The 144,179-nt window shown below is 45.3% G+C and overlaps 1 protein-coding gene across 1 annotated transcript; it reads left to right on the forward strand.

Annotated features, from left to right (window-relative positions):
* The first annotated feature begins 24,154 nt into the window (after positions 1–24,154).
* On the forward strand, positions 24,155–81,408 carry LOC126540562 (uncharacterized). Its single transcript, XM_050187399.3, has 8 exons — positions 24,155–24,281; positions 27,912–28,082; positions 34,552–34,678; positions 47,589–47,728; positions 62,952–63,114; positions 72,702–72,841; positions 77,298–77,418; positions 80,063–81,408. The coding sequence occupies exons 2-8, from the start codon at positions 27,929–27,931 to the stop codon at positions 80,424–80,426; spliced, it is 1,209 nt and encodes a 402-aa protein (XP_050043356.2). The 5' UTR covers positions 24,155–24,281; positions 27,912–27,928; the 3' UTR covers positions 80,427–81,408.
* Positions 81,409–144,179: the final 62,771 nt, after the last annotated feature.

Raw genomic sequence — 144,179 nt, forward strand, 5'->3', positions numbered from 1 at the left:
CGACGAGGATCTCGGCAATATGAATGCCAGAATAGAGGTCTTCGAGGGTCAAATAAAGATCCTGTCAGTCAAGCACGAACGACTGGCGGCGAAGACAGCGACGATAACCGTGAAGAACAAGTTCGCAGCGCTAAGGAAAGGATGCGCCAATAAAGTCAAGGAATCGATCGCGTACAGGCGCGGTCGCATCGAAACGTCAAAGGAAGATGGCGCAGACGCCGAAAAGTAAAAAGCAAAACGTGGGGGGGAAATAACAATCATTTACCAGTGGAATTGCAGGGGCATCCGCACCAAGGAAGTCGAGTGACAACTTCACATAGATGGGCTCGACCTGAAACCGGATATGATCGCGTTACCAGAGACAAACGGCAGACCCAGACTCCCGGGTTACGTGACCTAAACGGATCCGACGGAAGGCGGGACGGCGTTACTGGTGCGCACCAACATAGCAGCCACCCCGCAGCTAACGGCGCAAAAGGGCTGCGAACACACGCTGGTCGAGGTTCACACAAGGACTATTGGCAGTGCCGGAAATCTGTTTGTGATGAACGCATACTGCAGGCCGTCACAAAGGCAGTACGACTTTGAAAAAACTGTGAGCCAGGCGAAAAGGTTGGCGGGGAACAGGCCGCTCCTGGTCCTAGGCGACTTCAACGCCCCTCACACTACAAGGAGTTACAAATACCAATCTAAACGAGGCAAGGCTCTCGCAAAGGCAATGGAGGACCAAGAAATGGCGCTCCTTAATGAACCGAGCGTCGTCACCCGAAAGGGGAACAGTGTCAACAGGGACACCACCCCGGACCTGTCGTGGATTGCGGGCTCCCTAGAAGTGGCCTGGCGGAACGAAGACGTAGACCTGGGCTCGGACCACAACTTCATAAGTGTAACGATCAAGGGACCAAGGTACCGGGCAGCCCTCGGCAAAGCCCGGATCACCGACTGGGACCGAATGCGCAAGCACACGGACGAAGAAAACGAGACCTCCGGAGAAAATGCGGAGGAGGACAGACATCAAACGTACGCAGAATGGGCGCGAGAACAAAAGATCGCGCTCGATAGATTTACTCAAGAAGTTGTGACAACGATACAGACGCCCTTCGTCGACGCCAAACTAGCCCACATGTGGGAGGCGCGGCACTCGCTCACGCGAAGATGGAAGCGTCAACGACGAAACAAGGAGCTCGTCAAACGCGTCGCGCTCCTCAACAAACTGATCGCTGAATACGCAACCAAGCTGTGCCGAGAGAACTGGATGAGTACGTGCGACGGGCGGCAGGGAACGCTGTAGGCGCGCAAGACCTGGTGCCTGCTCAGACACCTGATCGACCCGTTGCGCAGCAAGACCGCAACCAACCGCAACCTCACCAAAGTTCTGAACGCTTACGATGGCAACGGCCAAAGGCTCATTGAAGACCTCAAGGCGGTCGACCTCAAGACGGAGAGAGGGCGATTTCCGATACCGCAGGAGTACGGGGGATCGGAAAATCCGGCATTGGATGAACCGTTCACCATCACGGAGTTATTAACAGCCATAGACGACAGTAATAAGACGAGCGCACCCGCAACGGACGCCATTACATACAAGCTGCTCAATAACATGAGTGATGTGGCGGCACGCGGGCTCCTGGGTCACATCAACAGAACCTGGGAAAGCTCGAAGTTGCGCGCAGAATCGAAAGAGGCCGAGGTTCGGTTCATACCTAAGCCCGGCAAACCTCTGACGATCGAGAACATGCGCCCTATCTCGCTCACGTCCTGTGTGGGCAAGGTCATGGAACGCATGGTTCTCAGAAGACTTCAAGCACACCTGGAGGAGACAAATCAGATGCCGGCGACCATGTATGGATTCCGCCAGCACCTGAGCACCCAAGACTTCCTGATCCAATTACACGAACTAGTGATGAAAAGAGCAACGAGGCACGCGCCCCGGGGTATACTGGCTTTGGACCTCCAAGGGGCCTTCGACAACGTGTCCCACGCCAGCGTGCTCGAGAACCTGCGCAAGACGGGGTGTGGCCGCAAGACCTACGGCTATATTAGAGATTTCCTATCCAATAGAACAGCCACTATCCGGATAGGAAATGAACGGTCAGAGCCTATGGAGCTCGGAGACAGGGGTACCCCACAGGGGTCTGTCCTGTCGCCTCTGCTTTTCAACCTAGCACTCCTGCCCCTGCCCGAACTACTCAATCAGATCGAGGGCGTGGACCACGCGTTCTATGCCGACGATATAACGGTGTGGACGAACCGCGCGGGGTCCGATGCCTGGGCGGAGGAAGCCCTGCAGAGAGCGGCAACGACCGTCCACGAGTATGCCACGACCTGCGGCCTGAGCTGCGCCCCACAGAAATCGGAGCCGCTCATGGTACAGCCCAGAAGACCAAATCATCACCATCGACGGCACAGAGATCAAACCAACGCAGCAGATCTGGATACTGGGCCTGCTGTTGCACAGCGACGGCAAGGCGCACGCAACCGTCAACAAAATCAAGACCACATCAGAGCAAGTCCTGAGCATGATCCGGAAACTCACCAACCAGAACAGAGGAATCAAAGAAGAAGACGCACTGCGCCTGGTGCAGGCATTTGTCGTGTCACGCGTAACGTACTCCGCCTCGTGCCTCCAGCTTTCGAAGGTGAACCGCGAGACGCTGAATACGACGATAAGGAAAGCAGTCAATCTCGCCATGGGCATCCCAGTCTACTCGTCAACGCAGAAGCTGCTGGAAATGGGTGCCCACAACACGGCGGAAGAGCTGGTGGAAGCACACCTATCCCTCCAAAGAGTAAGGCTGAGCCGGACAGAGCACGGTCAGGCCGTCCTACGCAAGATAGGATGGCAAATTGAACATAACCGACAACGGAGCCGCTCCCCACAGCGTGGAGAGACATTATTAAGACCAAGCCCCTACTCCGGAACATGCAGCCGGGGAGGAACAACGAGAGACGCTCTGCGCGGGCCAAGGCACTGGCTCGACAGCTGGAAGAGGACCCCGAGGTCCTCTACGCGGACGCCTCGCTTCCCAAGCAAGGAGCCAGAGCAACGGCGGTCGTCACCAACATCGTTAAACTGGTCACAGGCGCGTCGATACGGACGACGCATACAGCCTAAGCAGAAGAAGTGGCCGTGGCCCTCGCACTCGCACAACCGGGTGTGAGGACTGTGGTCACAGACTCCCAGACCGCCTACACAAGCTACCGCAAGAGGAACATCTCTCCTGCGGCACTAGCGATCCTCACCAAATGCAAATCACCGGGACGGGCCGTTGAGCTCGTGTGGGTCCCGGCTCACTCGCAAGTGGAAGGCAACGCAGTCGCCGACCTCTATACCCGAGAACTGTCAACCCGGGCCGAGGACGAGCCAGATCTACCGCACCCCATGACTAGTTACAAAGAAATCACGCAAATGTACAGAGGTGGCAGATGTAGGCTTCCCCGTCCGCATCCGCAACTCAGCCGAATGCTGCAAACGATCGTGCGACGCACGCAAGCGGGGTCGCTAGCGCATCCCATGCTCTTGCACAAGATGTTCCCAACAGAGCAATGACACTTCACGCCCTTTTTGCAGACGGTCAAAATGCACTCTAGCACACATCCTTGCAGAGTGCACTAAGCTCAAGAACCCCCCACCATCCCTACCCCCCACCCTCCCCAACCCCCTAGAGCGATGGGAGACCTTGTTGTCCAGCCCCGACCTACCGACCCAGCTCGCGCTGTCGGCTAGGGGCCAGGAACTGCTGGACGCATATGGGACCTGAGAAGAAGGTTCCACCCCATCTGGTGCCAGCGCGCAGCAACCGTCACTAAGGGCTTAGTACAAAAGTTGATTCCCTCTCTCTCTCTATTATATCATGTTCGAATCGGAGCATGACGTCCTGCGTACACAAGTGAGGATGGAACCAGACCATCTGATGTGGCGACAGATCACCCTGCTCCATGAAGCCCATCACTCTGGTCTGGACGACATGCTCCATCGATCTCCCCACGCGTGAAGTTATGGAAATTGGCTGTAAGTTTGCCACTTGTAGATGCTTCCAGGATTTCGGTATTAAAATAATGCTGGATGTCTTCTCCTGTGGTGGGAGCTCGCCTTTATCCCAACATTCCTGCATGTTCTTCGTTAGGTACCTAATGGAGTCATCGTCTGAGTTTCCGAGCATTTTGTCCGATATCCTGTCAAGGCCCGGAGCCGGCTTCGTTTTAAGTCTTACAATCTCTGCCCTCACTTCCGCTTCTGTGATGCGGTCGTCCAACGCCTCGTTAGGCGCTCCACCATAGTCAGGAAGTGGAGTTCGGGAAGTGTAGAGGATGTCGAGGAGGCCAAGCCAGCGCATTCAAAATAGATAATCAGATGAAGAAGGAGGTGCCGGCGTCTGCGATTGGTCTGTTTTACCTTACTTAGCTTGTGGTGGCTTGTCCAAAGTGGCGACGGCTTGCGACGGACAATTAAAGATGCCGCTAAAACGAATCACCAGCAAAGAAGAGTTGGCAGAACGATGTCGTATACGTGCCGAAAGGGCCGTATACGGCCACGTAATAGGGCCACGCAAAAATGTTTGCTATGCACAAATAAACCCATGTTCTCCGGCAGGTGCGAGTAGCCAGTGCCTGAGCGATCGGTAGCAGCCATCTTCTATTCGTTTCAGAATGGGTCGGTCTCCAGCTATTCAGAAACGACTTCGGTTTTGTCCGGCATATTAATGCATCTTTAGCGCGTACTCTTCAATTAGACGCCGTGAGTTTTAGCGGTTTTGTTACATCGAGTGAGAGAAAGCTGAAGTGGGCGCGGCCAGAAACTTCTTGACCAATAGCAAAGGGTAAATCGCGAATCGGCGCCAAATCAGAAATAATTATTTACTTTTGTCCGTCTGAATCATGCATAATCAGTGTGTGCATGTTATGTCTAGTTGGGAGCTATCGCGGTTTTCGTCAGGTTGCATTACAGACTGGCGAAGTGGCGGTGGTCCAAAAAAGTTTCCCCAATCGCGGAGGGCTGATTGCAGAATCGGAATAGAAAAGTTTGCAATAGCTCTACGTTATAGCGCCCCAAATTTAATATTTGTGTACTCACATTGTGTATACCTAAGTCCCCACTTGTCCCTCTTAATGTGGGAGGTCTTCTTCTGGGCTTTTTCGAAAATTCTGCAACCATTGTTGGCGCAGTTCATGCCCTAGGACACGCAACGTCAAGGCATCTTTATTGGATAGCAGAGACTGATCGACAGTGCGAGCTTGCTTTGGCCCGCGCACCATCCTCTACTTGGGCACCTCAAGGATGAACGCGCTTGAATTCTGCGACACCTACCCCTTCAAAAAACGCCGCCACCTTGCACGGAGCGGCGAGCGAGGAGGACATCAAGGCACCCTACTTGATATAGTGGACGTAGAGCGCAGAGTGTCAAAACGTTCTAGAATACAAGAGTCTGTGCTTGTCGGATGCAAGTTCCAATAGCTCTTTATCTAGGAAATATTGTGCCCGTGCGAATACGTTTGTCTTACTGAAGCGCACTGCCGAGAAAGAAATGAAGATGCAAATGAATATAGTCATCCATCCGAATGTAACAGGAAGCAACAAAGGAAACACAAGAACAAATGTTTAAACAACTGCGAAGCTTTCTCTCTCAAATACCAGTATGGGTTTCTTTTGTAGCGCCATGCTGTAGATAGCAGCGTAGAGGAAATTTTCCCTTTCACGAGCCTTCCTCAACAGTGAGGGCTTCCGCAGAACTAAATTCCAGAGAGAGACAGCGAGTGAGAAGGCCAGACGACAGAAAGAAGAAAACCGAGAAGGTTAGCGACAATAAAAAAATCCGTATTGTTACCTTACACTGAGGAACTTTGTAGTGGTGGTAGAACCATATAAAGAAAAGAAGCAGAGGACAGTAATAGAAAAATTAGGCAGCTTGTTTACCGCTCGTCGTGTTTGGAAACCGCGTTCCGGGTCGCAAGCTTGTATCCGTGCCTCGGAAACCAATTAGAAGTTAGTGGGAGGAAATTATCGCCTTGGTTGCGACAGTAATTGGCCCTATAGCTTCTCCCATCAGGCGTCCGGGAAGTAGGGCAGTAGGACGCTGCGGTATCGGTCTTGTCTGCGTCCGTTTTCGGTCGGACCGCTAAATTCGTTAAAACCCAGTAGTCTCTTTTTGATGACGTTGATGCCGGCATTAAGCAAAGGTGAGCGAAAATTCTACAATGGCTACATGGTGACCTATTTCCTCTCGTGGAATGCTCTCGGCTTCTTAGCACGATAGTCGTGGCTTGTGACTTGAAGCTTTCTACAAAATTCTACAATCACTACATGGTGACCTATTTCCTCTCGTGCAATACTCTCACCTTCTTAGCACGAGGGTCGTGGCTTGTGGCTTGAAGCTTTCTTTGTGACCATAGATCTCCTAGAAACGTTTTACAGCGAATTTGTTAGTGTCAGCAGAAGCGCCGAAAAAACTTCGCATACAGTTTCCCTCAATTTTATAATAAGAATTGGTTCACGAAGTTTATCCGTCCAGGAAATGTGGGGACTGTCAGGGGTGACACGCAAGCAAATTTTGAAGTGCGTATGGGTAACTAAAAATAACTCAACACTAGTTATCGGCCTCTTCATACCCGTTTCATTAAACGCACATAAAGTTACACCGCTGACTAGGGAAGACAAAAAAAAAACTGCAGTAATTTCATATTCATAGAATATGCAGGCGATGCTACGGGTAACGCGTATGGAAAAATGAAGTGTGTAGATTGAACATATGCTTTGTAAATATTTACTGAATACTCGCTCTTTAAAAATTTTTATGCGTTACACGACGCATGTAGTTGGTTATCTCGATGTTATCGCTTAACAATATGAGGCACATTGTTTGTATATCATTCACAGTGGAAGCATGGTGTTGGTGACATACGATACGTGGTAACCCTGTAGGTTACTTACAGGCTTTGTTAAAATTACCTATTCAAGCGTTCCATAGTTTCATACTGTCAATATTCGTAATTAAAAATGGACATGACAGTAAGTTCAAATTGGTTTAAATAGAAGACATCTCAGGTGCAATGTGTGTTGTGTGACGTACTTTTAATTTTTGCAACCTAACTAGAAGTTTTGCAAATAATTGCGGAGTCGTTGTTTCTTTTGCTCTTTTTTATGTCTTATTCTTATTTCGTAGATTGTGAGGTTAGGTTAGGCTAGGTTAACTTTTCACGTGTGTGGATTTAACACTCCCTTTGTAAATATTTCTTTAGAAAGTGGTTGAAAGCCTGATACGGACATTTTACGCTGTTTCCAGTGGCCTAAATGAACACTACGTCTCACTGAGCTTACCTTGAGTGGGAAAGGGGGAATCAAAATGCAATAATTATGTGCCTAAATCTAGCATTTCTGGCCTAAGTATTAGCGTTGGAAGTAAAAATATCCGTCTCGCTTTTTCTATAATTTGATGCGTTATACGACGTTCATGGTAGGTTTTTCTGGTGTCTTCAGTGACCAATAAGAGTTAATTTTTATATATTGTGTTGAAATAAGGAGTGGATTATGATTGATATTTAGGCAGAGTTTTCATTTCAGGGGTTAAATAGCCTTTGCTGTAAATAACACGTGCAACTGTTCAGGAGCACTGTAAGTGTGTTTAACGAACGGTGCAGATTCTGCCCCACTGAAAGTAGGGGAACTACATACCGGGTGACCATTTTCAAGTTTTACGGAATTTATGAAAATCACATGTGGCAAAGCATAATTCTTGTACTTGAGGTTTATTATTCGAAGAAGCGGACATTGCTAATACGATAAATTGATGCACATGTAGTACTAATTCAAAGAAATTAGCTAGTTAACTTCCCAAGTAATAACTTTATGGCACATATGACAATTTTTTATTTGTTTCATGAAGTATCCACTTGAAAGGATTTTCGAGAATTTCACTAGTTTGGAGATTTTATTTCCGAAACTTTAAGACAAATAACATGGGGGTTCCAGTAACTTCTGTGCTTCAATGTGTAAAAAAACGTTTTGTTACAACAGTACGTGGAACAACATTGTATTTTTACAGCGACTTTGATGGCGAACATCTCAAAACTGGTGTCATTCTGGAAATTCATCTCAAGTGGATACGCCATTTAAGCGCACCGGCTACAGCTCGTTAATTGCAATATGTGACGTAAAATAATTAATTAGGAAGGTAATTCGCGAATGTTTGTTAATTAGTTCAATATGTGCTTCGATTTCTCGTGCAAGTAATGTCCGCCTTTCTGAATAATCCTGCCTAAGGACAACAATCACGTTATATGCGACAGCGTATTTTAAAAATTCCGTAAAACTTAACAATGATCACCCTATATGTATAGAAGCCAGCAATATGAAATACAGTGAACATGGGGGAAAATAATAAATATAATTCTTCTGAAGTAAAATTTTCTGGATGAACTACTGGCTTTGTAAAATAATCGTTAATGAGAACTCTCAAGCTCTGTATTCTGGCAATGTTTCAAACAAGCTGGTTAATTGCGGGCAACGTCATAAAATGCGTGGTTTAATTACAGAAATTAGTGCGTATTATGAAAATTTATTTTGCAACTGCTGGAAAAAGACAGCTTGGATAGCAATTGGGTTGGGATTCTGGAAAGTTCCACAAATAAACGGTTCGGCTTTTCGGTAAATATAGGAGACAGGAAACTGATCCAATGCTTAATGGGTCTGCGCCATGTTGTTACTGTTGTCTTTCTATGAATGCGCTTGCCTCCGCTATAAAATAATCCTCACTCCTAGCTGAGGCCTCAATGAAAAGCTTCCAGTACACTTGATACAAACATAGGTAGAATATTTTTAAATCTCGAAAGAAACCCAGTTGGGTTGAAATCTCTTATAAATTAGGTAAGACCGAATTGAATGTGTTCCAGTTGAAAACTGTCATTGCGCGCTTTTTTTTCCCGTGGTCTTTCCTTTGACAAATCGGTTATACGTTAGCCCGTAAGTTAGAGGCAGTATCGACAGTGGGTAAATCTTTCACTCACTTTACATACTAGGATCCACACAACAGGATAAATATTTCAACTGTAAAGCTTTATTTCTGAGGAACCCGTATGGGTTACCCTTGTTGTTTTGCGCTACAAGGTTGGTATATTATGATTGTCCTTTTCGTGAGTTTTTCCCACCTTGCTGGCTTCCGCAGAATTGATTTGAGATATTCAGTGGTCTTGTGTTTAAAGTTGACAATTAATTTGCCCTCACTCTGCAACCTGGTAGTTTCCGGGTTAGCTCGGATGTTACAGCAACCGCCCCGCAAAAGCACTGGCCCCGGGTGCAATCTATGGACCATGAAGAATTTTCATTTAACCGCAAAGACTTCTTGTTGAAACAGTCCGTATGGGTTTCTGCTGCATATATTTTTTGGTGCGATTGTAAGGCGGATGACAATTTTCTTTTTTACGCTCTTCGTGTGCCTCTTCGTCTCCTGCTTTGCATCAACGCAGGAGTGGGCTTGCTAGGAGCTGCCAAATCTGCGAATTACGAAGCGCGGGTTTCTGCAGTGAAAAATATATTGAGAGAGACAAGCAACAGCCGATTTCAGGGGTGCACCAATGGTACTACATGAGGAGCTACATCAGAAGTGACGTTTTACAGGATTGGCTTCAGTTAACCCGAGATTCTGAGTGTTCACATGTTCAATGCTGCGCTTTTTTTTGTCAGCATGAAAATTTTCCCCCTTGAGGAAATTTATTCCCTATGAAGTTACCTTACTAAAATTTGACATACAACACTAACAACAGCAGCACTAATAGTTGAACAGATTGTTCTGATGGAGAATCAAACTGGCGCACTCAAGCTTGCCAAACTGCAATCATCGTTTGTATTCTTCGCACAAGATGACGCTCCTATCCTACACAAACTGTGATATGCACTTCCCATAATTTTAAAAATCTACTACAATCTAGAGTTATAGCGTCAGTAGGATAACTTTCATAAAAATGGAATTTCAGTTGTGCACACACAGAACGGGAAACCACAACTGATAAGAAAAGCAAAACAGATATTGCTGCCAAAATAAGGTAGAGTAATAATCCTAAATTAAATCACCAGACGTATATTGTTTTCTAGCGAGGCAATTACAGTTCGATACACGTATTGGAACACGCCTCTGTCTACATTGATTAGTTACAGCAACAGTTTATTCTAATGAGTGTAAATTCTTATTTCCCGACTCTCATTTGCAATATCTAACATTGCCACGAAAGAAATTGCTCAATAGATATATTCTGCTGCAACGCAAGAGAGAATATATATGCAGCAGCCATCGCTTCATACGTCCAAGCAGAGAAAAATGCGTAGGAAATGTTGATAAACATTCTTATTGCAGTTAAAGGCCACTTTTCGCTTTTTGTAATCAGCAGAGTTTGAGCTGTTTCAGCTTCGATGACTAAATCAAGCTGCGATGTAAAATATACATTCACGAAATCTGATCTTTTTCTTGACAATCCTCGTGCAAAAGTATGTGAACTTCCGAGAGAAACTTGCATAATGCTTATACTGCTTTTGTATATGAGCGTAGCAGAAATAGCAGTAGTTTGTGAATCACTAGATATTCCATCTTTTTTTCTTTCCAAAATCTAATCAGGTCTCCATTAGGCTCACGTATATGTCCGCTACGATCATCATGGAGCTACCGCCCAAGGTATTCTATTAGCCTTGCAAGGAATAAAGGACCGATATTAACATAAGCTTCTATGTACACAACTACTGGTCATTCAACAGACGCTTCCCTAATATCGTCCCTATGAAGTGGGCCGTCGCTTTAATTTTTGACCAACTTTTCTAGAATGCGTGGAATCTGGTAGGAATACTTACTAAAATAGCCCAACTGATGAGGTTTCTTCTAGTGGTCTTTGTTTGGATGAGGCTACTCGCTAATCCACCGAAAAAGCTCGCTCTCAAGCGACCGGTATCGGCTCATCCGAACTTCTTTTTTTTATTATTGATGCGTAATTGGAGGAGAGGTTGGTGCTTTTATTGGTGTCAGCTGCTCCTCTTCGAGCCCGAATTCTTCAAGCGTATAGGACGGACTTGTGGTTACGGGTCGAAGTTTGGATCAAAGGCCTTAATGAACTAGCTTCCAAACATCAAAGAGAATTCTGCAAGAATAGCTACAATACACATCACCAGACCTCACCGCGTAGTCGCAAGTTGTCGCAGTAGGCCGTTGTAGCAAGCCCGCTAATGATTATAAATATTGTCGTCATGCCAGAAATAAAGTATAATTTTTGTAAAAGTGTCATTCCTTTCATTCATTTTCATATAACCTAATATTTCTGGGGCTGTCTTTACGCAAGGTGCGCAGAAAGCAACGGAAAAGAAAGTGCATAGCATGGACAGTTTCTGTGTGGAAGAACATCCATGCTTGTGAGATGATCGGCCTTCATATTTAGTAAAATACTAACTAGGCGAGTGGTGCGTGGCTATATTACGGTGCAGAATCTATCCTACCGTACTAGGAGAACCATTACAACCATTGTGATCAAATTTGGCGAAAATAGGCAGATTCTGGCTCAGGGCCTTTTCTGAAAACTTCTTGAGCAAGTGTTCGAAAGAGTTATGTCTAGGCAACGTTGCGCACGGCTGAATTATATGCTGGGAAAAGTTCTAAAGTGTGGTTTATTTACATGCAAGTGAAATTCTTGCTGCAACCGCTTACTGCAATCTCACAAATCTGGTATCTTATTTCGTTCGGCACCTCGCTTGTAGGAAAATAAAGGCAGACTTTTTTATCCGCAGTCACTATCGTTGTTCTCTTCATCGTGATGGTGATGCCCATTATGAATCACCTGCCAAGTCCAGGTTCGGTGTTAAAGAAATTGGGAGTCCTCTGATTGTGATTCTTAGATAGAACAATTCAGATGCACTGAAAAAATTTCTTTGTATAAATGGAAGATGTACTTGAATAGCAATGCACTTGAATACTTGTCTTTACGATGTAACAAAATTGAACTGCCATTTCATAATATTCAACTTGACAGAGACGGACGTTTTTAGTATAGACTTGCCTACGCAAAAGCGATTTCATATCTACACTTTAATATATCAAACCTGCCAAGAAAAATTGCTTTTGGTAGGCATGCCACTTAGAACTACAAGTACTGTTTGTCAGATAATTCAGTAGGACTCGCTCATCATCCCTACTTATCCCAGTCATGCCTGGATGACCTGGTGATATTCTAGTGGAAGTACATAGTCCATCAGAAGTACACAGGCCAGCGGCGAAAATACACCAGTAAAGAGAAACAGCCTGAAGTACCCCGTGACATAGCCCTTTACAAGCTTGGAATCTCGGAATATGGAGCGTGCTTTGGATAAATGCACTGTTGATATGGGCGAAAATGCAAGCTTGGAGCCTGGTAACGAACATGTGGGAGGAAACTGAATAGTGAAGGCCTCTTTGAAGTGAAATTCTGCAAGGCTATTGCATTGGTAAAGATTAAGTTTGCTGACACTGGAATATCCCGGCCAGGTTATTTAGGTTGTAAGGACAGTGCCACCAAAACCTGACAACTTCTATAGTTACGCAAAAATTAATCTGCTTCGTTCCTTCGGTAACCGCAGTTATGCGTTTTTGTTTCCTTTAAAACTTTATAATAATGTGCCGACTTCATTAACAAGATACTCGTGCTATCTATGCATGGTGCATTGGCATAGTCAAGAAAAGGGAGTATGTTGATTATTCAATTTTAAAAATTCAAATAAATCTTAACTAGACAATTCAATGCAGGCGCTACGAAATTTCAACCCAGAAAAACAAATCAAACGCATCAATGCAAACCATTACTTGATTACTTCCGTACAATGCGTCATCTGCAAGTTCAATAAGACTACGGAGGGCTCTAAAGCGTAAACTTATTCCAATCTATTTTTGATCCAATCTCCTGACGTCAAATTGACGCAACCACCGACGCAAGCATCACGCAGTAGCCAACAGCGTTGTTTAAATGCCCTATGAAGCGCTCCTCGATTATAGGAGATCACTGTTGTTTGTTTTGAAAGCGAACAGCATTACCTACGTTTAGCGGTTTTTCTTATCTATGTGGCTGACAATAGGCGAGGAGCACGCTCGAATGAAGAGGGTTGCGATGGGGCCGAGCCAGCACAGTGAAATTAGATAACCGTATCAGCAGGGTGTAACCGGCATCTGCGACTGGTCCGCTTCCCCTTACGTAGCTTGCGGTGGCTGGCCAAAAATCACGGTGGTATGCAACGGAAGGTTAAAAATGCGGCTAAACCAGATCCCTAGCAAACAATAGTAGGCAGAGCGCTGTCGTATACGAGCTGACAGGGCTCGATAACGTTATATTGCCACGCAAAAAAATTTATTATGCGCAAATAACTTCATGCTCATCGGCAACAGCGAGTAGCCAGTGCCAGAGCGATCGGTGGGTAGCCATCTTCTATTCCTTTCGGAACGGAGCAGTCTCCGGCCCTTCATAATAATAATAATAATAATAATAATAATAATAATAATAATAATAATAATAATAATAATAATAATAATAATAATAATAATAATTAGCCTATTTATGTCTACTGCAGGACGAAGGCCTCTCCCTGCGATCTCCAATTACCCCTGTCCTGAGCCAAGCGATTCCGACTAGCACCCGCAAATTTCCTAATTTCGTGGCACCACCTAGTCTTCTACCGTCCTGTATACTGTGCTTCCCTTCCCTTGGTACCCATTCTGTCACCCTAACGGTCCAACGGTTATCTGCGCTATACATGACCTGGCTGCACAATTTTTTTTATCTTAATGTCGATTAGAATATAGTCTATACCCGTTCCCTCTCTGATCCAAACCGCCCTCTTTCTGTCTCTTAAAGTTATGCCTAGCATTCTTCGTTCCTTTGCTCTCTGCGCGGTCCTTAACTTGTTCTCAAGCTCCGTTGTCACTCTCCAAGTCTCTGCCATGTATGTCAGCACCAATGAAATGCACTGATTGTATATTTTCCTTTTCAATGATAACGGTAAGCTCCCAGTCAGGAGCACACGATGTCTGCCGTATGCGACCCCCAACCCAGTTTTACTCTTCTGTGAATTTCCCGCTCATGATCAGGGTTCCCTGTGATTAGTTGACCTAGGTAAACGTACTCCTTCACAGACTCTAAGAGCCTGACTTGCGATCTTGAACTATTGTTCCCTTGCGCGGTTATTTACAGTTATTTATCATTATCTTTGTCTTCGGCATATTAATCTTCAGCCCCACTTTTACACTCTCCCTGTTAAGGTCCTGAATCATTTGTTGTAACTCGTCCGTAGTGTTGCTGAATGGAACAATGTCATCGGCAAAGCGAAGGTTGCTGAGGTATTCGCCGTCGATCCTTACTCCTAAACCTTCCCAGTTTATGAGTTTGAATGCTTCTTCCAAGCACGCAGTCAATAGTATTGGAGAGATTGTGTCTCCTTGTTTGACCTCTTTCTGTATAGATATTTTCTGACTTTTCTTGTGTAGAATTAAGGTGGCTGTGGAATTTCTGTAGATATTTTCGAGGGTATTCACGTGAGCTTTCTGTACTCTTTGATTACGCAATGCCTCTATGACTGCTGGTATCTCTACTGAATCAAATGCTTTGTCGTAATCTATAAAAGCCATATAGAGAGGCTTATTGTACTCTGCGCATTTCTGGATAACATGATTAAGGAAATGGATGTGATCCATTGTAGAGTATCATTTCCTGAAACCAGCCTGTTCTCTTGGTTGTCTAAAGTCGACTGTTGCCCTTATTCTATTGGAGAACATTTTGGTAAATATTTTATATAATACTAGGAGTATGTTAATGGGCCTATAATTTTTCATTTCTTTAGCGTCTCCCTTTTTGTGGATTAGTATATTGTTTGCATTCTTCCAGTTTTATGGGACCCTTGCAGTCGATAGACACTTCGTATTAGTAGCCGCCAATTTTCCTAGCATTATGTCTCCTCCATCTTTGATTCAATCGACTGTTATTCCATCCTATCCTACCGCTTTTCCCCATTCCATGCCTTGCAAGGCCCGTCTGACCTCATTTCTAGTTATGGGCGGAGTTTCTGTATAATGTTCATTATTGTTTCGAATAGAGTACTCCTGACTTGTCTGGGTACTGTGCAGGTCAGTAAAGAATTCTTCCGCTGCTTTTATAATAGTTTCTAGATTATTGATGATATTACCCTGCTTATCTTTCAGTGCATACATCTTGGTTTGTAATATGCCAAGTTTCCTTCTCACTGCTTTCAGGCTGTGTCCATTTTTACGGCTTCTTCAGTCTTTCTCACGTTATAATTTATAATATCACTTATTTTTGCTTTGTTGATGAGTTTTGACAGTTCCGCGAATTCCATCTTATCTCTTGAGTAGGACACTTTCATTCTTTGTCGTTTCTTTATTAGATCCTTTGTTACTTGGGAGAGCTTGCCTACAGGTTGCCTTGGTGCCTTGCCTCCCACTTCAATTGCTGCTTCTGAAACCAGCCTCGTTACGGTTTCATTCATTACCTCTACGACATCATCATGATCATCTCTCTTTTCTAAGGCTGCATATTTGCAAGGTACCAGCCTAAATTGGTCTGCTTTTATCCTTATTGCCTCTAGGTGGACCTGTTTTAAAGCGAAAGCTTTACTGGCCGCGAACTTGCGATTTCGCCGTGGCGGTGCTCCAAGGAGGCACATGACGTCACAACGCGCGCCTCGCCGCGGATATTTATCTCTCTCTCCCTCCCTAGTGACTACTGCGCATGCGCCGCTAGTAGCACCAAGCCACAGGTGTTCCGCTGCTGAGCAGCGCCGCGCCTTTCGGCTGCCGCCGTTTGGTATGACATCACACCGCGTTCCTCGTCGTTGCGCTCACCTCCGCTCGCTTCGCCAGCTGCCTCGCATGCCTGATAACATGTCGGAGGATTGAAAAGGAGAGCTCGCGTGCGCCACAACCACAGTTAAGGCGGCTGTATGGACGGTGACAATTCTGATAAGCAGGAGGAGGCCTGGAATCGACATCGGAACGAGATTAAGAGGAAACGAATCGCCCAGGAAACAGATGAACAGCGCGCCGAACGACTGGCAAAACGCTGCAAAATAGCTAGACAACCAGACTAACCTGGACTTGCAATCAAGATTATCTAAGGCTAATCATGGTATACCTTAGCTTTCGCTACGTATATCCTTTCATAGCCGAGCTAAGCCACTGCCAATTTTTTTCTTGACCAATTTTACTATTTCTGTTCAAATTGAGGTGAATTCGAGCCCTCACTAACCTATGCTCACTGTACTTTACCCGACCTATCTACATCCTGCACTATACTGGCATCGGCAGAAAGAATGAAATCTATTTCATTTCTTGTTTCACCATTAGGGCTTTTCAAGGTCCACTTTCTTTTGCTACGTTTCCTAAAAGAGGTGTTCATTATTCTCGGCTTATTCCTTTCTGCGAATTCTACCAGGATCTCTCCTCTAGCGTTTCTAGAATCGACACCGTACTTTCCAATTACCTGTTCACCCGCCTCCTTTCCCCCAACTTTTGGATTGAAATCACCCATTACTACTGGATACCGGGTTCGCACTTTTCTCATCGCCAATTCAACATCTTCATAGAACGTATCTACTTCCTCATCGTCGTGACTGGATGTTGGAGCGTAGGCTTGTACCATCTTTGTTCTATACCTCTTATTAAGTTTGATTACCACCACTGCTACCCTCTCGTTAATGCTATATAATTCGTCAATGCTCCTGCTATGTCCTTATAGATTAGTAATTCTACCCCGTACTGCTTCTTATCAAGGAGACCTCTATAGCCGAGGACATGGCCGTTATTTAGCAATGTGTAAGCCTCACCAGTTATTCTAATCCCACTAAGGCCGATAGTATCCCAAACAATGTCTGATAATTCCTTAAAGAGTCCTGCTAAGCTAACCTCATTCCAGAGGGTTCGGGTTTTAAACGTTGCAAGGGCCAGTTTCCATTGGCGGCCTGTCCGGACCCCGAGATTCTTAGCACCCTCTGTTGCGTTACAGGTCGGGTGCTCCGTAGCTGCTGGGGACTGAAGGCCATTGGTTAATTGTAGATAACATCAGGGAGGTTGTGGCCGAATACTGGACCAGGGAAGCCAATTCCTGTTCTGGCGAGGGAGTGTCTTTGTTCATGCTTAGTGGGCCTTCCTAATTTGGTTGTACCTGGAATAGTATAGCCCAACTCGCTCTCGGTGTCTTTCACCGGTGTCAGGCGTCACTCCAAACCTGCAGATATAGTGCAGGCTTTCAGACGAAAAACTCAATTTTGTTCGGCATAACAATGCATCTTTCAGGCGTACACGTCACATCGACTCAGTGAGTTTTGGCTGAGTTGTGACGTCACGTGTCAGACAGGCGAAGTGAACGAGGCCCGAAAGCTTTCGATCATTAGGAGAGGGCTTATGGCTAAAAAGGCGTTGAACCATAAGTGATATTTTTGTTCGGTCTACTCATCTATAATCAGTGTACATATGTCATATCAGATGGGGCGCTTTCGCAGTTTTTGTGAAGTCCGATGACAGATAAGCGAAGTGGGAGAGGCCAGAAATTTTTTCAGCCATCATGGAGGGCTTTTGTCAGAATTAAAATAGAAAAGTTTGGAATAGCTTTAAGTTATAGCGCTCCAGATTTCCCAATGATGATTCACTGTTGTGGGCGTAGTTCGTGTAACGAGGGTTTAGATACGAAATAATCGTGTTTTATAAAGAATGTGCAAAGTACATTGCTTAAGCACGAATGAAGCCAATGTAAACAACCAGGACAGAACAATGTAGCCGACTATTTATGCGCAGGTATGCACGATGGTACAAAACTTGTAAAAATAATAACAGCCGCTTCATGTCGAGAGGTATTAGATATGCACGGCTATCGAGTTCCGATACCGCGCCTTCAACTATTTACGCAGCACACTGTTACGTTGACTTACAGCACATTTAGCTTTATCATTCTCGCTTACGTTCATGGGTTACATAGTTGGACCTAAATGGTCTTCGAGATCTCTATATTGATTGGTATTACGCTCACAATAGTCATTGCAACGACACTGAGTCTGTCGCACATAATTGAGAGCAACAAATTGAGGACATCATGCAGCACAAACTATTTCCATTGAAAACTGTCCCTAGTTGTTTTTCTTACTTCCATTATTAGATGGCTGATGCTCCAACCGCTCCGATGTCTTACGTTTTTGAGTTACAGTGCTTCCCTGTTAACTAATAAAACAGCGTAGTAGACAGAGGCAGCTGGTTTGTTGTTTATGAAGTGCCGCAGTTTGAGAAGCTTGGCTACAGAAGAGCGTGCTATCCAAAAATCGTAGCCAAGCACCCATACATATGAAAGCATTAGATGATAGAGTAGAGAGTTGTGCACGTACGCGCCTATACAAACTACATTGGTCTGCTTCTTTTGCGCTTGAGACATGAAAAGTAGATGTTTCCTGACAGTTCCTTTATTGAACCTATAGGCAATTTTCACTGAGATATGGCTGGTACTGCCAGCGATGCGGGGCGCAGAGCTACCAGCCGATATATGTGCGAGACTAATAAATAAAAAAGGGAACATTCCCGGAGGAACTTCTTTTGGGTACATAAATGGTAATCAGGGTGTCCGCGCCTAACGGGTGGCAACCTCGAAAGCAAAGTGGAATCATTTGGGATTATGTTCATTCCTCACTTCGGCTACACAGCTGAGCGGCAGAAACCACAACGTATGCCATAATGGCAAGCGCTCTACTTATTAGACTGCGTTCCGTCAGTCGCATTATTGTGGTCCGTCGTGGCTGTTTTTTTTTTTTGTTTGTTTTTTTGCCCCTAGTGCCACAGCATGTTCATTATCGCCATTCTACTTTCCTGTATGCGTTGTGTCGTCCTTTTTTTTTTTGATCGTTTTCTCCATTCCTCGACATGTCTTTAGTTGCCGTTCCGCTGTCTCTTCTTTTCGCCACGCGCTAAGTAACAGCGCAACGATTACCTGTCCCGGCCTGCTTGAAGACAAGAGGGCAATGCGTTGTCGATCTTTTAATACATTCCCGATTTGTAATGACAAATAAGCAGCTCAAAGTGACACATATGACGAATATTATCTGGAAAACTTGCCTTTGGGCAAACAAAGACCAAAACAAAGATACGGTCGTCCTCGAGTTTCTCATGTAACAGTGCATCCTTGACACAAAGCTAAACACATGGTAAGAAATGAATACATCGAATCATACAATTTCTGACTAGAATTTTTTATTCAGAGGGCAGACGCCAAAGATCGTAGACATATGCGAGCTTAATTTACATAGCTCGATAGCGTTTTATTGATATTACTGAACATGTAAGCATAAATGCACACTATAAGCAATACGCGAGTGTACGTGCGTGTGTGTGTGTGCGTGTGTGCGCGTGTTTGTGTGTGTGTGCGTGTGTGCGCGTGTTTGTGTGTGTGTGTGTGTGTGTGTGTGTGTGTGTGAGTGTGTGTGTGTGTGTGTGTGTGTGTGTGTGTGTGTGTGTGTGTGTGTGTGTGTGTGTGTGTGTGTGTGTGTGTGAGAGTGTGAGCGTGAGCGTGAGCGTGCGCGTTCGTGCGTGTGTGTGTGTGTGCGTGTGTGTGTGTGTGTGTGTGTGTGTGTGTGTGTGTGCGTGCGTGCGTGCGTGCGTGCGTGCGTGTGCGTGTGTGCGTGTGTGCGTGCGTGCGTGCGTGCGTGCGTGCGTGTGTGTCTGTGTTTGTTTGTGCGTGTGTGTTTTCGGCACTTTGGGCGCTCTAAACCGGTGGCGTATGCGGCTTCTGGAGGCGAGGACAATAAAAAAATAATACGCTTGTCGTTCAAACACCATTTTCATCGGTACGTGACGTAGACTAGAATGAAAAAAATGTTCCTTGGGCCACGTAGGCGGCTGACGGCCTACTTCCAGTCACAAGCACTCTATGCACTGTATCTTGAGCACAAACCAGTTATTTCGTGCTAGCAGTTTAAACCAAGGTTGTCAATGACGAAACTGTAGATCACTTTATGGCAGAGCACATCGTAAGAATTAAAAGAAAGATTTCGCTTTTAAGTACATGAATGTATGTGGGTGAAGTATTATTGTAAAGTAACGTGAACGTTGAGCTGAGCAGAAAGATTGCAGGAATAGAAGAGGGGCGATCTTGGTAACTGAGGCGCTTTGTCATGGCTCTGATCATTTCCTGTAAATTTCCTATGAGCGCTAAGTTCACATTGTAGTACCAATAAGCCCAACAGTCACTGTAGTGCCACTACAGTTCTTGCAGGCGTCACAGTATACTATCGTAACCAAATGAAACTTGAATAAGCCAGTATAACAAATTGAAAGTGTGATATTGGACTGCTTCGCTTGCAAAGGTATGGTGCGAAAGAACAAGATAATATTTCGAAGCCCACCATTTGTTAGCGTGAGCCTAACAAGGGAAGATTCAAAGAAATAAAAGAAAAGGAAAGGGCTTGAAATAAACCTCGATTGTTTGATTTGTCAGCCATGCTACGAAGATAACCAACATAATAAAAGCACGTCTGGACAGCTATAGCAGCTGTTGTCGTAGCGCGCCATCTAATTTAATGTCCCGAAGTCCATATTTCGCGTGAGAATTTGCTGCGAATATTCTTTCTATATACTATACTGTATGCCAGAGGGTGTCGTCACATAGTCAGGCACAAGTCGCGAGTTTAAACGTGCTGCAGAACAAAGCTTATCGTAAGGAATATATACAAGAATAATTAGTAGTTTTATCTCGTAATTAATAACAGTACCGCTATAAGTTTTCCATGTGGTTAGCTGACCTGGCACGTGTTATTGGAGGGCACAACGAATTGCATCTGACGCCCCATTATGTTGCAGGAAAGTTTTATTTGTAACGAACCTGCAGTTAAGGCACTGCTATCATTTCGCCATACAGCCGTGATAAAGAATAAATCTGTTCCAACGCTCCATAATATTTCTTCGTTTGTGATCTAACCGGTGGCATGAGAACAAAAAAAAACAAGGTTAGACTATGAAAATAACATGGACTGCATCGCTGGAGATGACATGCGCCACCCTGGAGAAAAAAGTAGCAGATGCTACGTAGAACAAAAGGCTATAGGTGTGGCAACATATCTTGCGTATTAAAATGTTCATTTTCCTTTACATAGCCGGCAAAAACGACTTGTGCTACTGCGCTTTCAATCATACCTCCCATGATCGCCATTTTGCAAGACTGCGATCAATGGAATACTCGTGGCCTCCAGTTTCTCGTACTAGTCATAAACATCCCATCCCATTCCATCCCATTTACACTGCAGCAAGAAAACTTGTTTTGTATACCTCTGGAGAAAATAATTTGTCAAGGACCACAAGCAAACAAAGAATATTGCTACGTGCTTCGGGTGTATTTGCGTTAAGTTTCTCGGCTAGTATCGACACTGAAATATCTCTCACTTATTATGTTACTAAGGAGTCGTAGAAAAATGTTGAAGCAGGCATGTTGGAAATTACCAATCGTAAGCAGCGTCCGAAAATCCCCGAGCGACTAGGGTAGCCCAAAGGCAGAGCTCCTTCTGTGGTCTTCCTGAATCGTCATCTTGCGTTCACGCGCAGCTTACATGGATAAAATAAATTCATAAGACCTTCCTTCAGTTTTCGAAGGTCAACTTGTGTTTAATCTGCGTTCAGAACAGAAGATGCTTCGCGAAAGCATTACCTTACAGCTTTCTCTCTCTTACTCACCTGCGCCGGTTCTAAGCGTGCTTTATTCGTATCCTGTCAGATGCGGGGTAATAGTGTAACGCTTCGCATTGAAAGACGAAGGAACATCCCAACACCAATCGATGATATCCGACTTTCGCTGGTGACTGATTGTGTACCCCCGCACGACGCGGAAGCTCAACACTACAAATAATTTCGTCTTTACCAATGAGGGCTCTTTCCGTTAAAGCAAATTTTCGCATTCTTGAGCCGGCGGGTGATTTCAAGCATCCCTTTCGCGCAATGTAATATTCAGCATTGATGCCAATTCAATGGAGTGTGGTTAATTCACTGTGAGCTATTGCTGCATTACTCGCCAATTTCCAAAACATTGCACTTGTCACGGTGTGTGGCAAGCTGAGTATATCGACGAATCAGAGCGAATATGGTTCAACATTGATATTTCTTTCTTCTATAAATTTATTGAATACACTTTCATGCTTGGTGACTGTCTATCCGGTGAGGAAAGTGTAAGTACATTGTAGATTTTAGTGCAAATAGCATTGTACGCATTGTCTGACAAGGTTCTTACCGCCTATCTAGCAATCCCACCAGAAATGTTGGCCGATCCGTAAGACAGCTAATTCTAAAATGTGGGCTGGTTCAGGAAGTATTGCAGTACAAAAAAAGAAATTGGAGGCTTATCAAGGTTAAGCCCAGTGGATGCGAAGCATCCACTGGGCTACGTGGGTACGTGCTACTTGGTACGTGAAGCTTTTGAATGAACCTCTATGCCGCGAACTTGGGTATGTGCCACTGTGTCCCTACGGCTACTCGGTGTGCGCCACTGAGTATGTGCAGGCTTTACGGTGGTGCCGCCAGAAGGCGCTATATTTGCACAGAGAAACGTGAGAGAAGAGCCCTGCACGCCTCATCCATGACGCGTTGCGTCTATTCGCATAATTGGATACTCAATATATAGCATGAGCTCTACTCGAATATTTTTGTTACTATGCTACGCAGCCACAGTTGGTGCTCTAGTTTGTATTGCAGCCCCAGTTAGTACATGACCGCTGGTACGTAAGACAATGCATACCCTCTCTCAAAAAGATGAAATGGCAAGTTTTGAAAGACGAAGTCTGTCAGGGCGAGTTACGGCCCCCCTCCCCCCGCTCCCCCGCCTTCTCCATATGGGATATGCGTTTTTATTAACTCTTTCTTGGGCTAATCCCGCAGATAGGGTAGTGTAAATATCAGTGCCAGAGGGGTCACAGGGTATATGCCACTGATAATGGGCGCAGGAAATGTGCCACAGAGTACGCTCCCACGGGGCTACTTGGCATGTACAGCCGGAACCACTGGTAATGGCATGAGGGAAGCTATAGACCGCTGAACCACTAGGTAAGTGCCCCTGGGGCTACTTTATATGTGGCACCTGGGAACACTGGTTTGCCACTCGGTATGTGATGACTATGATGAAGATGACGATGATAATAATAATAATGATAGCTGATAACAAAATGTTTGAAGGCGAATTTATCCTCTAGTTAACGTCGATTAAACGTTGCCGCTCCAGTGTGACTCTCACACTAAATTATATCGTTTATACACGACCATTGCCCCCCTCACCTTGCTATAGAACACTTTGTCGTTCACATGCGTAAACAAAAGGTTGAATCACCTTCCAATTCTAATTTTGTCAGAATGCTTACAGACGTGACTGTTCATATGTAATGCGAATATCACAATAAAATTAAAGCAACAAATGCAACAATATTCAGATGGAGCGTAGAAATCATCAGCGCTTTCTCATACACGCTGCCGCTACTGGAACTGGGTGAAATAAATGTGAAAGTATTTATTAAAACCTCAAGTATTTCAGTAACTGATTGATGCTGTGCCTAGAGCTCACAAACAATAAAGCGTTTCTTTACACGAGCCTTGGCAAGCGCATCATTTGACTCGAACAATCGTGTTAATGCGGAAGAATTGCTGCAAAATGGAATTGACGCAATCCGATCCACTCAAGAGGTTCAAGTTCAAAGGTGGGAACTGACATTATAGGAAAGGCGCCATACCAAAGCGCTGGACATTCTTTCGGTGTTTGTGTCACTTTCAGGTGCGCGTAAATGCTTACATATTCTGTATTTAACAAAAAATATTTAGCGCACTCTCGGAAAATTGGCCTCACTGCCTCGAATGGAAGCCACAGCTTCGCGGGACGCCGCATAACGACATAACAGTGACGCCACAACGGATGCATGGCAGGAAGACAGCGAGAACGACACTTCCCCGCACAGTTTTTGCCTGATTACGACGATTCTAGCAAACAGGATGTGGCAATCTCGTAGAGTTCCGGTAGTTTCCGAGATCTTAGCACCAACGACATACGGAAGTCAAGAGTTTGAAGCGTTGCCTCACCATTGTGCAAGTTCTAGCGGAAAAATATCGAGCGAGACGCGCATCCGAAGCGTCATCCCTGTATCCCCTAGGCTACGTGTGCCTGGTCGCGGCGTCTTTTCCCCGCTGGCGACGAGAGCAAAGGACTGCTAGTAATTTTTACCGTGGGGTCCGTACATTCCATAAATGCCGAAGCATCCGCAAAGGAATTCGACACGCACGGTAAGAAGCCAAATTTTGGTGAATTGAGCTGGAGATAATAGGAAGCATGTGTGACCACGTACGATAAATGAAACGAGTAGGTATGTCGTAAAGAGGATTGAGGAACTGAGGCTGCAAACGAAGATGTTATTTTGTTTTAATTCACGTCTATCGTTATATCGAAAGTTGGGAATAGGCATGATTTCAAGGACGTGTGATTTTCCAAGACCGTTTCACAGTAATTATTCATGTATAGTACAACGGCGCTGGACGATAGTTGCCACTCGGTTGTTGTTCTTGTTGTTTTTCTTCTTTGTTTAAGCATTATGTAGTGTGAAATGAAGCAGCTTTTTTGCGAATAGGCTGTGCAAACGGCCGTGTGCACAGTTTGGAAGAGTGCTTACCGTGGTTATATTTCTCATTCAGCGAAAACCTATGATAGCGATTTAGCTTCTCATTACGCGTTGCTTCCTGGGTCAGAGGAGGACAATGTAGGCCTGCAACTTTCGAATGCTATCAACGCTGTCTGAAGCAATGCCACTAGAACGGTATTTGATAAGGGCTCTCTCTCGCATGCCCGGCAGCGTGCTTGGCACTGCTCCAAGAATGCTGTTGCATGCATGCTGTGGGCTAGTCATGCTAAAACTTGCGGAGGTTTTTGTATCCCAGAATGTCAACGACCGAGCAGACCATTGCAGCAGCACGTGTAATTAACGTTCCTCTGCGGTAAATCGCAAAGAAATCAAGCGGAAGCCTATAATACCTCAAAAGGTGGTGGCTGAAAATGTAGCGGTCTCCGTTGTAGGTGTGAAGAGAGAGCTAGAAGCATGTAGGCACGCAGCCGACAGGGACCGTCACATTAATTATCTTCTTGAATGCACACTCTCGTGTCCCCTGCTTTAATCTATCGTGGCATCCTACTCTTACTGTTTACCTAGCATGATCACTAATGCCACAGGAAAGTCGAAGCTCACCCTTACGAGGGTTGCAATGTGGGCTTGTTGGTAATGCATCTTCAAGGGGAGTATGGTAGCGCGATTCAAAGACGGGACAAAAGAAGAGACAAAGGGACAAACACAGCGCTAACTTCCAACACCGTTTATTATCGAAAACCAGGTCGTACTTATACACTCAGACAACATGAGTCACAGCCACGTGAACAATCAGAGCGATACATTTTGTGATATGTTAAGCCACTCGCAAAAATTTCAGTTCTTTTTCAGAGACCCAATGATGGTTTGCTGATACATGAATCCCCTAGGGCAGCAATCTGCTCGGCTTCTATTAAAAGTCTAGTGAGTTCGCACTTATTTCTACCGGTAATGATTGTTGATTCGAAGAGAGGGGAAAACTTATGTTGCTTACAATGCAGGGAGAGAAACCCATCTGATACAAGTTTGTCAACTTTATTTTTGTGTTCGCGCAGTCTATCATTAATGCATCTGCCCGACTGTCCGACGTAATACTTCCCACACGATAAGGGTATACGATATATAATTGAAGTCTTACATTCTCTAAACTTCTTCCTGTGTTTAACTTGGCAGCTAGGGGCACTTTCTTTCTTTTCTGGTCTTGTTTTTCTGCACAGGCGGATTAGATTGTTGGGTGCTGAAAAAACCACATCAGTGTTACCTCGGCGGGCAATTTTCTTTAGGTTGTGCGACAACCGGTGGATATAAGGTATCACTCTTGGTCTTTTTTTCTCTCGGTTACTATTTCCTTCCGCTCGTTTAGCAGTCCCTGATTGTGCACTTGCCTAAGTATTCCCTCTGCAACTGATGCCAGTACATGATTGGGATAACCTGCTTCATGTAGCCGCATGGCCTGTTGTGTGAATGCTTCGTCAGTGCAATGATGGCATGATTTAGTGAGTGCGTTAGTGAAGCACATTTTCGCAATTCCTCTTTTTACCAGTTTAGAATGGGCTGAATGATATGACAACAACAGTTTATTTGTCCTGGGATTGTAACACCAGCAAGTTAGATCATCATCGAAGGTAAATTTAACATCCAGAAATTTGATCTTTTGTGCTATAGGCACTCCGAACGTAACTTCTAGTGGACAAAGGCACTCGCGTATAATATTACTAATAGCTGAACACTCTGTGTCAAAGTTGTCTAGCTTAACATTGACAAACACCAAAAAATCATAAACAAATCGAAATATTTTAACAACGTTTGTATCAGTGATGCGTGAGCACATGTCTGTCTAGCTTGGCTAAGTACAGGTTGCTTAAAACAGGCGCTAAGCAGGATCCTATACAGACCCCTTGTTTTTGAAGGTACGCAATGTCATTTCTTTGCACAAACGTTGACTTCTTGTACAAGTCTAAAAGTTCTAAAATATATTCAACGGTTGTGCCCGCCTTCGTACTAAATGTTACTGCCCCAAATTCATCTATACATGATTGAACACAACTTAACAATTCATTCTGCGGCAAAGAATAATACAGGTCCTTAACATCTGCTGAGAAGGCCTTTAGTCCCGCGTTACTGTTGGTCTCTACAAAGGCTAACACTTCCTCGGAATTTTTCGTGATGAACGGATCTTTAATCTCGAGTAGGTTAAGCTTGTCTAATAAATAGACTGCAATAGATTTCTGCCATGTGCCTTTCTCCGTTACTATTATCCTGAACGGTACACCTTCTTTGTGAGTTTTCGCGCTGAAAAATACATCTAGACTGTCATTCTTGCTTTTTCATATTCATTTCAATACTTTATCTAGGTTCGTGTCCCGGCACATCGCAACAGCTCTGCTCTTAACTTTCGCCAGTGAAATTTCCTTGTGTTCATTGAACACGGCTGCTAATGCTTCATTAGCTTTTTTGTTGCAGCCACCATGTGAAACTAATACAAAGCCTCCTTCTTTGTCAGCAGGTAGGACAGACAGTGCATTTTTAACTAAGTGCGTAACAACGTGTTTCACTGGTAACTTGGAACCTTGAGGCTTACATTTGTTTAGGACGTCCACGCCTTCAGAGTTCATCCTCACGCCTTCGTCTTCTGGTGCACGTCTGGAGATCTGCCGCACGAGAGAAAGTAGCTCCGGTTTCGTGCTCTTAGCTTCCATGGCGAACTTAGGACCTCGTTCTAGGACTTGACGCACCTTTTCTGGCAGGGCAAGGCCTTCGGGAGTGTGGACCTTGCCACTTGTGTGGTTCGATGGGACATGCCGCTCCTTGGAAGCTTCTGCACGGAGCTGTCTCAGTTGATGTTGATTCATGTATCAGCAAACCATCATTGGCTCTCTCTGAAAAAGAACTGAAATTTTTGCGCGTGGCTTAACATATCACAAAATGTATCGCTCTGATTGTTAATCTGTTCACGTGGCTGGGACTCATGTTGTCTGAGTGTATAAGTACGACCTGCTTTTCGATAATAAACAGTATTGGAAGTTAGCGCTGTGTGTTTCCCTTTGTGTCTTCTTTTGTGCCGTCTTTGAATCGCGCTACCATACTCCCCTTGAAGACTCACCCTTACATTACGTAGCTGATAGCTTTCAAGCAATACTTGTGCGTTAACCTTAACATTTGCCGAGAAAACGGCAGGTCAATAATACCAAGATGTAAACAGAAACTGCACGTGTCAAGACTTATTCTTTACTGGATGGAATGTTCGTTATTATATCTATATATGTACTTTTTGCTCTAGGCACGCATGACCGCTACATGACACGTTCATCCGATGCCATAAAGAAATTATTTCCTCACTGTGCCTGCGGTGATCCCGTGTATCGTAAGGGTACAACATTCCCCGTGAAAATGAAGAACCTTTGCAACGAATGGCGCCTCATAATTGCTGTGTTCGTTATCCGTGGAGGAGGTAGGTCTAGAGTTTCTTTTTCGTTTTAACATTCAGTATATTACATTTGTGGTGGAGAAAATTTTTTTATCACGTATAAATTCAAATAAATTTAATATACATGTCGCGTCTGGCCAATTTAATAATTCTCGAGTGGAGGGAAAAAGAAGCATAACGCGCATTTATGCGGAAAATAACACAATGAGTTATGCTCATGCATTCGCACAAGGATTAATAGCATTGGCCACCTTGAGCTTGCAATAGATGGCCTTGATGTGTGCCCATATTTCTGCGCGAGTGATGGTAGTGCAGAGAGGCCAGATCACGCAGTCATCCCACTTTCCGAACGTTCGTTTCCGCTTTGGTGATTCGCTCACGCGAATGCGATATCTATGTTTTTGTTTAGGAAAGAGAGAGAAAGCAATGGCAGGAAAGGTAGGGAGACCAACGAGTCGACCGTCTTGTTTGCATTACTACATAGATGGTAAGTGAAGTGAGAAACAAAATAATGAGGAGTGGTAAGGAATAGGCACGGCGCGCAAGCAGCAAGACGCACAACAAGACCACAGTCGTTCACTAACGCCAGCGTTATTCAAACACGGCATTTTATTGGATAAACACGCTGTTATGCACAAGGCCAGAACTGGATGGAGCACGCCACGCCGAGCGCTCTGCGCACAAGACAGAACGCAAAACGTTCGCGCTCTAATTGGTGATAGCTATTTGTCAAAGTCTACTCCGAATTAAGAGTGTACTTGCGCACTTTGGAGTAACAGGAAAACTGATGACCAGGCAGCGAGACCCGTGTGCCTCTTGGACAAGAACCCGCACGGTGTAAAAAAGACGCACCCGGCCCACCTTTACCCAACGGCATTAAATCCGTCCACCAATCCGCTCTTCGCCAATCGAGAGGAGAGAGAATCGCGGTGCGATATTCCATGCCTGGAAGTGCCCGCCACGAGGGACCAAAGTATACTTGTTTGAAGGCTGGCCACCAATACAGTGATGCCAACTCACAAGACATACTTCCTCTTTCGTGATGAGCCAAACGAAGGAACGTGCACAACACGCCATCAGCAAGCCACTACAAGCTTCAGTTTATTCATGCAAAAAACATACGTACTATCGGCCAAAATAGTCAACGGACCCCGGCTTAGGTGGCCGGAGCGGCTGCGGGGCCACACCGGGGCGCTGCTATCTGGCTCCGCGCGCTGACGACGAGTGTGCCGCGAGTGACGCCAGATTTCACCCTCACTCTCGCGCGGGACCTCGTCAGGCTTGATAAATTTCTAGTGCACCGTTCGGCTGTTCTGCTGATGACGGTCGCAACGAAGGGCACCGTCCATCGCCGGTAGTGCAGCACATGGCGCGGTCGTTCAGTAACGGGCCGCCTCAGGACATCAAACCACGGCACTCAGAAAGAACGAAAACCCGTTCTCATTTTTGTTTTGCTTATATTCCCCTTATCTTTCATACTAGTGCACGTAGCCGGCGTCCACCGCTGCTCGATTTTAGGCAACGCCTCGGAAGTAGCCGCACCGACGGCTACGGTGATGCGCGCTCTTTCACGTCGGCGCGATAAGTTAGAGAGTGGGAAGCGCTGCGCGGACGTCCGAAGCTACAGCGGCGGCGCTCTCGATGTCAAGGCGAGTGAGCCATGCCATCGCGGTCAACATCAACTTTTCATCGCACTGAGTACCCCTTCAAGCCGTGGTTGCTCAGTGGCTACGGTGTTGGGCTGCTGAGCGCGATGTCGGGGTATAGAATTCCGGCCACGGCAGCCGCATTTAGATGGGGATTCAAATGCGAAAGCACCCGTGTACTTAGATTTAGGCGCACGTTAATGAACCCCAGGTGATCAAAATTTCCGGAATCTACTACGGCGTGCCTCCTAATCAAAAAGCGGTTTTGGCACGTAAAAACGAATAATAATAATAATAATAATAATAATAATAATAATAATAATAAGAAGAAGAAGAAGAAGAAGAAGAAGAAGAAGAATAACAAATCCCGCGACCTCGGACTTAGCAGCCCAAAACCATAAACACTAAGAAACCATGGCGCGTCATCCAATTTTCATGAAGATATTCTTGAGCAAAGAAGGATGCTAGAATACTCTTTTACTTCCCACATCAGGATATTTCACTCTGCAAGGAAGCTGAAACAAATAAGTAATGTAATTCTAACACAGACAAAAAGGTATATCCTTACAATGATCTAATTTCGTAAAACTTAGCTATTGCTGTGCTTTCTTGGCAAATTAGTACAAAATAAATGCATTTGAAAGATCTAGGCGCTGCTCCTTCCCCTTGGCTGTGAAAATTCTCCGCAAAACTCCAAAGAAGGGCCAATGAGCACGCTTAGATCTCGTGCGGTCTGCCTTCTACCACGGCCTCCGCTGACGCCGTACGCCTCGGCCAACAGCGCCCTCTCGGGGTAGGCCGGCGCGCGCGCTGCATTGGAAGCTGCGCCGCATTGGAGGCCATGCTCTGACATAGCACTACTTCCATTACTCTAAATTCATAAAGTATTGCATACCATCCTCAGCAGTTGTAGTGGTGGTTTTTCAACAGCTTCGCTGGTCATCCACTTTCAGAAAGTGAAATGGCTCATTTATTTTTTAGGGTTTTCTGTATTCTCCAAGAATGCTGCTTCGTAGTGGCGCCTTTAGGCTTCTTGGAGAGTCCTGTTAAGAAGGTTGCTGTATTTCTTGCACCGATTTCGCAAACAGTTGAACGGGTGTCTTTATTTTTGTTATACAAATAATCTCTTTTTTTTGCAAGCTCTCTAACAGACCATCTGTCATCCATGGATCTATGGGGCGTGTAACTCGATTTTTACATCGCATAATTTTACAGCAAGTACTGACTGCTTCAGTAAATTAATTGCAGATGAAACAGTCTCCATTGGGTCTTCAATAAAATTGAGCTCTGCCCAGTCAGTGGAGATAATGGTAGCAGTGAATCTACCTGTGTCGAATAGTTAAGCAAAGGTGACAATGTTAGCGAAACAAGCTTCGAAGACTGAAAAAAAAATCGGAAAGCGATCCGTGAGGTAAGGTTTAACAACGTCCGTGTAAACCACCTAAATCGGAACGTCCGTGTTCGTTAAAGTATGATCAATGAGAGAATGGTACCCCTCACCAACGCATCTTGCAGGTAATGTGATGTGGCAATAGCCACTGAAGCAATCCGTGTAGGCTGTATGCAAGCTGGAGTTACCATCCAGCAGGTAGATGTTTACATCTCCTACAATCACTACACTCTGATTTGCGGACAGTAACATTTTAAATACTTTATCAAAAGCATGGAGGCAATCAGAAACGTTAGAAGCTGGTGGCCTATAAACCCAACCCACAACAAAAATTTGTTGCATGCCTCGAGGGGTTCGTAAGTTTGCACCCATACCATTTCGCAGAAGTCGACGTGGATAAGGCTCAAATAATTTCGGCGAGTCTACAACTGATGCGGGGAGAAAAAAAGATAGCAGCATCACCATACCTACGCTTGAACAGTGACAACATTACGCACTGTCAGAGCGGAACCTATACTTGCTACCTTAATCGCTTGAAATCTATGCTTCAGAAACACAAATCAACGAGAAATAATGATCAAGCGAAGATAACAAATTATTTATCCCCTCGTGATTCTTTCGTACAATGCGTGCATTAAATTAAATCTATGAAGCGTGACTATGATAAAGTACTGAAGGAAGTTCCCAAGAGAGAGAGAGAGAGAGAAGGGAAGACAGAAAGGCAGGGAGGTTAACTAGACTGAGTCCAGTTTGCTACCCTACACGTGGGGAGGGGAATGGGGAGTGAAAGAGGGAGAGAGAGAACTTAGATGTAGGATGTCTACAGTCTGGCACTCAAGTCTGTTGCCCTCAGGTAGCGAAAAAGCGCTTGAACTGCTTTCTGGGCCAATGAACTATGAGGCCAGGCCTCCAAGATCTTCGCTTCCGTAAATGGCCTGTCATCCAGTCTATTTAAGGCACACTGGAGAGAAGTTCCCAAGAATACCTAAAGGACATCGCGAGGACAAAAGCGAACCCGCACGTGTAATTAGTACAATAGGCGCTCTGACGTGAATACGCAGAGATCCGATTCGGCTGAAGTTCGCAACCCGCTGCCATCACTTGTTTTCCGCTTTTTGATCTGGCAATTCTCAGTCCAAAGGTACATACACTTTTTTGCGTTCTTTAGGGCAAGTGCGTCCGCAAACAACATTTTAATACTGATTGTCAGATGCTCGTTCACGGAAACGCCCGAGTCGTTTGTGCCAGAAAGCTCAAGGTGAATCCTCTAACCGGGTCTTGCGGGCCCATTCTACAAATTCATTTTCTTGTCTCTCGAAACAAAGCGAGCCATTAAATATTGATGAGATGATTCGGCTCGAACATGATGAACTCTTTCAACATCAGATTTTGACACAGGGTACTCGATGACATTGCCCATATATGCTTCGATATGGGTGTGCGATCTCCCCCATTTATCGGAGGAACTCCTATACCATGAATGTTGTTTAGTCTAGAATATTGTTTCAAACCAGCAACACGTTTCTGGGGCGTTTAATTTCGGCCGAATAACGCCTTTTTCGAAGCCATCAACTCATCCTGCCGGATTTTGACCTCATAGACAGGTTACACATAAAGTCAGTCTTTTAGCGAGGAGAGGCATCTTCAGACAGACCAAAGTTATTAAATTTCACTTTCATTTTAGAGCCTATTTCTAGCATCCGAGATTCCATCTTATCCGCGAAATGTCGTTCCAGCAGTTCAATGCTTATGGCAAGTTCCTGACACGTACGCATGGCGAAATATATGGAAAAGCGTGAAAAACGTTAATAAAAGAGGCATAAAATGTGCAGCATTTGCGGCTAACTCAAGTAAAAGGTGCTAAATCGAAGGTGCAAATGACCAACCTGAAAGTACAAGCGAACAGTTTGCGCTGCGCATCTGCCCCAAGTGCGCTGCTAAATGATTCGATACTCTGCTGGGAGAGAGACAAAGAGAGAGAGAAGTCATAAGGAAAAGGAAGGGAGGTTAACGAGGCTTAGCCGTATTGGTTACCCTGCACTGGGAAAGGGGGATTAAAAGATGAGAAGGAAGAGAAAATTCGCACTTTGCAATTACACTGACACGAATTCATCGCGGAGTTAATCACAGGCGGTAATACAGGCTGGTACATTAAAAAAAGGCAAAAGCACCTTTGTAGCCGTTCACATGGCAGATGCATGAAGGCACAGGTCCAAGATCTTCTCCTTTGTAAAGGACCTGTCATCTGAGTGTCCCAAACCTGTCTCAACATCAGTGGTCTTATCGTCGTATGTGGAGCAGTCACGTAAAAGATGTTTGATGGTTTCCTCAACACCACATGCGCTGCAATTGTCTCTCCGCCATTTCAATTAAGAATGAGTATGCATTTGCAAAAGAAACTCCTATTCGCAGGCGGCACAGTAATGTTTCTTGCCGTCGGGTAAAACAGGATAAAAGTTGTCATTTCAAATGTGTGTCCATGGAATAAAGGCACCAGTTATTAAAAACCGGTGTATTCCATCTCCTTTCAGTAATATATGAGCAAGACCGCTGAGATGCCATGATGCATCAGTTCTCGATAATGGTATCGAGGTTACTTAACATTCTCCATGTGCGGCACGGGCAGCTTTGTTGGCACATGCATTGCCAGTGATGTTTCAGTGCCCAGGTAGCCACCGAAATACAATGTCATGGCTCTGTCCAGCGCTTGATGGTAGCGTAAGCCTATCTCTGCTACCAATGGTTAATGTGGGCCGCGACGCAGAACTGATAAGAGTAAATGCACACTGTTACCTTTCTATCACAAGCTGGAGCTATACTTTCTAAAAATGCAGAAGCGCAAGAATAGCTTTGAGCGCCATGCAATGATGTTGCCAGGGTACCAGAAACCCCCTTTTCTCCGAAAATGTTCTGCAGTGAAATCGCCTTAGTGGAGATCTGCAAAGAGTTGCGCAGAGAATCGCATTGAGAGTAAGTGCTCAGCAGGTTGTTGACAGCTCCTTCGGATACACAGGGCCTGAACAAACTACCAAACATGCTATCAAACCATCAATTACGCACATATGCGTATCCACCAGTGAAGGACAAAGAACTAGCTGGACGCCTATAGAACTGCAAGCACGTCTTCTTTTTTTTTTTTTTTTTTTGAGCTACTTGTGTATCCTCAGGATGATTCTTGCAAATCTGGTGGGTTTGTTTTCCTTTTTTTTTTCGGTACATGCCTGCATATATGTTATGTGCGCTTCCTGCCCACCCCCCTTGAAAAACAAAAAAGACAACAATTTGCAAGGACGCATTGTTCTTCCGCCGCATAATCTTTCATCTCATGCATACGAATCACAAGAGTACCTGTATATACAGAAATATATCCGTGGATGCACCTCTTTCTGAGGCATACATAATATATTGCTCAGCAAAAGTAGTTTCTACATCACAAGATTTCCCATGAATTTCACAGTGCTGGTTTTCGCCGAAGATTGCAACGTGACGCAAGTTCTTGAGTGCTATGGCGACATCTCCGACAACGTTTCTGATGTGCCTGACCAACGCACACTGAACAAGAGCCGCCTCGAAAACCTCTGCAAGTAGGTGACATTACCTTACACGGTTTTATTTATGTGAGAGTTTGCATTGTCCAACTGTTACTTTTTTTAAAAATGGCGTATGGTTAAGCGATCTCGCACTGCACCGTGAGCTTAGATTCAAAATGTTTCTCGGTGGGGGTTGAGCGTTCATTTACCGTCTAAAGTACTGACGGACTGAAAATGAACGGCAGCACCAGTCGCCCATAGGGTGCCGCTGTATAGTTTAAGGAGGCGTGACCGCAAACGTCTCCGCAAAACGTAAATGCAGTGATTGCTGAGTAAAGGGAGTATCGGTCCAGTTAACAGGAGGTGGGACAAAGAAATAAAGGATTAGCAGCTCGAGTGGCAGTGCTCTCGTTGTGTTGGTAGCATTAAAAAAAGCAAACGAACGAGTTCATACACACTGTCAGACATATCCTAGACACCATTATGCATATAACCAGTATTTCTTCATTCCAGCAGAAAAGAGAACAACTAATTGCCGGCCCTGAAAAGCGGCGTTAACCACGACCGATTGTTAAGCGGCCCGCTATGCCGGGAACAGAAGGATCATGTATGCAAAATCGTATATGTTCAGCAGTATAAAAATGGCACCATAAATATTTGCAACTGCATCTCATGTTTGTTGCTCTCCCCTCCCACCCCCGTTATCACCTCACCTCAATGATGGTGAAGATAATTTATTGGCCTCTCCTTCGGAACGGTACAGTGACAAATAGTCACCTAGCCTGGTTGAGTTGATAAGGTATGCTATACGTGCGTTCTATTCCGGAATTTTAGCATACGTCTCCTTGACCTTTTTTCACCACCTCAAAACTTGTGTAGCTTCTACTGCTACCTATGGCTTTGACGGATCCGGCCATATCAATTCCTTTCCTGCTTTATTTGAACCAATACTCTAAACGTCTCTTGCTTATCTCGACTTCTGACCGGTTGATACTTCTGTTCACAGTAAATACAAGCGCGGAAAGTGTACGTTACATACGAGTCTCAATCGCTGAATACCTTCGGCTTCTATTAGCATGGGGTGAATGATCTCTCAATTTTCGATGCGACAGACACATGTGTAACGTTGTTGCGAATATCTGCTCCGGCGTGTGTTTTTTTTCTTTTCTTGACGCACCGAGCTCCAGCCTCAAATAGCAAGGTACTGCACTTTGTGTTCGCATACTTATTTACCTTTCTATTTTATTTTTTACGTATACTGTTGGTCTTGTAAATCTGCACCGTCTTTTATGTTTACAGTCTTTGCGTCCAATTTACTGTCTCTGTTTCACTCACTTTTTATTGATGACCCTCGGTTTCCTATTACCCCTTTAAGTTACCCTATATTTGGCTGCCAACTTTCTTGATATCCCCCTCCGTTCTGTGCCCACGCTTTCAGGTACAGGCTGTAGTGAAGTTTAGCCAGCCCTTTATTTTTATCCATGTTCCTGAGACTTGCTTCATAACTAATTTTACTCTGCGCCTCTCGTGCTTCAAAAGAGGCCCAACGAATGACACCCTACACTGCCTGATTTGTGATTTTACCTTGGGTTCTTAAAGTCAACCGGTCTACCGATCTTTGGTTACCTTTCACGCCGGCAAAATATCCAAATTGAAGCAAAGAATGGTAGTCGCGAACGTTAGCGCTGGTATCATTACTCCTTTCCAGATTCCACGCACCACCTCGTACTACGGCGAAGCTGTATATGACTAGGATTCCGTGAATATTTGTTCTCAGTGAATAAAAACTATCATCATCAATGGCTCATACCCCCCGTAAGCATTCATGCTTCCTTAAGCAAGCAACGAATGGAATAGTTCATAGCCCCTTAAGGCAGGGGCTACAAGCACTCAGCAAAGGGAAGCGAAGAGTGCTTAAATTCTTTCTAATGACGCATACAAGATACAAAGCAGCATGTCGAAAAGTGTCATCATCCGTGGCCCATACCCCCGTAAGCAAGCACGAAATGCAATGACTCATAGTCCCGTAAGGTTGATGGCTACACACTTGGCGTGACATAGTTGCGATGACACTATCCCTGCTGTCGTTGTCATTAATTTCAATGTGGATGTGTCGGTACCGAAAAGGGCGTGGCTTAGGCGTCCCGTGTTGCAGAGATGTCCCTTGCGTTACCACACCGATCAGGCTCAACCGACCTTCCAGCGATGAACTTGCATCGATTTGACATTATTGAGTAATGTGATTGCAATCACGGGTGAAACAATGACCACCGATCAATACAATCAATGAGTGTGCGTACCTTTCGTCACAATGACCACCCGTCAAGGCAAAAAATGAGTTCGTAGCTTTGTTCAAAATTATGTGTCACCTCCGTGTTATGTGCTCAACGGCTTCGCTGGTCAACCACCTTCATAGAGTGGAATCGTTCATGATTTTTTTTGTAGCCGCTAAGTGCTCCCTGCTTCATTATTGTCGCATTCCGCTGCCTCTTTATTTTCGGAATATCTTGATCGGTGCTTCAGAAAGTGTTTCCTTCGTTTATGTACACTCGCAGATAATTATATTACTTGACTACATGTGGGACTTCATGTTGAATTGATCGCACGTAATTACTCGTCCCTCTATTAACTATCATAATTCCACATTTCTCTGTGCTGAACTTAAGGCCTATGTTTGTCGCTGCGCTTCCACACAAAATTCACAAGTATTTCTACATTTCGTTTATTGTGCACTAGTAGCATTATGCCATTCCCATACATCAGGAAAGAGATTTGTTGCGCGCTTTGCTCATTACGAAAGATAAGATCAATAAAACCCTAATTCACTGTTTTCGAATCGTCTTTCCGTACCCTTAAAAGAAGGCGTGAGCAACACTGCAGACCAAGGGCACCCTTGCTTCAGTCCTTTATGCATTTCGATTATATCATTGCATTTACGGCCTTCCCATAGTAGTTGTACTCAGTTGTCATATGTCCCTGAGCATCTCCCCCAAATCGTCGCCTATGCGTTCCTCCTCGAGAATACCTCATAAATCCGTGTCTACTTTTTCGTAAGCTCCCTTAATATCTAGAAATGCTATCCATGAGGGTATATTTATAGTTATTTAGTTAATAGTGAGTCTTAGCTATGCACTGCGTTAGTAAATTATATTATCCTCTCCTAGCCGGCCTGGTCTTAATCCGTTCGTAGTTCCCCCCGTATATAATTTTTCTCCACACATTGCCACATTCTACTTTATGGCTTCCATTGCAGTTCTATATATCTTAGAAGTGGGACATACATATATATTACTGCCCGCTACATTCATAGCCATTTCGACGGCCACCGTCGCGTCCCCCCTGTCACCGTCGTCCCCTCTTTCCCTTTTTTGTAAGTGCCACAGTTCATGGAGCAACACCACAGCGAACAAGTAGCAAAGGCGAGATGGAAATGTGAGAGCGTTACAACCTAATGCGAGAGTAAATAAAAAAAAAGATGGACTTGGAAAGGAAATGGTATGGTGAAGGGAGTGGAGCAGCAGACAGCGTTCAGGTCTGGTGCGGCGTTGTTGCACTTTCGCGTTCTTGCGCAACCATCTCGAAACACTTGCGCGTTCTTTTGATACCATGTGAGGGAATCTTGTGAAATGCAGGCACTTCCAATAGAATATTTTATTGATTCAACTGACAAGGTAATTAGATATACGCAACACATACTGTGAGAGAGGCGTCTCTCTCTATGCTTCGAGAGCCACATTCGCTCGCACTCGTGGCGGTGAATATTCCTTCCCTCAGCCGTCACGGTGTCGATCTCACGCACGATGCCGTTTTCAGTGAGATGCCAGTGTTGTGCCTATTGGAAACGTGGCCGGAGTGTTGTATCAGGTGGACGAGTACAGCGGAATCGTGTGTGGCAGGCCTGTAAAATGGCGCGCGTGTGGCGCTGCTTCATACGCAATGGAGAAAACACGCGTGCGAACGTAGATCCTGGACTCCCAGGATGAAGGCGCTGATGCGTGTGGTGACGTGTGTGTCTTACCGGAGGGAGCACGGGATCGTGGTACCTACCGTGTAAATATCGCCGAGTGCATTTCCGTGCGATGTGGATAGGTTCATGGCTATACCGCGTGCTTTAGTGGCGATGACACTACCACTGTGGTCGTTGTCGGTGATTTCAACGGGGACGTGCCGGGACCGAAAAGGGACTGGTTTATGCGTTTCGTGTTGGAGATATATCGCTTTCGATGCCACATCGATCCGGCCCAACCGACCACCCAGCAGCGTACATAAATCGATTAGGCATTATTGATTTTTTTATTTATTTATTTATTTATTTAGTACATATTGCAGACCACATTGTGGTCCTTGCAAGAAGGGCAGACATTGAATACAAGACATATACAAGATATGTTCGTAAACATTCATAAAATATATAGACTTTACAATGATATATTGCTCACAGACGCACTTCGTGAAAAGATCAATACACAATACCTTAATCAATCCATGGTGCAAACAGAACGATGTCAAAAAAGGCAAGGGAGCTTGAGAGTCGAGTACTTGCCTTGCTCATTCAACAGCAAGGAGAACACATTCTATGCAAAATTAAAAAGACAATAAAACGTACATAAAACACAGTCACATGCTGTAAGGGTCGGCCAGCTAATTCCACTCAGAAATAGTCCGGGGAAAGAAGGAGAGCTTATAGCTGTCTGTCCTAGGATTGATAGGTGTCAGTGTATCCGGACGATGGTGTCGTGTATACCTCGTGGAGAGATGACTTACATATAGTGAAGGGTCCAGAGCCAACTGATGATTAATTAGATTATGTAAAAAATCTAGCCTGTGTTTCCGTCTTCTTTGCTCAAGCGAAGGAATGTCGTTAGCCAACATCAACTCTGACGGCGAATCCGAACTTTTGAATTGGAATAAATGAAACGAATAGATTTTCTCTGTATTCTCTCAAGTTTGTTAACATTGACTTTAGTATAGGTATCCCATGCACCGCAAGCATATTCAAGTTTTGGCCGGATATAGGTTAGGTAAGTGAGTACCTTAACGTTTGAGAGGGCATTTCTTAGTTTGTGTCGCAGACAGGTTAGCTTGCGAAAGGCAGGAGAACATGTATTGTCAATGTGGAGGTTCCAAAAAAAATTATTAGTGAACGTTACGCCAAGGTACTTGTAACTCTCACCTTGCTTTAATGGAACAGAGCCCATTTGATACGCGTACTCGATTCAGGGGATTCCCTTTATGCGTTATGCGAAGAAAGACAGTTTTATCTATGTTTGCAGCCATGCCCCATTCTTCGCACCACAAAAATATATTATTCAAGCTAGAGTTGAGTTGCTTCTGATCATCCAAGGACTTAACAGTACGAAATACAACGCAGAGATCTGCAAACAGCCTTATTCGTGTTCCAGGTTTGACGACGGTAATAATGTCATTAATATATAAAAGAAAGAGCAATGGACCCAGGAGACTGCCCTGGGGAACGCCTGAAGTGACTGGTAGATATCTCGAGTTGTGATCGTCAACTGAAACATACTGTTGGCGATTATCCAGATGATGTCCAGAAGGTTAATGTTCCTGTGAAGTTTTTGTGAATTACCATATCGAAGGCGTTACTGAAGTCCGAAAACACTGCATCAATTTGACCGTTGGCATCCAAAGCTACGGCAACTGAATCAATTATTGTTACTAATTGTGTGGTAGTGGAACAACCTATCTTGAAGACATGTTGAGCACTTGTTAGTATGGAGTGTTCATCTGAGAATTCATTAATGCGAGTTGCGATTATGCGCTCGAAAACGTTGCAGCAAGGTGACGTTAATGATATGGGGACACATTCTTTGATAATGAATTATCAAAGAATGTGTCCGCAGTTGGGAGTATGCCGACCTGTGTATACCATAGCGACCACAAGGTCATTCTTAGCGTCGTTACTAAGTGACAATGAGTGACCCGATAAAGTCTTTACCACAAGTTTTCTAACCACGACGTGTACAGCTCCGCTGGTCATTCAACTTCGCAGGCCGGAATGACCTTAATTTTTTTATATATGAATTTAATTTATGGCGCAATTCCTTATATGCATCTAAATTTGCATCTCAATTATATGGATGTATTTTTCAAACAGTATGAAAACAATTTTTGTTTTGTTTTATACGCTTATACAATGCGCAGTGACGCATTACCTTGTGTTTTTATGCCTTCTAAGGTGACCAGTGGCAATGCATTGTTGTAATTCCTTGTAATTTTGCAAGGAGAATATATGCATTGTGTGAGTTTGCTGCATTACATACCTCATTCTAGTTAGTATCTGCCATTGAAGATAAAGGGTAGCGATATACTTAAATTGTTAGTCTTGGGCACGTTAACCGCTAGGACGGCATCTTTATCTGTAATAAATTATGAAAACAATTGCAAATGATCACTGCTTTCAGATGTTAAAACTCTAGGAAGAAAACCACATTAGAAGGAAAACTTGAGTAACGAAGGACAGCGAATCCTTAAGAGAATTTTCTCGCCCTAGTGGCGAATCGATTGTGTTTATACAGCCTTGAAGTAACATGGTTACGGTTACTCTAACCTACATCGCAGAAGTCATACAGATGTTGGCATTAAAGCCTCCAAGTGAAACAATGCACGAAGTGTGGGAATGCACGAAATATGAAATGATTCGACAAATATGAAAAAAAAGTCGCTTCTGTGTGGAGGGTGGTAAGCACTTACAATAAAGGTATTCCAGTGAAGTGTAGTAACATCTCCGTAGTCTTCAGTAACAAGCGTGCATTCCGTCATGATATCAAAATAAAGCATTTCCGTCGTATACAGTGACAACCCCTCGCCCCTGTCACCTTTGCTGTGTCGTAAAATGTTTGTTTAACTTCGTAAGTGATCACCATCGCTGGTCTATACCATGTTTTTGTCAAGACCAGAACGTCGAAGCAGAAGTTATGCTTTTGTGTTTCTGCCTGAATTTCTTGAGTTTTATTTCTTAAGTTGAGCGATTTTAAGTGATTCTGTTACTTGTGGATACATAAAACATCTAAAATAACTGTCTCACCCATACTCGTCACAAATGCGCGCGTTTCTGGTGTACATGCAAGGTTAACTCACTGCATTTATTGGCATAGAAGAGAGAAAAAAAACATGGTAGTTGGAAATTGTGATATTGATGTTAAACCAGTTATTCTTTACTTTATTGAACAAATTTACCAATTGCGCATAATGTTTAAATTGTGCTACTAGGTTGATGTACTGAAGATTATGGACGAACTCGGCCAAGTGGAGCCGTTTTAAACGCATTGTAGAAACGTGGAACGTTTTCCTAGATGCTGCAACGCTGAGCCTGAAGATTAGGGCAGTATACTCTAACTGACCAGTATAGTGGAGCAATAAAAGGAAAGACTACGCGTTTTTGGCGAAGTGATGAGGGCTCATCAGCCACGCGCTGCTCCTTGTTTCAAATGTTGCACTATGTTGTGCATATGTGCTGTGAAATAGAACCGAGTGTAGTGTGACGAAATTTTTTTATTCGCCATGGCGTGAATTGGATCAATAGAACGATACATTGTCGCACACTTGTGTTCTTAAGAGAGCCACTTGCACTACGGGTGCCATATATTTTGGTCGGGCAGTAATCGTCGCTATTCTAAACTTTCTACCTCATAAAAAGTACCATTTAGACGTTCGATCATTGGATATGCATCTATTTTAAAACTCTTGTAGGTCATAAAATAATCGGCTAACAGAACGGACTTCGCATTTGCGGGCCACGTAACTAGGCTCCCGTTATATTTTAAGCCGCATAAAGTCGGCCCGCATGGTAAGCATAGTTATTTTGAATTTTTCGCCTAGACGACAGCCTTAAAAACCGAATTTTGACTGAGGGTGTAGGTAAGAGGCGACAGTGCAGAAGTTCATGCCTTGAGGTGCTATTCTGGACATCGTCATATCCCGCTGCATTGTCAACTTCTGCGATTGTGCATATTTCAGCCAATGAGAGACGCCATAGCAGCCTCCTGGTACAATCAGATCAGTCAAGATGGTGGACAATATGGCGGAAGTAATGAACGGAAATATTCTCTCTGGGATCGTCTTTAAATGTGTACAAGGCAGCCTTCAAGCCTGCGTCTTGTAGCTTGTGTGAAGTATTAAAATTAATATCATGAACTTGTAAAAGTCTTCCTAAATTGAAGGAATTATCCTGCTCCATGCCTATGGCTATAAATATACTGCTTATAGCGTAGACCCGAACATCTACCAAACAAAGATTCCTTTGATATTGCGGAAGAACATAATTTAGGCATATGCTGGTGCAAACGAGAGAGCGAGAAACCACTTTATTGACCCATAATGAAATGGAGAACATTAAGCGCCTGATGGGGTGGCTCCCTCTTCGCGGGCTCCATATGCTTCCAGGGCCGCCTGGCGCCTGTGGATCAGTCGGAGCTGGTCTTTCAGGGCGAAATTGGATAGCATGATCTCCCATCACTCGTAAAGGGTGGGATAGTAGGGGGGTTAGTTACGGGTATAGATGGGGAGTGGTCTTTGGAAAAATTGCACTCTCCTATGACGTGCTGAAGGGTGCCTAGTGAAATGCAGTGAGGACATGTGTTCTTGTATCCTTCTGGGTATATTCTGTCCTGAAGCCAGGGGTGGGGAAAGGATCCTGCCTGAATTTGCCGGTATATTGTTTGTTCGGCTCTGGTCAAGGAGTGGTGGGGGTGCGGAAATGTCTTGCTACCGTCCCTGTAATACTTGACTGTATATATAAACGAAAAGAAAGGGGGTTAGCCAAGGGGCCCGATTTTTATTACTCATATCATAAGAAACCAACACTGACACTAAGGCCAATATAGGGGAAATTACTTGTGCTTAATAACTGAAATAAAGAAACTATAAATAAATGAAAATAAAACAGGACGAGAAAAAACTTGCCGCAGTTGGGGAACCATCCCACAACCATCGCATTTCACTTGCGATGCTCTACCAATTGATCTACCTTGGTGCCGTTTCCCCATCCACTTTCTTAGGTATTTATGATTCCAAGTAGAACCCTGGGAGTGTCAGCCCGCGCCACCACTCACAGACCTAGGCGGTGGATGTGGAACATCCTTTCTGAGAGCGCGAGAGCGGGATCACGAGAGCGGGATCTTTTTGAGTGAAAGCAACTGGTCGATAAACCCACACATGCTACCTCAAGGCATCAATGAAGGCACCGTTTCCCCATGCACAAGTGGATGGGGAAACGGGGCCGTTGTTGCTCAATTGGTAGAGCATCGCACGTGAAATGCGAAGGTTGAGAGATCGTTCCCAACCTGAGGCAAGTTGTTTTTTCATCCACTTTCATTTACATTAATTGATCGTTTCTTTTTTCTCATTTATTAAGCACAAGTAATTACGGCAATGTTGGCTTTCGTGCCAGTGTTGGCTTCTTACGATTTGACTATATCTATGTAACTGGTGATGGGTTACCATCCACTTGTCGCCTCCTCGATGGCCCGGTAGTTCAGCGCTCGGGCCTGTTGATGAGCATATTTGTTTCCCTCAACTGAGGAGTGGGCCGGGACCCAAACTAGTTCGCTTGTTTGATTAGGAGGCGTAGCTTTTCCGAAGATATTTAGTGCCGTAAGGGAGACCCAGCCAGATCTTTAATTCTTGTATGCAGCTTGCAGGAGTGCGAGGGCTATCGCCGCTTTCACTGCTTGATCCGAAGACGGAGTGTTGATTGATGCACAGGTGGGGGACCAGCTTGTGTAGCCCAGTGGCCACGGCTGTTGCCCTGGGGAGCGTTTGGGCGGAGAGGCGTCTCTGTATAGGACAGTGTTGTCTTCCTGCAGGGTGCTGGAGATGGCTTTTGCCCGGGCGTCGCGTCGTTCGGCGTGCCTTGTGAGGTTCATGTTGCGTGGTAGTGGTTTGCATTCCAGCTTCCACAGCCTACAGGGACGAATGCCCATGGTGTGGGGCAACACCAACCCTATACCACATTACGTGGGAGTGCACAACACAACATAGAACACCCAGACACGAACACAACGAGGGAGCAATGCGAGGCACTGCTGTCCAGCTCGGCCCTCGACGACCAGCTCAAGCTGATTAAGAGAGCTAAGAAGATGGCAAGAGCCAGCGGAGCCCTGGACTAAGGGTCCCGACCATTAGCGGTTTTTCTGATTATTCTTTTAATAAAGTTTATCTATCTATCTATCTATCTATCTATCTATCTATCTATCTATCTATCTATCTATCTATCTATCTATCTATCTATCTATCTATCTATCTATCTATCTATCTATCTATCTATCTATCTATCTATCTATCTATCTATCTATCTATCTATCTATCTATCTATCTATCTATCTATCTATCTATCTATCTATCTATCTATCTATCTATCTATCTATCTATCTATCTATCTATCTATCTATCTATCTATCTATCTATCTATCTATCTATCTATCTATCTATCTATCTATCTATCTATCTATCTATCTATCTATCTATCTATCTATCTATCTATCTATCTATCTATCTATCTATCTATCTATCTATCTATCTATCTATCTATCTATCTATCTATCTATCTATCTATCTATCTATCTATCTATCTATCTCAGTCCATATTTCGGGTAATAGGCCCTGACGGGTGTAGTGTGATTCTTGCCATCCGATCTTGCGGACGACGTTTCTGCCCGCTTTGGTCTGGCTAAGGCGTACGAGCTCGACTACTGTGTTGTGGACTGCCATTTGAAGTAATTTTGTCATGGATGGATTTATGGGAATACCCAGGGCCTGCTTCGTGGCTTTCCTGATTATTGCTTCAAGTTGTAAGATGTCCTTCTTGAGGAGTTGCAAGTACGGCGCTGCGTAGACGATTCGTGAGGTAACAAAGCCCTGAACGAGGTGGAAGTTGTACAATTTTTTCAGACTCCTCCACCTGTTGCAGACTCCTCTGATCATGTTCAAGATCCGCCAACACCCTGGCTCTCTTGGAGCAAAATTTGTAGCCCTATATTGAGGGAGGCGCATTGCAATCTCCTAATATTAATAGGGGTCGGCGGCCGGCCTCTTCCTTGCTGGCGACTAATGTGCCATCTATGTCCAGGCCCTTCTTGGAGGGCTGACAGTATGCGCTGAGTCTAAAGATGTTGTTTTTGCTTCCTATGCCTGTGTTGTGAGGTTCTAAGAGAACGTGTTCACAACCTCTCTTGCTGGTCATGTGCTGCGTCGCAGCTATGTTGCTTCGGAATAGGACCGCTGGGTTTTTCTCATTGGGATCTTTGTATCTGGTATACCCCGGGAGTTTGGATCGCGAGTTCGTTTCTTGTATTGCAAGGATATCCGGTTCGTTTTCCGCATTATCTATGTCTTGCTGTAATTCCCTTATTTTGTCCTCGATTCCTCGACAGTTCCATTGGGCTGAGGTCATTGTATCTGCCTTCCTATTTTTACGCCTGTCCGCAATACTGGCTCAGGTTTGTAGTCGTAAGACTACTTCCCATACATGGTTTCCCCCACGGGGCTCCCTTTTTGGCTTTCTGAAACAACGTACAGATTCGCTTTGTGTGTCTACTCGTCACCTGCCCACCCCCGCTCCAAGCGCGTATGTACGGGAGTTGAGCATAATACCATGCCCCTCAGAGCCGACTAAGTATTAAGCCTTCAAATGGCCATCCTATTCAGCCAAGGTGGCACAAAACTGCAACTATATATTTTTAACAATTAGCATATACCACTTATTCCTTAGCCTTGATGGAGAGTAAATTGAGCCTAATGGCAGCAAGTACGCTATTCCATATAATAACCTGGCTAGCTAATTTATTCCCTTTCGTGTTAAAAGTAGTTGTTGCTATATCCCATCTGTCCATTAGAACTTTAAAAGGATCTATTCAAAATATCGGCCTTTCAGAAAATGCCTTGACACGGTATGAAAAGAACATGCGAACACAACAAAGCGCAACCGAGTGCACCAGGCATGAATGCTGCTTCTTGCTGCATTCGCTCCACCTTGCCGATTCCTGGCAAAATCTCTTTTATTTTCTCTCTCTCGCATCATGTTGTAACGCACTCACATTTTTCTCTAGCATTTGCTGCTTGTTCTTGGTGGTGTTGCTTCGTGCACTGCCGCGCTGATAAAACTAAGGAGAGGAGATTACAGCAACGGTAACGCGATGGTGGCCGTGGAAGTTGCTATGAATGTGTCGGGGAGAAAGGAGCAGGTCCGATGATAGCGACGTGTGTGGGAGGGGGGAGGAGAGCGAGAACTGTGATATGCTGTGATAAACGTTTTTGGTGTCATTTTTGACAGTGATTCTGACAGGTTAAGCTGCCCATCAGGCCGCTTAACCCTCGGTCACGATTAACACCGCGTTTAAGGGCCGCCTATATGAGAATTGTTTTGCTGATATGAAGTGCCGGCTACATGCAGGGTGTTATCTAAGACTTCCTTGAGAGTGTAGGCTCGCTCTTGGCTCGAGGCATGCCGCTAGGGTGGATTGAACAGTGCTGATTGTACGCGCAAGTAAATACAATTGTTTTTCGTTGCTTCAGTTTCGCTGTTCCTCAGAGTAGTGGCCGTTGTGGAACTTATTAGTGAAGTGAAAAACAATCACATTAATACATTAGTGACTCTGGTTCTCACTACAGCTATGTAAATGATAATGCGGATAACTATATAGGCGTTGCACAACCAGCCTTTCGATATTAAGACTGGGAGCTTCAGGGAAATATTCAGTCAAATTTGAGGATATTGCCTTTTACACATCACTATAGACTTCTGGGATAGAAATTTCAACTCTATGTTTTTACCAAAAGGAACACATTGATATAGCACGAGGATTTAAGATGAAGTAATAAACCATTAGTTAAATGTCACTGCAACAACGTATGCGTACATCAGACTAGACATCTATAGTGCTATAGACAATTACTCATTCGGATGTATCAGTTACAAAACAGACCTATTATTCCCCATATTTAGGGAAAGTGACGCTGCGGAACGCTGCGAAGAGGACCTAGCTAGTTGCATCGACTCTGATCCATCTCTAAAAGCCATACAGACGCAATATACTACAATCCGTCGAGACGCCTGCGGGAACAGTACCTTCAATATGTCCAAAAGTAAGTCCATGTTGTATCCTCGAGATCACGTTGTCGAGTACACCTGGACGTGAGTTTGCAATTGCTAGGCAGACAGCGGCATGCAGGCAGACAGCCGGGCATGTCATGAGACAGGCATTTGAGGAATCACCTGCCGTTTGTACGAAGGTGCGAGTAAGAGCGGGTGCGAGAGATAAAATATGAGGGCTTTTGCTACTTGAATATAAGACTTTGCCTAAGCACTGCGGTCATTATTTTGTCATTTTCTATCCATTTTTCTCTAGGCGTTCCGGCATGGCGCAGTGAGGTTGACTTTGTTTAGGCTCCAAAGCTGGTTGCCGGTACGGTGAACCAGGAGCAGCAGTGGGTAATGATGCCCCATTTGGTGATCGTTATGTCGAAAGGCACGTAGGAGGAGCGTGAAACCCGGAAGTTTAATGTACCTCGGACCGTCTCTCTCGCGCCTGGGGTGCTCTGGCTGAGTCAGTCATGTCGGATTATACCTTTCTCCTGGCTTACGGCACTCTACTTTCAAAATAACATCACCGATTTTCCAGGGTGAGTAGTAGAGGGCCGTAGTAGAGACCGGCTCTGCTCTCCTGGAGCAGTATGCGCGCTCATGACAGGCTTCTCGTATACTGCTCTCTGACTTTTCAAAAGCATTTTAATGGTCCACTGTACGTGACATAAAACTTCTGCAAAAAGATGCGCAAAAATCAGTAGCGAGAATCAGCGGAGCAAGCGAAACGGCAGTGAAGCAGGAAGCAGGTACGTCCGAGGTCTCTTTAGCCTGGCATGAGCAACGGTTCTGCTCCAGGAGAGTAGAGCCGGTCTCAGCTACGACCTTTACTGCTCCTCGTGAAAAATCAGTGATGTTATTGTCAAGGTAGAGCGGTGTAAGGCGCGAGAAAGGTGTAATCTAGCATGATTCACTCAGGACGAGCGGCCCAGGTGCGAGAAGGTCTGTGCGACGTGTCTTTACTTTCTGGGATTCGCGAACGTCCGACGTAGCTTTAGTCAGAGGCCTCATCAAATGGTGCGTCAGTGGCCACTGCTTCACCTGGTTCACCGCGCCGGCAGCCAGTGTCGGAACAAAAACGAACTCGCGCATAGGCATGGCCAGCGCGCAACCCCACTCCGTAATGCCGGCACGCTTAAGGACAAACGCATACAAAACGATAAAATAAACTTGTCCTCCGTGGTACGTAGGAAAAGACAGATATTCAAGGATCGAAAACACTATTTTTCTCCCCAGCACCCGCTCTTTCACGCGCCTGAGCACAAACGTTTGTCAATTCCTGAAATCGCACGCGCCTTTGTGCTGCCTAGCAATTGTAAACACGCCACCGGGATACCTGATACACGTGCTATAATATAACATAGCACTGCGCTTTTTTTTAAGCACATGTAAAATAACACAATGATCTGTGACAAAACAATTCACTTCACAGCTTTCGCAACTTGCGCATTCTCAAGTCAATTTCTCCAAAATTCTTCAAATTTATTGAATGAAAAAATCAAGACCAACATGTTACTGCTTAATATTTTGCTAGAGATTTCGATCCGCAATTTCAAAAGTGATACTCTGCAGTAATAAATGCATGACCGCTTAACAGAAATTCAAGAACTAGTGATCCTACTTCCTTGCAAAATTTTATTAGAGTTTCTGGTAATATCGTCTCACACTGCACACAAGAGGCAAGCTTTTAATAAACTGGTAACCTGAATTTCAATCTATTTTTAGCACATTTTCAGGCCAGACATCACGAATGTCGTTTAAAATAAGCGCGCACTAATGCTCGGCTCTTTAGTGCAGCAATTGCGCCACGTGCAATAAGGTGAGTAGCAAACAAATTAGTCAAGAAATAATAATTAGCTCACTGGATATTACACTCTGGAGCGCAAGTAATGCGCGCCTCTTCGGGTATTAGACTGCTCTTGTACATGCCGAATGGCGCTATGTGCTCCAAGCAACTTAAAAGTAGTATGACGGAACTAAAAGAAAGAAAAGAAAACAATTGCCCAGAACCCGTTTCACGATGACTGTCTACGGCACTACGTTTGGCATTGAATCAATATAGCGACGTAACGTATCGCCACCACTGAAACTAGTTATGTACGAGGCGTGTACTACAGCGGAACTTCGATGCCAACTTAGGTCACTGTGTATATGGCAGTAGGTGTCTTCCACACTTCAATGAACATCTTTGAGGCCAACACCAACACACATTGTTGCGTATTCCTAAAAACGGCCGTCGTACCCGTATTGAAAAGCGTTTACGTGCTATTAATACTCGGTGCGATCTAGCACCACCGCTACGAAGCCTGAGCGTGGCCTCAGAATCAGAATCAGAATCAGAATCGGTTTTTATTGAGATCGTTAGAATGATTACAAGTTGTTAATATTCAGGAGGAGGTCCCGGAGTCAAAGACTGCAATGGGACCTCCTTTACAAAGTAAACGTAATAAAACAAAAGTACAGCAGTTTTCAACAAATCGTTAACATAGAAAAATTACAGGTTTTAGTATGAATACCATGGTTGAAGAATTACATATGCATAAATGTCATGAAAAAGAGCTCTGTAACACAATCTCGTTGACAACTGATAAAGTAACTGCGTAGATGACGTTACGAACACAGTAGAATTAGTTAACTCGAATATATATGTGAGGCAGAAACAGAAACGTAACTGTATGGCATTGAAAATGAAATGAAGGCACCCTGAAAGAATGGTTGTGAGTATGGACTAGGCATCAGTATTCGACAGAATGTAATCTTTTAGTTGTTTCTTGAATTCGTGAATTTGAAGTGTTTTTATGTTTTTATGTGCATTGCGCTCTGCATTGCGCTCTGCAAATGCATTGCGCTCTGGTGCGTGCCAACACTTCGAAACGCGGCATGCGGCAACCGGACCAACCAGCAACCTCTCGTGCGTCTTTCTGGACACACTGCACCATCTAATGGCACCGTCGCGAAGTCCGCGCTCGGCCTACAAGACGCGAAGCGTGGCCCACCGCTGTCTTAGAGCGCAAAGAATTGTTCCTCGCTTGCCGCACACCCGGTGCAGCCTACCCAGTGGACCAAATTTGCTAGGTTCACTGAAGAACGGCACATACCCAGTGCATTTGTGGCTCGCCTTGGTAATGCGTAAACGTAAAATACGTTCATAGAAAATCGGAATATACCCGATGCATCTGTAGCACATCCGGCTAAAGCGTCGGGCTGCTGTGCTTTAAGGACCTTTGTGATGTGGGTTCGATTTCGTTCGGCATAGGAGAACTTTAAGGTATCTTTTTCTTCATTGTAGAGCAGCAGACTTATAGTGGCTCATAACTATTTACAGAAGCTGGATTCAGATATCACATTGAAGAGCGGGACACTCTGACTGTCACATACGCAATAATCGAACTTCGCCTCAAAGAAGTTGAGTGAAGACTAACACAGACATAGTGACATATACCCAGGGCTCTGAGTCGGCGTGAAAGATTTTCTTCGAAACAGCAGCACCTACCCAGTCGCACATGTACGGCAATTCATGTCGGCACGAAAGAGGTTCGTTGAAGAGCGGCGCAAATAAACTCATTGTCACGTGCTCAATGACCCAACTTGTTCGGACGGTTCGTTTAAAACCTTGTTCACCCAACTCACCAGCCAGATGCGCTATCCATTCGAACCCGCACTACCAAGTGACTCAGGCAGGCGGGAATGTGGCTAGACAGAAGCATAGATACAAACATAGCCCTTGGAAAGTGTGTGATGCGCCCGAGGAATACTAACCCATTAAAAGGGGGCACGTAAACACTTTTCAATATGGGTACGACGGCCGTTTTTAAGAAGACGCAACAATGTGGGTTGAAATTCGCATCAAAACCGTTCATTGAAGAGTGGAAGACAACTACTGCCATATACACAGGGACCTAAGTTGGCATCAAAGTGGTTCAGGGAAGACCAGCATCTACCGAGTGGGAAATACCCACAGATCCAGACACGCCTCCCTCCATGGTAATGAACGGACTAATGCGGTAGCCCGAGAGCTCGCTAACCGGGTGTAATTGGAAGAGCTGTCCAACCCAGACGACGCACCGACAGAACCACTGAACTACACTGAAACTCTACAATATTACAGAAGTAGCAGGAGACGCTTCCCTCCAGTACATAATTCCCATAACCTAGATGATGCCGTCACGTGGCGACTGCTTCAAACTAATTCATTTCCCTGTCTCCTTTATCTTCACCTCTTCCACCCCACACAATATCCCTCATAATGTCCCCTTTGTGGAGCAAAGCCCACAGTATATCATGGCACCTGGCAGTGCCCACACCCTCCGGGTTACTACCCTATTCCTTCACCTTAACCTTCCTCCTGGGAGACTGCGCTGGTGAGCTTACACCCGCCAGAGCAGCGACGGCTGATCCGGCGGGCACCTGGAGTGGCGCGAGCCAATGGTGCCCTGGACTAAAGGCTCCACCCAACAAGGAAGTCACCCCATGTCATTGCAAATAAAAGTTTTCTTTCTCGCTCTCTCTCTCTCTCTCCCTAAGAATTTCTGCCAGCACCGGTACCCACAGTGACCCATGTCTGCGTGGAAGAGGTTTGTTAAAGAGCGGCACGCTTGAACCCATTGCCTTATAATCACTGCCCCTAGTTGGTTCTATGGTTGCTTTCGAACCCTGTTCCCTCAACATTGCAGCCCGATACACTACTGATTCGAGCACGGATCCAGATAGCCGAAAAAGACAGATAGAAACATATAAACATAGGTCGATTGTTGGCCTGCCGAGAGAGCGTGAACTACCCTAAAAATGCTAACGCAATAAAAGCATCCTTACGTGCACGTGATCAATTTGAGCTAGTTTCTGTGAAAGAATTAGTTAGTTGCTTCACATATTTCATCTATCTATCTATCTATCTATCTATCTATCTATCTATCTATCTATCTATCTATCTATCTATCTATCTATCTATCTATCTATCTATCTATCTATCTATCTATCTATCTATCTATCTATCTATCTATCTATCTATCTATCTATCTATCTATCTATCTATCTATCTATCTATCCTTTTACACCAACCTATTGGCTCAAGCAATCTAAGAGCTTGGACTACTAAGTACTCATGGATCAGATACCATCATTGTCATGCTTTCTACACCGAGAGTGTCGAATAGTTGTCTAATTGTATTGGTCACCACGTATGTAGTCGTGGTCGTGATGCCGTCATCGCCACTGCATGGTCGTTTCAGGTTTGCATCCGACTCTCGTAATGCCCACGTCACGTCAACGTCGGCATACAGCCGCCATATATTCGTTGTCATACCATCGTCACGATACCGTTGCGCTCATTCCATCCTTGCCACCTTTGTCAATTTCGACATCTGACTGTCATCATGCCGTCCTCGTCACGAAGTCGTCGTCATACATTGTAGTCATGCCAGTCGTCATCACGCCGTCGTGTTACTATCGCCATCAATTCAGTAACGTCATCACATTGTCATGCCATGGTAGCCATATAACCTTCGTCATTTCACCGGTGTCAATCCCTTCTTCATTCTACCGTAATTATCCGGTCAGCATTCAATCGTGATAGTGCCCCAATTGTCAAGCAATTGTCTTCATGGCGTCGTCCTCAGACAGTCACTATAATGCGTCTATTGAGATTCCGTCGTTATAGTCATGCCGTCAGGGTCGTGCCGTCATCGTCATTCCATCTTCGTCATTTGGTTGTCACGATGTCGTCGTCACGCTGTAATCCTGACATCATCAGCATCATTTAGCAATTGCCATCTGATTCTCGTCATGCTATCGTCGTCATACAGGCTTCAGGATACAGTTGTCGTCGTCATTAGCCCTCGTGCACCTATCGTTATGCGATTGTCCTAGCATTGTCATGCCTTCGTCTTCATTATGTCGTGCCATCGTCGTGTTGCTGTCGCGTTGGCTCCCTCGTCATCATTCTAATTCTCACCTCGACATCCTGCTCTCGTCATGCCGTCGTCGTTACGCCATCTTCCTCACGCATTCATCTGATATACCACTGTCGTGATGTGAGTCGTCGTCACGCAGTCTTTTTACAGTCACCATCACTTCAGTAACGTCATCGCATTGTGGTCGTGCCTTCGTCATAGCTTGAGCTTCATCCTCTGGCTGTCCTCATGTCGTGGTCGTCACGGTGGCGTCATTACACCATCGTCTCAAATTGTCGTCACATCCGCTTTGTCGTTCCATTCACATCATTCCTTATTCACCATTCCATTGTCACTTCGCCGGCAACATAGAGTCATCGTCATGCAACCATGCTTACGGGAGACCTTAGTAAGCGAGTGCCATAGCAAAGTGGGACGATGCCGAAGTATGTTGTATATACCGGAAGCAAATGGAATAACCGAAGCAACTGAGAATAAGCACTCAGATGGCAAATAAAGGTGACTTCAGAAATAACCGCGTGTCGCTACATTCCTGGAATGGTAATCGCGTTGCCATCCACAGCCATCGTGAGATTATTTCTGCTGTAATTTTATGCCATCACCTTCATTGCGTCGGTGTTATATATTTGCCGTCATGCATTGCATTTCATACCATCGCCGTGATGCCGCTGTGGCCATTCAATCGTCATTATTTGTAGCATAGTCATCGTGGCCCTGTGGTTGTCACGCCGTCCACGTAAGCTGTCGTGGTCACACCGTCGTCACGATACAGTCGACGTCATGCTGTCGTGGTGCCACCGCGATCATTTCAGATATGTCAGCCTATTGTGATGTTGACCTGGTCCTAGCGCCTTCGTCGCTTCATTAAAGTCATTTCTTCTTCATCAATAAATCGTGATAATGCCGCAACAGTCATGTCTTCGTCATCAATGCATCGCCGCCATCATTTGATCTCATACTGTCGTTCTGATGCCGCCTTAGTCATTCCATTTTTGTCATTTCGATTTTGTCAGATTCTCGTCATACAACCGTCGTTGCACCATCGTCGTCATCACATTGCCCTTATGCGGTCGTCGTCCCGCTGTAACCATTATACCGTCGTCATTATTTCAGAGTTATTGGTTATCGCATTGTCATCATGCCATTGCCGTTCATGCCACCACGATCGTTCCATGGATGCCATTCCTCTTCTGTCAATGTTTCGTCCTCACTGCTTCTGTCGGAACTCTAGTGTCAAGCTTGGCAGTGTGCTACGTCAAGAGAACGGAGACGAGGCGTCACATACAAATAAATGTGCAAGACTTATCTTGTGAACCAAGAGCCAAAATACAGGCAAGAAATATGGCAAGAAGCACAGTTCGCAGAAAACAGAACATCTACTAGCTCATGTGTCATAACAACACGACAAACATGAAGGAACAGCGCAAGAATCTAGCAACGAGCTTACAGTTCCAGCGTCTTTCATGCAGCGATGTCGGTTCAGCAGTAGAGCTTGGCGCTGTGGCTCCTGCGGATGTAGCGGTTTGGTCCATCGTAAGTGTCATCGGCAGCGGCTGCGACCATCGGAGATAGAGATCACGGCAGAAGTTGGAGCCCCTGCGTCCCAGGGTCCACTGTGTAAGGGACGTCAGGAAGATGCGTGTTTCGTCCCCTCCCGCGTCCCTCGGTTCTGGCTTCTGCTTTGGGGGCTTAGGTCAATATCGGGTGGTATTTTCTTTGTTGAGCTTGTTATTTTACGTTACTCTCTTTTTTTCTCTCTCTCCTTTTTCTTATGTATTCTTGAGTTAGCCTTGCTTGATGTCTGTATCATCACTTGGCTACGGGGCTTCTGCTTGCTCAGCCTCGGTCGCTCCTGAGGAGCTGCCACTTGAGTTTTTTTTTTTTCGCAGTGGAGCCGTCAACGTTCTTGTGGCCATGGTGCCTATCGACGGCGGTATGATCAGTATAAAAAACCCAAAGACGATTCAGGTGGCATTTCAGAAGGCTTCAGCTCACTTCTGCCATATCACTGAGGTCCACCAGTTCGGCAGGAGGGGTATATTACGCTGCTCACCAGACCAGACTCGGGTCAATGAACTACTCAATTGTTCGACATTCGCTTCCCATCCTGTGAGCTGTTTGGTAGCGCCACATCTCGCATGCTCTAAATGCATTCTATGAGGGGTGACGTCAGTTTAGCTCCTGAAAATATTTTAGGCATGTTCTTGGTGAGGGAAGTCATCTCCGTTTTGCGGTGTAGCCGAGTTATTAACAATAGGAAGATTCCAACAGAGGCCGTCACAGTTACACTTGATGGGACGATGCGGCCGACAGAAATTAAGGTATGGCCCCAAATTTACAAGGTGGAAGCTTTGGCTCCACGCATTCTGCAATATAACAAATGTTGGAGATTTGGTCACAGCGTCAGCTGCTGCTGATCTACTTCCCGCTTATCACAGATTTCTCAGATGTACACAATTTTAGTGATTGTTCGTCCAATAAAAAGAAATGCCTCTGCGGTGGTGGTCACCCGACCAACTACTCGAATTGTCCTGCAAGATCACATGAAATTCAAGTTATAGTAGCATAATCGAAAGGAGACGTTGCTCACGCCGTGATGCTGTTGCTGAGGTCCAGCGAGATCTAAGGGATATGCAGGAGTGACAGCCCGTGAGCAAATGGTTACAGCCTCAGCACTTTCCGACTGTATTGCGATAGCGGTCGAAAAGGCCTTGTCAAAAGCTACGCAACGCCTAACATCAAGCCTGTCGGAAACTCTAGCTCAAGCGTTGGCATCACAAAGGATTCAGCTTTTCAGCTCTTTAGCGAGTTCTAATGCTAGCTCGCAGATTCTTACTCATACCCTAACATCCAACGCTGAACAAGTAATGGTTCCTTTATCAGTTATTGTAGAAAACGCAGAAAATGTAAGGCCATCAACTTCAACTCAGCAGACCGACAACGGATGCTTCTCTTGATCAGTGTCGGAAAACAACCAGGATGTACAAATAGATCGCCCGACGCTTAAACGCACAAGATCACCTTACGATAATTCATCGATCTCTGTCTCGCACTCAAAAACAAAGAACGTTTGTGCAAGATAGCATTTTCAAGTCAGATTCCAATCCCAATTCTTCCAGCTCTGTCCCTCAGTCAAACCCCACAAAGCACGGTAAAGACAGCCTTTCGCAGTAAGGTTTTTAATGGACAGTATTTTAGAGCAAGCAGTTTTTAAAGTAGGTAATAATTCTTCATAGGTTATTTAAAGGTATTACAGTGGAACTGTTGTTCCATTATTTCTGCAGCTACCGATGTAATTTATTTTTGTTCATAACTTTCTGCCCACATTATTCTTTTGTAGGAGACTTGGCTTTCCAACGGCCAGGATTTTCATAGAAGAAATTATCGTCTATTTCGATGAGACCGTCCATCGCGACGCGGAGGACTTGCTTTCTTGATAATAACTAAGATATCCTACCAGTATATGTGTACTGGTAGGGTATCACACACTACGGAGTGTGAGATACTAGCAATAGATGTAACTAGTCCTGATTGTTCCCCATTTTCCTCAGTTAATACATATTTTCCCGCAGGTGTTCAAAATAATCTTTTCCTTGATACCGTTGTCAAATCTTGTACGAAGTAAATTGTGATAGCCGGAGACTTTAATTCGTATCATGTATCTTGGGGTATCAAAACGGACTCATGTGGAAAGCAAGGGTCGGACTGGGCAATTAATCAAAATGTTTGTTCCTTAAACACGAAAGTAGCTACGTAGTACCAAGTAGCTACGAAAGTAGATTTCCGTAACTTCGTGGTCTACTGTCGACTCAGCCTCAAATAGTGACCATCTATCTATTAGATTTGATATTTTATGCCCTGTTCTTGCCCTAGAGTCTCCGGCGCGGACTTTTGTCAATTACCAGAAGTTTCAGAGTGTCTTGAAAACCGTCCTGAACTCCCAGATAACGGTTCCCAATGGCATCAAAGCCATGCGGACTTGCTCTGTATTCAAAAGTTCCTTTAAAAAGTCTCAATTTAATGTTAACGTTAGTAAAAGTACTACCTCTCACTGGTGGAATTCGGAGTGCACGCAGCATTATAGACAACGAAAAGCCGCGTGGAAGAAATTACTTTACAATGGATGTCCGAGTAAGTGGAGCGATTATAAATTCACAGCTGCTGCGTTCAAGAGAACAGTCTCGAATACCAAATACGAGTATGACGAAAAACATCATGACTTGTTCTAAGCCCAGCAACAAAAAAGCTCTATTCAGATTCCTCCGATACAGAAACTTCATAAGGAGAGTAGCGAATATTGAGTCAATAATTTCTTCACTACGCGAGATATCTCATTCTTTAGAATTCATAGGAAAGGGCTTAGCGCCACGCTGAACATCACGTTTGCCGAATGGACCATTAAGGCCTCTCATCGGAGATGACTTTCTGGAAGTCACAGTGACAGGTCCTTAGATCTCTACCTGCCTCAGTTCCAGGTCCTGATGGCATTTCCAATGACATGCTAAAAAATGTTGTTTGCAATGTCTTCTGACGACTTTCTGAACACAGTGAATTACGCTCTAAAAAATGCAAGCATTTTGCCAAAATGAGGACAACCAAAATTATTCCGCTGCTTAAAGAACAGGGAGCTGGCTACAATCATGGAAAGATTAGACCTATCTCTGTTACTCAAATATGGTAAAACTAATTGAAATAGTTTTATATGAGTGTATGATGAATCATATATATTAAAATTGGTTACTGAGCCCAAGTAATATAGGTTTCGGCCCGTTCTCTCCATTTGGTGTGCGCATGTAGATTTAGACAGGCGCATCCAACTTGTTCAGCATAGAAAGAAATTAGTGCTTTAGTGACTCTTGACATAAGCTTATGACCGCGTTGAGTACTGTCTACTGCTGCACACATTGCAGTCCTACAATTTTCTGAGATATATAACGGCATGTATTTTTGAGTACCTAAGTAACAGAAAATTTCATTGTTTTCAAAACGGCTTTTCTTCAGAAAGGTTCGATCAGACAAGAGGGTTGCCCCAAGGGGCTGTTCTTTCTCCTGTACTATTTAACCTATTAGGAGTTAAGTACCACTGCACCAGTATGTGAATATGTATGTCTATGCAGGCGATGTCGCATTTTTTGCGACAGCCAGATACATCAATTCCCATCACCTGTCTTTGCAAACGTACCTCTGTACTGTAGAGACGTGGCTTTACAATTTGCATCTGTCACTAAACGTAAACAAAAGTGCAGTCCTTGTTTTTCCGCTTTATGGGCCGATACAGTGATCATTAGTATAGAATCAGAGAGCCATTCTACAGGTAGAGTTGCTTAAGTACTTGGGTATAAAGTATGGCGGAAAACTCAACTGGCATTCTCACGTAGAAAATATTGCAACGAAGGCGACACGAGCCGTAGGTTTATAACGTAGAATAAGTAACAGGCATTCGGGTATGCGAAGTGACAAACTAATTATGATTTATCGTATGTATATACCACCGATTCTAGATTTGGTGGTGTTTTGTTCTCCGGAAGTACAACATATTAAATAAGACCACTTGTTCTTTTAGAAAGAGACGCTCTTCGAATATGTTTAGGTCTTCCTAAATTCGTTGCTAATGATGTATTATACCAGGAAGCGTGCCTACCCACTCTTCAAACGCGATTCCGCATGCTTACGGTTCGAATCTACTTAAGAACTTATTATTCTTCTGTACGACGTGTACAATATGCATTTATTAGGGAACCAAATTCATATTTTACGAACACGTGGTCACGGTTGCATACCCCAGAGGTACTATTCGTGCAAGCCCAATTAGCACCTTTAAATGTTCGTCTTAGGGACATTAGGGTCGCTCGAAATTGAATTTGCAGACATTTTTCCCAACAATACGAAATTCCTTCCCCCAACATATTTGAATGACTGTTTACAAGAATATTTCCCCCGTTTCCCAATAAATGTATTAGCGACTGATGCTTCTTCATGTGAAGAGAAGGCAGGCATGGGAATCTACTCACCATCGCTCCATTGGTTTTGTTCAGTTCGCCTACCAAATTATACACCGATTTTTCAGCCTGAACTGTTGCCAATAGTTCATGCGTTGTGGAAATTGCCCCTTCATACTACGAAAGTTATTATCGTTACAGATTCTCCATCTGTATGCCGCGCACTTAATGCGTCTACAAAGTCGACAGCATTGAACACATTTTATAGATTAGCTCCACCTCACTTAAGTTTGTTCAGTTAGTATGGGACCCAGGCCACCGAGACATTCATATTAATGAAATAGCCGATTCCTTAGCACGAGCTTCTTTAACAGGTCCGGTGTGCTACCGTCAACTGTACACATTACTGCAGCCAGATATAGACAGTTTTCTTTGACCGAAGACAAAAAAGCCCTGTCATTATCATATTCTACAGATATTGTGCACCTAAATTATTCTTTGAACCGATAGTGGTGTCCTAACCGGCAAGTCGAAGTTTCATTTACGAGGCTGCGTTGCCGTATTCCAGCACTTAATTTTTACTTGCACACAGATGTGGTCTGACGGTATCCCCTTTATGCCATTTCTGCAATGAGCCGGAATCCACCGATGATTTTGTATCACCGTGTCGGCGGTTTTCTACTTACCGAAAACGATGTATTAGGATACGGCCACAAGAACGTTTGCCTAGCCATTTATAATTTCTTATGTGACACAAAAAGACTGCCTTATTAGTACTTTGTAGTTACCACAAATGTTTTACTTCTACTTCAATTTTCAAAATTCAAAATGAAAAGCCCAAATTTGCAGCTATAATGTTATCAGTATTATTAATCAAAATTTAGCTTGCTCATGTTTAAGTATATCCTTTACATTATGTATTACAGTAAGATGTTTTTGTTAGTATTCTTATCAAGGCAAGGCTCACTATCGTATTGATCAGTACTTTATCTCATGTATTAACAGTTTATTTTCATCTTGGATTATTCATTCATTTTCTTTTTTGTGTTATTTATTCATTATCTATTTATAATATTTTTGAATCACATTACCACCCGATTCGAGGTGTATCCTCGATAATGGGTTTCTGACATTGATTGAGGCTTCATCATCGCCATCATCATCATCGACGACACCTGGTCTCGCTCAATGTTGCGGTCCGGCTTCGTTCTGTCGGGCCTCTTAGCGCACACCCGATCCGAAGTCGAGCGCGTCTTTCCTCCAATTGCAATTCCTAGGGGGAATTCTGTTCTACTGAATGGATGCAGCTGCACGAGCGAAGAGGGGACGAGCGGCCCTATAGCCAATGAGCAGCGGCCGAAATGGACAGTCCACTAGGTGGAATCTTACAGAACACCCTCTCCTGGACCCCCGGTCATCCGATACCGGCTGGAGTGCGGTGTTTCTTTCTTTCGCGTGTTTTCCGCCAGACGCTGCGAGCCGAAGCGCCTTTGTTGTAGTCTGTTCTTTGAGGTTTGGTTGTCTGGGGACAGCTTATAGAGTTCCGTCGGGTCGCCCGATGTCTGGCTGCTGCTTCGCGGTGCAGTATCCAGCGTCTCGCGTGGCAATAACACTGTCACTACAGCGCCGTCGCCAATCAGTCATCATGCCATCATGCTCACGGCCGACCTTGAGAAGTTAGTGTCAGAGAAATGCGGGCCGATACCGGGGCCAGTGCATATCGCATGTAGCCGAAGCAGTCAAAATCTCAGAATGATCACTATAGATTGATAACAACAACGTCTTTAACAATACAATGTGTCATTATACGGCTTGAATGCTAATAGTGTTAACCTGGGCAGTCATCATGAGACAGTCATCAAGGGTAGCTGTATTAAAGGCTGAGATTTTCTGCCAACCCAAGCTTCTGTGTTTTATCGAACAACAGATCATGCGTGTCATAATTAGTGGTTTCTAAGTTGCCGTATAGGCTCTGCCAGCTAAAACCGGTTGAAGTAAGTAGCTTTAGTACTCTGACTATCTGGAGAGCTTTTAACAGTAAGCCTGAAGATAATTGTGAGGCTTGTTTGCTGTTAATAATTAATAACTCTGATTTAAATTGAACCCTAATGAATCAGTGACCTAGCCGGTGGGGAATATTTCTCAAGGGTCCCTGTGCATGAAATCCTGAATTTGGCAAAGTTCGGTAACTTCACGACCTAGTCAAGATGTCAAACAGTACGGTCCACATGCTTTTGACAAGTGGGCTACATATGTATACGTCTTTGATAACGTGCTCAATTGCTTGCAATTCGCTACTACAGAAAAGTTACTGCTCGAGAAGTTTCTTCAAACAACCCGCGCGCACTGTCATACCAACACACAAAAGCACAATGTGCTTCACACGCTAAAATCAGCCGGGGTTCAATGGGTCATTCCACACACGTCGAAGTAGAGCTGCAGCGATATTCTCGTCATCACGAGCGTACTGTTATGACTGAGCTACAAAGCGAAGCAACCACGTTACCGGCAATAATACCCAATCAGGATAACGACAAACTTCGGCATTCCGGCTTTGCTTGGTTGTGCGGACGGTGGCCGGCGGCTTTTTGCGAGTGAGTTGACAAATGCTGACGTGTCCCTCTGCTAGGTTAAGGAGTGCCCCTGGCGTCTCCCGACAGACTTCAGGTTGGGATCCCTATAAGCGGCGCTGATGCGTAACATTGCCCAGACTTGTTCGTTTGAAATGCAGAAGTGGCGTTTGCAGGCTGCGCTCCGTGCTGGCATACGTGGCTTTACCTCGACATGTTATTGTCCGCCGCTTTCGTGCATTCCGAGCTATTTTTCTTCTGAGTGCCGTCGCGCGAACTCAATCATAGCTACAAACTCGGGAAATCCTGCACAGCACCCCTGGGTTGTGTGGCCAGTGATTCATTTCCGGGTTTCGCAAATGTTCTTATGCAAATATTTGGCGACATTTCCTTTTCGCCAAGCAACCTTTAGGCACAAAATTGCTCATCTCTGTTACTTAGGATACAAGGTTGGCAGCAGCGCCAGGATATGAAAACAAATTGAATGGAATACAGACCCACTATAACCGAAACTGATTAAAAATATATGGTGGCAATCCAGTATATATCCTGTCGAAGGCTTGCCTTCATTGCCAGTGCAATATTTCTGTTGATCGCCACCAGGGTAAGCTTATTGCCATTATTGCATTTTATCGACACAGGGGCGTACCGCGCTATTTTTGTGTTTTCTTTGTTTCCATTTTGTTTGTTTTTACTGTGTGGTAATACGTCTTCTGTTGCCATCAATTGCGCTTTGGGTGTGACGCTTGCAAAATAAATTATGTTTGGCTTTTTTTTTTTATTTGCACACCTGCGTTGTCGCGGAAGAGGAAGACGACCCAATCAACGACGACAGTGATGAAAAGAAATGCTGGTACAGACAGTTAAAGCGATGCCTCGAGAGGCAGATTAACAAAATACGGACCAGAATGACGAAGAATGTCGCAAGGGCGATTGATCCCCATCCTGGCTTCTACATATGGGTATGCAGGTACGTAAATTTTAATGATCATCACGTGGCTATAGCACTATACACGTAGGTCGCGCCGACGAATGCGCCACTGGTGGTGGCCTTCCTGAGTGCACTCGAGAAAGCAGGTGGCCGTCCGCCGTAGTTTTCTGGTTTGATCCGCATTTTCGAAGCGAAGTAAGAAGCACCCGTCGCATGTGTGTGGTAGCCAAAGCTCCATGGCCTGCAGAAGAACTATTCTTGCTAGGCGGGTGCTTAAAAACTTGCTCAAACTTGTCGCCAACATAGTTCTAATCATTCCGCACGATATGTTTGAGCAGGAGCAACAGCAGCGATAGATCGCCGCCGTTAAGCGAGAAATCTCTTGTTCGCAAACTTTATCATCTAGGTATTCGTTACATTCGATCGTGTTTACACGTGTAAGCAAAGAAGTTGATGACGGCCTACTCATCTTCTGGTTTAATTTGTCAGCATGCAGCACACAAACGATTCTGCTGATTGTTCTACGTGTCCTTCACAATTTGCTAAAGCTACAGCTGTTGCGTTATTCTTCTTTGATGTTTTTCATGACACGTACTTTTTTGTTCTTTCGTAAGTTACAGTTTTACTTATGTAGGTGCTTTGTGTTGTCATTTGAAACATCCTAATATTTTTTAAGGACCGAACAACTCCTAAAGGAGTTCTTTACCGCTCCTTTGCCGTGTTGCTCTAGCTAGGGTGCACGAATGCACGAGTGCATCGTGTTGTATGTTAAACTTGGTACAGCTTGCGAGGCTTGGTTTAGCTTTATGTCTTCCGCTAAATAATCGCACCAGCTTGCGTGCAGTTCATATTCGAGGTTATGTTAGTCGTGGCTTCGCAGTTGTTGAATTGTTGATGAACTGCTGCTGATGCAGTTCTGCAGCACAATTGTTGATATTCTTTAAGTACGGGGTTACTGCCTCGCCTCGCTTGTTAAGGCGAAAATCACGCTGTGTTTCATCGTAATAATTACAGAGAAGTGCTTCTTTAACAGGTTTATTTGTTGCCCTGAAACCATATTCGATATTGTGCGTGTTTGTGAAATCAGAAATTAGGTAGCTCAGGGCAAGAAATGCTGTTAGCTGCAGTATTGGGTATTGCTGTTCGATTTTTGCAGTAAATTTCAATTCATGTTTATGAAGGCACTGCACCTTGATGCTGCCGGAGCACACCCGCTATGCATAGCGTATTTTTTTTGCATTTGTATATTGTACTCAACCAAATTGTTTCTTGTTATCGTTGTCGACGTAGCAGTGCAATGCCTACGCCGCAAAGAAATAAACCCTCCCTTGCCGTCAGCGCCCGTCTGCCTTGGCCTGCGCTAGATAGCCTTTAAATTTATCGCGTGGCTTCTTTATTCCGTAACATTCGAAAAAAAAAGGAAAATACTGAAAAGGTAGTGAAACTTCTGGTTTGTAGATTTTCAAGCAGGTCTCTAAGAGCGTATTTCAGATTGCGAAGACTGTAGCGAGGAGGGGAGTTCGTCGACGTACGCAGCGGAAATGCATCGGTGGGGCGGCGGCAGCTAGCACTCGTATTCAGCTGTGATTTTCGTGATTTCGATAGCGCTGGTGCGCGTTTCCATTAGTGAATTTAGATTTCCTTGTCATGATGCAAGGTTTAAGGCGGTTATTCGGCGATGTCCCATCATTGAGCCGTATCCAGATCACAAGAATGTGTGCCGACATCGCACTGTGTGGAATTGATTGAGATATAGGCCTGCACCAAGGACGTGGGCTAATTATTCAGACACACAAGTTGTAACGCATGTATGCGGACGGGCTTTTCGCAAACTCTGGCAACATAGTGTATAAGCCCGCTCTTATACAGACCCTCGCCTCTCCTGCAGCTGTCACCGCTGAAGTAGCAGTCTGACACGCGAATAAGGGGAACATCGCATCCGCGAACTTTAGCCATCCTCGCTGCGAAGTCTTGATGTCTGCTACTGCATCCCAAGCGTAGTTTCGAAAGCACCCGCTAGGTAGCCATCAGTGCCCCCTCCATATGCGGTGCCCTAAGCGTATAGGCAGGGAATAGGGGATTATTGCCGTTTGAATGTTGCACGCGCAATGGCGAGGCTTGCTGCGCCTCAAAGATTGGAGCCCTCTTCCTTCGCCAGATAAAGCTCCGGCAAATATATATGTTTTTTATCTTGTCCACCATTGCTATGATATAGAACAGCGTCTGGTGCAACCTGTAAAAACTTTTTTATTGATATTATACTAGGAGATGTTGACGCACAATTCATGGCACTGGCTACTCCTTAGCTCTTGAATGGGTGTAGTTGCTGCTTAAAGGGTTTAAGATTAAATGTCAAATAACCTTTTCATAGAAGCACCAGGACTTGTCAAGCAACGTTTTCACAGTAACACTATGACGTAAAAAACACATGGTACATACACCGTGTAAATGCATTATCAGATATAGTCACACCACAGCATTGAACATACCATAATCCACAAACACATACATATATACAGCGATATTGAAATCAAAGGAACAATGAAAGCGTTGGTAACCGCCAACAATGCCACTGTCTTCAAGAAAAGGCTTTTTTGCAGCGGTTATTCACGTACTGCTTGCCACAGTTTTGGCCCAGATTGTTGACACAATAGTGCTCCCAGAGGAAACAAGGTTTTCACTTCTGGTAGATTGTTTGCTTACGGCAGAGCAGATAGGATTGCCTTAAGAGCTGCGAAAAGCATTGGCAAGATCAGTTGCGTCACCGATGCGGTGGTATGGCCGCTATTAACTGGCGTTACTGCTGCAGTAGGTGCGTAACGTCGCTGAGAACTTTTACGCCCTTTGGGGGGGAGGGGGGGAGGCATATTGGTGCCCAAGGATTATCACCATTGTATCGCTTGCATTTCCTTTTCTTTATTACTATGTTACGCCGACAACACGCATGTCGTTCGTAAGGTGGAAGTACCAGGAGAGAAGCGCTGAACGAAGGCAAGGCGCGCGAAATAGATGACGGTGGTTTCTTAAAAATAAGACAAGCCCCAAACAGCGCAAACAGTTTCTTAGAGTGCATTTATGTACACTTGTCTCACATACCTCACGTTTATTTGTAACAATTCTGCAGAATTGATATTTTCACACGTGTTTTAACCTTTCCTGTATTACTATAGAATAGTGGAACCCCCTACAGAAGGTAGACAGTGCCAATCGCATGGCAAAAGGAAAGACATTGAAGGTAACCGAGCCCATATTCAGAAAAGTTCACTTCCTTAAGAGAAAGCTTTAGCTCGGGTGCTCCTATCTAAATACATGTAAAAGAAAATTCGGTTTCCTCGGCAATCGCTGCACTATATTTGACGAGGTTTCTTGTATTTAAAAGAAAAACTTAAGATGTAGTGACTGTTGGTGTTGGATTTTCATTTAGGTCGTCAACTTTTTATTAAATATTGGCGAAAATCGCAAATTTTAAGAAACCGAAACTATCAAGTTTACAACTCTGTCACTCAGCTATGAAAAACAATATCACAATTCTGTGAATTGCAAGTAATAGTACATCTAAAGGGGACAAAACTAATATGTCACACATAACTCATAAAAAATTTATTAATATGTAAATGCAGCTTTTGCAGAACCCTTGTACATAACGTAACAAATCCACGTATTATATGATTTCCCATCAAATTTGTCCGCGTTGAATGATCTAATGGATGCCTTTTACACAACCGCGATAACTGCCCTTGATGCAGAGCTGTTAATTTGTCAACTTCGTGCTTCTATTCTTTTGGAACGTCCGAATTTTAGAAAATTCTTTGCAAAAATTTCAGGCCCTAAATTGAAATTCCGCTCGGAGTACATTTGTAGCCCCGCTTTCAGTACAAGCACCGCACACGCTGCTCGCGCCGTTTGAACAAGGCTTAGGGAGTTCTGAAAGCACTTATATGTCCTTTGAAGCTGTGTCCAAAACTCGCTGCAGTCCGCACAATCACCGCCCACGATAGACATTGAAAGTGAGGTTTGCTGAGCCGCACCGGGCATCATGCCCATCGACTGAAAACATGGAGGCTGCTGAGGCAAGCAATGAAGGCGTCACCACGTGATCAAACATGGCGGTGTCCATGAGATCGTCGCTAAAAGGGCCTATGCGGTGTGTCAGTACAATGTGTCAGTGCTAACTATATTAACTTCGACATTTTCCATGGGATAGATTCTAGCGGGTTCCTTCCACCTCTTATTTGTGGTAATGTTCGATCATGCCTTGTTATTCTTCTCATTTTCAGTTACTCATTATGAAAGGAAAAATATGCTTTTCAAATATTTTCTTTGAATATGTTTGTTTCTTCTGCTGCGCTCAACAGCAAATTTTCAGGTTTGCTCGTACGTTCAATAGTGCATTTTTATGGTAATAACATGTTCAGAAATGCTTCATGTTTATGCAGTATCGCATCACTTTTTGTCCTGTAGGGATGCTCGAGAAAAGGAAGACCTTATTTCTTAACTTAAAGAATACGCAGACCCCACGCACATGTTGAAATCTGCAAAGCAAAGCTTTAGTGAAGCCTTTATTTCGATGTTACTGCATTAAAGGGGACGCGTGTAATGCATTTATACTGACTTATGCAGCGCGTAATACCATGCTATGCTTATATTTGTATACCATACCGGTAACACCAATAAAGCCATGCAATATTTATGCCCTGCGTCATTAACAATCTAAGCCTACATGCAAAGAGCAGTTCATGCGGACGCAGGTTGCCAGAGAGCATCGACTCAGTGACGTCACGAGGATGAAGGTGATGCTTGTCGAATAAAACAACGAGAGGCCAGATGTACGCTCATAGAACTATTGCTATTATAGAATTACGAATCATAGAAGTACGAACAATATTCTTCTAGTTTTCTTGTTTCGTTACTTTGGAAAACGGCACGTAAACGCGTCATTTCCTTGCATGAGCTTGGTCTCGTGCCCACCTGCTACGCCTCGGGTGGCATGCGCCTATTGGGCAGGACAGAAGCAGTACTGAAGCAAATCCTGCAGGGTTCGCAGAGGAAGCTTCGCGTTAACAAGTTAAATAGGGTAGCCGGAGGCTCACGGCTTTCAACCTCTCCTGCACTCTAAAAACAGTTCCACCCGTTAGGAGCTTATATTTGTCACACAACGATAATCGTCATCTGCCTTGCCCACGTTTCCTTTCTGTAACGCTGTGAGCCCGGGCACTTCCCAGTCATGAACGGCGTGCGCGTTATCGGCATGATCGAGCATCCTAGACCGGAAAGTAGACAGCGTAGCACTTTCATGCAAGTAAACTCAAGCAAGACAGGTCACGATTATTGTTGCGCGGCAAATATAGACCCCAAGGGGCTCAACTGTTTTTGGAGTGCGTTCAACCACATTTCACGCTACCTCCGTTTTCGCGATACCAGAACACTATTAATTAAATACTGTAAAAGATTTATCAGGTGGTTGAACATATTACGATGCTTAACATCGACGCGTTTACATTGTTACTGTAAAGCGACTGTCAAGAAACTCGAACGTTGCCAGAAAGTGTGAAAATGAAATCGGGCTCATCATTAGGCAAACTTAGAAGCAGACAAAAAAAGAAGACGAAAGTGAGATCACGAAGGTTGTTGCCCAGTTAAAATGGCATGGGTAAGATCCATCCACTCTTTAGAGTAGCGTCACTATATATTCTGGAGGAATCGTTATTTCTCCAGTAAAGTTAAGCTTTTTCAGCTCTGTTGGCGTCGTGTGTGGTTCCAATTTCGATTTGCATGCCTGTCTCGCTACAGAATACACCAGAGCGTCCAAGCAATTTCAGACACTTAAGCTGTGCCTTGCGCCGAGCGTAGAATGATATGATGAAAGCGCCAACGACAATAAATTATCAAATTGCTCGATACATATAGTCAAGAAATTATTTCCTGTGCTATTAGAAAACAAAGCCGCCAAAAATTTCACAACTCCGGCTAGTTCGCATGGCAGGCGCCGGAACATTGTTTAGTTAAGAATGCAATAACAGCGAAACAGGTATGTGGCACCTTTTCTTATTTAGATATAGGGACATGTGTAGTGGTACAAATTCTTGCTCCAACGAACTCCAGTGAATGTGTCGATAAATTATAGTCAAAGTTATTAACTTAAAGCTACGGAACATGCGCGCCTTGTTTGAAAAGACGCAAACTGTTCCTTATATCTAAAGAAATTTGATACCAAGAATACTTACTGAAGCAACAGCTGCACAATATTTTTTTGAGATGAACGACAATATGGAGGTCCACGTTCAAACGATTAATTCACATGGGTGGAATATAGGACAAAGTGTTCTTAGGCTGCTTGTTTGCTTCTGTAAGCGCGGAAGCAGTGCTAGGCCATGCGTGGAACGTGGCCAATTACTATTAAAGAAAGCGAATGAAAAACAAGCAAATTAGTAACGCGCTACACACTTTTCCAGAAACCAAAAAATTATTACAGCGAAACTCGTGGATACACGTTTTTGGCCCCTTGTGGTCACGGTCACACTGTTCCTAAAGCGTTAGTTGATGTGACCTGACGAAGTATTCTAACATGGAGATCTTCGGGAAGCTCCAGTGATTTTGGTGGTGACAATGTGTCTGTGTGTTCCTAACATCATGCTGGGTGTCTAAACTGCATGGTGCATCAAAAAAACTAAGAAACACAGAAGAACTGGTGGCAAAACATGTTGGAAGCATTACCAGGCAACAAATTTTGCATCTGCGGGAACTGATAGAAAGAGTAAAGGACGTTTGCACCATAACTAGAAAAACAGGAAACCGACACACGTACGTAGGTTGGATGGAGACTATCAATAAAAGTAGGGGACGGCGGGAGGGAGGGGTGGAGGAGGGAAGGAGTAGCCTGTTTTCATGGTGCAAGTGTGCTATCGTAGCGGCGTGTGTGAGCACGAAAGAAAATTGAATTCGCTTCCTTCGAAGAAATCAATGCTGCATTTGCGTCTGACTACGAAAATGTGGCCAGCTAGGATTGGAGCCTAGGATAGGTTACGTAACCTAGGATAGGTTACGCTCGACACTACACAATATAGAAATGCACGACGTGATTACAAGCGCAATGATGACAAGGTTATATTCCTTAAGTAACACGACAATCACTGTATACAGATGCTTACCAATGACGACAACAAAGACAGGGATGGCGACGTCAGCGGGCTCGCGTTTATCGGACGTTGGCCCCTGTAGACGAACTGCGAAAAACTTCCGAGCACTCCAGTGCGCCTGGTGTGGATTCCCACTTCTGCAAAGAAACATGAACATTATTCTGGAACGAGAAACCAAATACGGCTAGAAATGAGCCCTTAGAAGATGTTTATAATATGTAAATATTTTAGTACGGGAAACAACCTTTCTTATAGATATGTATAGGTTAAGAATATCCGGAAATACCACACATCTCTTATTGCTGTCGCCACCAATTTATTTTTCTTCCCGCATTACGAAATATATGCACACAGTTCTCAGCAACGCCGCAAGGGATGTAATGGGATCTGCCCCGAGAATGAATCCTTAGATCATCATCTTAAATCTAAAGATCGAGCAACAAGAATCAAGAGAACCGATGATCTCGAGTTTATCTAAATAGCAACCAGACAAAGGCAACAGGCAACGCAGCCAAGAAAATCCTTGTGAGAAATAGACTGTTTATTGACAAGTGGAAATGATAAAAAAAAGAAAACGATTGTACATGAAAACAGAACTTCCTGCAGTTGGCACCCGAATTACCTGCCTCCGCGCGAAACGTGTGAAACGTGCAATGTTCTCAACAAATCTGCAGTAGTGGCGGCTCTCCCTCCGTCAACACTTGGAGCTTTTGTATGGGGGCGAAACACGGGCGCCAGAGTGTTCACCTGCGCGACTTGTGGACATGGATATGGTGGCTAGAGGAGTAGGTATACCCATCAAGCATACTTTGCCACTTCTTCGCATCATGACTCGAAATGAAGCTGCAGTCAGTAGAACGGTGTTGGAGCGCGCGTCGTACGTCCGCACGCGCCGAAGGCTGTGGCATAGACAAGAGGAGTGCTTGAGGATATTGCTGCTGCTGATCTCAGCTATGATGTATGCTTCAGAAATCATTCTGAAAAGTGCAAGCAAAGCTGCACGGGTAATTGTGCAATTGTAAGAAAATACCAAAGGCTTGAAATATTTTTCCAGCTTCTATGCAAGAACATCGCACTACAGTTCTAGTGGTTTTGAAGAAGTGCGGATTTATTTTGGAATTTTAGGCTGTGAGCTAGTACGTAGTTTTTCTGTAAATTTGGTGCAGCCAGTACCGCTTGGATCAAATAAGTAATAAGGCTCAATGAACGTCCACAAGCACACGGGCTAAGATAGACGCCGCAATGGGGAATTCTGGGATACTTTTCGCACTACCTGAGAGTCATTAGCGTGGGCCTAAACATAAGTATACGAGCGTTCTGTATCCCGACCCAATAAAATCGCGGCCGCTCCTGGCGCATTCCCGAGCCATCACGAGCCATCACGGCAGGTAAGAATTCCATTTGGAAACTGGACCGAAGATGTTGCACTTGGTGCTGAGATAACAGCTTGCGTGTAATGAAGTCTTGTTGTCGCTCGTCTTTACTAAAACTTAGTGAAAAAGCCTTGCCACCATTTACGCTGCAGTTGTCAATGTTTTGTCTATGACAGCTGTCGGTTTCTTGCATAGAAACTCACACGCTTCCAATCGAACTTTATTCATCGAGATGTTGCAAACTAATTTTGCACAAAAAGAAAATGTGCCAGCCGCAGAACCTTAGACTTCCAGATCAAGTGACGGAGTGTGATGCAACCCGTACGCGATGACAAGCTCGGCAAGCGTCGGCACGGAAAACTTGACGTAATAATTTGCGCGGACGTCATTCGCAGCTTGTTGCTGTGATCGGTCCTAGTGTTTGCTGTCATAATCACGTTGTGCAATCCCAAATAATGTTCGCTCTTATTTTGTCCGACATGATCACAGAGAAGTGAGCGGAAACACCATAGTACTGCATCTTTGGTAAACTTCTTTTATTCGACATGTGTGAAATCAACCTCGAAAAATTGTTTCTGACAGAATCCTTCGCCAATAAGTGGTGCGAGCTGCTGGTCTTGTCGGCACTGAGAACAATGCTGTTTGCCCCCCCCCCCCCCCCTTTGACCCTCCCCTTCGTCTTCTGATTTACAGCTCAGAGCGAAAAGTGTGCATGTTGATGTTTCCTCAGGCAAAAATACCGCCGCGTTTTTGTACGGGCTCCGCTTATTCTGCATCGCAAATTAGCTTCTATTAACCATGCCGCTAACCTTTTCCTCGTAGAAGCTTCAAGATATTTTAGCATCTTGCAAACATGCAATAACAGACACGATGCGGCGAAGTGGAGGACGCCGCTCCAGACGCGTCGGTCGGCACACCTGTCCTCTAGCCACTATAATAAGATGATGAATGCGAAACATCTTTTCAGCGCCACGTTCTACGGGGTAGGGGTCTTATGAGCACACAACTAGCCATAAAATCACTAAAGAATCTCATTTGTGGCGTTGTAATCCTGAATGCGCATGCCATTATTATGAAAAGATTCCTGCACCTATGCTCCTCACTTTGCCGCATTCAGGATGAAGCGAGAAGGATGCCATCAAAAGAGCACATTGCACTCCTGCCCACCGCTCCAACAGGACGCCATAAGAAGGATGGAGGAATCGATGAACAACGCGCAACGGCTGCTATGCGAAGACGACCAGGCTCTGCTTAAAAGTGAGTATAACTATCTGTAACCTCCGCTATGCCATCATTTGTCTTATCTTTCTTGATAGAACTAGCGGCTATTTCGAAGTGAACGTAGTCCTCACCCGCGTAGTATATACAGCCTGAAATCAACACAATTCATCCCCAATACTATTTGACTACAGGGCTTCTTCATCATGTATTGCAGAAGCATCTGTGTAAAGCACTTCGTATCATCAGTTTCAGTGACCGATAGTAGTTCTTTCGTGCTTCCTGCTGTGCGCGGGCACTGCTCTCTCTCTCTCTCTATTAATTCTATTGCAACATTTCCTCATCCCCAGTGCAGAGAAGGAAACCAGATGCTTGCTTAGTTGACTATCCTACCTTTACTCTAGTCGTTTTTTCTTGCTCTCTCTCATTTGAGACCATCTGTCTCAATAAGCTATTGCACATTTTTTGAACTGGTAAGATTATTTTTTTTACAGAACACTTGTGCTTTGCCGAAGTCCGGAAGGCCTTTGGGAAAAATCATACAGATCCCACGCACTGTGGGAATTGATGAAAGTGAAGCTTTCTGTGCTGGTTGCCTTGATTGACGATAATTAGAGGTGATGTTGGCGGCGAAAGCTTAATTTCTTCAATGTTTAGTCTAACGATAAAGTGGTCAATTAAATATTAGAATGAGCGCACCACTGCTGTTTGTCCGCGTAGTACACAGAACACACAGGGATATGTTCTTTTTTTATTTTGAGGCGTTGTTGTGCATCATATTTCATAACCTCGGAGAGGAATGAGCATCGTGGCAGAAGTATTAAACTTGAGTAGGAGCATGGGGCTGTACGTGCCAAAACCACAATCGGATTATGAGGCACGCCGTAGTGACGGACTGCGGATTAATTTTGACACAGTTAAGTTCTTAAACGTGCCCAGAAATCTAAGTGCACGCGCGTTTTCTATTTCGCGCCCACCGCAATGCGGCTGCCGCGGTCGTGATCAGATCCGCGACCTCTAGTAATCCCATGGCGGCAATGCTACCGCGGTGGGCAAATAAGTTTTGGTTTGACGGTCTACAGTTTCCGTGGTGTCTCCTGGACCCTGCGGTGCGCTTTAATTAATGCGGCTCTGCTTCTGGACGCCCTGCATAATTTTTCCGCTTGACATATTCGCAAGGTGTTCATTTTTCAGAAAAAGCAGGAACGTACTGTTCTGTACCTTGAACTTAACCTTATCCAGTTTCCCTGCAATCACTGTCATATAGTAGTAGGATTTCCTTGCCTTCACACGTGACCTTAACACCCCTCTCCCCGCCCTTGTATTGGAACTGCCTCTTCTCCTAGATCCTCTCTACAGCTCTATCTACGTCCCCACTGGACTCGCACGTTAGTAGAAAGGGAAGTGCTGCAGTTTCCGCAATGCTTTTGAGGGGGGTCACGGATAATTGCAGCTGTCAAGAGACTAATGTGGCGACGTTCAGGGAGCTCCAGAAAGAATTGTGTAGTTCGACGCGGTGGGGTCAAAAAGAGTGTCTCGCGTCGCCTTTCCCCTCTGTTTCAGTCCTGTCATGCTCTGAACCGCCCCTCCGACGCGGTGTGCCAGACTGCAGCAGCCACAGCAGCAGCAGTGGGACAGTCGAACGAAGAGGCAAAGAAAGCTTCGCTTCAAAAAACATTAATGCTAGGCGAAGGCACAAATGCGAAAACCATAAAGAAGTTAGACACAAAGGTAACAAACACAATGAGATTGATCAAACGAATTACTAACAAGCACTAAGGTATGAAGGAAGACAGTATCATATGGCTGATCCAATCATTCCTAACCAGTCAAATCACATACATAGCAGCCTGCCACAATCGGTTTGCAGCTGAAAAGACTAAAATTACCAACCTTATAAAAAAGGCAGACAAACTAGCACTAGGGATTCTCATCGGTACGAGCACAGATCTCTTGCTAAAGTTGGGACTCCACAACACACTGGACGAACTCATAGGAGCACAACAAACGTCTGAGGCAGAACGACTAACCGAAACCAAAAGTGGACGGCATATACTAGGCAAGCTAGGAATTAACAACGACAACCTATTTGGAGAAAAGAGGATGATAACAAGAGAAATACATGACAAACTCCTAGTAGCAAATATACCCAAGAACATGCATTCACGTTACAACGAGGACAGACGCAAGAGTAGAGCAGAAAAAATGATCCGAAGTTTTGGGTCAGACGACAAAGCAACCTTCGTAGACACGGCTGAATGTCCGCGCAGAAATAGCAGTAGTTTTAGATCACGCTCAATAACCCTTCCCAAGATTTTCAGTTAACACCAAACATTCCGAGAGAGCAGAGGAGGTAGCCATTGCACTAGCATTGGTCTCAACGAAGAATGCTCCATACATCAATAGCGATTCTCAGGCAGCCGTTAGAAATTGCGCAAAATGTAGTATCTCTCCTGAGGAATGGCACATCAGAGTCAATGAAGCAAAATTCTCCAACGCAGAGAAGAACGGCGGGCAATTGCACTGATTCCCACCGCATACGACTCCAGGCATTCCCGCAATCAAGCCCAACGAGGTAGCACACCGCTAAGCTCGAGCTCTTACTCGCCGAGCTGAGCAAAGAGTGACTTCTATCGGTCAGGATAACGCGGAGGAGGATATCTGCAGAGAAAAAGACAAATTAACAAGATTTAGCAATATTACCAAATTCTATCAAACTCGGAGGCGACTCTTACCACCGCCTGGCACTAAATTAGAACAGAGCTGAGTCCGTTACTTGGAGGCGATTCCAAACAGAAACTTATACGAGTCCAGTTTAACTTAAATCTTTTCACCCCGATATATACCAGGGCGACATATAGTCTGCTAGAGCTGGAGTTCACACATATTGTGGGGATGTAAAATATATCAAGATAAAATGGCAGTCTCCCCGGAAAATCTACGCGCGCGGTGGTCGTCCGCGCTGCTCAGCTCAGAACTTCAAGGCTAGGTTTGGGCCGTCCAGCGAGCCACGGAGGCCGCACGGGAGCAGCAGCTCCCAATATATTCCATGTACTTTTTTTAGAGAAATCCTCACTTATACTGTAATCCGTATTCCTCAGTTCTGAATAATTCTGCAAAACTTCCATATTACCCCTGTAGTTTGCCATCCTGATGATGTCTGGAAGGGTTCTATTAGGAACATATTCTTGAAACAGAAGTTACATTAGCTTTTAGAGTAGTGCTAGAGATTTCATCTTTGCTTTGCTTACAAGCATTTCTTCGTTTTCATTTGGACCTTCTGCTATTCCTGTAAGAATAAGGTAATATCGTCATGAACGATTATTGATGTCATCCACATGTTTATTCAGGCGATGTTTCAACACTGTGGCTAGGCACTATTGTTTCAAGATTTGCGAGCCTGCTCCAAGCCTCGTCTAAGCTTTGTACTTTAGTGTCAATAACAAGAAGCCAGTTCTGCATGTCCAGGATTTTGGCAATAAATGAGTCTTGCATTTCTTGAACTGCAGCAAGTTTATACAAAATTACCTTCCGATTCTGGAGCAATTACAGCCCATATCTTCGGTGATCTCCTCCACATCCCCGGAGAAACTCAACAGTGGGCCCGAAATGGAAAAAAGTAGTAGCATATACACTGAACAAATTGTGGACGCGGCAGCACTGTAATACGAAGAACAACAATATGGAAGCCTTTTCTCTTCGGTCCCCAACCGACACGAACTATATCACGACGGCGCTGCCGTGAAACTAAGCCGGTAGGCGATAGGCACGCTTTAATAGCAGAAATACCACCTGCACAGAAGTGTCGCGGTTGGCCGAAATCTTAGAGAAGCTGCGTGCGTCCAACGCCGAAAGGTCTCACTGCGCCTCCAGCGATGTATCATAGGAGCGCGCAGACAACTTGCATGGACATTGGCACGTCAGGCGATATTGTACACATTGCCACGTACTCAGTTACCCATGTTATGCGACAGTTGGTGTCGAACGCTGTTTCCTCGGGGTTTGACACCAACTCAGGGTTCGGGGGAGAGTGTACTTGGAGGTATTCTTTCTTTTATTGATGGTCAGCGAAAATTCCAATTAAGATTTCTCGTCTATATCTCCGCGCGCACGCGTCATGTGTACTCGTGTGTGTCGTGAAATCTTCCTCAACGAACTAGTGACGCCTCACCTGCAGCTTTGCGCTCTTCTGTTAGACCAACTATACTGACCTCCTGTCGTGCCCTATAAAACAATGTACAAATACAAAGGAAGCGCGAAATGCCATCGATTCCGCTATTTTTCCTGCAGTGCAGTTCAAATAAGAACTTCTAGTTACAAAATCGAGCAAATCCTACGCATACGCCAAAATGTGGTTTTCTTATTCGCGAGCGCGGTCATCTATTAATCAGGGCCAACCTTACGGCGGGTAATTTTTTCTTGTGGACCCTGCTCAATGTGTGACGAGAATTTTACTGACGTGAGCAAATGTCTTTGTCATGCCTTTATTTTGCAGACTTGCTATTGAGTTACAAGTTCTGGGACATAAACCGCTTCGTGAGGTGCTCGAAAAAAGACCATTTGATGTTCATCACGGACTACCTTTTCGCGACAACGTGGCTCAAAAGGGAGTGCAGGTAACGGAAATCGTTTATTGTTGAGAAATTCCCTAAAAAACGATCGTCGTGGCAGTTGTCATCAGTTCAGTGGATGAAAGACTACACTGATAAGACTGAGAAAGCGGTGAAAGACAGCCAAAGAGTATTCGAAATTTGTAGTCATCTGGCAAAGATGGCCGCGTCCACGATCTTCTATGGGGTGTAGTTTCGAGGCGCCTGTATGTTGTGGGGATCGGTGTTCATCGACGGGTGACTATTGAGGACTCTAAAACACAATAGTCTTCTTCATCGCTCAGTGTTTAGGCTAAAGTCAACTTCACTGCGCTCTCCCGTGTCATTGAAGCCACGCCCGCTGTTTTCACACCGTAGGTTATCCGTCCAGACGGCATTCTCAAGAATCCCACTGTTTTTAAACCGAAGTCTTTGCCAAGCTTTTTTTTTTTTTCGCAGCGACATCCGCCTCGAACCATGTTTCGAACCTGAGCTATGTAACCTTAGCAATTGGTCTCACCCTTTTTAATTTCTTACTGAAGCCTTTAAAACAACCTTGCATTGCACTATAATTCCACACACTTGTTGCGTTCATTGCTCCGGTGGTAATCTTGTTCGTCGAAGCTGATAATTCTAATGCGCACTGCTAATGAGCACTGTGGCTGCTCGGTTCGGGTTGGATTTTGGCTTCGAGCGCGTGCAGAGAAAGCTTGCAAGCTGGGTCGCACATACGTACGCCGTGAAAACAGAAGACAAACAGAATCTGCAATTTCACTGTCAGTACTTTAGATATTCCGTGCGCTACCCTCTGCCGTTCATTGCCCTAAGTATCACGTTTTCACAAGAGCGTTGAGAATGTTCTCTGCTTAGTTCTGGCACTGCTCTTCCGCTCCAGGTATCTGTAAGTATTTAGGACTGTGTTTTCGGGCGCTGGTTCACGCACACCGTCATACCATGAGCAACCCTGCAGCACGCGGTTATGCCCACTCCATCTATAGAGGCCAACTCACTATAAGCGAAAAATAAGAAAATGGCTAGTTATGAAATGCCAATGGCAAGTACCGAAAACGATTGTACATTCGATTCAGCAGAACGCTGAACTGAAGCGGCTACAACTAGAGGATAGATCGTGAGAACTTAGCCTAACGATATGCAATTGGTGAGCTGATGTGAAAATGTGCTGAGCGATGTACACCGACGTTGTACCAATTCTGCTTTTTTTTTTCTTGTGTGACAAATCCAGCTCTCATGGACTCTGCCGAACTCTCGTGACTTTTCATTGACTAAAGGCCATAATAAGTAATCCATCTGCCCGCTCATGATGACATGTCAAATCGCTTTATTTCGCGCTTTTTTACTCCACAAATTAAAAATAAAAATGTCATGATCATTGCAATCTCTTCTGAAAATATCCTTAAATTCTTTTCCTTTTTAGACTTTATAGTAAAATGTGTGCCACAAAACTAATGAGGTCTTTTCAATTCCTTTCCGAAAGTATCTTTAGCAACATAAATGGGGGGAAGGGGGTCATGAAAACATGTTAGAATGTTTACGCGCTTTGTATATAAAGCAGCAGGGGTGCCTTCACTTCAAAACCTGGAAAAAGAAAGTTGCACTCGTAGAGGGTAAACAGGGGTTATCTTTCCCAAACATATATTCGTGCGCAAGAAGGCGTTACCCTTGAAGATAGTTTCAACGAGTCTGACGTGTCAAACAGAAAAAGAATAAAAAAAGGTTTTCCGTTTTTTATGAGGGGTGGGAGGTTGAAGTCGCTGAAATACACGGGGTAATGAAATGGAGAGCGTCGTGTTTGTTAGCCGCTGTTTAGCATGAGTATTTAATAGCAAGTTTGGTTTTGCCATGCCCCAGACAAAGATAACGCATGGCAGTGTGCTGCAAATAGATAAATTGTGCTTGACATATTGAATTATTCGACAATATTCGCAACTCAAAAGCGGACACACAGAATCGAGGAAGCGATTAGGAAGCTTACGAACCAAGTACATAGTGACTGAAAGTGTAATAGACATCCGCGAGTCATCGAAAGGAAGTTGAGAGAAACAGAAGCAGAAAATTGGATGCGAGGGATACATGCAAATACAATGGAGATTTGCAAGTTTCGCAAAAATGAATCAGCAAGAATATCTTTGCAATAACTCAAACGCCAGTGCCTTGCTATTTGAGGCCAGAAGTGGTTGTGTTAGGACAAAACCATACCGAACAATATTCGCGACAGTATGTACGATGTGTCTGAAGCCGCAAAAATCTGCAGAGAGCTCACCACATCCAAATGGAAGGCGAAGGTATTCATCCAGCGGGACGTATAGGTATTGTTCGCTTTTCTGAAGTACTGGGATTTCCAGAAGCGCTAGAAAACTAAACAGAACTTGCTTTCGTAGAGAAACGCACACAATACAATAGGTGTAATGCAAACAAAAGTAATGCAACCTTCCGTTTCACCTTGCATTCAACACATCAAGGCATCGAGAATGTCGGAGCCTGTTTGTGTAGCACCCCACTCGCTGGCACAAATTTCGTTCAAGGTTTTGTGAATAAAAGCATTGGAAACGCTCAAACTTTGTGCCCCAACTGAAGTGCGCTATACATTTTGATTCAGCTTATGTTTAAAAGGTTACTAACTGTGTTTTGTCATTGTTGTAATATTTTTCAGAGAAGTAAAATCTAGAATGCTTCGCTGCCTAAAAGAGAGTTACCCTTCTATCGACCACGCTCACCCTAAGCCAGACGTGGATGGAGCCACCAAAGTGTTGGCGGCCTTCTTAGACCGAATGCACTGCGTAGATGCTCTAAACCGATCAGACACCAACTCCAATGACAGAGACCAACACCCGCTACACGACAGCAACGACTACATGGCAGGCCAGCCGGTCGCTACTGGAACCAAAGACAGCGGCTTTCCGAACCTTAAGGCGTCTGAAGAATTGCAAGCAGGTGCTACATCCCTGGAAATAGCGTCTGCTCTCGTTGCTTTCGTCTCCGTCTGCTTTCTTTCTAGACAGTTCCTAGTGCAGTAGCGGTGCTGTACGGAGAATAAGCTAGGAGCGTTTCTAAACTTGCAAATTTTGCCCTTCCTTTCTACAACATTGCTAACAAAAATTGGTATTGTCCAAAAAATATCAGGAGGCAATGGCGGCCTGAAAAATCCGCCTCCATTCCACCCCGTGAAAGTGAATGTACAGCGAACCTGCTGTGGACGTTAGCCAAATACCACAACCCTAACTGACGTTAAATGATGTTACTCAAGTTACACCACAAACGACATACGTCACGTGCCAATGCACGTGTGCGGAAGTGCAGCATAAATTATTCTAGCCATCCCTGCAAGCGCAAGTGCCTTATTTTACGAAATTGCTGTTCAAAAGTTCGTAAAGTACTTCGTAACTTACTTCGTACCGAAACTCCGTAAGGTACGACTTGCACATAACCTACAGACATGATAGCATCGGGTTTTAATTCGAATAGACGAGAAAACATAATTCTGTTACGCGGAAAATTAACCACGAAGCCTTTTTTCCTGCTTGCGTTCTTTGGGTGAGCACATCACAAATAATCCCGACCAACTAGGTAAGTTACATAGAAGTATTTCACAGCTTCGCTGTGAAATACTTAGCTGTATGTTTATACGAGATACTTTCACATATGAAAACAAGAAACAGATATGTGCAAATTTTTTAAAGTGTTTCTTTTCGTGGTGATTGCGACGACATCGCCGACCTACCAAGACCTCACTGTTGCAACGCCTTGGAATCCTAATAAGGGGTTGCGCATTTCTTGCGCATAATACTGCTTCTATGTGAGCATCTAATCACAGCTGTACCAAAATTTTATGAAAAGAACAATGGAGCCATAAAAAGAGAAGAGGGTGAACCATTTTTCTTTTTCATTTTCACATTTCGATTACCACATTTAATTTCTTTTACGCTTAAGCTGGCCTCACTGCGCATATTTTTCTTGTGGTTATGAATAAAAAGAAATGTTGAGTCCTTTGGATCCCAATATTCTTTGCTGATTGTGTTGGCATCGCAACTAGAGCTGCTTTTTCTTTGAAAAAGCTACTGTACATTTCTCAACAAAATAAACCGGCGCAAGAAACAAAAAACTAAAAAATAAAAGTGAAAAATCTACTGAAGGATAAGTAAAATTTCCGTTGTAAACTGTGTCTTCAAAAGTAGGAGCTATTATTGGAAAAATACCATATCGACTTTGAATAGTTCCGAATCACAGGCAGCACTAGTGGCACAATTTTTCAAGCAGTTTTCAAAACATAAATCGTAACTGGAGAAAGTCTGAAAACGGCGGAGTTAGCTACGTGATTGCTCCGAAAAAGTATATTCCAGCCCACGGCTGGACTAGCAGCGAAGCAACATCAGCTAGGTTGAAATGGGACATTCTGAATGGACATTCTGGTTCATGCCTCTTCTTCATCATGGATTGCCGCGAAGTCGCTGTTCCGTCCCCATTTACTCTAGCTGCCTTCATTTACCCGCCAAATGAAGAAGGTAGAGTAACAGAACGCTGTGCCAGAGTAACGTTCTCACGTGTTCTGCAAGATATGGTATTACATTGCCGTAACTGTCTAATGAGAACGTAAGTTCGAAATACCCTGATAGGTAAGTCATGCAAGCATCAATAAAACAAACGCTCTGCCCCATTAAAAGTGAACGAGCAACTGCAGCCCAAAAGAGTGATAGCTGGCTCGGCGACGGCAGCTCTAAAGGTAACATGAGAATCTACAAGGTGTGAACCAGAATTCCAGGCGGGCACAAACGCTCTCCACGTGTCAGCTTTCTCCCTTCATTTTTGCTCATCGCTTATGGAAGTAGCTCAGTGATGGAGATCTGCGATAAACTTGTCCTGTTTTCTCTGACACTGCATTATTTCAGCGTCATTTTGATAAACGCGCAAGCCAGGAACAGAAACAAATATTCTACCGCCTGCTCTGTCACGGAATCGAAATACTCTGCACACCCTGGGGCAATGATATTTCAAGTGGCTTTGTCGTCAAGGATTGTCACGAAAGCACGGGAAAGCCGGTAGTTCTTTGAAAACCACTTTTGCTTTCTTTAGCAACGATCAGAGTCCACACGCAGAAGTTGGCACAAGGCAGTGTTGCGAGCTGAGTCGATAAGCATAGAAGGTAGTGCAAAGCGTCATGAGGCGTCGTAAATGTGGGCCATCAATAGGAGGGAAAAGGCACGCACCATGTCATGAGCGGTACTATACAGGCAGGACGTGAATTTTTCAATCGAGTTGCTGGACAAATAGTTATCGGCAGCAAGGCGCACAATTTCATTGTGGTATAACGAAACAATGCACTTGCGCCTAAAATCCACTCGTCGAAACACGCCTAGTTACGCAACGCAAATCACTTCCGAAAATTACGACGGTGGAAAAGCTTTTCGTGACAAAAATTCTACTGAAACGCGAATGGCACTTCGAGGCACTTATGCGTGTATTAGTGGGCTTGTTTCGCGCTCGGAAGAAAACCTTTATGTAGCGCGTATTGAAAACAGAAACATGTAGCGGGAGTTTTTCAAGACACCCTACAGTTTTCTTATCGACACTTTCCATCAAATTATAATAATTGAGAAGTCGATTACCTGAGACTAAATCTCTGATTAGGTGGAAGGCAAAGAATAATCCGAGTATCTCCAAGCGACCGCAAACAACATTACCTCGGTTCTCTTCAGCTACGTAGCATTCGTATATTTTGTAAACTTTGGTTCAAGTTAAGTGAAATACCCTGTAGAGGTGCAAATCACGTGTCGTGCAAATATATGTTGGTTCGTGTTTCGCACCTTTTTATTTAATATGTTTCAAACTGTAGGAAGCCTTCAGAACTTTGTACCAATGCAGTATTGCCGTCTTCCTTGCTCACTGTCTTTGTTACTAGCCAGCCGAGAAACCGGGAGTTCATTGCTGCTCCTTCTGTATGTTTAATGTTCCTCCCGAGTTCCTTCTCTAGCTTTCACCACCCTGCACGAGGCTGGTGTAATGAAGCTGTGGTATTCAGATAACTTCTAAGCAAGAACTCGAAGGGTGCCGTCACGCAAAAGAATGCATAAAACTGAGGTCACGCCTATTGCTGCGTTTCAACTTCACATGGCTGTCACTCAAAGTTGTTTCGGGTGCCCTGTCGTTTGAACAATATAAAAAGTGGCCCCCTAATGTCGCCTATGGTCTATGAAGTTACTCACTGAATAAGCTGACATCGAAACAACCATTAGAACTAGGAGAAAATCAAACATATCCTAGGCACTGTGGTAATCGACGTAAGCGAAGCTTTCTGTTCGGTTCGCTTTGATCGACAATAATTAGCGGTGATGCTGACGGCAAATATTGAATGTTTCCAGCGTTTAGTATAACACGAGGGGGATGATCTTCGCCAGGAAGACGGTGACAACGCTATCAACGTCCGCCACGAGAGGACCTAGATAAGCTCGTTTAGTTCGTTTGATCTCTTGTTCTAACCTTGGTCCCACAGTTTACCATGGCTGAGTCCGATTATGTTTTACCTTCCGATCTCGCCAAACGATCTTGCAATCTTAAAGTTTTTTCACTCGAATGTACAGTCTGCCAGAAACAAGGTCGCTCAACTCGAAACGTTGTTCTCTGAAATTCAGTCGCATTTCGACTTTGTAATGTTAACGGAAACGTGGTACGTTGACGATTCAAACGCCTTTCGCTTGAAGGAATACAGTAATTTTTATCTCAACAGAACTACCGGCCGTGGGGGCGGTGTAGCAGTGCTTGTTAAAAAACAGTTTTCATGTGAAATCTTGCCGGCCTACTCATGCATTCACACAGACTATGAAATCCTGTCATTAAATATAGACAGAAGTATTATTGCTGTTGTTTACAGGCCCCCGAGCGGAGACGCACGCAACTGGTTTATTTTTCTGGAGTCCTTACTGGCTTTTGTCGGTGATAATAAGTACACTATTATAATGGGTGGAGATTTCAATATCAACATACCCACTGATACTCCCGCTAAAAGAGAAATGGAGCAGCTCTTTCTGTCCTTTGGATGTTCAAATGTTATTAGTTCCCCCACCCGAATTACCGCTACATCTGTAACACTACTTGACCTATTTATAACAAATAACTACACACCTTCTTGCAAAGCCGGAGTAATATGCAGTGATGTTAGCGATCACAATGCCATATACATGTACCTTGAAATCAACCACGCACGCCCAAAGAGAACACAGCGTGTTCAGTTCCAAGAAATAACTCCTAAAAACTTAGAACTTTTCAGACAAAGAGTCAATAATTTTGATTGGAGCAATGTGTTGTGCGAAACAGAAGCAGATCATGCATATAACTTATTCTTGAGTAACTTTGTGAAATTATATAATGCATCATTTCCTTACAAGTACCTTACGCAGTCAAAAAATACGTAAACCCTGCATAACGCCAAGTCTACTTACTAGAATTCAAGCGAAGGATAGGATGTATAAGAAGTTCTTGAAAACTCGCGATTCTGATCTCTTTAAAACATACAGATGCCTTCGTAATAAACTAACGAAAGATATCAGAACCGCTAGAGACGAGTATTATTGCAATTTCTTTTTTAACTCAACCTCTAGGACTGACATGACGTGGAAAAAGTTAAAAAGTGTGCTTCATCCTCCCTCTCTATCAAACCAAGTTATAAAAATTAGTCGGGAAAATGAAGAATTGTCAGGCAGGAAGTTGGCTGATGCGTTTAATGATTTTTTTATTGATCACCAGAGAAATGATTATGATGTGACGGCTCTGGACTACATAAATTGTACCATGAATCAGACATGTTTTCTAAGTCCTGTCACTCAGTCCGAAGTAAAGACCGTATTTTTTTCATTAAATAATTCCGGGAGTTGTGACAAAGACGGTATTAAGGTGAAACCTGTGAAATATGTTATGGATCTTATAGCACCGAGTCTCACCCATATATTTAACCTTTGTCTCGCAAATGGTGTCTTTCCTCAGCAAATGCAGATTGGAAGAGTAGCAGTTGTTTATAAGAAAGGTGACAAGAATGACTTTGCAAACTATAGGCCTTTGTCAATACTACCTGTTTTCTCGAAAGGGCTTGAGAAAGTAATTTTGACCCGGATGAATAACTTTTGTAGTAAGCATAATATACTGACACCTTCACAATTCGATTTTCGAAAACACCGGTCCACCGAACTCGCTCTATTAGAACAAAAAGAATACATTCTAAAATCTCTTGATGACAGGAATTTAGCATTAGGAGTATATGTAGATTTTTCGAAGGCTTTTGACCACCTGAACCACAAGTTACTTTTAAAAAAGCTTCCAGTATATGGCTTTAGAGGAACGTCATTGATTCTTTTGAGCAGCTATCTCGGAAGTCGACAACAGTATGTTGAAGTAAACGGTCACCGATCCAATGCTAAAACTCTCTCTTCCGGCGTACCGCAAGGCAGCATTATGGGCCCGTTTCTTTTTAACATATACGTGAATGACATAACACAGATAGACAGAGAAATAAAAATGGTCATATATGCTGATGACACCAGCTTATTTTTTTCAGCCTCGTCTGCCTCGAACGTGGTCATGAAAGCAAATACAGCACTTAGGCAGCTTTAGAAGTGGACAAAATATAACGCTCTAAAAATTAACACTTCCAAAACAAAGGCCATTATTTACCGTCCAACAAGGATGTTCATATTAACGATGGTATCACTCTTAATAATTTTAAAATAGAGGTAGTACATTCCTTTAAAGTACTAGGTGTACTTTTCAATGAGAAAATGACGTGGGATGACCACACAAATTACGTAGCATCTAAACTCTCACGTGTCATCGGATAGATTTACACTCATAAGGACATCCTCCCTATGAAAGTGAGATTGCTCCTTCACAATTCATTGTTCTGTTCGCATCTAAATTATTGTCATTTGGTCGGGGGGCAAACATCCTTCGCGAATCTACGAAAATTACACGTTCAGCAGAAAAGAATGCTCAGAATAATATGCAATGTAGCATATGACCACCAATCTAAACCGCTCTTTATGAAAGACAACATAATGCCCATTCATGATCTGTACGCATACCGCCTAATCACTAAATACATTACCGAGGTCAAAAATAACGTCTCGTTCATTGCACAACTGGCATCACTGCAGAAAAGAAATTTCGCGTACGCAACCAGAAACACCGATATTTGGCACATACATTCATTCAGAACAGGTTACGGACAACATATGCTCAGAAACACTCTTCCACATCTCTTAAGCATGTGCCAACATTACAATTTAAATCTCCAACGCACCCGGTCAAAAGATTTGCGTCATTTTGTTTCCCTTATAAGTGAAAGGGCGGCACTTTCTGTTTGAAATGTACGACATGATAATATGCACATCACTTTGTTTTTTTTTTGGAATTGTGCATTTTTTGTAAATATTGTCATTTGTGATATTCCTTTTGTCTGTACTCATATGCTTGTACTGTTTGCCTTTTTTTTCTAAACATCATGTATTGTATCGGGGAGGCGACAGCCCGTTAAGCTGGATATCTAGCTTTTTCTCTCCCCCTCCCACATCCTTGGGATGGAAAATAAAGGCATTATTATTATTATTATTATTATTATTAAATGTTGCCTTGCGTGCAACACTGCTGTTTCTCTGCGTAGTACACAGAACACACAGTGAGACGTGTTTCCTTGAGGCGTTGTTGTGCACCATTGTACATAATCTCCGAGAAAGTTGGCACTGTCGTTCCCTTATACGGCACATCGCATCGTGGCAGAATTGTTAAGCTTCATTTGAATTACGGGTATGTACGTGCCAAAACAATAACCGTACTTCGGGGCACGCTATGGTGGCGGAATCTGGATTACTTTGACGGCTTGGGTATTCTAACGAGGACCTATAATCAAAGTGTTCAATCCTTTTTGTGTTTCGACCCCGTTGAAATTTTGTTGCTGTGGTTGCGTTTGAACCCGTGACTTTCTCCAACGCGAAAGCCGAAATGCTACCGCGATGGGCTCAGAAGTGCTGATTTGTCATGTGGCTGCTTCCGTATATAGTAGACATATTTAGAATGGCGTTCACAACCAAACATAAACGCATTACGTACGTAAATCGTGTCCTCATCCATGCACGTGCTTCGAAGATTATTGGGTTTTTGCGGTAATGTTTACGCGCGCTAAGAAATATTGTTATCCAACATGGCCGCATCTATGGCTTCCGATTCAGCGGTAATTCTCGTCACGGCAACGCTCTCGTTCTGGCTGATCACCGCGCGACTGGCCGCTTGAGGCACATGGCGTGTATTGGCGGGCTTCTCGCTCGGAAAAACACTTTTATCTAGCACGTATTGATCAACAGAAAGCTGTACCGGGACTTTTTCGTGTTGCTTTACAATTATCTCATTGACACTTTTCAACTGATCATGATAGTTGAGAAGTTCATTAATTTATTGAGGCTAATTATATAATTAGGCTGAATGCAAGAATAACATGAGTATCTCGAAGCGACGACCAACAACATTACCAGCTACGTGGCATTTGCATATTTTCAAAGCTTCGTGCATCATAGTCGGGACATGCTGTTTATACGTCCCAGCTAACGTTAGCCAAGCTGTTGAAAATAAAATATAGAATATACGACCCCTCAGCCAACGATATCCTGTCAGCAGTGACGTACCGCACCCGGGATACTTCTTTATTTTTAATGCTCGAGCTATCAATAATTAAATGTGATTACAGGGAAGCTGAAAGGTTTTGCAGAAAAAATGAGTGAACATCTGTACATAATGGTTTTCAACCCTCCGAATTCGAATATCGTATCGAAATTAAGCGAAAGAAAGCACAAATTTATTTTATTTCGACGAAAAGTGCAGCAGCGGACACGCCCAGCTCGCGCGTCTCGTTTCCGCCTGTGATTGGTCGAGCGCCTCGTGACGTCAACACTAGTGTTCGTCCGAACCGACCGCTGCCGCTACACATGAAGCGCGGTGCCAGGTAGTTTGGTGCTGTTTTTCTGAGACGGTAATGGAAAATTTAGAGAGACTGCGTTTTTCTGAGGAGTTCGGCGTTACTCCCTACATGTACGAGCCGATTGCGAAGAGCCGGCCTCTCGAAGAAGCAAACGATGCTGGTGCGAGCAGTGCTTTCGACGCGAACTAAAGCGAAGTCTTGGGATCTCCTCGTGTTGGAAATGCTCTTTGGTGAGTATGTTTTTTCCAAAGCGATCTAGTGATCTCGCCGATCTTTCGTCGATCTAGTGAGCTCGTTTCCAGTCAAACAACTGTAGTGTTGTGTTCCTGCATGCCTCCTCGTGGAACGATAGCGGGGATGCGATCGTCGGCATTTGTGCGCTGTCCAAAGCTGTCGGCAATCTACAAAGACGGTTTAAACGCGTGAAAAGCTTCCCGGTTCATGCAGTACGTGTAGTGACCTTCATCTGTGCGCCATCCGCACACTACTCGTAACCGAAGTCGTAAAGCCGGCGAATTTCGTCGGCTACGTGAGACGGTCGGTTTCTCGCTGTGCGCGAGAGAAGGGGGGAGCGTAGCGTCCTGGCGTGCGCCGGCTTTCCAGCACATGCAAACTCTACATTTGCACTGCGTTATGGTAGTTGCATGCAGGCTGTTTTACAACACACGTGCAAATAGAAAATTCGCGGCGCTTTGCGACGAAACCTGCGTCAAGGGCGGGAGATAAACATGCACCTTCCGTTCAGCGTGCTAACACGAAGGAGCTCGCAGTAAATCAAAATCCAGGTTTGGGCGAGTTCGTGTATTTATAAGGCCTTCCAACACCAGTTATCATCAGTCAGTCCGCACTCGTGCCGTCTTTGTTTTCGTTGCTCCGATCTTTTCGCGCTGCGTTTAGAAAGCCTGCTGCCGCGCCAATTTTCTAACATATTTTGGCCACAGAGGACTACACATGAATCCTACAATGCTTGAACTTAAACAGGACCAAGCGAACGCGTCTACGTACCACGTCTTCACACGTACGAGCTTTCTGAGTAGAATTACGCGCTGCGCGCAGTCTCCGGCTGCGAATTTCGCATAGCGTAGCCGCAGTCTTGATATGTGATATGATGGGAGAGCTGCGCACAAGCCTAACCTTGAAACGCTTTTTTAGTACGGTGCCGTTTGCTACCGTTCTCGTACAAGCGCCGTTTAATTCAGGCGTAACGCTTCACTGTTACCAAAAACCGGTACACCAGCTCAAACTCCATTTATCTGAAAAAAGCATTGTAGCAATCACTAGCTTACACGTATTACACTACACTGAACAATGGTTCGCGCAGTCGGGTTCTTACCTCAAGCTTCCTTCTTTTCACGAAAGCTGGCCTTGACAGCGGTGACGAGCTCCTTGTGTACGCGAACACTGACGGCACTGCGCCGGGCCTTAGACGACCCGACTTGACTGGCAAACCCAACGCACGTTTTAAAGATAAATTCTGGTGATAATCGTCGTCACGGAAGTGGTTGGAGCACAGCACTCTTCTTCTTGAGGGCTTGAAATTCTTTCGCTTCACAGTAGTCTCCCACTTCGTTAAAAGCTTGTTGTCTTGTAGGAAGTAATGGAAGACAACATCGTCGCGGCCGCTGGTGTTCGTGCAACCGTAGGCTGCACACAAAGCCGGCATGATCGGCCCACCACTTCAGTTGATGCTGCGCACGTTGACTGCCACTCTACATACACGCAGACGCACCAACAAAGGAATGCAGGGTCGCTCGAAGCAGATTACGATGGCACACACGCAGAAACAAGCACGGTCAGGCACGGTCGCGGAGGCTGCGAAGGAACGGAACACTAGTGTTGACGTCACAACATCGCGGTTTCCAGTCTCCGCTCGCATCGTCAGCGTCAGCAGCAGCGCGTGGCATTCGACGGGGGGCGGAGCTACAGCGCAATTTCAACCGACGATTACGTCGCTCCTAATTGAAAAAAGAAACCCAAATTTTACCTACGTGGTTTATAAGGTTCCCGCATCCGTATATGAGCGTTTTATTGAATTCGACAGACCCTTCAGCTTCCCTTTAAGTAACGAACTTTCTAATTACTGAACTGAGAGCGCGAATTCTTGATATAAAAGTAATGAGACCGTTTTAAAATGCCCGATTCAGATGTTTTCAGTGTGCCATATCTCATGTTATTATATTTTACACTTTATAAAGAAATCGCGCGAAGTAAGAAAATAACTGCATGATTCCTCGCCCGTGCTCCGTAACACCAGCGGTCCCAGACGCTACTCGGAACGCTAGTGGGGTGGAGCAATTTCGAAAAAGTCGATATCAACGTGGCTAATAAGACGAACTTGGGGTAGCTCTTTGGTGCCGGTGCACGGTGCGTGCGTTTCACTCCTTATACCAGCTTATTTTTTTTGTTTTTGTTTTACATTGTGCTGTACGTGACTGCATCCATCATCACAGGAATATGAAATATTCTAGCACCGAGGACGGCACTTGGTGGTGAAACAACGAAGCTCCAGTCTAATGACCCTCTTACCTATAGTGATGTTAGCATCGCGGCCAACGTTGAAGGCAATACGCCTGTGGGGACGCACGCGGTGATGGTCTTTAGAAAATCAGTTGCAAAAGCTGTACTATCATAAAATTTTGTTACCAATAGCACTCGCTCCGATGCAGGTTATATAGGATATGCTTTCGTATGAACTTAGACTCCAACATAGCATTCAGTCCGCGCACTGGCTCTGATCTTTCCACGGAATCTAAATCACCAATACCCATCGAAAGTTTGATATACAGACCGCTACCTTTATCGTACAGCATTTGCGACCGCAGCTTTGTTGAAAATACACTTGCGTGTAGGAAAACCGTAGCCACGTTCTTATCACATTCCCTAATTATGAATAGCAACAAAACGTTTGAAAGTTAACAGTGAACGACCTTAATGAACGTCGTTTTACTGAATGAAAGGTGCTTTGCCTGCAGAATGACCTAAACCAGTACGTTAAGCGTAGCGTTGAAAGCAATAATAGCTTCTTTAGGCCTCCATTGACAAATGTTGCTCATAGTAACATGGCAGAAATGCTTTTTTTTCTTGCTTACTTTTGGAATTGAGTACAAACTTTCTGTCTAAATGCCTTCACCGGGCACTGCATGACAGGCAGCGAGCGTTATTTGCTGGTTGAGAGCAGGAATACAGAACAAAGAAGGAAGAAATTTGGCGCGTGACTCGCTTTTCATCGAAAATTACGTGCTAAAGAGACAGACCGATATAAAATCTCCGGTTATAGTCTGTCACGCACTTGATGTATAGCAAGCGAAATGGTAAGGGCCGAAGCGTCGGGCTGCTCTTACAACAACGATGTTGCCGGACAGTGAACGCAGATGGCGGCTTGAGCGAAGCTCTAGGATAGAGATCAGGTGGGGAGAGAACGGAGAACCGAGGAGCACACCTACCACGTGTAACATAGCAGTTAGAGCAACTTTGTTCAATCCACCCGAGAATTCAGCGCAGACCAATTCATGCGCACGATTATAAATGACGATGAATGAGGAAGTGGGCAATAAATGCATAGAGTAGCATAAGTTCGCACATGAATATTGCACACGATAATAGCCATCGCGCGGGATATGGCATCCTAAAGCCGCTCTCTCATTTCTGTCGAGTAAGATGTTCCTGAAACATTTCCCTAGTAACAGACAACATGTGTTCTGATGTAACCTACCTTCATGAGAAAGCACTTCAGAAGATAACGACTAAATAGATGTTATTTATATGAAATATCACAAGTGGTGCATAAATTACCCTCAACACCAGCAGAATTGAGACTCCATCTGTCTTTACGCACGCCAAAAACTTGTCATGCTTCACGCAAGCGAATTCGCCGATATAATATGTATAAAAGAAATCTTATTTGCCTAAAACATTAGCTATTTTTAAAGAAAAGCCCATCCTACATATATATTCAAAGCTTCTGCAACTCAGATTGAAAGTTTATAACAAACTTTAGTAATTACCATAGGGCCTGTTTTACCATAGAAACTCGTGTTTAAGCTGTTGAAGCTTTTGCATGCGCCGTTATACTTCTTGAAGAGCCGCAGTTTTCCTCCTTGGAACAATTTCAGAAACTCTGTCATAGACACGCCCGAATTAAATTAGCCACGCTTCGCTTCAGTGTGGAGAGCACTCCGCTTCTCGGTTTCACACACGTTAGAAAGTAATTTTGGCTGTAGAGATTAATAACTCCCGAGGCAGTGAGGTGCAGCTTTTGTTTTCGTTGTAGCACTCTAATTAAAATGGAGCCGGAAAAGCGGAGCCCCTGGACGTAGAGTTGCCAGGGGAAATTAGCGGCTCTGAATAAAACTACACCACCCACACAATCATAGCCGTAGCACTTCATATTGTAAGACAACTTCAATGTCTTCGTGAAAATGATCCCGGCCTTGAACATTTTTTTTTAAATCTTTGTGTCAAGTGTCTTCGTGTGGCAGCATGGTACTTTCTCAGAGGGTGTAAATGATAAGCAAACATCTTGAGCAGGAAGTTCTGTCCTCTATTGACTGCCTGCTGTCCTGTATTGCGGTAACAATATTTATGCTTGCACGTTTCGTGAACATTTTAGTCAGTACTTTGCCATAGTCCTTCAGTACTGTTTTTCGTGGTTGCGAACTTGAGCCAAATGCTCTGTTTCTCGCTGCTTCTCTTTTCTCAGTGGTGGCGTACCTAATGCAACTGACTTTCAATACACTTTTCAGAAAACTGGTAATTGTACACAAATAAGGGAATCCTCCTGACCTAAGCGATTCCCAGGTTCTGGATACAGAGAGCCGCTTTCGAACATGACACGTCCTATGTATCATAATATTGGGAATTGTACACGCTATCCTTAGTAATACATATAGCCGTAAACTGTCTGATGAGTTCGAGAGCTGTGTATAGAAGAACGTATGTATCAGAGGGCCATTCTTTTTTTGTTTAATATATATCGTGTAATGCGTCTGATCCCCAAGCGCTGTGAAATAAGCGCACGTCGCCGTAACAATACGGAGGGGCAGTTATCGCACATAACTCATTTAAAGATAATTACTCAGGGCGCGTCTGGCACTTTCTGGTTTGAAGAATACCACCACTTGGGGCCGATAAATAAACGTGCCCATGTAGCGCAATCTGCTGTTTCTGTTTTCTTCGTCAGCAAGCGCTGAAATATACAAGTGATCGCATAAAAAGGCATTTGAGTGCTTCACTTGGTAGTTTAAAACGCGTATATATATACCGTAAGGCCTCTTTTATTGGCCTGTATACGCAGGCAGATCACATACATTTCATCAGCAGCCCATACATATACTCTTTTATTCGCGGCTTCGTTTATCATACGAGTTCGATATTACGCCAAGTTTTTAAGTGTTGCTAGAATGATGGGACGACGAGTGCAGGTGCCAGCGTGGGCAGGCACTGCTCGTTACTTATCTGCATAACTAACAAATTGCCACTGTGCTAACTAGGACTAGACTTGTATTTAAAATGATAATAACCGCCTTTCTCCACCGAATGTAAACGGAACAGGCACGGATATCTTCAACTGCTATCGCCACTTGAATGAAATCAGTACATCTTTAACGTATCTTTAACGTGACGTGCAGAGTTGAAACAGCCTGCCATATCAATACAAGAAGAGCAGAATTTGTTAAAATTTCACAAAGTGTGTAGTTGTGCATACCACAAAAAGAAAAAGTCCGACTTGATGTTACGGATGACAACATGGCATTGAATAATCGCTGATTCGGTCTATAAAAGCGGGCAAAACTGACATGTGTACTTCGTACGTTAACTTACTTCCGACACCAAAAAAAAATGTAGACATTTATTCAATGAAATTGGTTTAATAGAGAAACATATCTAAGAAGGGGAGGCGTGAGGGCAAGGTTCTACAGCGGGCGTACGAATTCATATAAAAGTCGAGAGAGACTATGATATCGCTAGATAGCCCTATAGGGCGCGAGTACTGCTACTGTCTACTCCACGTAGCTAGGGACCTCGTTATTGCGGAAGTGCATTCCTCTCTCACCATTTCGTGTGCTCGGCCATCCAACATCAGGGGCCCTCTCACGTAAAGCTATTACCGCTGAATGTTGCTAAAATACCCGGACGTCAAATTTATGTTACCACCGACGCAAGCATTGGTCAGTAACCCGTAGAGTTGTTTGAACCCGCGAATCGAACGCTTTCTTTATGGTTCGTGGGAGATGTGTTTGCTCTCAAATGGAATAGATTTACGTAACCTGGCAGTTCTTTTTTTTTTTTGAAAGAACAAGCGAGGAGCGTGCAGCAATAGAGAGGGTTTCCCTATGTCCAAGCTTGCAGTCAAACTAGATAACCGGATGAGGAGGGTGGCGCTGGGATCTGCGATGGGTCCGCTTTCCCTGCCTTAGCTTATGGTGGCTGCTCGAAAATATCGGCGGCGTGCAACGATGAAAATGATATCCCGTAAACCAATAATCAGTGAACAAGTGTTGGTCAAGCAGTGTTATATACGTCTCAAAAAGGCTAGAGAACGTTATAAGGCCATGAGTTTTTTATTATTAAATGCAATCAAATGCCTTCTTCCTAGCAGCTCCATGTAGCCCGTACCATAAAGATCGGTGGGCAGCCATCTTTTATTCATTTGCGAACGGGACCCGTCTCCGACTATTCCGAAAAACAAAGTCGTTTTTGTTCGGAGTCTTCATACATCTTTAATGCGAAGACGCCACTTTCATTTAATGAATTTTTGTGGTTTTGTGACGTCGTGTGAGAGATAGGTGAAGCTGGCGAAGCCCTAAATATTTTGACCAATAGCGGAGGGCCAATTGCGAATAAGGCGTAAAGCCGGGAATAATGCTTTACAACGTAGATGTATATGGCTATGGTACCATAGAATATTCCTGCCCGCACACAAGAACTATCACCACCAATGACTCACCCGCCGTAGGCACTCATATTCCCGTAAACAAGTAAACCATGCAATTGTTCATAGCCCCATAAGGCAGAGGCAACAAACACTCAGCATAGTGATGCGAACAGTGCTAACACTCTTTCTAATCAAGCATACAACATTCAGAACAGCATGTGGAAAACTCTTGTCATCAAATCGCCATGGATCTGTGGTTATGGTTGATTACTGATTCGGCGTATCCCACCCGTTGTGGAATGTCCAAGAGCAGGGACTCCACACCAGATTTCACTTTTGTAAACAGAACAAGAGGAGCCAATTGGGAAAATTCAAGCATGGATCTCGGCTGCAATTTTTAGATCATACATATAACCATACGTATACCGAGACAGGAAACTAGAGTCTTCAGATTCACTGACTGGGATCAGTGCAGGAAAATCAGGGCGAAAAGAAGGAAAGTGCGGCCTTTAGATGCCAAGCAGGAGCCCCTTCAAACATGGGTCATCCAGCTCCGAGAGGACGTTATAGAGGCCACCAAAGAAATCAGGACAGAGGAAAATATTGAAGCTATATATGGACCACAGGCTGCCGCACCTGATTGAGGCCAAGCAGGCTATATTACAGAGATGGAAAATGCAAAGAGTTAACAGAAGGCTAAGGAAAAAAATAGCGCGATTCAACAGAGAAATTGATGATCACTTGAATACCCTCGTTAAGCAACAGTGGGGTGAGATTTGTAACTCGGCTGATAGTAGACTCAGACATGGAGGTAGCTGGAACCTCCTCAAGCACTTGCTCAACGAGAACGAAACAAGGACAAGCAAGAGGACAGATGCAGCTAAGTTGGTTCATCAGAAAAGTCAGGATAACAAACAGAGGGAAATCATACACTCACAGCCAAATACCTCCCACTTAAACAACCAAAAGAAGGAGATGAGAGCCCCGAATATATGGGAGGCATATCTGAAGAACTTGACCGGGACTTCACGGAGAATGAAGTGAGGGTGGCTCTTCAGCCTTAATGGTAGATCGCCGGCTGAACCTGACGGAATAACTGACAAGGTATTAAGATATATAGATGATGAATCAATTTAATATCTAACTGAACATTTCAATGAATGTTGGAGAAAAGGGGTATACTCAGAAGAAGGGAGTGTGGCCAATACTATCCTCATACCAAAGCAAGGCAAACATTTCACTCTGGACAACCTCCGTCTTATTTCGTTAACGTCATCTCTAGGCAAAGCTATGGAACATGTCATCCTAAATCGGCTCACGAAATACGTTGAGCCGAACGACGTCCTCCCATACAACGTGATCGGCTTTTGTCCCGGGCTTACAGCTCAGGATGCTATGCTACTGATCAAACACCAACTTATACAGGCCAGCCCAGCGCATACAAAAGCACTTTTGGCATTGCATGTGTAAAAATAATTTGATCGTATAAAACATAAGGCAACACTTGGTGGTAGTACAAAAGTTATTTGACGTTCTCTTGGAGATGAGGTTAGGTAAGAGTCTTTTAGCATGATTAGCGACTTTCTTCCAAGCAGAACTGCACAACTCATGCTGGGAGATCTTAAATCAGAAGCTAACAATTTGGGAAATAGGGGCACTCCACAAGGGACTGTGCTCTCACCCACGCTATTCAATTTAGCAATGTCCAAGTTCGCAAGTAATCTGGAGAAAATTCAGGGTATACATTATGTGGTATGTGCCGATGACATAACCATATGGAGTGCCAAGGGCAATGTAGGACAGACAGAGACCAGATTACAGGAAATTTTATATGCTGTAGAGAACACACTGAAAGACATGGGGTTGAAATGCTCGCCAGCCAAATCAGAACTCTTGTTCATTAAATATCGCTGAAAAGGTCATAAACCAAGAGGTTACATTCCGGAAGATGATCCAAGAGTGGGCTTATACACTCATAAAGGAGACGCAATGAGGCTAGTTGTAAAAATCAAGGTTCTTGGGTATCACATAGAAGGTAACAATGCTAACTTTAAACAATACAACATATCTCGAATAAAACAAATGAAGTCATTAGGTTACTATGGAGAATCACTGATAGACACAGAGGCTTAAGAGAAGACAGCGCGTTGAGGCTAATACACGCTTTTTCTCTCTGTCACTTCACATATGTAGCTGGATTATTCAAATGGAAGGAGGCATAACTTAACGTGATGCTCGGGGAAGCTTGGTAAGGTAGCCCTAGAGATACCCAGTAACGCTGCAACCGACAAACTCATGAGTCTAGGGTGCACAACACAATGGAAGAAATCGCAGAGGCCCAACAGCTAGCGCCACACGAAAGAATGTCAAAAACACGAGCTGGCAGGAACATATTTCAGGCAAAAGGTGTAGGACAGAATAGAGAGAGAAAAAAAGAATGAATAGAAAGGCAGGGAGGTTAACCAGAGGCAGTTCCGGTTGGCTACCCTGCACGGGGGGAAGGGTGAAGGGGGATAAGAAGAGAAAGAGAGCGGAAGGGGGTGATAGAAAGAAATAGAGACAAGCACGACCAAGCCGCGTACACTACAGAGCGATAGGCGGCGGCGTTCGTGCAGTCTATCGTGAAGCCCCGCAGACCGCAGGAGCCTTAATAACGCGAGTAAGGCCTTTAGCGTGGGTGTTCTGAGGGAGTACTGACCGTAGAACTGAATAGATCAAAGAGCCCAATAGAGGCTGAAGTAGAATTAAGGACTAAAGTTAGGACCAAGATCAGAACCAACCCTCTCCCCAGAAACATCCATCCAGAATATGATGCCAAAGGAGAAAGGCAAGAGCTAAAACACTCTTGCAGGAAATAAAGCAACAGAGCCAACTGGTAGCTGTAGTGGATGCTGCCTGGGTGAAAGCTAAAGAAGTATATATGGCCATTATATGAAATTATCAAGGGAAGGTGCAAGATGCTATCACTATTTTCACCAAGGACCCCATGGCGGCGGAACTAGCGGCAATTGCTCTAGCCATCCGGAGTAATAAGTGGGCCTGCATTTACAGTGATTCGAAATCCGCTATAAAGTGTATTTGGAAAGATTGGTTGCGCTTTGTAGACGGTCACAAGCTGGAGCTACGTAGCTGGAGTTGCAGCTAAACTTTCTGAAAACATTGGGATTGTGAGAATTGAAATCCGATGGTTTACTGCGCATGTAAGGAAAATGGACGAGACTCGGGTAAACCTCAATGAGGCTGCTCAGGACTTGGCACAAGGACTGCTAACCATGACAGTCACTACCAAGCTTTTCACCATCGAGCGAGGGAATATAGAGATCATTTAACAACTTACAATGACATTACCAAACATTACTATTTAGGGCACAGGCAATGCCTATTGCCACATTCAAAACTGAACAGGGCTAAGGCAGCCTCACTGCGTTTATTGCAAACAGGTACATATCCCACGCCGTACCACGTTAATAATATATATCCGGAGGAGGAGATTAAGATGGACTGCAGCGATTGTAATGGCATGATTGGAATCACACGTTAGCTGGTGGGGTGTCCCGCGACTCTCTCCAACCTCGTTGAAGAATGGACACAGTGGAAGAAAAGGATTCAAAGCCCATTGTTTCAAGCCCAATTAAGGGCCGTCCAGAGGGCCCATGATGTCCCCGAAGGGCTTGGCCTGACAGTGCCAACGTGGGAGTGAGGCAGTGCGAGCGTGCCTTGGCTTAAAATGTCGAGCCTCCGTACCTAATTTCAATAAAAGTTTTCAGACACACACACACAATGGCTCATACCGCCGTAAGGAAACAAAAAATGCAGTAGCTCAGAGCACCCTAAGGCTCATGGCTACTCACTTTTCATGCGTTAGTTGCGATGACACTACGCCTGTGGTCGTTGTCGGGAATTTCAATGTGCACCTTTCGGTACCAAAAAAGTTTATGCATTTCGTGTTGCAGAGATATCGCTTGCGATGCCACACCACTATGGCCCAACCTAAAACCAGGCGACGCACGTGCATCGATTTGACGTTATCAAAGATTGTGTTTGCAGTTGCGAGTATGCCGATCGCTGTACGTCATAACGACTACAAAGCCATTGCGACCGTCGTTGCTATGTGACAGTGAGTGACGCCCCAATAAAGTCTTGAACGCAAGTTTTCTCACCACAATGTTTACAGATCCGCTGGTCATCCACCTTTGCAGGGCGGAATGACCTTGATTTTTATATTTATTCACGCCCGACCAGTTTGCATACGCATTGTATCAGCAGGGGTCTTTCAGAGTTCTCACGACATCGCGTGACAGACAGAAGTGGGCATGATAAAAAACATTAAACTGGAGGGCTAACAACATAAACTAAATATGAACATATTGCAATGTATAGCCCCCCCCCCTCCACCTTACATGTGTTCAGCAGGCGCTCTAATTAATTGCTTGCAGGTGAAGCTGTTGTGACAAGGCTTATCAGTGAGGCCGGCGTTTATACCGTATGTCTCAGCTGTGAGGACAAACCACGACTGATGCCTAAAGAAAACGATTTATCAGCACGGTGTAAAACACCTGACAGCGAATGGTCGCTCCAAAGTGTAGCGGTGCGATGGGGTTAATTTTTCACAGTAAAAGAAAATTTCAGGAACAACCCATCTAACGACGAATGTCGACGCTAATGCGATTAGCATTGAAGCAATGCAACGACATACCGTATTGCCAACACCTAAACGCGTACGCTGCTGTGATCCTCGCTCTCGTCGTCCGCGCAGCCGCGATGTCCGCGCAAGGCACGAGTTCTATTTCGCAGAGCACCGAATAAATTTTAAAGTGGCTTGTTGGTCATAAAAGAGTGGCACATACGCTGTGGTGTGCACCCAGTGGCGCAATTTGGGATGAAGTATAGTTATCGAAGAGTGGCACATGCTTAGTATCAAGTAGCCAGTGACCCTAGTTGGCGTAAACTTCATGGAGAGCAAAGTACAGACCAAGTGGCACAAATAGACTGCTCCAAATCATTGTCAAGGAGGTTTATTGAAGGGTATCACATACCCCTTGCCACATAGCCAGTGCCACAAGTTGGTCTGACGGTTGTCTTCGAACCCTGTTCCGTCATCGCGGAAGCCCGATGCACTACTCATTAGACTAGCTGTCTTTGTTGTCTTACTGTGACAGACAGACAGACAGAAAGACAGACAGAAAGACAGACAGACAGACAGACAGACAGACAGACAGACAGACAGACAGACAGACAGACCCTAGGAACGCTCATTACATTTAAAGCCTTCGCCTCTGTCTTATGTGCCACATGTGGCGCCTCTCCTAGCTTATGTTTGAAGTCAGTGTCCTCAGTATAATTCACGCACCATCCCGAATGCCTCTCCCCGTTTTCGTCCCAACGCGGGTCACTGAGCAGCGCCTGGTCCAATGGGTGCGTCATCGGGCAGGGAACCAGCAGCAGTTCTTTAGTAGACACGTTTATTAATGCAACCTTTATTGTTTCAGCCATTCTAAGAAACTAGCGCGACTTTATTCATATTTTTTCGAGGTTTCAGCAACGCTAAATGAGTGTAACATGATAGATGAGGGCAACGCATTTTTGGCCACGGGAGCTTACTCAATACTGCCCTTCATGCATGAGTATCACCGATCCGGGCGCATGTATAACAAGGAGTCCATTATACAGCGCAAGTGAGTAGCCAAGCACGGCCAGCCGATACTTTGCATTTCCTTGGCCCGGGAGCCGGGTGGATATGATTGCTGCCCTCCGCAGACTGCGGCGATAATGTGCAACGATTATCCGCCAAGGAACGCCCCTTCGATGCGGCCCGTCTGAACATGTGTCGCCTCTCAAGCAGACTATGGAAGCCGAGCAGGGAGCGGAGTGAAGGCAGTGCTATGCCGCCTAAAACGACGTCGTGTTTAGCCTCAGTAGCGTTGCAGAGCTCTGTACGTTGTAGAGATGACGACGGCTGGTATTGGTTACTTTTTCCCCAGGGTCGCTCCTGACTTTCGGCAGCGTGTTTCATGCCCTGCACTGTCGGTTGTACCTGAGTATCTTGCGATCTAGGCATATCTGCTGTTTGACATTTTCGGTAATGCACTTGCCCAGCTCTTTCTCTGAGCACTTCAGAATACATAATTCATGAAGTCATTCTGCATTACTGTCAACGGCCTCAGGGTTCCTGCATTGGGAATTCAAGGCATGTATATTAATTTCTCTACGAAAGTTCGCCGAGGCTGCTCGCGGGTAGGGTTGCTTTACCAACCAAGATTTCTTTAAAGCTGCAAGAAACAAAAAACTGGTTTTGAAATACGGGCTCGCTAAAGTTACCCAATAAGTAATTTTATTATTTGTTTTGCCTCGTTGGCTCGTCTCTGGAATATAATATTTCTTAGAAAATTCGCTTCGAACCACACTCAGAAGCTGTTATGAAATTTGTATAAAGTGTTTCTGTCGATACTATGTCTCCTAGCACCACAGAGATAATCCATCCGGCTTTGAATAATTGATTGCCTGCTTCATGAGGGATGGTTAATATTAAACGATGATCAGTCGAAAACGTATATATATATATATATATATATATATATATATATATATATATATATATATATATATATATATATATATATATATGTATATATATATATATATATATATAGGCCGAAGGAATCTACGGAGCGCATGGATTTCAATTGTAAAACTTTATGGGTATAAAGTTCTCATAAACTTTTGATGTGCAATGTGCATTGATATTTCCAAAGTTGTGCTTTATATTTTCAATTCTGGAACATTGTCGGCCTAATGTTGTTTTAAACATTGGACGCCAAACGTGCATTGACATTTACAAAGTCGTACAACGAACCATACAACAAGAGAAGCCAAAGCAACACACTGTCAGACAAGCTGACAAAGCGCACAGTGAAGTCCTATGAGACGATGCGTTGTGGTGGTTCATTTGTGCCGTCATGTCACACAAAATAACAAGATTTTTTCACCTGCGCCAAAGCATCCATGTCAATACACTAAAGCCAGAAAAGGTAACACATTTCTTCACAATTCTAATGTACGAGGAATAGTCAAATGAAAGTGAGCCAACCCATTCCACGCAATAAAGGTTCGATTCAGTATTTGCGAGGCATGTGCATAGCACACAGTCCTCTCTCATTTGCAAAAGTCACACGCGGGTGTACGGATAAATGTTTTCTAATGCTCTCAAACACTGGGTTCAACATGGTTGCGTGACATAATGGACGCTCCAAAAGTTGAACGGCGTGGTGTCGTGAGGTTTTTGACATCTGAAGATGTTTCCCAAAAAGAAATTAGTCACCGCATGGCTGCCGTGTACGTTGAACACTGCATTTCATTGGCCACTGTGAACCATTGGAACAAACTGTTCAAAGAAAGACGTTAAAGTTGCAAATACGATCCAGGACCGGTCCGAAGCCGTCATGCTATCACCCCCAACACAAATGCAGAGAATGATGAGCTGATTAGACAAGAATAGAGGACAAGCATCGATGAACTGGCAGAGCGTGTGAAAATCAGCCACGGTTCGGTTCACACCATAATTCATGAACATCTCGTTTATCGGCTCTTGTGTGCGCAATGGATGCCCAAGATTTTGAACCACTGCCAGAAGATGGAGAGGTTCGGCGCTTTCTTGACTCATCCGATCCGGTATCACAATGAGGATGACGACGTCTTGTCTGCACTTGTCAGCGGGGACGAATCATGGTGCCACTACTATGAGCCTGAAACACGATGGCAAAGCTTACAGTAAAAACGTTCGAATTCAACCCCCGCCCCAAGAAACCAAGGACCATTATTTTCGCCGGAAAGGTGTCTTATTTTTTCGATTGTCAGGGGCCATTAATGATCGAATTTTCTAAACCAGGAGAGACTATCAATTGTTTTCAATATTGTGAAACGCCGGATTGGCTTCGTGTCGCAATCAAGAACAGACGACATGGAAAATCGAGGAATGGGGTCACCTTGCTCTACGACAATGCCCATCCCCACGTCGGTGATTTTATTAATACAAAACTGGCAAAGTTCAAATCGGAAACGCTGCAACATCCACCATACAGCCCAGACCTGTCGCCTTGCAACTTCCAAATTTTGGAGCATTTCAAAAACATCTCAGTATAACCATATTCGTGTCGGACGATGACGTGAAAGACAGTCACTTGCAGAGTTTTTGAAGCAGCAACGCAAGGAGATTTATGAAACGGGAATCACGCGATTGGGACAAATGTCTAAATGCTCATGGAGACTACTTTTAATATAAGTGCCCCGTTTTAATACATACGCATTGGCTCACTTTCATTTGACTGACCGTCGTATGTGTTGCAGAAGAGCTTTTTATATGTGCTCTCTGTTGCGACTATAATGTCGGCTGAATTACTCACCATACACGACCTGTGAAAGCTGCTCATGCGCAATACATTTGAACAAAGGACAGTGTCATTGAGATTTCTCCCTTGCCCTTGCATTTGTACAAAAATGTAAAGAAGGTTCTTGAATGACAATGTTTCATTAAAACATTTGTCCTCAACTTGTTCATTTCATGGCCTTTACATTGTTCGTATCAGTGGCATGCACTGCTTTGCTGGTTTCGAACTGATATACTTCTAAGCTTCGTGTGATATTTGCTTTATTTATTAAATGGACAAAAAACATGGAAGCATTGATAGCAGTTATTTCGGGTACGATTTCCGGGACATAAGAGTATTTCCTCTCATGAAAAAAAAAACATATTTCACTTGCCTTCACAGTGTGTGGCGTTCGAGAATTCCTTTGCAGCATTTTTGGCACAGGCAATGCAGTTATTATTCATGTTTATGATCCATCGACAAATTCATAATGAGGCCGAGCTGCAACGTGAGCTCCCCCCCCCCCTCCCCGAACGAAATTCAGCGGTACACTTCGCTGTGAGTTTATCTCGACTGGCTTATTATTTCACTAGCGACTGTGACTTACTATGTAGAGTGTCTCACTATAGAATACTAGCCCGCGGTTTCCACGTGCACCTCTGCGCCGGAGCTCCTACTGCACCAAGAATGTTTAAAAAATTGCGCAGAATACATGCCCTATGTCCTATCATAAGAAGCCAACAAACACTGACAGCAAGGGCAACACATGGGAAATTACTTGTGCTTATTACACCTGAAATAAAGAAACGATAAATTAATGGAAATGGACCACGCTGAAAACATCTTGTGCGTGTGCGTGCGTACGCGTGTAGATACGCACGCACACGCGAAAGCCTTATGTCTGTCCTTTATGGCAAGTTTTCTTAGTGTTGGACAACGGTCCACTGGAACACCAAACAAGGTATGTACAATATGCAGGTCTGTTTAGAGTTTACGAAGTGTCCCTCCCTTCGAGTCAGTTTTTTTTTTCTTGTTCAGCAGCGGTATAGATAATCCGAGAGGGTGCCATGCACCACTAAGAGACACGGCCCTCTGCAGTCTGTTTGATGTACATCTTATGACGTTGTCTCTTACTGATTGGTAACTATTTCAGAGTACCTCCTTTCAGTTATTTCCTTAGCGCCAACTACTCCTGCTACTGCCGAAATACCTCGTGCTGACAATACCTGCGCGGTTAAATCACTTCCCACTAAGCGCATGCGTCATATATCACGTTGCTGAAGCAACACCTCATGTAGCTCAAAACCTTTGATCAAACGCCACACACTAGCTGAGCTGATTAGATAGTTGTGATAGGTAAGAGAGCAGACATACGCGCGATGAGTGCCCCGCAGTAACCCCTATATGAGGCGATACAAGACAAGGTATATCCTGCGTGTGGATTTTCATGAGCTGCAGAAGCGTGGCGTTTTGACTTCTGTGTGCACCAGCGCAGTTGATAGAAGAAAGTTGTGTTCATAGTGAATTGTTCTATGCGTTTCTTGTTAGTTTTTTCCCGATACAGAAAAGAGCAAGCTCAGATTCCATAAATTCGGTCTTTCAAGGAAAGGTTTAATGAATCTTTTTATTTAGCTATGTATAGTGTTGGGTGCATACGCGCTTCTTGTAATCACGGAAGTTTTTTTGTGACGTGAACTCGTCCAGAGTTGAATACTGTCCTTTCCTGCTTAGATTAAGCTTATCTCAAGAAGCACAACTTGCCACTAGATACTACTAAGGGCAGCTCGACATCACAGTGGAATTGCCGAAGTACGCTTGTGGACAACTCGAGCTTGTTTACAACTAGTATTAGAAATTTATACAGCTCAAGAAAGTATTCACTTTTGTAGCCTACAACCCTGGTAACATTCCCCAGAATTTCATTAGGAGGCAAGTTCGGGTGCTGTATTGAACGTAGCCTACTCCAAATTGGAAGAGTCAATAGCCTCTAGGCAAGTGTTTAATTTGCTTTGCTGGCTTATTCGACTGACTGCAGAAAAGAACTGCACTTTTACTATGCTACTACAGTTCACGGTCTGGCACGGCATTCCTCGGTATTGAAGCACATAACTTCCAATCTCTTGGTCGGTAGTGCTTCCCAATAAACAACCGGTGGGAGCAGGACGATCGCTGTCTGCCTTATTTCGACGCGCACTAAAAGCTGCGGCGTCGCTTAGAAAGTTCCGAGGGAGACTGGTACAATTGGGGAGCTGCGGAGGGACGCAGGAGAGAGCGGTGTCAGCACGGAACTTGTCTACACTCCCACAGCACTCTTGTTTCATCATGTTAAAGCTTAACCGAACTAGTTGTTTCGTAATGTATAGTGGCCGGCCCACAGGATCAGGCGCCGAAAGTTCGACGTACAACTCGGTGCTAAGAACTTGAAGGGATGATTTCCATATACGGGTGTTTCACTTAACCAGAGCCAAATAATAAAAATAGAGCGGTACGCTTTCGACGAGTGAGGCCCACAGCATATTGTCACGGCTCACTTGAGACAAAGGCGGAGAGCAGTATTTAATTTAGACAATTAGAACAAGCGTTCAGTTTAAGCTTCTTCTTCTTTAGCACACTCGCTTGCACACACGAGGTCGTCGTCTCCATCGTCAACGTTGTTGGGCACAGATGGCGTCGCGGCATTTGCCCCCCTCCAAAAGGAGCATCGTCCCGATGATCGGCGGGTAGCATCCGGTGTCCAGCAAACCAGAGAGTGTCCATGTAAGTCAGAAAAATAAGGTTTCATGCGCACCACGTGCACAGTCTCAGGCATATCCTGACGGCGCCTCGAGCAGGATGGGCTGTCAGGAATGGCTTCATAGTTGACGTCGCTAAGGCGTCGTAGAACCTTGTACGGTCCGAAGTATCGGCGCAGAAGTTTCTCCGCGAGGCCTCGGCGGCGTCATCATCATCATCATCAGCCTAGTTACGCCCACTGCAGGGCAAAGGCCTCTCCCATACTTCTCCAACTACCCCGGTCATGTACTAATTGTGGCCATGTTGTCCCTGCAAACGTCTTAATGTCATCCGCCCACCTAACTTTCTGCCGCCCCCTACTACGCTTTCCTTCCCTTGGAATCCAGTCCGTAACCCTTAATGACCATCGGTTATCTTCCCTCCTCATTACATGTCCGGCCTATGCCCATTTCTTTTTCTTGATTTCAACTAAGATGTCATTTACCCGCGTTTGTTCCCTCACCCAATCTGCTCTTTTCTTATCCCTTAACGTTACACCTATCATTCTTCTTTCCATGGCTCGTTGCGTCGTCCTCAATTTCAGCAGAACCCTTTTCGTAAGCCTCCAGGTTTCTGCCCTGTAGGTGAGTACTGGTAAGACACAGCTGTTATACACTTTCCTCTTGAGGGATAGTGGCAACCTGCTGTTCATGATTTGAGAATGCCTGCCAAACGCACCCCAGCCCATTCTTATTCTTCTGGTTATTTCAGTCTCATGATCCGGATCCGTGGTCACTACCTGCCCTAAGTAGATGTATTCCCTTACCACTTCCAGTGCCTCGCTACCTATCGTAAACTGCTGTTCTCTTCCGAGACTGTTAAACATAACTTTAGTTTTCTGCAGAGTAATTTTTCAGACCCACCCTTCTGCTTTGCCTCTCCAGGTCAGTGAGCATGCATTGCAATTGGTCTCCTGAGTTACTAAGCAAGGCAATATCATCAGCGAATCGCAAGTTGCTAAGGTATTCTCCATCAACTTTTATCCCCAATTCTTCCCACTCCAAGTCTCTGAATACCTCCTGTAAACACGCTGTGAATAGCATTGGAGATATCGTATCTCCCTGTCTGACGCCTTTCTTTCTTGGGATTTTGTTGCTTTCTTTGTGGAGGATTACGGTGGCTGTGGAACCGCTATAGATCGGCGGAATACTGGAGCCTAAACCCAAACTCTTTGGCCGGGCTGGTAGACGACGCATCGATGGTGTTGATTGTAACGTCGGGCATCACGGTCTTGCTGGCTAGCTATGCGAACGCGCGCGAGCTGTCTTGCTTCTTCGGCGCGCTCTGTAATATCTGTGGCATCAGCCTCGGAATAGCTGGAATCATGAGAAGGCATAGCATCCAGCATTGTAATCACTTCTCGACCGTGTAGGAGACTGAATGGCGTCATTCTTGTTCTTTCTTGCCGAGCCGTATTATAAGCAAACGTTACGTAGTGTAATATTTGGTCCCAGTTCTTGTGTTCCACATCGACATACATGCACAGCATGTCAGCGAGAGTCTTGTTGAGGCGCACCGTAAGTCCATTGCTTTGCGGGTGATAGGCTGTCGTCCTTCTGTGTGCCGCGCCACTGAGGGTGAGTACAGTTCGCAAAAGTTCAGCCGTGAACGCGGTTCCCCTGTCGGTTACGATGACCGCTGGAGCACCATGCCTCAGGACGAAGTTTTCGATGAAGAACTGTGCAGCCTCGGCTGCTGTGCTGTTAGGAAGTGCCTTGGTTTCAGCATATCGCGTGAGGTAACCTGTCGCGACTATGATCCACTTATTTCCGGCAGCAGATATTGGGAATGGGCCAAAAAGGTCCATCCTAATTTGTGCAAACGGTGTTTCCGGCACTGGAACGGGATGTAATAGTCCGGCAGGTTTGGTAGGTGGCACTTTTCGTCACTGACAGTCAAGGCACGTACGAACGTAGTGTTTCACCTGTGCTGCGAGCCGTGGCCAGTAATACTTTTCTTTTATCCGTGCTAATGTTCTTGTGTAGCCTAAGTGACCTGCGGTAGCTTCATCGTGACATGCCTGCAAAATTTCATTGCGGAGAGTTTTAGGGACGACTAGTAGATATCTCTTCCCTGTTGAAGAGAAGTTCCCCCTAAAAAGAACACTGTTGCGTAGGCAGAATGATGACAGATGCCTTGAGAACAATCTGGGCTTGTTTGTGGTGTGGCCTTTTAGGAATCAATTAGTGACGCGAGCTCCTGGTCCTCTTGCTGTTGTTGAGAGGTGGTGGCTGCATCAACAACTCGTAAAAAGCCTGCGGATTCGTCACGATCTCCGCCTGACGACTCGATCGGCGATCTGGAAAGGCAGTCAGCGTCTAATTGCTGCCTTCCCGATTTATAGACAACTGTCATGTCGTATTCTTGAAGCTGTAGGCTCCAGCGTGCCAAACGTGCAGATGGATCTTTCATGTTGGTCAACCAACAGAGAGAATGGTGGTCACTTATTACTTGAAATGGGCGGCCGTATATGTACGGGCGGAACTTGGTAACTGCCCATACTACAGCCAAGCATTCCTTCTCTGTGGTGGAGTAGTTCGACTCGGCACGTGACAATGTTCTACTCGCGTAAGCGATGACTCGCTCAGCGCCATCTTGCCGCTGAACAAGGACCGCGCCAAGACATACGTTGCTGGCATCGGTGTGGATCATTGTCGGCGCATCCGCGTCAAAGTGGGCAAGAACAGGCGGAGTTTGTAGACGGTGCTGCAACTCGTTAAATGCCACCTCCTGCTCCTCGCCCCACACAAACGTGACATCTTCTCTGGTTAAGCAGGTGAGCGGTGAGGCGATGCGTGCAAAACCCGCAATAAATCGCCGGTAATATGCGCATAGGCCGAGGAAGCGTCTGACTGCCTTTTTGTATGTAGGCCTTGAAAACTTTCCGACGGCTGCGATTTTCTCAGGATCAGGTTTGACACCTGTGTGACTTACTACGTGGCCCAAAACTGTAGTTCTTCATAGCCAAAGTGGCACTTTTCAGGTTTTAAGGTAAGCCCAGTGTACCCTATATGGCTTGAAGAACCAACCGTAGCCGTCTGAGATGTTCATAAAATGTGGCAGAATAAAAGATGACATTGTCTAGGTAGACTAAGCAAGTCTTCCACTTAAGGTCTGAGAGAACAGTTTCCATTAGTCTTTGGAATGTGGCTGGGGCGGAACACAAACCAAAAGGGAGAACTTCGAATTCATAGAGCCCATCAGGCGTTATAAAAGCAGTCTTTTCGCGATCCCGCTCATCGACCTCTATTTGCCAGTATCCACTTTTTAAGTCCATCGATGAGAAGAACCATGCATGCCGTAACCTGTCGAGGGCATCGTCGATGCGTGGTAAAGGATACACATCCTTTTTTTGTAACCCGATTGAGCTTGCGATAATCGATACAAAACCGCAGGCTACCATCCTTCTTCTTAACGAGTACCACGGGCGATGCCCAAGGGCTTTTTGACGGCTGGATGACATCATTTTCTAGCATTTTCTTGACTTGCTGCTGTATTGCTTCACGCTCTTTCTCAGCCACGCGATACGGATACTGGCGGATGGGTATTGCTGTTTCCTCCGTAATAATGCGGTGTTTCGTCAGTGGTGTTTGACGCACTCTGGACGTTGTAAAGAAGCAGTCCTTAAAATCGTCAAGCAGTACCCTGAGACTTTGTTTCTGTTGCGGCGCTAAACCTGGGTCAACGTCGACGACGGGTGCATCTGACGTCGTATCGATGGTCGACTCCTCTTTTACAGCAAAGCAGTGCTGAACGTGGTCAATTTCATCAAAGTATGCCACAGCGGTGCCTTTACTGATCTGCCGGCGTTCATTGGTGAAATTTGTCAGAAATACCTCTGTGCAACCACCGATTAGGCTGACGATACCGCGAGCGATGGCAACACCTTGATGGAACAAAAATGCAGTTAGTTGTTCGGCTACACCGTCCTTGTTGAACTGTTCTCCGCAACTGACGGAGACAAGACTGCATGATAGTGGTGGTATGCAGACGTCGTCGTCGGCGACACGTAAGGATGTACGTTGGCGCTCTTCGTCGTGGCTCGTCTCTGTACTAGTTGACAAGGTTATCTCGCCGTCCCGTATGTTAACCACGGCACCGTAGTCCCGCAAGAAGTCCATTCCAAGGATGAGTGATCTGCAGCACTCTTTTAAAATCATGAAAGTGGCGACAAAAGCTGTATTTCCTATCTGGAGTCGTGCAGTACATTTTCGTGTAGGTGTCATTATCTGGCCTCCGGCATTTCGAATATAAGGGCCCGTCCATTGCATTTTGACTTTCTTAAGCCGGTCTGCCAACTGCTCCCTCATTATTGAAAAGTCTGCGCCAGTATCTACTAAAGCTGTCACGTCGTGCCCATCAATCGTTAAGAGTAGGTCGGCACTCACAAATTCGTCGGCGTTCCGTTTCTCCGGGTTGCTCTGCTCGTTTCTCTGTAATGTTGGGGGACTTTCGGTGGTTCGACGACTTGCAACCTTCCCCCCGGAGGTCACCGATTTCAGTTTCCCCGCCGTGGACTTGGAGAGCGGCCTCTCACCACGTCGGCGAAACTGCGTTGGTTCAGCGAAGAATAACGCAACGGAGACGGCGAGCGCGACCGGAGGTTAGCTGGGCTGCCTTGTTCCCGAGTGACACTGTCGTCGAGGCGTCGATGTCTCTCTGGAAACTGTCGCGGAGTGACAGGTGACATTTCCTGGATGCCACCCTGGCGATGAGGGCGAAAACGATAAATATGCCCTGGTTCGCCACATTGAAAACACAGTGGTCGGCAATCAGCAGTGCGCCATACGTCGGTCCTGCGAAGCTGGGGTCGCCTGAAATGCTCCCTCTGTATCCAGGCAGCAATAGGTGGCCGCTGGTGGTACTGCTGTACCAGCACGGTAGAAAGCGGGCGACGGACAGCGTCTGCGTAGCTATATGCGCGTGGCTCGAAGCGCGGCTCGGGACATGGTTCAGGGAGTGGCTCCGGAGCTGCTAATACTTGCCGAATTTCTTGGCGAACAACTTCAGCGACCGAAACAACAGTAACCTCCTTCGGTGTCACAGTTTGCTTCGCGATCTCCTCGCGCACAATCTCTCTTATCAGTTGACGCAGCGAGGTCTCGTCTGTCACTGTGAGTACTGCGGCTCCTGCAGGCGCATCGTTAGTCAGGCGTTCGTATTGCCGACAACGCTGCTGGAGCGCGCGCTCGATTGCTGTGGCTTCCTTAATGAACTCTTCCACTGTTATAGGCGGGTTACGCATGAGACCAGCGAATAACTGTTCTTTGACGCCGCGCATGAGATAGCTCAGCTTCTTCGAATCCGGCATGTTGGGATCCGCGCGGCGAAATAAACGAGACATGTCCTCGGCAAACATGGAGACACTTTGGTTGGGCTCCTGAATGCGCAACTCGACAAGCCGTTGTGCATTATCTCGGCGATCAGTGCTTCCGAAGGTGTCAAGTAGCCGAGGGCAAAATTCGTCCCACATTGTCAAATATGCCTCGCGGTTTTGGAGCCACGTCCTTGCGCTACCTTCAAGAGCGAAGTAAACATTGCAAAGCTTCTGGTCCGGACGCCACTGATTGACCGTAGCGACGCGTTCGTACTGGTCCAACCAGTCTACGCGTCACCGTGGAAGCTTGTGGGGACTAGATTATTTTGGACAGTCACCTGTGTTGGACTTGCAAGCGCCAGTTCCTGAGTCGGTGAGGTCACTGACGAAGTTCGTTGCAAGAGACCGAATTCCGGGCACCGACCCTGCAGGCGGCGGCTTGCGCGGTGCACAGGTGTCTCGACGCATCGATGATGTCTTGAAGGGCTGGATGCAGGGCTACTCGCAGGAGTCATCCCTATCATTAGGCGATGACGCGATACCCAGCACGTCCACCAGTGTCACGGCTCACTTGAGACAAAGGCGGATAGCAGTATTTAATCTAGACAATTAGAACAAGCGTTCAGTTTAAGCTTCTTCTTCTCTAGCACCCTCGCTTGCACACACGAGGTCGCCGTCTTCATCGTCAACGTTGTTGGCCACAGATGGCGTCGCGGCAATATGGTTGGCGGTCTTCTTGAGTTACTCAGATTGCTTTATGAACTGCAATTAGTTGGTATATATTCGTGTTTACTTATGTTTAATGTTAAATCTTCTGTTTAGGGCATAAATCATACATGACAACTCGCAGCGCGTACTCAGAAGCACTTAATAAATTCATTTTCATATCATTATTTCTTTGTGAGCATTTTCTTCCCGAACTTCGAACAAAGCCTGCGAAATCTTAAAAAAAGTTTTACTGTGCGCTTGCGCATCTGGATTGTACCGCATGTTAATGGCATTTCTAAACAACGAAAGCCAGCACGCCCCTCAAAACATTAGAAAGTGGCAAGCCACGGCGTCCAGCGTACATCAGCACCTTTGTTGTAAACGTGGAAGTCGGCGACGGTCTTAAACGATTACTGATGGGTCGGCGCTGAACACTGATGTAAATACTGTAGTCAGACTTTAGCGGGCATGCGAGCTTCGTTTTGACATGAATGAAAACGTTGAAATCCCGATGCTATTGAAGCGCGCAGTGGCGTTGTTCTCTTTTTTAATAGTTCGCGGGCTTTCCTCAGGTTTCAATAAAAAAAAACACTGATGACAACTAAGCGAGATGGGAACAAATGTACTGATTGTTTCTGAGCACGCGTTGTAGCTCCTCAAATGCGACTTGTGCCTTAAAACCAATATTTCAAAACTTGCATGAATAAAAAACATAACTACCTCACCTAATCACACTTTAAAAAATTCAACACTAAAATAAATCAAGGAGACTACAAACAACATTCTGTTGGTCGCACTTGTGGAAGTTGAAGCGCTGCAGCTCTAATGTTTGGTTCATTTACGCGAAACATAGGGCACAGGTTCAACTCGTAAGTTTTAACTTTTGAGGTCCGAAAGACACGTAAGACATGCCGTCCAAAAAAAGAAAACAGGAATGTCTCCCAAATAGGAATATTTTCATTTGCTAAGAAAGGGACTTAGTTTCTTTCAAAATATATTTCCAATTGGGTCAATGTACTTATACAACATATTCTTCCATTGTTAGAAGCAGCTCTGTAGCTCCTGACGCCTAATACTGTGGGTAGCACCTGCGAAGTCGACTTCAGCACATGCTTTCTGACCTACATCAACTATTGCGTTTTATTCCTTACTAATAAAGAAAAAGAAATCTCGTAGAGAGCGGTCCGATAAATAGGCTGTGTGGGAAATGCCGGCCGGTCGCTGCGAGAATAAATACCTCGTCATAGCCAAAACATTCTGAGCTGCGGCGCTGTCGTGAGGGAAGAACCAATCACCAACTTCCACAATTTAGTGCGTTTCCCTCTCGCGCTCTTCATTCTTTCTTATTCGCCTTACTGGCTTCAAACAAAATGGTCTATTTACAGTCTAATCAGAAAGAACCAATTCCCGCTGCACTATTCTAAAAACGGTGAGAAAAAAAAAGAAGGATTTATAATATAATAATAATAATTATGGGGTTTTACGTGCCAAAACCACTTTCTGATTATGAGGCACGCCGTAGTGGAGGACTCCGGAAATTTCGACCACCTGGGGTTCTTTAACGTGCACCTAAATCTAAGTACACGGGTGTTTTCACATTTCGCCCCCATCGAAATGCGGCCGCCGTGGCCGGGATTCGATCCCGCGACCTCGTGCTCAGCAGCCTAACACCATAGCCACTGAGCAACCGCGGCGGGTTAAGAAGGATTTAGCATCGTATTTGCGAACCGTCCTTTGTCGCATTATTTTCGCTGTTGCTGAAATACGAGCCTTCGAGTGTATCGAAAATTACTTGGTTTCATAATTGCACCCGCAGCACCAGGTTTAGACACCCATGATGATCTTAGAACAAAGATCTGTGACATATCTAATGTTATTGCTCAAATCGTCGGACAAAATCAATTTTTTAAAGATTATGTTGCCTTTGAGCAGGCAGGGGACAAACACCATGGCAATGCATCTCCTGCCGAAATCTGCACTGAAAATCCGAAATCCACTAACAAGAGCTTGAACTCACGTCAGCAACTTTGGAAATATTGCCTGTTTTATAGTAACGAGTCTCGTTGATATTTTAACGTACCTACTTTGACAATATCCTAGGCGCGACTGGTTGTAGGTCCGAAACAATGACAAACTGTTGTTGTTGTTTTTCCATATATATATATATATATATATATATATATATATATATATATATATATATATATATATATATATATATATATATATATATATATATATATCAAGACGTTTCTAGTGCGTTACGAAATGACTGTGGGATTTTTCACAAGAGTAGCAGGAAAATTGTTGGCACAACAGTCGCGACAAACCCGGAAGACATGTTACAGTGATGTCGGCTTGGTTACTGACTTGCGAACTGCCTACCTACAGCCACTTAGCAGGATATAACAGCAATAGGAAGAGCTCCATGAAGCAAGCCCCTCTTTTTTGGTATTCTTTCTCTTAGAGGGGGGCATCCTTCCTGTATTCTTGTCATTGGAATCTCCCGGTCTTATAGAAGCCCTCAGTTTGATTAATTGTTGCATTTGTGCTTGCCCCCTAATGAATGATGCTAGTTTCTTCTTACCCCTAATTGTTTGGTATGTTCTGCGACGACCCAACCATGGACACTAGTAGTTCGACAATCATTTCTTTAACTCTGCGTTTTTTCTAATCTATCTGGTGGATAAGGTCATCTCTGTATTGCTAAATATGTTCAGTCAAAAGGACGAGTAAGCCTTTACTTTTGGGAGATTTTGCTCGTTACCAGCAGTTTCTTTCTTTTTCTTGAAAAACTATATTATTGTTTACTAATTATCTTAATACATTTCGTGCTTTATATCAACGCGTAAGACCACCACAGCTATGTTCAACTCGTGTAATAATTGAGAACATGGACACTTTCTTCCTAAGCGTGGCGCTTATCTTTTTTATGCCGCCTCATTAGCGACATGTCTGCGGTGGCCTCTCACGAACTACTGCCTTTCAAGGCATCACAAGCCGCGGCGCTGTGCACCAAATAAGGCGACGAATAAAAGTAAAGTAATGCAAGGAATGCATTCTTCGGGTAACGTACAACCATTCCTGTACAATTTGAAGCTGCGCTACTAAGCAAAATTTAAAAAAATATTGACTCGCCATCCGGGCCCATTGCAACAAGTAGTGGTTTTGCAACAGCTTCGCACTACCCCTGTTGATTGCCGTGTGAAATGTTTAAATACTTTAAGTAATGGTAGTGATAATCGCTTTGTGCTCGCCCTGGTTCCTGCGGAGCACTCTGCGTGGCCTACCCATAGCAGCGCTGCAATGGGAGTCTCTAGGAGAGCTGAAATCAGGGCGGTTCAGCCAGCATCGGAATGAAGGGAAATGTACATGGGCTTCCCTAAACTTCATCCTCCTGCCTTCGAACGGCTTCGTGACTCAGGTAAAATGAATCAGGTAAACTCGTCATTTTCAACAAAGTACTACGTAATAAATAAATAATTGACGGCAGCATTCGAGCGTGGGACCTCTAGAACAGAAGCCCAATATTGAAACCATTACGTCATGGACGCATGCATAGAGAAGCGGCATAGAACGCCCTTGTGAATTTCTGGCGGGCGATTCACCTCATATACGGGGTTTCGGATGCTTGTGTCGTGCTTGTTTTTCTTTTTATTTATTGAAACGAATAGTGCTCTGTATGTTGTATGCGTGACTCCAAAGAATGTATGCACTTTTCGCTCCACTTTGCTGAGTGCTTGCAGCCTGCTTCCCCTCATTCGCGGGTCTGGCCGCATTGCACTACCTCCGGTATCGGTCCGCAGTTTTGCGAACGGACGCGGACAAGAAAAATAACGACGTGCTAGAGGCTAACAGCTTCGCTAGAAAACAATGTCTCTGCTTTTGTTCAACTTTCATCCTTTACTACTCTTGCTCGACCACGATATACCTTCTCTTAGCGGCTCCTCTACACGTTTCAAGCATGGCCCACTTAATCAATTAACGAAATTTTATATCACTTTTCGCACGAGTGACAGGATCGGCAAGCACCAAACTTGTGTTGCAGCGCGAGAGTGCCTGTGACCCCACGCATAAACAATGCGCAATAAAGCGTGTTATTGAACAGTTTAAATCACAAATAGAGCACACATATCAACACTTACAGCTGCCCACATATAAACAGGCGCCCCTATGAGCGCATTTATAAACGCATTTATACTGGTCCAAATGTTAGAAAGAAAACTGCAGGAAAAGATCAAAATCTGACAGCGAGCATTTACAAAGAGTTCCTCTAAATCAGGAGGCCGTAAATCAGGTATTCGGAATGTAATTCTGCAGTATTTATTCTACATACCTCGCACCAGAATGCAATGTACGGTGGCACCGTAAAGACGTGGATCGCTCACAACGCTCTTGGTCTTGCCATGCCTCGGTCTTCTTCATTCTGCATGCTGCCTGGAACAGCTCGGGGTCAATGTTGCTATGCATGACCACCGTGACATCGATCATCATGGAACGGGCAATCTGATTTCAGCACCGTTCGCCAAGAGGGCGGGTCACTCGACGGCAGCAGCCGCAGGGAACAACGCGCATATCCTGCGTGGAGCGACACCTACGAGAGAGCTCATAAAGGAGCAACCCTTTGACTGCGCGGCCACAGGGCGTGGTGGCACTGCAGAGGTGTGGATCGCTCACAATACTCTTCTTGCCGTGCAGGTAAGAAAACACGAAGGCCAGATGTTTTTGTTTGCTATGTTTGCTAGTTTGCTACTTGTGATTAATTCCTCTCTCAGAAAGTTGTTACTTCTGGGAGGGGACATAGAATCGAGCCTTGGTCCTCATTTTGCTGGGATTTCAAGGCATATTGAGAAACTAGCAAGCGACCTTAAGGACAGTAAAGACAAGCGACTAGTAGAACTCGAAAAGGAAGTAGACGCTCTTTCAAACCTGAACAAGATTAATTCGTGCCAGGAGCCACTTGGTCGGATTAATAATGGAGTTAGTTACTTAAAAGAAAATCGAAGAAATATATATCTATAGAAGGTGATCTAATCTGATAACTTACGTAGTAATTGAATTGGAAGGAATGATGTATCTTTAGAAACGGTCGCTAAGACAGGTATGTTTAAAACAATTGTTGAACACGATGGTGTACAGTCGACCGATTTTGCAGCAGCACCACGCGAGCGTCGACTGGCCGTTCGGTCAGCACCTTCCAGCAGCGCGATCGGACTAGAAAAGCAAGATTAGCGCATGCGCACCAAGTTCACTCGAAACGCTAGTTTCTTCTGCTAGGCACTTCCTACCAGCACGACACAGCTCTGGCCTGATCAATAGGGCGCAAGCTTCCAGGCTTATTGGAGGTAGCTGGAGCTTGTGCCCCTGGCTTGCGGCCTTCTTTTATTCTCTTTTTAGCGTGTGCCGCTCTAGTGCGCATGCACAGGAAAATAGTGAACAAAACGTGCAAAGCTGCAACGCAATCGTATAACAGGGGCATGAAACGGTAGCGCAAGAGGGGATTATCAACTTTTCAATCTAGTTTGAAATGTGGCGCAAGATTTCGCTGAGTTAATCGCGACAGTGACGGTGTCATGCCTGTGGGAAGAGCCTAGCAGACAAAACTCGCGCTCCGAGTGAAATTTGTGCGGATGCGCTATTGTTGCTGATCTCATCGACTCGCGCCGTTAGAAGACACTGACCTGCCCGCTAGTCGACGCTCGCGCGGTGCTGTTCAAGGTCAATTCCGGCGTATTTTTAAGCGTATTAGAATATTGTCATTTTCAAATGGCATTGACAGTCCTGTCACCGGTAGGGTGGTTCAAGTTGCTTAGAAATTCATCAATGACGAGACACCAAAACCGAAACGGGTAGCTGCTTCGTGTGACGTCATGATAAGTCGATGACGTAAGACCCTAAACAACCATAGCGCAAACACGCAGAACGCGTGCTAAACAGCCAGTACACGTGGCGCTAACGCCAAAGAAGCGGAGCTGATGATGTCTCCTGACGACGCAGGCAGCTTTTACAGATTTTCTCAACTAGACAGCGGTAATTTCATTGATGATTTCAGTCACAGTGGTGGTGTAGTGTGTGACGTCACAAGCGCAGGGTGGTGAGTAAAAAGCCATGAGTCGGGAACGCAACCAATCTTTAAAATTCATTTTCAGTAAAACTAAATGACTTGCAGCCATATTGTATGGCATAGTTAATCAGAGTGTAAAAGAGAACGTAGATATATATACGTTCTCGTCAGAGTCCCAAGTAGACTGGACAGCAGCATAGAAAGTGAACGTCGCGACAAGTGTAATACCTATATACCATTCAAGCTATACAAGAAATGAAGTTATACAACCCTGGTAATGTTAGGTCTTCTTGTTTATTCTTCTTTCTGAATTAATGCATTCCATTGCATTTTTCTTGGGGTCATTACAACTAGCACATCCTTATGACCAGGAAATATTGCTTTACTGGAGGTTGTCACTTGTAAATAATGAATCCCGCGTCCCATGATACTTATATATATAGAAACTTGTCTGTCACCTTGCACACGTCTGCAGCTGTAATATGTTTATTTTTGGCAAGGGCCTCACTTGTGTGTCGAAGGAAGATATAGTACTAGTCAGAATTGTACTAATCGCTATTTTTAGAAGCATGCTTAGTTTGTCCTGAGTTACTGATATATGGAGCGAGATTAAAGCACAATATACTTACACCATCAGCAAAAGAGCGATTGGTCGCTTACGTGTGTCAGTCGCCTCGCCTGGCTATCCTGAGTTTCTGCTGACCCATTATTACTGGAACTGCTGACACCATCCTTGTCGCACGCCCAAACGGATGTTCTGTTTTGTATGAGACAAACCATGCTGGCTATATTTCTCATGGATGTAGCTTCTGCAGTAACAGTGGTATGGCTCCCTATTAGACTGACAATTTGTTTGCAGAAACGACCTCCCAAGCACACTGTGTCATTGGTAAGACAAAAGACCCTGCCCTATACAATGGTTACGTCACTGCAGTTTAACCGATATTTCTTGAACTGCACCTAAGTCAAAGTACCGGAGCGATTTTTAATACAAAAGCGTTATGTGCCCGTTTACGCGACTATCTGGCGTTGTTGTCGGCGGCGTGACCAAACGATGGTACCAAATATGGCGGATGGCAAAGAGTACAAAGATGTCAAAGAATGCTCTGATTGACGTCAGATTTCTCAGGGAGGTTCCTTAACACAAAGTAAACTAACGCCTTCCCAAAGAATATTAGGTAGATTTCGGTCTGGGTGGAAATCGAACCTGGACCTCCAGGGTGGAACGTAAGCACGCTTCCCCGACGCTACGGCAACTCCACGGTTTTTTGACTGAAGGTGTGGCCAGTGCGTGTGTCATTGCGCAGGTCACGTGGCAGCCATCTGGTTGACTAAGGGTGTGACCTAGTGAATGCGCGATTGCGTACGTGGCGACGCAGCCAGTGGGTGGCGCCTCGTCTTGAGTGCCTGAAATGAGTGTAAAACATAAAAAAACATGAATGCCCAATTGAATGCCGCTGAGTGGCTCTTCGAAATATGAACTCCTCGCGGGCAAGCGAGCACGTTCAGACGCTTGGCACGTTTCCATTTGGCCTTAGCGACGAGCAGTTAAAACGCAGGTTAGAGCTCGCGCAGACAAGGAATGCGCAGAAACAAGAAATATTTCGCCGAAAGGAATATAATACTTTCGCATTCCCACACATGTTATATGTCTCTGCCGAATTTCTTGCGTTTTATTTTCTTAATTGAATTGCGGCCCCCTTGACCTGAATTGAGCCCATGACTGCGAGCTACGGAGGGTAACGCAGTAGCCACTAAGCTGCCGTGGTGGGTTGCACATCAACGATAATGGAAGTGTCTGCCCTTTCAATCGACATTGAAAAGAGGATCTCACGAGCAGAAACGTTCTAAAAAGTTTACTGAATGTGTTTTTCTGCTACCTAAATTGTTTCTGCACTGTGTGGGAGCTTGTCCTATGGGCAGACTTGGCATTGCTCTTCCGAGAACGCGCTAAAGCACCGCTTGTCTGTTAAAAATGATATTGCAGGGCGCCTCTACTTTCACTGCAGTTGATGTGACTATAGGCTAAGCTTGTTCTGGAGGTAGGGCTGAGCAAAAAATAAAAGCTTTCTTCGTTGCAAAGCTTCCACAGTGGCAAGTAAGCTTGCCATCATCAGCTTGTGATTTCATAAAGTTCTCTGTTTACTTGTTCAGCGACTTGCGCTGGTATGCAGGTTGCGTACTTAAATGCCTCGCTACAAATTACGAAAAATTTTGCACTTAAGGGTGTTTTCTTATATCTATGAGTCATCCTCTTATACCCCCACAAAACGGTGTTTGAGTAAACTGTGTTTTGTAGGAAGTCTACCTCTTTAACAATGGGTGTACTGCCGCAATTGCTCCTCCCGTGTGCCTTTGAACAGCGATATCTGTTATCCTCTTGCTGCTACTAGTCTGAATGTATGCCAGAGGCGCCGTTGTCCGTCAAAAGAATCCCGATGTCCGTTGCGAGACGTTCATAAAAGATAAGAAAGGAGAAAAGATATAGCCGCTTAAAGTACCCTAGCTGGATTCAAAGTGTGCCCCTACAGATTACGAATCACAAATGATATCTCCGAGAACAATACAGCATATGGAGAGCGCAGTGCCGCCTCTAGCTGATATGATAGGCTGACTTGCCACCCTTCAGCTCATTTTTATGCCAACTCCACGGTAAAGAATTTAAGCGAGGCTAGCTGTAAAATTTGAAAGGCATGGTAGGAGCGAGACAGAACGTAAGCATTTATTTCGAGGATCAGCATGAAAAAGTTGTTATTTCTTCGCCATCGGTGAGCAGCCTTCTTATTCCAGAAAGCCGTTCGCGATCGCCGCTTCCCGTGCCTGGGTTCACCAGCTCGCGCTGATCGTCCAAGTCGAAAGCTGCGAGAGGAGCCTGCCACGATTCTTCTCACTGCTCTTCTGCTTCGGCCTCGTAATCCGTGGTGTATGCTTGGTTGTTGGGTGCAGGGTGGCGCGGATACTCCACCGCACGTGGAACAGAGTATCCAGCGCTCCGAAGTAGCGGCCGAAGTGAGGGAAGTGGGTGGGGTACGTGCAACCTGTGCATTATAATGCCGTGCACATAAGTGTCGGTCAGGAGGCGCTCGCGAGGCGACCGTCTTTACCCGGCCAAGTTAGGGGTGAGGTAGTGAATATTCACGTCCTTCCAGTTGGTAGCGCTGTAGTATATCCGAATATTTCTTGGGGATGTCCTCAGGAATCGTCACCTTACGAGTCACCTGTGGCGGGAAGATAGGAAAGATGTGGAGAAAATAGCGGTGTCTCCCCACTTTAAGACCTTGGTGCGTCACATTAGCAATAAATGCTATGTTCTTATTGGCAGATATAGATTAGTAAGTACCTGTGAATATTCACTCCAATTGACCGCCGCCGTGGCTAAGCGGCTATTGTGTTGCTCTGCCAAGCACAAGGTCGCGTGATCAGAACCCGGCCACGGCGGCCGCATTTCGATGGGGGCTAAAGGCGAAAACAGCCGTGCACTTAGATTTAGGTACACGGTACGGAATCCCAGGTGGTCAAAATTATTCCGGAGTCCCCCCTCCCCCTACGGCGTGCCTCATAATCAGATAATGGTGCTGGTAGGTCATCATCATCATCATCATCATGGTGACGCCTACTGTAGGGCAAAGGCCTCTCCCATACTTCTCCAACTACCCCGGTCATGTACTAATTGTGGCCATGTTGTCCCTGCAAACTTTTTAATCTCATCCGCCCACCTAACTTCCTGCCACCCCCTGCTACGCTTCCCTTCCCTTGGAATCCAGTCCGTAACCCTTAATGACCATCAGTTATCTTCCCTCATCATTACATGTCCTGCCCATGCCCATTTCTTTTTCTCGATTTCAACTAAGATGTCATTAACTCGCGTTTGTTCTCCCATCCAATCTGCTCTTTTCATGTACCGGAACGTTACACCCAGCATTCTTCTTTCCATAGCTCATTCCGTCGTCCTCAATTTAAGTAGAACCCTTTTCGTAAGCCTCCAGGTTTCTGCCCCGTATGTGAGTACTGGTAAGACACAGCTGTTATACACTTTTTTCTTGAGGGATAATGGCAAGCTGCTGCTCATGATCTGAGAATGCCTGCCATACGCACCCCAACCCATTCTTATTCTTCTGATTATTTCAGTCTCATGATCCGGATCCGCGGTCACTACCTGCCGTAAGTAGATGTATTCCCGTCCCACTTCCAGTGCCTCGCTACCTATTGTAAATTGCTGTTCTCTTCCGAGACTGTTAAACATTACTTTAGTTTTCTACAGATTAGTTTTTAGACCCACTCTTCTGCTTTGCCTCTCCAGGTCAGTGAGCATGCATTGCAGTTGGTCCCCTGAGTTACTAAGCAAGGCAATATCATCAGCGAATCGCAAGTTACTAAGGTTTTCTCCGTTAACTTTTATCCGCAATTCTTCCCAATTCAGTTCTCTGAATACCTCCTGTAAACGCGTTGTGAATAGCATTGGAGGGACCGTATCTCCCTGCATGACGCCGTTCTTTAATGGGATTTTTTTGCTTTCTTTATGGAGGACTACGGTGGCTGTGGAGTCGCTATAGATGTCGTTCAGTATTTTTACATACGGCTCGTCTCACCCTGATGCCTCCATGACTGCTGAGGCTTCGACTGAATCAAACGCTATCTCGTAATCAGGTAAAACCACATAATTTAATATTTACTCCAATCGATACTGTATAAAACACAGCAGGAGCTACTCCGCATAATAGTATGCCACCGTCAGACAATATGATTGTCTGACGCGCTATTGACGTTATTGATTCGCTGATGCCTGAGATGTTGATTTGCAAAGCGTCACTGAGTTGAAAGAACTTGAAGAAAGCCAGTGGCAAAAAGCGAGAGGCTGGATAGAACACAAAAGAAGCAGCTTGGTATACATGAAATAACGGGATCACATCCATGGCCTACTGTGACTATTTGACATGCTCGAACAGTACCGTGGCGCAAACCGCTAGAAAATGTGCCTCGCTTCTTACTCGATTGAAAAGTTGAATTGCCATAGCAACCTTAAACTGCGTTTGATGTATGTTAGGTAATAACACCTTTATATCACTACGGAAATAATAAAATGGCGCACTAAGGGCGGTCTCATACCAAATATATACATTTTCTATAATTCTACAAAGAGTGAGGGTGCAGGAAACGTGTTCTAACCCAAACACCAGAGGGTAATTCCCTTTATTGTGTAGCACATTTCTAAAATTTGCATGAGTTTCTTTCCGTGGTTCCTTCTCTTAGTATTGTCCTTCTCATGGGAACTGGACTTTCGACACAGCAGCGATTGCAAACAACACAAATCTGTTGTTTTTTCTTGACAGGTCTGATGCCATATGTCACATTCTTAACTATGAGAATTTATCTGGCAATCTTACTTTTTAACTTTATGATAGGCTTCTTGTACAGGATTCGTCTCTCTTGCCATTTGAATATTTTGAACGCCATCTGTTCGTTCCTGCTTTTGTTAAGTAGTGCAGTCGATCTTGTTGTAGGCTATACTGTAATGGATTGTTTAGATAATCCATCCTCCATGATAGGGTTTCTTAGACTTGGATTTGCTATTCATTTTTTGTGCCATTTGGGCCTCGTGCTTTTTCAGTGATTCAATTCTTGGTCAAAGAATTTCTTTCAGTTTCACTGGTATGATGCATAATTTAAATACGCTCGTTCTGGCTTTCTTGTAAAAAATTTACAAATAGAGAACTAGTCCTCGCCCATTGTTTTACTTTTTCTTAAATTATGGGGTTTCACGTGCCAAAACCACTTTCTGATTATGAGGCATGCCGTAGTGGAGGACTCCGGAAATTTCGAACACCTGGGGTTCTTTAACGTGCACCTAAATCTAAGTACACGGGTGTTTTCGCATTTCGCCCCCATCGAAATTCGGCCGCCGTGGCCGGGATTCGATCCCGCGACCTCGTGCTCAGCAGCCCAACACCATAGCCACTGAGCAACCACGGCGGGTTTACTTTTTCTTACATCCTTCTTTGCATGGTGCATCTAATTCCGTTTCTGCGTTACTTAAGTCAATTCATTCAGCCAGTTGCGTTGCTTCGACGATGATTGTATTCTCGCTGTGTTGGCTTGCATAACTTCCAATCCCTTTGCTTGTCGGGATCTCGCAATACAACACCCATGAGTACAGTGCAGGCAGCGTCAACGCCTTACTTCGGCGCTGAGTAAGAGCGTCGATTGCTCAACGGAGTGAAGTAATTGCAACCAACCCAATTAGATGTTTCTCAAGAGTGTACGGCAGCTTGGGGCATAACCTACACCGTCAAAACCTCTCCGTTTCAAGAAGGCTTGCGCAACGCCATTCCAATGTGGGTTTGTAACTATACATTTAGCAAGGTTAGAACTTACACTTGGGAGTAGTAAATTTGTGTCGAGACTCTGCAAACAGGCCACGGATGCGCGATCTTTGACGGGAATTATGTACTCATCGATACGGGGGGGGGGGGGATTAATTATTATGGGTTTGTACTGATATTTTGGAATGTTGTACATAAAAATTACGTAACTTTATTTTATGTAAACATTCCAGACCCTCTGGGTATTATCTATTTTCCAGCAGTTTTTCTTTTCATTCGTTCTCTTTGTTTCAAAACCAGACATAAATTTGACTTTTCACCTAGTGGAGCTAAAAATTATTACGTAGCAGCGAGATTCCGAAGCGCACGTTCGTGCAAAAGGCGAGGTGCCTATAAAGCATTTATTATTACTGAGATTTTTTTTTCTGTCTATATATATATATATATAGACAGTGTCATTACACCAAGCACGTATTATTTGTGCCTTCTTTTACACGTTGCGATCATTCTCTGTATTCTTTTAGCCCGCATATTTTTCAACGTGAGGTATTTACGCGTGTGCTGTGAGACGTTCCCATTTTCGGAGCCACGATGGTATACCGTGCTGGCGTCTTTAAAACTCTTGGCGCTGCTGAGGAACGTGCAGCTTCCTCAACAAATCAGTAAGTTTTGAATATGTTCACTCCACCAAGACTCTAACTGCGTCGTCTACGCCTTCGCTCCCTACGGTTTTAAAATTTTTGCGCATTATTCTCTAGTTAGCACACAGATTGCTTAATACATGCCCTGAGCTTGTCGTGGCGAGTGCATGCCTAGCTGTGCTACAGTACTTTTTAGGGTTACAGTCATCTTCTGAGGTGACTCAAACAAGGCAACAATTCTAAACTGCCCAGCTTTCTGCCTTGCGGTATTGTAGTGTTTGGCGGACCAGCAGAGCAGGAAGAAGGAAACATGTGTCACACAGAAAATCTAATGCTAAAGTTACTAGAACTTCACGCATGCTTATTGCTCCTCATGGAACAAGCGTTTGCAAACAAAAGGTCTGCCCGAAGCTAGCAACACGCTTCCTGTTCCTCGTGTTCTTCTCCCGCAACTTATATATGCTTCGCCATCAGAGCATCCATGCAGAGTACACAGGGTAGTCAAGCTCCGACGGCACTTTGCGTAATACCAAATAGTTACAGACTATTAAGTTTATAACACGCTTACGGTTCTGTTTGTCCAGCAAAGGCCTTCAGTAAGGATTGCACGCGTTCTCGTAACACTACTGTGTATATGTCGCTTTCTTTTTCTGATCGGAAACACATTGGTGCTAACGCAAAGCTTCGCTCATGCATTCCTCTCAGCAGATGGATAACCAACAACTGAAGCCAAGCATCTGGAAGGTTGACCTTTCGAAGGAACCTTTACATCAGTGACCTTGACAGATTCCGCCATCTACAGTCTCATTTGCTGCTACACAGAACACTCAGCCAACTGAACGAGCTTCGTGCAAAACTGCAATCCTACACAATTCGCTACGGCAGCCTGCAACAAAGATGACGGAGGCATGGCGACAACGAAAACCGCAGGACCGCGATGATGGCATGACGATTACACTTCGATGAAGGACAATAAAATTGAAGACAGCGAAAAGTGACCTTCGCAATAAGAACATTGAGTTTGACGGCAGCGCAGAAAGCCGCCCTGCCAGCGACTGCTGCATCACACGCTAGCTATTCTGCATATGTGTATTGAAGCGAGACACTGCCAAATTCTCCTGAAGCTCTTTTTCATGACGCGCTCATGTTCGTCTCCAACCGCTGCGGTATCGAGTACCGATGCTGCAGAACAGAAACTACACGCAGTGAGGCCACCGCTATCAGAGTCCACATGGGGCACTCATAAGGTATGTTACGTGTGCCTGTTCTTTCTGGTGGTGCCTTTGCTCTACGTCATGTCATTAAGTAAGCAGCAACTAGCCCAGCAACATGTCCTTCTGCAGTATTAAGTTTCGCAGGAACTGTCAAGCGATATTTATGTGCGATAGCTCATTGTTTCGCCGGCCGTACTCTTATCTGCACTATACAGCACAGCCGTCGATGATCTTCCTGGGGTATTGCTGGCACAGATGCAATATTAGGCGCCACGGTAGCCCAATTGGTTAAAGCATCGCACTCGTAATGTGAAAATGCGATAATAATGCGTAAAGCTGTTCTTGGGCACTTTCATAAATAAATAAAAGTAATGAATTATTTTTTTTTTCCTTCAACCGCAGACTGAAGAGGAAGCGGAGGTTTTGGAAGTGGCCTAACGACGACGACTGGACGGCGGGGGCATTTCAGCGACGGCCTGACGGAAAGGACGCGACGGAAACAGGAAATCCGGTTTCCGATCTCTGCACTGCTGTGGCAGTAAAGCACGCTCCCCGCAAACCCCTCCTCACCACCCAGCAATTTGCGCAATAACTGTATGGTCTAGGTGCCGACTTCTAACCTCATGTCGCGGAAGGGGCTTCTGTTCGACGTCACTTGATGGCGGATTCAAATGCAGTTTTTCTATAGCACATAAGTAGAAAAGCAAGAGTGACAGGAGGACGTGAGGTGAGGAAGTTGATTGATAACGACCGCACGATGACGGCGGAGGTATTGTGGTTTAACTGACACGACGAATGATCTGACAGAAGGATGATGCCATCGCGCTGCGTCCTTCCTTGCTGCTCTTGAAGTAAAGAACCACAATTAATTTTTGCTCCCGAAGTAACGGAAATATAACGTTTAGTGAGGGCGAAATTGCGCTGCAGGAATACACCGTGTGAATGCAAAATAGCTGGTGTCATCATGACTCTAGTACAACGTCTTGTATATCGAGATCACAAAGAACCAAAACTGTAGCTGTTTGCCTATAAACGAACCGAGACAACAGTATTACTAAATGTCAAAAGAAATTAGGACAGGAAAACTTGAGGCGTTTTTAGAAGGCGTGAAAAAATACACTTAAATATTTGAGCAACTATAAGTCTACAACGAAGTCACCAGAGCTGCAGTCAGTGTGCAAAAATAATCAAGCGATCATTGATCTGTATTGTGTTTATTATTTTTGCAACATTTAGTGTTTTCTATGATGTCCCTTTATACAGCAGCTACAAAAAATGTAAGGAGCATGATACCGTGCCGAATGCTCAAGACATCTTTAAGACATCTAGCCGGTATCCTTTATCCTCCATACATGATGCTTACAGGAAGAACGTTAGCATAAAGGTAGCATCCTATTGTTTCTTGTGACAAGTGAATAGCGGTTCCACAGTAAATGTAGCAACTTTGTATAAATATAAAGCAAGCTGCAGAACATTTTGGTTAACACATAGCGCTATGAGCATTTCTACTATCTGCGAACGACCCGCTTTGATAGTTCAGCAATTTTTCGATGTATTTTCTTGTTCAATTTGACTCAGTCAAATTTTGGTCACTGCAGTGGGACATTGAAGTAGCAAGTATGTAATGATCACGCAGAGAAGAAACAACGGAGGGAGATGCTTATGCCCTACAATAGGGGCCACAAAGCCTGCTATAGAGGGAAGAATTGTAGATATAAAAATAGTGAATGAAGAATAAAATAAAGATCAAAAATACATTTCATAGCGCAAGGGAAGGTTAACAGTTTTATCAGGCGCATAAGCTTCACAAACATCCGTTTGCTAACTAAATAAACAAGTACTCTGTCGAGGGCACGCAGGCAAACACGGACACATCTAAGTCAATCACCGATGACACTCGCTGTCAGAAGGCTGGCATAATTACTAGAGGCAGCAGCAGCCGCAGCGAGTAACTCCCCCTTCGTGCGAACAACGCGCGCGAGAACACAGCTCTGACGAAGCAAGCAGCCACCTCGGGCCGCGTAGTAGCCATAGAAATCCATCCCATATGGCCTCCGAGATAGGGCGCGGGCGGCCAGGCTCCGCCGCTGCAGCCAGAGCAGAAAAGCAGATAAGCACTAACCTGCCTCCTACGCTGCCTCACCATACCCCCCCCCCACCCCTCCCAGCACACACATCTCACCGCTACCGCTCCCCCCCCCCCCCCCCTTTCATTGCGCGCGTGAGAATATCGCACACCTTCCCCGCCTTTCTTCCTTGCGCGAGCAAGAACACGCCGCCACATCAAGCCACCATCCTTCTCGCAAGCTTAATTTCCCTCACATCTACAGCATACGGCAAGCGGCCGCGATGGTATCGCACTTGAACTTTATACGCAACCTCATCGTGACACAGACGACGGCGGAACTTAGCCTGGCGTGTCGATATAATTGTCATCGCTATAAAGAACGCTAAGTTGGCGAGGTGTATAGAGAAATATTTCGCGAACTTTCTTCTGCACAACTCATCCCACTTCGGCTGCATCCAAAGTTAGAGAGTCAAAGCTTATGCGTTCTAAGCAGCGAAACTCGGGAAGAACGCCAGGTTCTAAATGTGGAATGCCGCTATTGCCTTCCCTTCTGGTAAAAATTATTGTTGCGTCTAGAGCCTCTACAACACTGCGACCTTCGTCCGTGTACCTTCGCCTTCTTCACGTTCTTGACGATTTGAAGAGGTCATCGGCTGATATTCGCAAGATCAGTCGGTCAAAAATGCGGGAGAAGGTAGAATCGTCGGTGAGGCATAAGGGAAGGAAAGTAACTAGGAGGGTCAGTAACATGTCAATTCTGAAGCCTAGTTTAAAAAAAAAGAATACGCAGGAAAGGATAATGGAAAATGGGCGACTCGCCACGTGCAAGGAAAGCGATAATTTAGAGGCATTGAGCTTGCTGGGCGTATAGGGGTGAGTGAAGCGGAAAACCAGTGGCAAGGACCGGCCGCAGTGAGGGCGTTATAAATGTTACCACAAATGAAACAATGCATTGAATGGTCCTGCAACCGGTAGGGTCCACGCAAATCCCCGTCCGGTGCTCGCGCGCGGTGTTTGCGCACGGAGACTTCGCACAACATAACAGGCCTATTCTGAAAAGCTAACGTACAGACAGGACGCGAAGTAGAAAGGGTATCTTCAGAAGAGGTTGGCTTGCCGAGTCTAGCTGCCTGACATCATGCTCCCTCCTAGATGTTTGTCCTTCAACAACGGTAAAGGACACCGCATTTGCTATGCAGTCCGAACTGTTCCATGCGGTGTCTGCTGTGATTTCGACAGGCACCTGATTTACGCTGTGCAGCTAACTGGCCGCTGCGTTGTGCCTGGTCGGTGATTGCATTTGGACTGAGCAATTGTATGTGATTTCTAAATGATATATTTTTATTTAGACATTCTGCCGAAATGCACATGCTAATTTTGATGGTCTCAGTGTATGAAACGTGGATGCAGCAATGACTGGTAGGCTAATGCGACATTGCCGGGTGGTGAAAGAAGCATTGTGAACACAGGGATGTATGCAGAAAAAAGTCGGAAGATCCCACGCTCTGTTCGCACTGATGTTATGAGAAGCAGTGTGCGTGGAGCCTACCAAGTTAACAAAACGACGATGAGAGCACCATGACGTAGGCGGCTGTTTCATGACCTACACGGCATAGATCTCATGATAATCGTGTCATGACCGATCCATTATGTTCGTCATAAACTCTTGTCATGCTATGCCGATCTTGGTACCTACCAAACGAACAGACAGACAGACAGACAGACAGACAGACAGACAGACAGACAGACAGACAGACAGACAGACAGACAGACAGACAGACAGACAGACAGACAGACAGACAGACAGACAGACAGACAGACAGACAGACAGACAGACAGACAGACAGACAGACAGACAGACAGACAGACAGACAGACAGACAGACAGACAGACAGACAGACAGACAGACAGACAGACAGACAGACAGACAGACAGACAGACAGACAGACAGACAGACAGACAGACAGACAGACAGACAGACAGACAGACAGACAGACAGACAGACAGACAGACAGACAGACAGACAGACAGACAGACAGACAGACAGACAGACAGACAGACAGACAGACAGACAGACAGACAGACAGACAGACAGACAGACAGACAGACAGACAGACAGACAGACAGACAGACAGACAGACAGACAGACAGACAGACAGACAGACAGACAGACAGACAGACAGACAGACAGACAGACAGACAGACAGACAGACAGACAGACACAGACAGACAGACAGACAGACAGACAGACAGACAGACAGACAGACAGACAGACAGACAGACAGACAGACAGGCAGGCAGGCAGGCAGACAGAAGCTGTCAAAGTGGCAAGTGTTCGTTAAGAAATCCTTTGCAATTAAAAATTACTTGAACATTCTGGTGTACGTTCAACTTTTCAACTTTTCAATACATCCGACATAAAACGCAATCAGCCAACCACCCCTACCACGTAACGGGGAAGACCTCCTGCTTATTCTGTTGGGCGAGTGCTTCTTTGTAAATGTCATTTGCATGTACATGTTCGTGCTCTCCCTCTAGCTACTAGGTGAAACCCCGACGCCAAACCGGAATGGACAGACATAAGAAGCTCGATACTCATGCTACATTGACATCACTGTAATGCGACAGAATAATCAGGATTGCACTGCCTGAAAGATACTAGGTTTGTGTGACAATGAAAAAGTTGTAGACCCGTGTAAAGATCGGTCCACCAAGGTACCTCCTTTGGTTTCTCCAGGATCGGTTCAGTTTACAAACACTGTCTTCTGGATCCGCCCTATTTTTAATACACAATCTTCGGGATCAGCCAAGTTTAATATTTCACAATATCTTTAAAGGCCCACTTTACTGGGCAAAAGATTGACAGGCGGGAATCCTGGGGCGCAGGGAGACAATGCTTCGTTTTAATAACTTCGCAACCCTCGATTTACTTCTGCGCGCATCGGAGCATTACGTTGATGACTATTATTTCATTGGTTGCGACTAAGACTGCGTACGGGAGTTCGGTTTACGGAACAGTCATCGGGCTGCTCTTTTGGAGCCCAACAATGCAGAAGATGCGTGTTCGTCTTAAAAACCACATACATTAAACAAATGCAAACGGGGATCGAATATAAAGCCATATTGTAAGCAGGAAAAGTACTAACTATATGTGCCTGCTCAAATTCACTTCAAATAGAGATAACTGCGTCAGTAACTGTTTCCGGGCTCATTGATGTTTCGAAGTTTTGATGCAGAAAAACTATCGCCTCGAGCACTGGACGAAGTACTAGAGCACTCGGTATCCACAAACCATATTTTCGAAAGCGTAGCTGCAAAGAAAAAAATCAATGTACAGTATGCGCGCCGTAGTCCCAAAACAGGATTCAAGGGTTGCCAACTATATTTGCTTCAGCACGCAAATGCCATCGAATCAATGATCACTACATTTCTGCTGAGAAAATTGTGAATGTTTCTGCCTATAGGTGACTTCCTGCTCAGTGATTATTCACCGGAACAGTTATGCAGTCTATGAGTGATATCCTTTTCCTATGTTCTGCTTCATCTGAGAAAGTATCAGCGTCTGAACGAATTGCCTTGCGACAGACACTTTCTTTAGTTAACTCGACCAATGCCTTACAAAGTGGAACATGACGACTAAATTTTAACGGTCACTCAAAGAAAACAGACGCCTTTTTTTTTCTTTTTCATCCTTGCTTGTCTAGTGCATAGGTGCTCTAAGACATTGGCAGCGCAATTGAAGAGTGAGTTCACCGGTAACAAGATGCTGGAGAACCGACTGCAGAAACACCAAGTGCAGCAGTAATATATCTTGGTGTGAAGCCTGCCTTATCTTGGTGTGAAGCGTCCAATGCTAGCACCCGATAATCTTTCTTTCAGCGTGTGAAGTGCACATGTGGCATAAGGTATCAAGAATGCTTTTCTTTCTGTGACTGGTGATAAATTAGCAGACCTTTTATTCTTGCCTACACTTACCTTCGTTTAGAACAAAGGAGACAACAGGACGAAGATAGGAACTTAACTCTGCCTACCTAGGCGGACATCTCAACTGCTCCTAAGGTAGAGAAATTCTAGATGCCCAGATACCAGACGAGCTTTCTAATGACGATACGACGGATACAATAGTTTAAGACGACGAAAAGCCACCGGAATGAAGCTTGAACTGGGAGAAGAAAGAAAAGATGTATTGGCTGCTTCGCCGACCATTGGAAGAAGAAATAGACAGCCGAGAGCTCTTCCTTTTATGGGAGATGCTGGGTATAGTCAGGCGATAGTCGTTTGCTCACATGTAGTTTTGCGTAAACGTTATCTGTAGCAGCGTATAACTGCTATCCACAAAACATAGTCATTGTGCCAAAGGCATCTGTAGAAACGCCATTACTGCAAATCTCTCGTAACGGGACTCATAATATGGGAGCAGCCTTCAGTGTTGTGTCCCCAACGGTGGTAACGCAAGCTCCTATTCACTTTTTTATTGTGTTCTCATGACGACGATGAACAGACGGTCGAATGTGCGTAAATTTGCAGACTATGGTCTAAACATACTCTACTTATTGGGAGGGTTTATCGGGCTTGCAAGGAAGCTGTAGTACTGCAATCAGTCAGAAGCCTGCCGAAGAAAGCGGTCGGAAAACGTTTGGAAAGTATCTGCACGGACTGAAAAAAAAAAAACAAAGGAAAACAAGTCAAGATGAGGTGAAGCCTTCAAAGGAAAGTGGACGCAATTGATGGAATCCGCAAATTTTTGCAAAGTGCAGTTAATTCTGAAGCTAAAAGAAATTTCAGTGTTGTTATCAGTAAGGATTGTCTACGGCATCCTAAATGATTTCATTAAGATAACTATTTGTGGAATCCGAATCGGACGGCGATCGAATAGACAGTGTGCAGTTTCACAGGTGTTGAAGGTGTGGAGGTGAAATGGGGAATATACATAGATGAGTCAGTGATTTCTGCAATGTGCGTGGTAGCCCACCAAAATTAAAGCCCAAAGGGAAAACAAACCTCATTTTTAGTCAGAACTGAGCGCAAACAAAAACAGGTATTCGTGAAAGAGCACGAACTTTCGCTGTGTTAGGGGAAAATTTTGACATTGGTTCTGCATCCTCAAGCAAAAGGTGCAAAAAGGAACACGACGTACAGATAGACTAACGGACACAGAACTTATGACCACGATAATCGGCACTGTTATAATTTAGGTCATCGATCACCATCATGATTATCCTAATTTATGGCGCGTATCCTCTAAAGCGTATATCTCAAAGGGTATATGCTAAGCTTACAAAATCTTCCTCCGTAGGCATCGATAGTTTTGTGCGTCGCCATGTTTTTGACGCCTTTTGTCTGAATATCGAATATTAATGAAGCGCAAAATAGCAGACGTAAAGTCGACAGAATCATAGACATGAGAAGGTTGAGCCACGCTTGCTTGTCCTGCTACATCCAAGGACTGTGATCTGCCATATCACATCTTCCTTCGTGTGGGACTAGATAGATGCCGCTAGTGTGTTCTAACGAACCTAATCTATCGTAGTTTGTGCACCTCAAAGAGCACTGATTCACCAAACGATAAATGCAATTGTAGTACTGCAGAACGAGGCCACATTCCCATATGCAGGTTTGCTTCAAATTTTCTAGGAAGAACTCCATATTGCTGCTTTACTACATAAAAACTGATTAGGCTCATGCTGTCTACAGGTTATCCGAATACAGGCAGAAGGCGGGGGCCTCCCTGAGGCGGCTACAGCGAGCGGCAGGCTGTGAAAGACTATCCTTAAACATTGTTCTTAAGAATCCATTTTTGGAGCACGAGTATCCTTTGCTGGTCGTCTATAGTTGCTTCCGAGATATTAGTTGAGGTTTAGTTACAAAAAATATATTGTACTGAAACGGGCACAGATATAAGGTTAAATGGGACCATGTTTACTATTCACAATAAGTGAACCGTACAACCAGTATGATGGAACGTTAGGCTCGCCCCTCTACGTGGTATCTCGTTTGATTGGTGATCGTCTCTTTGTAGCTCTCGGGGCACGATTACATAACCCCCACGGCGAAAGTGCCGACGCGGCGCCTGCTTGATCGCAGCCGCTTGGTATGGCTTGAGACGAACCACGCGGAGGACATCAGATGACGTCAGCGGTGGGGAATGATCGGCTAAAGCTTCCATATGCGGTGATGGAGTTATCTAGTTACTCTAACTTATGTACTGACAGATGAGAGGTTTCCCATGTTTTCATTTATGCCGTGCGTGATTGTTCTAAATTTGTGGATAAAATATGCCTGCCTTTGTTCCCGTTCACGAGAAGAGCGGAAGCCAGAGTGGAGAATGGTAACACGTATTTTGTCAAATCAATGCTCTGGCACACTGGGATGTTTTGCAATCGGGAGATGTGGTAGTCATCGGGCTTGAGCTTTGTGGTTATATAAACGTAGACTGAACGCGCTCCCAGTCTGGCCTACACACTGTCGGTCGCAGATGTTGCAATGCAGCATGCAGACTATTTTTCTACTTTCACAATAGAGAGGTTCCTTATTTTTTTATGTAAAATCAGAGGAAGTAGCCTTAGCAAGACAGGTTGGATTCATTTGCTTGCAGACCTTGCAGTATTGTTTACCAAAAGGTTTGCAGCCTGATTCCATGTATTGAACAGTGGTTATTATAATTCTGACTAGAATATTTATCAGGTTCCTTCACTGGCGATAGACAACTCGGGATGGGCCTGTAAAAACTGAGGACAAACGTGTGTTGTGCTGAATAATTCTTATTAAAATGTTAGGCTAGGATGTTGTTGACGTGCGGTACTGCAGGTGAGTAAGTGAGGAGAAGTGGGGTTTGATTTTTAGGATGGCGCGGCTTTGAGCCCGTGTGCGTGCGTGTGTGTGTGTGTGTGTGCGCGTATGTGTGTGTGTGCGTGGTTGTGTGTGTATGTGTGTGTGTGTGTGTGTGTATGTGTGTGTGCGTGCGTGTGTGTGTGTGTGTGTGTATGTGTGTGTGTGGATAAAATATGGCTCTCTTTGTTCCCGTTCACGAGAAGAGTGGAAGCCAGAGTGGAGAATGCTAACACGTATTTTGTCAAATCACGTATTTTGTCAAATCACGTATTTGTAATCACGTATTTTGTAACACGTATTTTGTGTGTGTGTGTGTGTGTCTGTGCGTGTGTGTGTGTGTGTGTGTGTGTGTGTGTGTGTGTGTGTGTGTGTGTGTGTGTGTGTGTGTGTGTGTGTGTGTGTGTGTGTGTGTGTGTGTGTGTGTGTGTGTGTGTGTGTGTGTGTGTGTGTGTGTGTGTGTGTGCGTGCGTGCGCGCGTGCGCGTGTGTGTGTGCTGGTTCACAGCTGTTCCCATCCTGTAAGGACGCGAGGTATATCCCTCTTCCGCGTGTCGCCTGGGTGTCGGCTTGCCTGTCTGTACAGAGAACAGACAGGCAAGGTGGTTGACAGCGGAGGAGGCTTAACAGCTGTATTTTCCACCACCCGAGAGCGCTAATACCTCATTTGGGACGGCAACTTTACATTTACGCGATCAACTTTACATTTACGCGATCAAAACATGACGATGTTTTCAGCATTCGGACTCTATCAGCTCCTCTGCAACCATATTGTCACGTGGTAGTGACGGTGAAGAAAAGCAGCAATACGGTGGAATACAAAACTAGCTTTTATTGGGCGAACCTGTGCCCACAAGAACAGGCTACACTTATAGCACAACGATAGCGGCGAACACGGTCGGCGATCGTCGGAAATCTGATCAGCGGGTCAAGCGCGTCGGCTTTTATAGAGCAGTCGTCGAATGTTCCAGACTAATCGTTTGGACCCGCGTGCCTTCCACAAAGTTCTACACCATTCGCGTTACGCGATGAAATCAGATAACACAAGGTTCGGCGACAACAGACAGCCGGGTAGAAGCATCGATAACTTTCCAGAAACGTCGGATACATGCAGGCGCGTCCCTCGCTGTGCGATTACAGTTGTTAAGCGGCGAAACGTGGTCGCCCGATAAAGATAAGTACACGTGTCAATACCCCCCTCTTTAAAAGCATCGACCCGATGCTGCAAACCAACGAAGGTAATAAACAAAAGCACTCGTAGCAAAGAAAAGAACAAAAATGACGAAGTTCGTCAGCGTCCGTAAAAGGGTTTAAGGCGCACCACGTGGACTACTTCAGATCGTGCGCGGCGCCGCTGTGAAGGCGAAATGCCGTCTGGCACGACCTCATAGTCCAGAGCGCCAATACGTCGGATGACCTTGTAGGGTCCGAAATAGCGTCGGAGTAGTTTCTCACTGAGTCCTTGTCGGCGTATCGGGGTCCAGACCCAAACACGGTCGCCAGGCTGGTACTCGACGAAGCGTTGTCGGAGGTTGTAGTGTCGGCTGTCGGTCCTCTGCTGGCTCTTGATTCGCAGGTGGGCGAGCTGTCGGGCTTCTTCGGCGCGCTGGAGATAGCTAGCGACGTCGACATTCTCTTCGTCAGTTACGTGCGGCAGCATGGCGTCAAGCGTCGTCGTCGGGTTCCTGGCGTAAACCAGCTTAAACGGCGTCATCTGTGTTGTTTCTTGCACCGCCGTGTTGTACGCAAAGGTTACGTACGGCAGGACCGCGTCCCACGTCTTGTGTTCGACGTCGACGTACATTGCTAGCATGTCGGCGAGGGTCTTGTTCAGGCGCTCCGTGAGACCATTCGTCTGCGGATGGTAGGCAGTTGTCCTCCTGTGGCTTGTCTGGCTGTACTGCAGAATGGATTGGGTGAGCTCTGCTGTAAAAGCCGTTCCTCTGTCGGTGATGAGGACTTCTGGGGCACCATGTCGCAGCAGGATGTTCTCGACGAAAAATTTCGCCACTTCGGCTGCGCTGCCTTTTGGTAGAGCTTTAGTTTCAGCAAAACGGGTGAGATAGTCCGTCGCCACGACGATCCACTTATTCCCAGATGTTGATATCGGGAACGGCCCCAACAAATCCATTCCAATCTGCTGGAATGGTCGGCGAGGAGGTTCGATCGGCTGTAGTAATCCTGCTGGCCTTGTCGGTGGTGTCTTGCGTCGTTGACAGTCTCGGCATGTCTTGACGTAACGGGCGACGTCGGCGGTCAGACGCGGCCAGTAATACCTTGCCTGTATTCTCGACAGCGTCCGGGAGAATCCGAGGTGCCCAGCGGTTGGATCGTCGTGCAGGGCGTGCAGTATTTCTGGACGCAGCGCTGATGGTACAACAAGAAGGTAGCTGGCGCGGACTGGTGAGAAGTTCTTCTTCACGAGCAGGTTGTTTTGTAGCGTGAACGAAGACAACCCGCGCTTGAATTCCCTAGGGACAACGTCGGTGTTCCCTTCCAAATACTCGACGAGGCCTTTTAGCTCCGGGTCTGCTCGTTGCTGTTTAGTGAAGTCTTCCACGCTTATTATCCCAAGGAAGGCGTCGTCATCCTCGTCGTCTTGCGGCGGGGGATCGATGGGGGCGCGCGATAAGCAGTCGGCGTCGGAGTGTTTTCTTCCTGACTTATATATTACCGTGACGTCATATTCTTGCAGTCTGAGGCTCCACCGCGCCAGCCATCCTGAAGGGTCCTTTAAGTTAGCTAGCCAACACAACGCGTGATGGTCACTGACGACTTTGAATGGCCTGCCATAGAGGTAAGGACGGAATTTAGCTGCAGCCCAAATGATGGCGAGGCATTCCTTTTCAGTCGTAGAATAGTTGCTTTCCGCTTTTGACAGCGACCGGCTAGCATACGATATCACCCTTTCAAGTCCTTCTTTCCTCTGGACTAGGACGGCACCGAGGCCTAGGCTACTGGCGTCAGTGTGGATTTCGGTATCGGCGTCCTCATCGAAGTGTGCAAGTACCGGCGGCGACTGCTGCGTCGTTTGAGTTCTTGAAATGCCTTGGCCTGCGGCGTTTCCCAATTGAACGCGACATCACATTTCGTTAGGTGTGTTAGCGGCTCCGCGATGCGTGAAAAGTCCTTGACAAAGCGCCTATAGTAGGCACACATGCCAAGGGATCTGCGCACTGCCTTCTTGTCGGTTGGCTGCGGGAACTTTGCGATGGCAGCTGTCTTCTGTGGGTCGGGGCGTACTCCAGATTTGCTGATCACGTGGCCTAGGAACAAAAGCTCATCGTAAGCGAAACAGCACTTTTCCGGCTTCAGAGTGAGCCCTGATGACTTGATGGCTTCTAACACTGTCGCAAGCCGCCTAAGGTGATCGTCGAAATTTCCGGCGAAGACAACGACGTCATCCAGGTAAACAAGGCACGTCTGCCACTTCAGTCCGGCTAACACCGTGTCCATGACGCGCTGAAACGTTGCAGGCGCCGAGCACAGTCCGAATGGCATGACCTTGAACTCGTAGAGGCCGTCTGGCGTGATGAAGGCAGTCTTTTCGCGATCTCTCTCGTCTAATTCTATTTGCCAGTAGCCAGACTTGAGGTCCATCGACGAGAAGTATTTAGCGTTGCAGAGCCGATCCAATGCGTCGTCTATCCGTGGAAGGGGGTACACATCCTTCTTCGTGATCTTGTTCAGTCGTCGATAATCGAAGCGGAAGCGTAGGGTTCCGTCCTTTTTCTTTACCAGGACTATAGGAGAGGCCCACGGGCTTTTCGACGGCTGGATGATGTCGTCGCGCAGCATTTCGTCGACTTGTTGCCTAATAGCTTCACGTTCTCGCGTCGAAACTCGGTAAGGGCTCTGGCGGAGTGGTCGAGCGCTCTCTTTGGTTATTATGCGATGCTTTGCAACTGGTATTTGTCGAATCCTTGATGACGTCGAAAAGCAGTCTTTGTATCGTCGGAGAAGACTTCTGATCTGTTGCTGCTTACTCAGAGGAAGACTTGGATTCACGTCGAAGTCTGGGTCGGGGACAATGCTCATCGGGGTAGATGCGGCTGAATCCGAGAGGACAAAGGCATTGCTGGTTTCCACAATTTCCTCGATGTGTGCGATTCTCGTGCCCTTGTTGATGTGCTTGAACTCTTGGCTGAAGTTGGTTAGCATAACTTCCACTTGCCCTCCGTGGAGTCGAGAGATCCCTCTTGCGACGCAAATTTCACGGTCGAGCAGTAGATCTTGGTCGCCCTCGATGACACCTTCTACGTCAGAGGGTGTTGCAGTGCCGACGGAAATAATAATGCTGGAGCGCGGCGGGATGCTCACTCGATCTTCGAGCACACTCAAGGCGTGGTGACTACGACAGCTCTCCGGCGGTATCGCTTGATCTTGTGACAGCGTTATCGATTTCGACTTCAGGTCGATGACTGCGCCATGTTGATTCAGGTAGTCCATGCCGAGAATGACGTCTCGTGAACACTGCTGGATTACAACGAAGGTGGCAGGGTAAGTCCGGTCATGAACGGTAATTCTTCCCGTGCAGATCCCAGTCGGCGTAATCAGGTGTTCTCCAGCGGTCCGAATTTGAGGGCCTTCCCATGCAGTCTTAACTTTCCTCAACTGGGCGGCGATGGGTCCACTTATGACGGAGTAATCGGCTCCTGTGTCTACTAAGGCGGTGACTGCGTGGCCGTCGAGAAGCACGTCGAGGTCGGTGGTTCTCTGTCTTGCGTTACAGTTAGGTCTTGGCGTCGGATCACGGCTGCGTCGTGTTGAACTGAAGTTGGAACGTCGCGTCGTCAAGTCGTCTTTCGTCGGTGTAGTTTTGGCTTCCTGACTTCGTCGGGACGGCGGCGTGTCGTCATTAGGTCGTCGAGATGGTTTCTTTGTCGTCGTCGTCGGCGGTGGAGGATCTTCGTCAGTTCGACGAACAGCAACCGCACCTCCATCGGTTGCTGCTTTTAGTTTTCCGGATATGGGCTCGCTGACCGGCCCCGGGCTGGGCCAGTGTATGGTCGGCGCTGCGGCGACATGTAGCGGCCTGGTGATGGCGAACGCGACGGTCGTCGAGAGCTCCACTGAGTAGCGGCGAGGTAGTCGGCGATATCGCGAGGTCTTTCGCCAATCTGTGGTCGCGGCGCGTTAACGGCGAACCCTCGGAGTCCCATCTCTCGGTATGGGCATCGGCGGTAGATGTGCCCCGCTTCTCCGCAGTGGTAGCAGAGCGGGCGGTGGTCTGGAGCGCGCCAAATGTCCGTCTTCCTCGCGTAGGTGCGCTGGGCGACGGGTGGTCGTGCTGGCGCTGGCGGCGGCGGACGACGGAACTGCGACGTGACAGGGCCCTGGCGCGGTCGCGGAGGGGGACCTTGACGGCGTGCGACGGCGGCGTAGGTCATCGCTTGCGGCTCAGGCTGGGGCGATACAGGGGCTACTCCAAGTTGTTGTTGGAGCTCCTCACGCACGGCGTCGGCAATCGAAGCCACTTGAGGCTGTGATGGTGGGAACAGCTTTTGTAGCTCCTCCCGCACGACCGCTCGGATAGTCTCGCGCAGGTCGTTGGTGGCCAGTGATTGAACTCCGGCGTAGTTTGTCGAGTTTGTGCGGCAGTCGAATTGCCGGTTTCGCATCTCGAGTGTCTTCTCTATGCTGGTGGCCTCGCGAAGAAACTCGTCGGCGGTCTTCGGTGGGCTTCGTACCATTCCGGCAAAAAGTTCCTCCTTCACACCACGCATCAGCAGGCGGACATTCTTCTCCTCGGGCATTTCAGGGTCGGCGTGGCGGAAGAGACGGCTCATTTCTTCCGTGTAGATCGCGGTCGTCTCATTAGGTAGCTGCACCCGGGTTTCTAATGGCGCTTGGGCTCGTTCTCGGCGTACGACGCTTGCGAACGTCTGCAGGAAGCCGCTTCGGAAAAGTTCCTAGGTCGTTAAGGTGGCTTCTCGGTTCTCGAACCACGTCCTGGCCGCGTCTTCCAAAGCGAAGAAGACATATCGCAGTTTGTCGTCGCTGTTCCAGTTGTTAAAGGTAGCGACTCTCTCGTACGTGTCAAGCCAGCTTTCCGGGTCCTCGAAAGTTGAACCGCGGAATGTCGGAGGCTCCCTGGGCTGCTGCAGCACGACGGGTGACGCTGGGGCTGCCATTGGGGTGGACGTGGTGGCCATCTTCCTAGTCGTCTCAGGCAAAAGTCCGTGCTCCGGGGGCAGTCCTTGCAGCCTGCGGCTACCTCGCTGGTTCTTGGCGACGTTGGTGTCTTCCGAGTGAGGGCTTGGGTCACGGCTTTGGGGGGGCGTCCGGTACATGAACGCAAAGCACCTTCACCAGATGTCACGTGGTAGTGACGGTGAAGAAAAGCAGCAATACGGTGGAATACAAAACTAGCTTTTATTGGGCGAACCTGTGCCCACAAGAACACGCTACACTTATAGCACAACGATAGCGGCGAACACGGTCGGCGAACGTCGGAAATCTGATCAGCGGGTCAAGCGCGTCGGCTTTTATAGAGCAGTCGTCGAATGTTCCACACTAATCGTTTGGACCCGCGTGCCTTCCACAAAGTTCTACACCATTCGCGTTACGCGATGAAATCAGATAACACAAGGTTCGGCGACAACAGACAGCCGGGTAGAAGCATCGATAACTTTCCAGAAACGTCGGATACATGCAGGCGCGTCCCTCGCTGTGCGATTACAGTTGTTAAGCGGCGAAACGTGGTCGCCCGATAAAGATAAGTACACGTGTCAATATGTTCCACTGGAAACGTTGAAGTAAGACCGATGATGAGTGAGAAATCCGCCGCACAAGAAAAGAAAAAATTCTCCGAAATAGTCAGGTTCTTTGAACCTTTCTGAGAACTTTACATAATTGATTATTTTTGATGCAATGACGGCAGTGACACAAATTGTGGCGGGCCAAACCAACTTGTTTGCTAAGACTGTTTGGCTAGGTACAGTACATAATAATATACGTCGTATTCAAGGTACGATGATCAAGCTCAATTTCAACATTTTGCCATCTCACTAAACATAAGCTTATGCAGTTATTTGTTGCAAAATTTGTTTTGGACCTACTAAATGGCGTTTGCATGTTTGGATAATATAGATATATTAGAAATACTTGGGAAACCTTCGGACGATGAGCAAAACGTGAGCAACTTCACATCGGGAGCTAACGTTTCGACAAGTCCACTTGTCGAAACGTTGGCTCCCGCTTTTACCTTGTTCTCGTTTTGCACATCGTCTTCCCATCTCCCGCCTTCCCCGCGTTTTCCCTAGGGAACTTTAGCCGGAAATACATCGCTCTTGAAGCATGAAATGCTTTTAGCTCTCGTTGTCGGCGACCTTCGAGTGGCCTTGAGCCAAAAGCCAGAGTCATAATCCGGGCACTCACACGAGAACACGCCGCCAAATTGCAAGAACAAAACGAGGCCATCCGGACAATCAGTCAAGGCCGAATTACATACGCTAGTTACTTTCCAAGCAAGCTTCAAGAATATTGCTTCCGAGTTCTTCGTTCGGAATATCACTCAAGCTGTAACTTATAGTACGCTGAAGTTTTATTTGTCATTTCCAATAGCGACTTTAACAAGGCAAATACACGGCACTATACACTTGATTGCCATCTCTTGGCGCTGAGACGGAGTTGCCTGTGGTCTTTTCAACGCCAGCAGCTCGTGAAGTCCGCGATGCGTCCGGCGCGCCGCGAATGCTCCTTTAACCGAGGCGATGATTGCAACGAGGTTCTGTCGGTGACAGGAAAGCATTGCGTCCATATGGACCAGTGCACAGTATGGCGTGGTGCGGTGCGATGTGGTGGCTAGTACCAAGATTGTGGCTAGTATCAACTCCAACCCCTCTGCTTTGCCGGTAGCCATTTCATTCTTGCATCTACTCTCGATTACGGGAGAGCCAGCAATTTTTTTAAACATGGTCACGTTTTCCAACCAAGATAGATGCGCGTGGCATTGCGACAACGGCATCTCTTCCTAAAGTATCGCACGCCATTCGATTGAGCCGTGTCTTCTAAATTCTGTGACGCCGTGCTCAGAAAGCTTGATTTAGCACGTGGGCACATGCAGGCGTAGATTTCTTTTCGTGGACAAGTTCCCGCTCCCTCCAAGTGGGGTGCCCGCCACTGATGCATTGCTGTTGAGACTCAAGCTTAACTATATGAAGAGTGTTTTTAGCATCACAAAATGCAAGCAACAAAATTTAAACAAAAACTTCCGAGTAAGACTGCCTAAACTGCCGTCACGTTCTGTAGCCACTCCTACAGCTGCCTTTCTTTCCTTGTCACCGTTCGTTCTACTGCCTTGCAAAAAAAAAAAAAAAGTTCACAGTGACGTAGCTTTCACGAATGGTGCATCGGATGTTTCGCAACATCGAAGCCAAAGTTTTGTAACTGAGTTCTCCAACATTAAATGTGTTATTGTTTTCGCTTAAGAAAACGACTCACAGGCCAGTTGAATAATACAATTTGAGTCGCATAGAGAGGCGTTTCGCATTTGTTTTTTTTTAATATTTCAACCCGCAGTCGAACAAGATCAAAATTCTAAACCCAATTTCGGTATTATGCTATTCCCAAGAGGAGGGGGGCGGGGTGCGCTGATGGAAGTCTGCTTTCCTGAACTCGAAGTGTGCTAGCATGAGATGCAGTACATT

The sequence above is a fragment of the Dermacentor andersoni genome, chromosome 2, assembly GCF_023375885.2.
Source record: "Dermacentor andersoni chromosome 2, qqDerAnde1_hic_scaffold, whole genome shotgun sequence".
In the NCBI taxonomy this organism is placed as follows: domain Eukaryota; kingdom Metazoa; phylum Arthropoda; class Arachnida; order Ixodida; family Ixodidae; genus Dermacentor; species Dermacentor andersoni.

Coding starts and splice junctions, on each gene's coding strand:
- LOC126540562 (XM_050187399.3), top strand. CDS start 27,929: ATGACACGTTCATCCGATGCCATAAAGAAATTATTTCCTCACTGTGCC. Junction 28,083..34,551: donor GTTCGTTATCCGTGGAGGAG/GTAGGTCTAGAG, acceptor TGAATTTCACAG/TGCTGGTTTTCGCCGAAGAT. Junction 47,729..62,951: donor TACCTTCAATATGTCCAAAA/GTAAGTCCATGT, acceptor TTGTCGCGGAAG/AGGAAGACGACCCAATCAAC.